We start from the raw sequence: 144,179 nt of genomic DNA on the forward strand, positions 1-144,179 counted from the left end.
TCAGTGGGCAATGACTGAGCAAAAGAGAAAGCAATAAGTAGCCAAAACAAAGTCCTAACTATTTCACAATGAGTCTATGACTAGTTTTGTGTGAGGCAGATTAATGATTTACAAACACAAGCTTACAAATTAGTTCTTGAAAAGTAAACTAAGTAAAAGGAAGTGGACCCCCATCAGCTCAGTACTTCTAAACAGTTCCTGTGTCCAAACAGAATCACTTGGAACAACATTCTGATCAGACTCCAGCCCCACTCAATAACCTTCACCTGTTACTAGCTGTGTATGGAAAAATTACCAAATTCCTGTCTGGCACTAAGGAAATTTTAGAGCCTGTTTTCTTTTTCCATCTATACCATATTATATTCTACTTCTTCACAGTCACTACCCTTCAGCCAGTTAAATTATTTTCTCATACAGGTCCAATCCTTTGCTTCTCTCTGAGTCTGGCCTGAAATTGTTTATTTTTCCTGGAATAACCTAAGTCCCTCAGCTGCTTGCCAAATTCTCTTCATATTCAATACTTACTTCAGAAATGAAGGTCGGTTCAGAGCTCCCTGCCTTTGACATTTTTACCAATCTCTCTTTCCAGGACACCCATACACTATATCTGCCCTCCCCCTCAGGGACAGATCCATTTTTATTCTTTCCTTTAGTTGTTTATACTGATGGATTTTTTTCTCCTTTTAAGATGGAAAGTTGCATGGGATTCCTGTGTTTAATTTTTTTTTTTTTTTTTTAACCTGGAACATAAACAAGAAGCACTGAGGGTAGACATAGTCAAAGCTGAGGGAAGCTGAAAAGCCCTAGGAGATGTTCTGCTTTTAGATCTGTGCTGCAGTCTGCATCTGGCTCAGCATATATTTCATAGCACTGACTGACAAATCATCTGAGGCTATGCTCCAGAGTTCCATGGTCAAGGCATATAATAGTGGGGTCCAGAAATTTACACAAACCCTGGCGATGAGACAAATGACTCCTAAAAATTTGGCTGACCTAGAAAGGGATAGTGTAAAACAAGAGTAAAATAATTCAGTAACTTTATGAAGAGAAGAAAATACTGAGATCCATAGACCCAGCCAGCACAATAGATTCAAAGGCTCTTTTGAAGCAGCTGCACCCCTATGCTAATGCTCAAATCAGACCTTGTCACCTAACAGAGGATGTTATGGATAGCATAAGAAACTGTACATGAGTATTTAAAGTGAGCCTCATCCATTTCCACCAAGTGTCATTAGGCAGTCTTCAAACCTGCACCAGGTATATTGCTGTGGTCAGGATTGCAGGAGAGAAAATCTGAAAAACTGAGCATGGATCCAAGAGAAAGCGGGTCATTCAACACTAAGTCCCTAATCAAAAGAATCTGAAAATGGTGTTAATTCACAATGACATGCACTTCTAAACCTGATAAATTAGATCAATGATAGAATTTGAAGATAAATTTTTGTTACATATTTGAGTTGTTCCATAACTAAATCTATTCGTTGCCCTACTATAACAGTAAAGGGCATTAATATCATTATTGAACAAAATATGTTAATAAGATTAAAAAATGTTAGCAAAAATATCATTTGAATGGGAAATATAAATTACTTGATTCACCATTAAATCTGGGGAAAATGAAAATAACTGTCCTTTCTATTACAGACTTTTTTGGTGTGAAAGTTAAAAACTCATATTCTGTCTGGTAACTCAAAAGCATTAAAGAATCAGGGTAGTGCCTATAAGTGTCTCTTATATCTTAATGACATGTTGAATTGTTTGTTCCTTCAGAATCATTAACCAGGGACTTTGCATTTTGTTAATGAAGGAATGGAGAAGGAAATGGGAACCTACTCCAGTATTCTTGCCTGAAAAATCCCAAGGACAGAGGAGCCTGGCAGGCTACAGTCCATAGGGTTTTAAGAGTCAGACACAACATAATGACTAAAGCATGACCACCAATGAAGGAATAGGGCATATATTAATAATATTTAATGCCTACTCCCATGAAAATATTTTAAAACATGCGTAAGAGGAAAAACTGTCAAAAACACGCAGTCTTCCTAATTCCTCTGTGGCTTAGAATTGTATTGGTCAATCTCTCCTCCCACTGCTCTTGAGAAAACACACTCTACCCTTTGACCTCAGCACTTTAAAATATACATTTTTGCTAGTTTTCTGTTATTATTCCCCTTCTCAACAAGTTCATTTTTGTCAATTAACTTCTATTATTTAATTTTGCATCTGTATCTGAAATCTCCAGAATAAGTGTAATTGATGGTTGGACATTTTCACTTGGTTGTCTCATACAGATATCTCAAACCTAGTGCTTACTCTGTGGTCATTATTTATTAGGCAGACTGTCTCTTCTTTATAATCTACTTTGGTATGCATGTGTGTATGTGTATATATATGTATATGTGTGTGTGTGTGTATATATATATATATATATCTACAGAGCTCACTCTTAAATCTTCCTCTTATTAGACTCTTGATCAATCCATTAATAACCAATGAATGACTCTAACTTGTGACTTTACCATATGCAAAGCTACACATAGTGGCTCCTAAATAACTCTATATTATATACTCATTTATCCATCTCCCCTATCTTCTCATTAACCTGGTACCTGATATTCCTGATCGTGATAATTGGTGGTGATGATAATGATTGTAGCCATAATCTTGTTCCTTTCATTGAAAATTCAGTTTGCCTCCTTCTCCTTTTCCTACCTTACATTCAAAACCAAGTTAAATGTGACATTTTTAGAAATATTAGGGAAGATTAATGTATTTGAAATTAATTCATTTGTTCAACAGAGTAAATTTTTTGAGCCGTGATTCTGTGTCTGAAACTGTAATAGAGAATTGGGGATACAAGTATGAGAAATCCTTATCCTCCCAGAGTTTACAATCTGACAGTTTCATGCTATTTTTTAGTGCTTAAGATATGAAAGATATTGTAATATGTTCTTTAAACACATCATTTAACCCTTCAGACAAGCCTATGAAACACGTAGAATTATTAACAATTATTATCCCTTTTTTACATATTAAAAACTGAGACTCCCATACAGTAAGTGACAAATTACACAAATACTGAATACTAATAAATACTCCCCTTTTAATCACTAAGCTGCAATTGTTCAGTAAAAGCATTGCAAATATAATTTATTACCATAGGTATGTCAAACCTTAAGATGCCTATGTTTAAAGGTGGCATTTACAAATAACGGGGAAATTTTTTAGAATCAATTGTAAAATAAATTTGTATGTGAGAGGTCATGAACAAATTCCTGATTTCATATTGTTAAACAAATTAAATCTCAATGAGTATCAAATATCTGGACCTTTTTTACTCAGAGAAGTCCATCGCCTAGTAAGGGAGAAATATATGTGGAAAAAGATGGAAACAAATAAATTGCAGTGTAATAGTGACTACATTATTCTCCTAATAATGTTTCATGGAAACAAAGAAAAAGTTAAATTTTCAATCTTAGATCAGGAGACAGTTTACAGAACAAGCATCTTTACATGCTGTTCTTGAAGGTAAATGAGGACTGCACGGAACAGTTAAAAAAACATTTCTTAAAGGTAAACATGGAAATGTAAAAATGAAAACTGCAGGCTCAAAAATAACAAGTAGACACAAGTGTTTCAGATAAAAGGAGGATAGTGGAAAAAAATGGATTAGAACTCATCAGGTTAAGGTCCTTGTGAGCTAGGATGCGAAATTTGAATTTTATTCTAAAAGCACTGGGTGGTTTCTTGACATTATGTCAGAAAATGGCAAGTTTTCCAAATGTACTTAAATATATCCCTGACCAATCTGGAGCTCCCAAAGAGACATGCACTGGTTGTGGCTCCTAGCAGATTAACTGATAAAACCCTGACTACTGCCGGCACTGCAGGCAGCAAATATAGTTCATTAAATTCTGCCTCAGGGGTTGTTGAAATTGTGTCTAAAGATGTTAAAGCGAGCCAAGCAAATGATGAATTCACTTTTATTTAATGCAGTTAACATTTTTAAAATGTCAAAATGCTATTGAAGTCAATGAGTAAAGTACAATTATACAAGAACAAATTGTACTAAATAATGATAATGATGATAAGCACATACTAGTTACATATGCAGGTATGGATATTTAATTTCATTTTCTTTTCCCTGTGTAAATGTGGGCAAATTTAACTTCCAGAAGCCACCAATAAAATGGGTGGAATATTTTTGTACTTACTTTAAAGTGTTGTTTTTAATATTAAGTGGGTTACAGTACATAAAGGCCTTACTACAGTGTTAGGTGCAAAGTATTATTGTGTTTCTTATACTAAAAGTAAGCATAGTTAGAATTTCAATACTTATAAATTTACCCTGTAAAATAGATTTAATCAATTATTTTTAATTGATATATATAATCACTTTTCTATTTGAGTAAGGATAGAAGGTGGGGTGACTGGAGATGGGAAATTAGGGACTGAGTGAAAAAAGCGTTATTTAAAGATTTGGGTAGACAAAACTAAAAGAAATGAATACCTGCAATCAACACAAAATCATGTTATTTAGAGTCTGAAAAGTCTGCATATACAGGGTGGAAATTCCTTATGAACAAGTTTCTTTCAAAAGTTATATATTTCTTGATATTTTAGCTTCATGTATACTGTTACTAAGGTAGTTTGTAAACTCTAACTTCTGAACCATTGAAAGAGCAATGAACAAAAAGAGACTAACTTAATTACTTTCATGCCTAAACTCAGAGTACATTTTTTCTGCATTATAATCTAAAACTATGTTTTCTAACTCAAACTACAACTAAAACTAAAATTTGATTTAACAAAATCCAAATACCTTTCTTCTTCAGCAAGTGTTACATAAATAAGGACTCAAATTCTGCCATGAACATTACACAGAAAAGTGTGGGTGTTGTTAAAACTCTGAAGTTCCCTTTATTCTTCACATCAGAAGCACTTTACTATCTCTTAATGGATATTAAACCAACAGTTTAGGAAGTTTTTTGGGGGACTCACCTTTGTGTTATACACTAATCTCAAGTACAATCCATTCATCTAGGATCCATTTGCTCCATAAAAGCTTGCTTCGTGTTTTATGGCACTTTAAGAGATTGTGAGTTACTGAGTAAACTTTGCAGTTCCCGAGAAAGAGCTCAATAACCAGTGCTGTCTTAGAAACAACACAAAATGTTTTCCAGTTATGTACAGCTAAATTAAAACAGTGCTGTTCAGAATGGAACTTGTAATTTCAGACATAGATGGGTGAGGTGTTTCTGTAGATTTCAGTCCTTTGCAAGGATTTTTCTGCCCTACTGACCAGTTAGAAAACACTTGCCTCTCTGCAGAAAGCATGTCACAAGCACAGTTAGCACAACATTTTCCAAGATGCCCGTATTATACCTGCCACAGGGGCCCTCCTGCTCCCTTCTTTGTAGCCGGCTGCAGCCCTGCACTATACCCGAGCTGTCTAAGTAGAGGAAGTACTCACTCCGTGCTCACTCACATCCATAGTTCTCAATGCTTCCTCTGCCTGCACACTCTTTACACACAGTCCACTTCTGTCAGTAACTTCTCTTTACACTGCCATCAGAAAATGAAGGGAGAAAAGGAAGAATGTATACATGTAATTTGAAAGAAGTCCCTGGAGATTCTGCTACACTTGGTGGCAAGTCAGCTCCTCCTAAGAATTATTGTTATTATTTCTAACATAACAGTTATCAATATTCCGGCACAAGAAAACCTTCAAAATATTTACCATGAATAGAAAATGTCCAAGAGGAATAAAAAAAAGTAAATGGTGTGAAATATTTAGAAAGTATAAAAATAGTGATATAAAAGATTGTGAAATAAGTAAACATAACAAGAAAATTGGGCTTCCTAGGTGACTCTAGTGGTAAAAAACAAAACAAACAAACAAACAAAAAAAAACACCCAACAATGCAGGAGATGAAAAAGACCCATGTTTTGATCCCTGGGTTGGGAAGATCCCTTGGAGGAGGGCATGGAAACCCATTCCAGTATTCTTGCCTGGAGAATTCCATGGATAGAAGAGCCTGGCGGGCTACAGTCCATAGGGTCGCAGTTGGACACCACTCTTAGAACGCCCACAAACAGAAGAATGTGCTCAGTTGCTGTCCAACTCTTTGCAACCCCATGGACTGTAGCCCACCAGGGTCCTCTGCCCATGGGATTTTCTAGGAAAGAATACTGGAGTGGGTTGCCATTTCATTCTCCAGGGGAAAAGAATACTGGGAAAATAATGTTCTTTGACTTTTTTCTTCCTTTGTTTCACTTTTAAATTGTAGAGTCTACCATTTCTGAAATCATACACTCCCAAGAAGGAGGGATTAACAGCTTGACAGCAGTTTAGGAAATGGTTCGTGCCTCACTCCACTCTTGGGGCAGCACATGTCTAAACCATGTAGGATGGCTCATTGTCCATGCTTCTCTGCAGTGTCTCAAGATGCAGACACCGGAACCAACAGTGGGATTTTCACACCCTGACCTCCCTGAAGTGTTTCAGTCATCCAACAGAAGTCTGTTAGGTACTAAGAGTCTTCACAGAATTTTAACCTACTGTTTCTCTGAGTTTTTAAACCTGCAAAAGACCGAACACACACACAGACACAGTTGTTCAGTGTGATTTAACAGGAAATATTGCACATTTCCAAAAGAGAATTAATTATTCAGGTAAACAGGATACATTTAAACAATTGTATAGAAGACTCTGAGATCTTGCTCTTCATGCTTGGTGTCTTCATATCATAAACTGTCTCTTTAAATATCCTAGAATTAACCTTGTTTAAATTATTTATAGACTTTGAACAGCACAGTCTTTGTATATATCCCTAAGGCTATTTGATGGACCTTTTTTTTTCAAGTATCTGATGGAGATAAAGCATTTCATTGAACGTTTTTAGAAAATATAACTGCAATAGGTTGTCGAATAAATTTTTGCATATATACTGTTCTTCCATAAAATGCCATGAAACTAGTTGGAATCCTTTGGTTTTTATTAACTTATTGATTGATAACAATAGCTTCTGTTTCTGAACTAAAAAAATATACATTCTTGGTAAGGTCACTTCTTTGGCAAAAATGCAACAAGCAAACAAGATTTGTTGTTCAGCCATACCTTTGATTTGGCAAACTATGTTCTTTTTCTAATCTTGAAAGGGCCTTGAAATGTCCATCTAGCAGCATGTCTACATTGCTAAAATAACACAATAGTAACCCAAACTATATCTTTTATTTTCCACTCTGCTGTTTATTTCCCACTTTTTAGAGGTCAGCTATGGCTATGAAAATCATGTATAAATGGAATTAAAAGCAGCTTTTATAACAGCAGCTGTCATTTAAACAAATTGTCTCAGAGAATGGCAATAGCATTAAATTAGCCTTGCAAATAACAACCAAAAATCTGCGAGTCCCCAAAAGGTTACAGTCCTTTTCCTTCTAGAGAGAAAGAAGCCATAAAATTAAAAGCATCTGCATTGGCAAGCAAAAAGACTAGTATAAATTACTTTATAGATAGACTTCCAAGACAATGTCAAAATAAATTTTATTATAGAATTTATAAAAATAATTTTGGAGATTAATAATCTGAGTAACAGTGTAATAAAAATCCACTTCTAAAGGGAGAGTTTAGTATATACCCACAGTGAACAGCAGATTTCTGTCTTCTCTGGTTATAAAATCATAGAAATGAAAAAAATAGTTCAGCTTTAGTCAGATAATTTTAGGTTAAAAATGAGTTTAAATTTCCTGACACTTGTTAAAATAATATGGTTCCCTGGGAAAATGAAAAATTGTCTTTGAAGATATTTTAATGAAGATTTCTGGTACATGTGATTTCACACATGTGTTCCTCTATTCTTTAAAATGCTTCCGGGAGCTGGCACTTCCTTTTTTTTTTTTTTTAAATTTAATCAGTGCTTAAAGGTTCTTTCAGTTCAGTTCAGTTCAGTTCAGTCGTTCAGTCATGTCCGACTCTTTGCGACCCCATGAATTGCAGCACGTCAGGCCTCCCTGTCCATCACCAACTCCCGGGATTCACCCAAACTCATGTCCATCCAGTCAGTGATGCCATCCAGCCATCTGATCCTCTGTCATCCCCTTCCACTCCTGCCCCCAATCCCTCCCAGCAGCAGAGTCTTTTCCAATGAGTCAACTCTTCGCATGAGGTGGCCAAAGTATTGGAGTTGCAGCTTCAGCATCAGTCCTTCCAATGAACACTCAGGACTGGTCTCTTTTAGGATGGACTGGTTGGATCTCCTTGCAGTCCAAGGGACACCCAAGAGTCTTCTCCAGCACCACAGTTCAAAAGCATCAATTCTTTGGCCCTCAGCTTTCTTCACAATCCAACTCTCACATCCATATATGACCACTGGAAAAACCATAGCCTTGACTAGATGGACCTTTGTTGGCAAAGTAATATCTCTGCTTTTTAATATGCTATCTAGGTTGGTCATAACTTTCTTTACAAAGATGCATTTTCACATGTTCTTTCCATCTTTGTTACTGTTTGAAAGTCAAAGAGAGATGTACAAGTAGGGGAATGTAGTAGTGCTTTCTGCATAAAGAAATTATGAAGAACAACAAACAACAATCACAAACCACAAGAATGCTTATCTTATCCTTGAACATTCATTCTAAACTTTTAATTCTCTTAATGCCCTACAAGAGCTTTCCTGATAATTCAGTTGGTAAAGAATACACCTGCAATGCAGGAGACCCCAATTTGATTCCTGAGTTGGGACAATTCACTGGAGAAGAGATAGGCTACCCACTCCAGTATTCTTGAGCTTCCCTTGTGGCCTAGCTGGTAAAGAATCCACCTGCAATGTGGGAGACCTGGGTTCGATCCCTGAGTTGAGAAGATACCCTGGAAATGGGCAAGGCTAAGTATTCTGTCCTGGAGAATTGCATGGACTGTATAGTTCACGGGATCCCAAAGAGTTGGACATGACAGAGCAACTTTAACTTTCATTTTCAATGCAGTACAAAGACATATGACCTCATCATTACTATGTTGTTGTTAGTTTCTAGTCTCTTAGTCATGTCCAACTCTTTGCAACCACATGGACTGTAGCTTGCCAGGCTCCTTTGTCTATGGAATTTTCCAGGCAAGAATATTGTATGGCTTGCCATTCCCTTCTCCAGGGGATCTTCCTAAATCAGGGATGGAGCCTGCATCTCTTGCATTAACAAGCTGATTCTTTACCATTGAGCCACCTGGGAACACCCCATCATTACTATATCATTTATAAAATGATACCAATTATTCAGAATAGGATTTAATGAAATTATTACTATGTGAATTTTTTAAAAAATTTCTTATCAATAGGATGATCTATTAGATATAAAAGAGACTAATAGAACATCTAAGCTAATGTTTCTTAATATGTGCTCCATGATTAACCTTTTAGGCTTGTTTTAAAAAGCCTACATAGACATGACTAAATTAGCAACTTTGGGGGTAGATCTTAGGAATATATATTTCTGGAACTAAGTAATTCAGCTGAATTAGGTCCTTGCGAAGATTCACTTTCATGTTGCTGAGAGTCGAGATCCAACACAGAGGTATCTAGGTAGGTCTAAAGATATTCTTTGGAAGTACTGAGGCTAAAGCTGAAAGCCCAATGCTTTGGCCACCTCATGCTAAAAGTTGACCCATTGGAAAAGACTCTGATGCTGGGAGGGATTGGGGGCAGGAGGAGAAGGGGATGACAGAGGATGAGATGGCTGGATGGCATCACCGATTTGATGGACATGAGTTTGGGTGAACTCCAAGAGTTGGTAATGGACAGGGAGGCCTGGCGTGCTGCAATTCATGGGGTTGTAAAGAGTCGGACACTACTGAGCGACTGAACTGAACTGAACTGAACTGAAGGATGTGAAGATGAATAAGGCATCTAATAGAAAAGCAAATCCAAAAATAGACATATGAATGCAAAAAAGAAAATGAAATGTTTCTAACACATTTCACATTGAGTACAGAGACACCAAAAAAATACATCAAAATAAATTTTCCTGGAAGTATTGAGGGCAGCATAGGAAAGAATTGAAGCAGTACATGAACATTATGAAGGAAGGTAAACAGGACAAGGAAATGCATTTACATAATAGGCCACAGGGTATGTGAGGAAAATTAAAAGACTGTATTGTATTGTTGAATCACAAATTCAGAGACATATGAATGATATGGACAGGGTGTTATGCAGAAGCAAGATCAAGGGGTAAAAATTCCTGTTATATAGATTTTTATGGCACCCCACTCCAACATTCTTGCCTGGAAAATCCCATGGACGGAGGAGCCTGGTGGGCCACAGTCCATGGGGTCGCTAAGAGTTGGACAAGACTCAGCGACATCACTTTCACTTTTCACTTTCATGCATTGGAGAAGGACATGGCAACCCACTCCAGTGTTCTTGCCTGGAGAATCTCAGGGACGGAGGAGCCTGGTGGGCTGCCGTCTATGGGGTCACACAGAGTCGGACAGGACTGAAGCAACTTAGCAGCAGCAGCAGCATAGAGGTAATGGGGACTCACTCAAAGAATTTAAACAAGAAAGTGACATTGTCAGATATGTATTCAAGATAGATTCTTCTGAAAGCTCTTTGAGGAAAGATTTTAATGGAAAAGACTTGTTGGAAGGTGAACTGAGGCAAACTTAAAATTTCCAAGTATTTATTTGGGCGTATATTGGTTTGAATCTGGTAGCACCAAAGCCACAATGGTTAGGAGTCCTCTACCACAGGAACTAGAGGGAGGGGTTTTTTAGACAAGATGTGGAAGCAAAGCAAAGATAGTATCTGATTGGGCATAGTTCAAGCAGTTGACTTATATGGAAAGCCTAGTTAGCTAGTGAAATAGGTGGTTCTGAAGTTTCATTTTCTTCAATTTGAGTGCACTGATTGTTGCTTAGGTTTGCCTGTGAAAATTACCTAAGTCTAGTGACCTCTTTGTTTAATTACTTTTCAAAACTAGAGGTTTGGAAACATATTAGGGTATTATTGCTGTTGTTGCTTAGTTGCTAAGTTGTGTCTGACTCTTGTGACCCCAGGCTCCTTTATCCATGGGATTTCCAGAGCAAACATACTGTTTATGAGTTGCCATTTCCTTCTCTGGAAAATCTTCCTCACCCAGGGATTAAACCTGCATCTCCTACATTGGCAGACAGATTCTTTACCACTAAGCCACCTGGGAAACCCAAGTGTAGACTTCCATATATTTGATTCAGTAACATTTAGCCCATGGCTACCAACACTGTATGCTTATCTAACAGACATTTTCTTCATAAGCATGACATAGTCTTCTTTGGCTTGGCAGCATTTCAGTACTACACTTTGTGACCATTTTGATTAGCAAAGCTGCACACTCACACATACCATAAGACACAAAAATATGTGGCATTAAATAGATCTTGTGGGCACTTGTAAGATCTGAAATAAGAAGGGGTAATCTTGGCTTGTTTGATCTCATCTGGGGATGCACATGTCCATGCATGGCCAAAAAAGATTTGGGGTTACAAATAAAGTTTAGCGAATAGAATTCACAACTGCATAATCCATGAATTTTGATGATTCACCGCACTATGCAGAACTCTCGGGTGATATAAAGTAAACACCTGGAGCTAAAGTGATGATCTCTTCTGAACTGAAATTAAGTAATGATAGTCTCAAAATCTACTGTTTTTGATTCTTATATTCCTGCATAGGTTAATAAAAGAGGTGAAATAGAAACTAGTCATTGAAAATAATTAAAAATCATGGAAAAATAATTTATTTGATGATCTTAATTTTATATATATAAGCTCTTAGACTAAACTGAATTTGCTAAATACAAATTGAAATGAAAAATAATTTATTTAGCACTATATCACTTACAAAAAATTAAAATTAGTATTTAATACATTATTAACATAGTAAATTAAAAGGACTAATTTCATCATACAGTAATACAAATCTTACTCTGAGGATATGTCATGTATATATTATATGTTATATATATGGAGAAGTTACAATATGGGTAGTCCTTAGGAGTTTTCATTAATGCTATTTAGGTTTTTTAAAATATATTTTATTAGAATTTGCTTCTTTATATCAATAAAAATAACATTCTAATTCTACATAGTAAAAGACATAGGACTACATGTATTAATAAATATATATTATTTTTTCTTCTTTGTGCTTTGTTACAGAAATAGATTAATAACATTTTAAATTCCTTTTTACAATTTCAGTTATCAGGTTGAAATATTATACCTTTAAATGACCAATATAGCACAAATGAGCACAATATGATAGTGACCTTTTTATATTTTAAATTTGCTTTTATCAGGGTTACTTACATGTGAGAAGGCAGACCAAACATTAAAAAGTCAATCCCAAAGGAAAAGGTTAAAATAATAACTATTATACGATTCTGCTTTAGTGTCAAAAGGGTGACTACTGACATTTTTATGTATCATTCCTTAGATTATACATAACAAATGGAACTACATTTTTCATGTTTTCTACAGAAAAAGATATGCTGTGCCTTTCACTGATAATTATGTTAGTAAATTCTGAGTTTTTAAAAAACAAGAAATCATAGCTTTTCTCCTCTTGGGTGTCATTTTTCGCTAGTCAGCCTAGAGTAAAATTTGTTTGAAAAAAATCACTGAAATTTCCCATTTAGGTAATTCAGATAGTGACTCTATGAGGAATAAATACCTATAAGCACAAAGTATCTAGAGGGCTTGCTTATGTATCCCATTTTATAGTCTGTCCTCCTCCTGAGGAGGGCTTCCCAAGTGGCTCAGTAGTAAAGAATCTGCTTGCCAAATGCAGGAGATGTGGATTTGATCCCTGGGTCCAAAAGATCCCCTGAAAAGGAAATGGCAACCCACTCCAGTATCCTCGCCTTAGAAATCCTATGGACAGAGGAGTCTGGTGGGACACAGTCCATGGGGTTGCAGAGTCAGACATGAGAGAGACTGAACAGAAGCCCATGGCCTGAGAGCATAACTGCTTTAACTGAATATGAAGGTTGCTTTTGTAGAGCTACTGCTGTACTGAGATTAAAGTATATCAGATATGTTCTAAAGCAGATGACACCACCCTTACAGCAGAAAGTGAAGAGGAGCTAAAGACCCTGGTGGTGAAATTGAAAGATGAGAGTGAAAAAGCTGGTTTAAAACTCAACATTCAAAAAACGAAGATCATGGTATCCGGTTCCTTCACTTCATGACAAAAAGATGGGGAAACAATGGAAACAGTGACAGACCTTATTTCCTTGGGCTCCAAAATCACTGCAGGTAACAACTGGAGCCACAAAATTAAAAGGCCTGTGCTCCTTGGAAGAAAAGCTATGACAAACCTAGAAAGCATATTAAAAAGCAGAGGCATCACTTTGCTGACAAAGGTCCATACAGTCAAAGCTATGGATTTTCCAGTGGTCATGTATAGATGTGAGAGTTGGACCATAAAGAAGGCTGAGTGCCAAAGAATTGATGCTTTTGAACAGTAGTGTTGGAGAAGATTCTTGAGAGTCTCTTGGTCTGCAAGGAGGTCAAACCAGTCAATCCTGAAGGAAATCAGTCCTAATATTCATTGGAAGGACTGATCCTGAAGCTGAAACAGCAATACTTTGGCCACCTAGTGTGAAGCACTGACTCATTAGAAAAGACCCTGATGATGGTAAAGACTGAAGGAAGGACGAGAGGGGACGAGAGAGGATGTGATGGTTGCATGGTACCACAGATTAGATGGACGTGAGTTTGGGCAAGATCCCAGAGTTGGTGATGGACAGGGAAGCCTGGTGTTCTGTTAGCCATGTGTTCACAGAGTCAGGCATGACCGAACAACTGAACTGAACCAAATCCCAGTTCTTATACCCTCTTTATTTACTCTACTGTCAGAATCATTTAGCTAAAAATAATACTAAGTTGTTGGCAAGTAAAATTTAAAGTAAGTTTCTTTAACAGGAACGTGTGTATGCTTAAATACAGAGTTCCTAGTTCTATAATTAGTCAGTTATTAGTCCACAGTAGTTATTAGGAATGTCCTTTGGCCTTAATAGTTTAGAAAATGGTGTGTTAAATATTACAACCTTGCCTTATCAATTGATTTTTGTTTCTTAACTTACTGCTACCTGTTTGTTCACACTGTTGTTTCAGTCATGACAAAGGTTTAGGATAATCTCAAAATTCTGTTTGATGACTGTATTTGAGTTCTTAAGATACGATAAATGTTTTCTTTTTTTACTTGCAATTAATTATATTTAAATTATTCTGATGACTGCTCAACCTTTAAAAAATCTTTTGCTCTTTTTTTTACTCAATGATGTCAGCTTGTGCTTGTGTAAAATTGAACTTGATATAAAGCAGACTTTTGAATCCCAACTATTCTTTTTGAGTTTAGTTCATTTTAATTTTGTTAGTGTCTTTATTTTACCACAAATTATATACAGATGAAGTTCTACTATTATAACATTTTCAGTTTAACCACATCCTAAGTTATTAGCACACATTTTGTTTTTCATAATAAAACCATACCATCATTTAACCTTTATTTTTTTTTCTTGAGGAGAACTAAAGGACTTAGAACTGAATTATTAAATTTATTTAGTTCACAAGAATATCTGCTCCTCTTACTGTAATGAGATACCATGGCTTTTTTTTTTTTTTAACAGAACTAGATTAAAAAAATCTTAAAATTTGTATGGAGACACAAAAGACAAAAAGATAGCCAAAGCAATATTGAGAGAGAAGATCTCCTTGAGAATTAAAGGTCAGGTACATGTACAGATTCTAAAGAAAAAAGAATGCTGGAGAGAGAGAAGCCCAGCCCAGTCCCAGTCCTAACAGACATCTGAGTTAAAACATTCTTAATGATAACTATTACCATCTTGGACACTTCACCCCACTCAGGTTGCCAGCTGGCTACAAATGCAGGAGTGAGTAAGTGTCCAGAAGATGTCTCATGAACAGAGAGGAACTTCTTGGCTGAGCAGAGTCCAGGGTGCAGAAACATTTAACTCCATTAGAACAAAGACTTGGCCATCATCACCACTGTATCCCATGATTCAGAATAGTGAAGTTTTTGAAAAAATGAATTAATAAATTGATAATGTGGTATATGAAAGGAGTTAGGGGCTTCATGAACTCATAGAATGTGATCAAGCAAACAAAAACCACTGGGAAATGGAATCATCTTACATGAAATACAACCAGGGAAGGAAACTGCCAGAAAATATCATTGGACAGAAGTGGAAGGATGTAACCATCTACTTATAGCTTTTCAGAGAGGGAAAAATGTTTCCCCATAATATAGTCTATAATCCAAGTATGCTATCTTAATCATCTCATTGATGCTCACTGGTAAAAATAAACAAAATATTAATGATAACACCTTTGAGTTCTTTCAGGACACAGGTCAAATGTCACCCACCCCATTACGCCTGTCTTTTCTTCCTAGTCAGCATTAGGTCCTCCCTCCTCATGGCTCCCACAGCACTTTACTCTATGTTTTCCATTTGTGAGCTCATCACCAGGCACTGCCTGCCAATGCAGGACACATAAGAGACATGGGTTTGATCCCTGGGTCCAAAAGATCCCCAGGAAGAGGGCATGACAACCCACTCCAGCGTTCATGCCTGGAGAATCCCATAGACAGAGGAGCCTGGTGGACTACAGTCCATAGGGTTGTGAAAAGTCAGACACAACCAAAGCAAATTGGCATGCGTGCACTCACATATACCCCACGTTCATTTACACACCAGTCTCCGACACCGTACTAGGAACTCGGTGAAGGCTCACTTCTATCTGGTACAATGTATAATAGGAACTCAATTATTTTTATGAAGAAGGAAATATTTATGTTTAAAAAAATAAAAGATGGGGAGAGAGAGACCCAAAGACCTGGGTTGCAATCCATTTAATTTCTGAGTCATTGAGTGAATCATTTATGTCACTGAATGTTAAAAGAAAACAAAACAAATAAAGCAAACAAACAAGCAAAACCCCTCCCATATAAGGTGAACATTCTTTGAAATTTATCAGTGTTGTATAAAAGTTATGTACTGTTACATAGCAGTAATGAGCCTTGCCCTCATCTTCATCTCTTCTGCAAGATCTTTTTATTTGAATTTCTATTCTACATTATTTAAGGAGGAAACCTCTAGGTTTTCCCTGTAAATCTATAGACTAAAGTTATCTATGGTAGTGTTCAGTTTTGCATTAGCAGGAAAAATTGAAGTTACTTTAACTTTTCTAGGGTACAAGTTACTTCATTATAATGAAATGGAATTATGTGCTCCACAAGATTAAGCTGTTTGGTAAGCAGAAAACTGTTTCAAGCCTCTTAAATCACTTCTGTATTTTTTTTAAAAATAAGTAAATATATTTTGGATTTAGAAAAAAAGAAATTGAATTTAAACAAAAACATGCATGGTACAGTTTCTCTCTTGTAAATGTAGTGTGTTACTTCCATTTCTGTCCATAGCTGTCCCACAGCATGTAGTCCTGTTTTTCATTCAACACATTAAGTATCCAAAATATACCAGATGCTTTTCTTATCCCTGAGCATAAATCAGTGCAAGTGTAAGACAGATCTCTGTAGTAAAGAAGGTTAAAAATGCACATAAACTATATCATGACTTCACAAAATTATTTGTGTAATATAGAAAACTAAAAAAGTCAAGGGTTTAGGAAGTGATGCTCTTATAAGCAGGACATTTTTTTATATAGCAGTCGAGGAAGGTTTCTCTGAGGTTGTGACACTTGCAGAGAGAACCTAATGAAGTAAGAAACATTCATAGATTTAAGTAAGATAATTTCTGACCCTCCCTCCAAAAAAAAAAAACACCAATTTGCCGATGCTATGATATAGAAAAATCATGGTATGGAGGCAGAATCCTTAAAAGAAGAAAGTATATGGAATAAACCTATGGCATCTATTAAGACATATTTAAAGGTAATGTAGTATACTACTAAATTACTGGTGATTATTTTTACTTTGTTACTACTGATGTGAAGAATTGACTCATTTGAAAAGACCCTGATGCTGGGAAAGATTGATGGCAGGAAGACAAAGAGACAACAGAGGATGAGATGGTTGGATGGCATCACTGACTTGATGGACATGAGTGAGCTCCAGGAGTTGGTGATGGACAGGGAAGCCTGGTGTGCTGCAGTCCTTGGGGTCACAAAGAATCAGACACGACAGAGCAGCTGAGCTGAACTGATACATATACATATATAGTGGGGGCATATATTTACTCTCACACATATTATGCATTGTGTGTAATGATGTGCTTTCAGATAGTGCTGATATTGTTCAAAGTCAATTTATAAGCAATTCGATTATACCAGAGTGAGAGTAAATATCATCACTCCTCTCTCTCAGGCTCTGTATATTCCACACTGGGATTTGAAAATAGCTGATAAAAAAAAAAGGGAGATAAAACTGTCAACTTAATTATTCACAAGAACTTGAGCTAGAGATTATAACATATATCACTGTGAACAAGTGAGTTAATATGACACCCCTAAATTAGGCAGATTTATCTTTCTCATCATTGGCAAAGGTGAAAAATTACCAGGAGTTTCTACCATGGGCAAAAGGTGGGCAGGGTATATATATATGCTCATTACAGATTTGCCAGTGACCAAATAAGGCCTAGAAGAGTTTCACGTCTAGAAGAATCTCACTCACCTTTGACTTCTGTCTATAGAAGAACAAGATTGTTACTTTAGGAAAATTTTCCAAAGAGAAAACATGAAGACTAGAATAAAATGAAGGTGACTTTATATCTTAGCCAGGGACAGACCCAATCAGCACTGGTTATTTCAGCAAAACTGTCAATAGTGTCCTTGTTCATTACCTAAACCGCCTCAGTTTTGGGGATCACATTTTCTCCTAGTATATAAAAAATTTTGTCTTTGTCTTTGAAAAGATTTTTTAATTCTATTTTTCCACTTTAAAAAAATTATTGAAATACAGTTGATATACAATGTTGTGTTAGTTTTAGGTGTACAGCAAGTGATTCAGATATATATATATGTATGTATAAATAAATAGGAAATTGTATATTTTAAATACACACAACTCTTATACAGAGAACTGATTTCAGTGTCACTTTAAAATATGCATGCTGCAAACTTATTTAAATGTTTTCAATTATTATAAAAATAGAAAGCAATTAAAATTCTGGAATAAGAATTCCTAATGCAGAAAAGAATTTATGAAAAACTAGCATGTATTGACAGTCTCATCACTCATTGTTATTTTAATTAGGTGGCTTTTCCTCTTGTGTGTATTTTTTCACTGTCTGTTCAGCCCTACTCTGTAAACTTTCTTTTCTGTCTTTATTTATATCATGAGATATATCCCAAGTATATCTTTTTCTAAATTCTATAAAATTGCAAATTCCACAAATCAGCATTATATTTCACCACTTTTCTCTATTCGTGTATAGTAAAGAAGTTTGGTATGGTAAAAATTAACTGATTGCATTAAATCCAGAATCCTTATTTGATCTCTTCACTTCAGTAGAACTTGTTAATAGTTATTTTGTTTGAGTTGAGTTGACTCATTATTTAAATTTACTAGAGTCAACTGTTAAATTGCCTAAAGAGCAATATTTCCTTTTAGTTGTAAAACAGACTTTTTTATAATAGGAAAACATTTTTTATGCATATGCACAATTATAAGCCCCTACAAAAATAATGTTTTTCTAAATTGCAGAGTTCTGATGAGCAGGCCTTAATTTCCTTCCAGACAAACTGCTTTATATATATATATATATATATATATATACACACACACACACACACACACACACACACACACTCAATTCTTTTTTAATCTGAAGTATAGTTGATTTACAATGTTCTGTTACTTTCAGGTATATAGCAAAGTGATTCTTTTTCGAATTATATCTGTTTTTTCAGATGCTTTTCCATAAAAAGTTATTATAAGATATTGAATGTCATTCCCTTGCTATACAGTTGGTCCTTATTTTTTACCTATTTTATATGTAAAGAGTCAGAACGACTGAGCGACTGATCTGATCTGATCTGATCTGATATGTAATAGTGTGGATTGGTTAATCCCAAACTATTAGTTCATCCCTCCTACTGTGTCTCTTAATTCTTGACTAATCTATTTTACATTTACTATTTTCCTTTTATCATTTATATTGTATGGAATTTAGTCAAGTACCTTCAAATAATTAATTTTATCACAGATTTCTTTGATGAAAAAATAGGAGAGTTTAAGGTTTTTAGCATTTGGAAGATATTTATCACCTCAAAGACACTCACATTTCCAAGAATATACATTTTATGAGAATGCAATACAATGAACCAAGAAGACTTAATGATTTTTTAGTGTTTATAATAATGATTTCCTAGAAAAAATACTGTATCTCTGAATTATATATAAAAATAAAACAGAAAATAGCTACTTATTAATAAATTATATTACTTATTTAAATATTTTATGATTAAGTAGAAATGACATTGTTTCATCACACACTTTTGAAATAACCATGCCCAGTTCCTTTAGTGACCACTCCATAAGAAAGATAGGATTAATATTTGTTTTATAGCTGAATTTTTAAAAGAAAAATTATTGTGGAGTGGAATGTTAATTATTTCCTTTTTTTTTTCTTTGTTAGTATTAGAACTTTCACATTTTAGCTAATCTCCAAATAAATAAAATTTCACACTCTACTGGAAGAATAGTCATGGGACGAAGTCCTGACTGATGACTACAACTGAAAAGATATTGAGATTCCAGCATCTTTGAATGGAAGAGATATTTTCTCTACTTTCCTTTAGTTAGAACACAGATGAAATGAGGGAGCTAAAGAGCCATCTAAATCAAAAGGTAGAAGCCAGTTTTGAAGGTATTCGTATTTGCTGTCTATTGTGTGCCAATCACTGTTCTAGGTAGAGGTGATAGAGTTATGAATAAAATAGACAGAAATTTCAGGACCCATGTTGCATTCATTCAAACATATATATTAAAACAACAAACAAATAAACAAAATAAACCAAAAAACCTTCTGTAAGAAACACATGGAATACCAATCCTCATATTCTCAATCTCTGTCTTAAAAATGGGAGGAAGTCCTCACCATGGAGGTTTTCAGCTTCATAAATAGCATCTCAGTTTCTTACTTTCTCTCCTCCTTCTCTGAAGCCAATTTTTTTTCTTCCTAGTTTGTGGATAAAGCTAGGAAAAGCAGCTGTGCAGTTTGATGACTAACTTCTACTATGAAGTTCAAATCATATAATATTTTCATTTTGTATCTTCCCAATAAACAAACTTATCCCCTAAAACTCTCAGATCTCAATCAATCACCACATAATGCAACCTGAGAATTGGTTTGTAGTATGCTGAGCCTTGGAAATAAATAACAAAATAGGAATTATGCCATGACATCAGTCCTGTAATAGAAGTGCAGTGAATACTCAGTATAAAGATACAGAAATAACCTTTTTTAATTAATTATTTTGGCCTGTAATATAGCATGCAAACAATAACAAAGTAATACACTAAGAGTTTACAAGCTTGCAACTATTTATGAAAATATTATACATTGACATATCTATACAATTTATTTATATATGTATTTACCCTTGTATTCCAATGTTACAGGATAGTGATAATTTCACAATTGAAGTTGCTCTATCTAAAAAAATAGCAATTAAATTATTATAAATGCACGTGGTTTGAGGTAAATTTCAGGGTGCCAACATAATTTTCTATGAATGTGTCCATTCATTATAAATGAAACTTTCATTATGGTGAATAGATACCATGAGTTATAACTAACTAGTATTGTGAATGTTATACTGTGTTTATCCGAACTGGAATATATAAGTATTTACCAAAGTAAGTAAAATTGTGGAGTTTGTTTGGATATTCTATGGCAACACGCTCAGCATTCATTCTTACCTGAAGAATCCCACGGACAGAGGAGCCTGAGGGGCAAAGAGTTGGACATGACTGAACAACTAACACTTCACTTATCAGTCTAATTTTGTGTTGAGTGTGTATTTTGTATATGTGCCTACATTTTTAAAGAGGAGAAAATAGCATTAAAAATCACATCTTAAGTTGCACTATGTCCAAGTCTGAATGACAGAATTGTATTTATCTTTTATTTATTTGTTTTTCTTACTACTTTAAATTATTCTATATTTTACATCTTGTATAAACCACAGAGAATAAAGACATGGCCAAAGCTAGGAGAATGGGGTGAACAGGTAGGAAGAATAAACACACCATATCTATTTTCAGGTACCACTTTCTTCCCTTAGTTTTTCTCTGAATCTCATGCTGGATAAAATATGCAGGACTGAGGCTTATAAAACTCCACATATTCTCTGCAGAAGAAGCAGTTTTTTAGCTCTCAAAATATTGTTGAAACAAAGTGATAAACAGGAAAATATTTGCTTGAATTCTGTTTTGAAGTACAACACATTTATGCTTCAATTAAACAATAAAACCAATTTATTATTTAAGTGCTTTTCTTGGAACGAGTCATTTAATTCAGCCAATGAGATTATGGATGAAGAACTGTTATTATGCCCTTGTTTTCAAACAGGAAACCTGGCACAAACATGTACACACTTTTCCCAAAGCCAACCATGCCTTCAAATCTCAAGCAGTTATTAGACCCTATGACCATCATTGTTTGATAAAAATTTTATTAACATCTAAAATATTAGCATTTGGTTTTTCAAGATAAATTAGTTAAGGTGTCATCATTCATGTTGTAATTATTTTGTTTTTAAAACCATTGGCATCAAATTCCAATTAAATAGGGTTATCTTTGAACTAATGAGATGTTAAAACACTTTCCAAAATGCCTCTACCACCAGCCTTCAAACAATTCCATATATTACCATTGATTTTATGTCAAAAGCATATGCCTCATTGATATATTATAATTATCCCATCATCAGTTTCCTAGTGCTCAAATTTTGTCGTATTGCCCACCAGATTTTTTCTTGTAGATGCTAAAAATACAGTATAAAATCACATTAAAAACATAGCTCTTTGAAAAAAAATAACTGTATGCCTCATTTTGCTGTTATTCTCTTCCCCTGTTCTGTGTTAAGTCGCTTCAGTCCTGTCTGCCTTTCTGCAACCCCATGGATTGCAGCCCACCAGACTTCCCTGTCTGTGGGGATTCTCCAGGCAAAAATACTGGAGTGAGTTGCCGTGCCCTCCTCCAGGGGATGTTCCCTACCCAGGGATCGAACCTGCATTTCTTGTCTCCTGCATTGACAGGCAGGTTCTTTACCACTAGCACCACCTGGGAAGCCCTATTCTCTTCATATTAAGTATTATTTAGTCTTTAACCTGACTGGTTCTAAGTGATCTGGACCGAATCCCCTTCCTGTCCTATGGACTCAATGCACCCATCCAAAGCACACATAGCAGCAGTATGCAGCATAGATGACATTTACACTGCATTCCAGTTTGCTTCTCTAAATATATTATGTAATAAGAGTAACAAAGTCTTCTCTCTGAAAGACCATATAATGAATATTTGGGACTTTGCAGGTCAATGGCATAGTGGTGGCTCAGTTGGTTTAAAAAAAAAAAAAAAAAAAAGTGTGAAAATGTGTAAGTCACACAGTTGTGTCTGACTCTTTGGACCACATGGACTATAGCCCACCAGGCTCCTCTGTCCATGGAATTCTCCAGTCAAGAATACTGGAGTTGTTAGCCATTCCCTCCTCCAGCGGATATTGCCAACCCAGAGATGGAACCCTGTGTCTCCTGCATTGCAGGCAGATTCTTTACTGACTGAACCACCAAGAATCTGCCTGCAATGCAGGAGACCTGGGTTCAATCCCTGAGTCGAGAAGATCCCCTGGAGAAGGAAATGGCAACCCACTCCAGTATTCTTGCCTGGAAAATCTCACGGACAGAAGAGCCTGGTGGGCTGCAGTCCATGGGGTCACAAAGAGTTGAGCACGACTGGGCGACTAACACTTACACTTTAGGACACTAATATGTGCATGTATGTGATTATTTTTTGTTTTCAATTGTGGTTATTCAGCACAATATCTGCTATAGTACTGAACATAATGCATTATTCATGGTTTAAGATAATACAGTTCAATGTAATATGTGTGTGTGTGTGTTATTTTTCTAATGTATCTAGCATTGTGCCGATCTGGGAATTTTGTACAGGAAGTTACATGCTGAGATTGTATCTACACAATACCAAAACCTCTAGATTAAAAGTAAAACATCCAGTCAACCGTGACGTTGTTTCCAAGTATCTACAGGCTTGGCAATGGGAAAGGGAAATGTTTAGATGATGGATGTTGCTTTTCACTTTCCATCTGGCTATTTTGGCTTCATGTAGACAGAGCCTCTGACAGTCAGCATTGATGATAAAATGATTTCAGGTTTTAGATTTGGTTTTAAGCCCACCCACAGGGAGGTAAACAGATTAGTTTGAAGAAGAAAAACTGTTGAATGTCTAATTACATCTATGCTTTCAGCCAAGAGAAATCTCTGAAGGTTGATGATCTGCATTTACATCTCCCCAGACTGTAATACTATCCTGTTTCGTAGAAGAGCATTTGCTTGGAAAGGTCCCCAGTTCAATTACCCAGATATATCAGGAATATCCAATAAGACTCATGCCAGTCTGGTGCCCCACATCCAGTGTAGTCAAAACCAAGAATTAACTGGCTGGATTACTCCTTTTTTTTTTTTTTTTTTTTTAATGAAAGCTTTAGGATTTAATTGGAAGAAACATGGTGATGATGGGATTAAACTTGAAGTGTTTGGGGTTCATTTAAAAGGGTTTTGAATTTTGCTTTCTGGAGAAGCCAGTGGAGATAAGAGGTAGAATATCAAGGGTACGACATATCAGTCATAAAACAAATCCCCTTAAAATGTTTATACAACTATGAAAAACAGTTTTTGTTTCAGAGTGACTATACAGCAAAGAATCATCAAAGTTAAAATCTCTGTGAAGTGTCAGTCAATTATAGGGTGTTTTGGATGACACACACCCCCTTACTCACATACACCTTCAACACACACACACACACACACGCACACACACAAAAGAGAGTCATTCTTACTGAAATACTTTTATGTTCTTATTGTTTAGTAGCTAAGTCGTATCCAAATCTTTGAGAACCCATGGACTGTAACCAGCCAGGCTCCTCTGTTCATGGGATTTCCCAGGCAAGAATACTGGAGTGGGTTGCCATTTCCTTCTCCAGGGCATCTTCCCAACTCAGGGATAGAAGCCAGATCTCCTACATTGGTAGATTAGATTCTTTCCTACTGAGCCACTTGGGAGGCCCCACAATATTTGTATATGCACAAACAAAAATGCATAAACTCACATAGATCTAAATACCACACTCGAGCTAATTTAAATGAGTGAAAATGTCATCCTCTCTGTTAATATTTCTTTGCTTATAGTCTTTATCAAATACAGAGTATTTTTTGGCAAGATACTGATCTTAAAATCACAGTTACTTTTAAACAGTAATTTAAGAGTAAAATACTCTGGAATTAGTGATTTGACCATTTGTTTCCAATATTGAAAACATGCAATTTTCATCCTTGATGACAGAAATATGTGAGTCAGCTATTTTTAGCCTTCCTAATAGTCTTAATCTTTTGTTTCATACCTCCAGAGAGTCATAAAAAGAAGCTCTTATCTTGATTTATGTAGCCAAGATACATTATTGCATAATGGATGTGGTTGAAAATACATTGTAACAGTGCTAATAATATCTTACAAGTAAAATATGTGTAATTGGCACTAATAAATAATAATAAATTATTCATTTTAGTGTAAGTGATTGTGGAATTTGGACTCTGCAAAGACAAGTGAATATAATTTAAGAGTTCTTCTCAAAGTTCATTTATTTGCTATCTTATTTGCCAGTAGATTATTTCAGATCGGTAGATATAAATAGTGGAGAAGGCAATGGCACCCCACTCCAGTACTCTTGCCTGGAAAATCCCATGGACGGAGGAGCCTGGTAGGCTGCAGTCCATGGGGTCGCTAAGAGGCGGACATGACTGAAAGACTTCACTTTCACTTTTCACTTTCATGCATTGGAGAAGGAAATGGCAACCCACTCCAGTGTTCTTGCCTGGAGAATCCCAGGGATGGGGGAGCCTGGTAGGCTACCGTCTAGGGGGTCACACAGAGTCGGACCCGACTAAAGTGACTTAGCATAGCATAGCATAGCATAGATATAAATAGATGGAGAGGTAGATATAGAAATAGATAATGAGACTCTAGTTCCTATCTGTATATCAGAAATAATATGGTTATTCAACAATAATAAGATTAACATGAATACTTAGGACTATTTTAAAATTTAGGATGGACTCTAAATTTTCTCATCAATTGTAGATATACCTACATGGCTATGAGCAACATTAAACCACTGCTTTTATGGTAACTTATAAGGCTAAACTTTTATTATTCTTAATATATTCAATAGTGTGACTGTACTCAGTTACCAGTTTTCCATGAGATGGTGTTGGATGTCATATTTTCCTCATGTGGCTCGTGTGGTAGCAAGTAACATAGAAAACAAGTGTGAGTGATTTAACTCTAGCTGGAATTTAGTATCTTATATAGCAGATGTTCAAGCTGGTTTTAGAAAAGGCAGAGGAACCAGAGATCAAATTGCCAACATCTGTTGGATTGTGGAAAAAGCAAGAGAGTTCCAGAAAAACATCTATTTCTGGTTTATTGACTATGCCAAAGCCTTTGACTGTGTGGATCACAATAAACTGGAAAATTCTGAAAGAGCTGGGAATACCAGACCACCTGACCTGCCTCTTGAGAAACCTATATGCAGGTCAGGAAGCAACAGTTAGAACTGGACATGGAACAACAGGCTGGTTCCAAATAGGAAAAGGAGTACATTAAGGCTGTATATTGTCACCCTGCTTATTTAACTTCTATGCAGAGTACATCATGAGAAACGCTGGGCTGGAAGAAGCACAAGCTAGAATCAAGATTGCCAGGAGAAAAGTCAAACCTCAGATATGCAGATGACACCCCCCTTATGGCAGAAAGTGAAGAGGAACTCAAAAGCCTCTTGATGAAAGTGAAAGTGGAGAGTGAAAAAGTTGGCTTAAAGCTCAACATTCAGAAAACGAAGATCATGACATCTGGTCCCATCACTTCATGGGAAATAGATGGGGAAACAGTGGAAACAGTGTCTGACTTTATTTTTTGGACTCGAAAATCACTGCAGATGGTGATTTCAGCCATGAAATTAAAAGACGCTTACTCATTGGAAGAAAAGTTATGACCAACCTAGATAGTATATTGAAAAGCAGAGACATTACTTTGACAACAAAGGTCTGTCTAGTCAAGGCTATGGTTTTTCCAGTGGTCATGTATGGATGTGAGAGTTGGACTGTGAAGATAGCTGAGCGCCAAAGAATTGATGCTTTTGAACTGTGGTGTTGGAGAAGACTCTTGAGAGTCCCTTGGACTGCAAGGAGATCCAACCAGTCCATTCAGAACGAGATCAGCCCTGGGATTTCTTTGGAAGGAATGATGCTAAAGCTGAAACTCCAGTACTTTGGCCACCTCATGTGAAGAGTTGACTCATTAGAAAAGACTCTGATGCTGGGAGGGATTGGGGGCAGGAGGAGAAGGGGAGGACAGAGGATGAGATGGCTGGATGGCATCACTGACTCGATGGACCTGAGTCTGAATGAACTCCAGGAGTTGGTGATGGACAGGGAAGCCTGGTGTGCTGCAATTCATGGGGTCACAAAGAGTCGAACATGACTGAGTGACTGAACTGAACTGATAGCAAGATTTGAAATAGGATAACATCGAGGTCAAAGCATTATTTGGGGCTTCCCTGATGGCTCAGCTGGTGAAGAATCTGCCTGAAATATGGGAGAGCTGGGTTTGATCCATGGGCTGGGAAGATTCCCCTGGAGAAGGGGATGGCTACCACTCCAGTATTCTTACCTGGAGAATTCCATGGGCAACTGAGCCTAGTAGGCTAGAGTCCATGGAGTCATAAAGAGTCGGACACGATTAAGTAACTAATACATAAGAATTACATAAGAACAGATTAAACCACCAACTTGAAAATACATTAAAGGACTAAAGTTTCTATAGGATCTTCATCTTTTGTTTAAGGGACATCTGGGACAACATCAAGTGTTCCCTTCTCCAAGCATCTTCTCAGCCTGGTGGTTGAACCGAGGCCTCCCGCATTACAGGTGGATTCTTTACCATCTGAGCCTAGACAGCATATTAAAAAGCAAATACATTACTTTGCCGACAGAGGTCCCTGTAGTCAAAGCTATAGTTTTTCCAATAGTCATGTATGGATGTGAGAGATGAACCATAAATAAAGTTGAGAGCTGAAGAACTGATGCTTATGAGGTGTGGTTTTGGAGAAGACTCTTCAGAGTCCCTCAGACTTCAAGTAGCTCAAACCAGTGAATCCTAAAGGAAATCAGTCCTGAATATTCATTGGAAGGACTGATGCTGAGTTGAAACTCCAATGCTTTGGCCACCTGATATGAAGAGCTGACTCATTAAAAAAGAACCTGATGATGAGAAAGGTTGTAGACAGGAGGAGAAGGAGATGACAGAGGACTAGATGGCTGGATGGCATCACTGACCAAATGGACATGAGTTTGAGCAAACTCCAGGAGATGATGAAGGACAGGGATGACTGGCGTGCTGCAGGCCATGGGGTCCCAATGAGTCAGGCATGACTGAGCAACTGAACAACATATTTTTGTTATCAGTTCTCTTAGTTGGCTAGCTCCTCTTATAAGCTACAGATTCTAGATATCACTTCTCACATATCAGTACCCAGCGGTTATGAAGGTTATGCTAGATTAGACACCAATAAGCCCGCCTGTGTTTGAGTTTGATTTGGAAAGCATAGTTACCTCATCCACACTCTTATCCATGTCTTTGGTGGCAGTGTACTATGAAAGATGATCTCAGAATCATGGAGTCTGTGAAGCTTCTAGTAGCTGACTTGAAAAATTGGGTTTTTCTGTACTTCAATCCCTTTGTCATTAAAAATAAATAATTACATACTTCACAGAGTTCTTCTGAATATAAAGTCAATAATTATGTAAGACAGCATGGCACAATGTAGAACAAACATAATAGGCAGTGCTATCTCTAATAAAACAAACAAAAACTAATAAATATTAGATAATTTTCCTTATTTGTTCATTTGTTTAATAAATTAATATTTTAACAAAAGTCATCCTAGATAAGCCCAGACTCCAAATTTCCTGGGATTTTACTGACTTCCACAATGTCCAGAGTTTCTATAAAAGCATCCTCATTAGGGTTAGATTTTCATTCTTCCCAAAACTTAACCTCATTTTTAGCACATGTCAGATATATAAATTCAGTAGAAATTCTATCCAGTCTTCCTCTTTCAGTGCTATATTGTGGGAATATCCAGGCCATATTTATTATTTTTCCCTTCAATTATTCTATGGTTTCATGTTGTTGAAATATTGTTTTTTCCATTGTCCAGAAGATAACACTAAAATAAGTTACAAATATTTCATTTATGGAAATTTCCATATTTACCTTGATGTCCACATTTTTCTCTATTCACTCCTATGTCAGATAATCACTACATACTTTTTTCCTTTTTTCATTCTTTCTAAGGATTTTTTTCTAGGTTGTTGCCAACATCTTTTGATATTCACCAGATTTGACTTAATACTATTTTATGTATCAGTTCAATCATTTCAGGCGCTCTCGTGTCCGACTCTTTGCAACTCCACGGACTGCAGCACACCAGGTCTCCCTGTCCATCACCTACTCCTGGAGTTTACTTAAACTCATGTCCATTGAGTCAGTGATGCCATCCAACAATCTCATCCTCTGTTGATCCCTTCTCCTCCCCACTTCAATCTTTCCCAGGAACAGGGTCTTTTCAAATGAGTCAGTTCTTTGCATCAGGTGGCCCGAGTAACTGGAGTTTCAACTTCAGCATCAGTCCTTCCGAGGAATATTCAGGACTGATTTCCTTTAGGATGGACTGTTTGGATCTCCTCGCAGTCCAAGGGACTCTTAAGTATCTTCTCCAACATGAAAGTTCAAAAGCATCATTTCTTCAGAGCTCAGCTGAAGCTGACTCTGGAAACACCAGACATGACTGGTGGAAACACCATAGCTTTGACTAGACGGACCTTTGTTGGCAAAATAATGTCTCTGCTTTTTAATATGCTGTCTAGATTGGTCATAACTTCTCTTTCAAGGATCAAGTGTCTTTTAATTTCATGTCCGAAATCACCATTTGCAGTGATTTTTGAGCCCCAACATATAAAGTCTGTCACTGTTTCCACTGTCTTGAAGTGATGGGACCAGATGCCATGATGTTTGCTTTCTGAATGTTGAGTTTTAAGCCAACTTTTATACTCTCCTCTGTCACTTTCATCAAGAGGATCTTTAGTTCTTCTTCACTTTCTGCCATAAAGGTGGTATAATCTGTATATCTGAGGTTATTGATATTTCTCCTGGCAGTCCTGATTCCAGCTTGTGCTTCATCCAGCCCTGCATTTCTCATGATGTACTCTGCATATAAGTTAAATAAGCAGGGTGAAAATATATGCCTTGACGTACTCCTTTCCCTGTTTGGAACCAGTGTGTTGTTCCATGTCCAGTCCTAACTGTTGCTTCCTGACCTGCATATAGGTTTCTCAAGAGGCAGGTCAGGTGGTCTGGTATTCCCATCTCTTTCAGAATTTTCCACAGTTTCTTGTGATCTGCACAGTCAAAGGCTTTGGCATAGTCAATAAAACAGAAGTAGATGTTTTTCTGGAACTCTCTTGCTTCCTCAGTGATCCAACGGATGTTGGCAATTCGGATGTTGGCAATTTGTCATCTGGTTCCTCTGCCATTTCAAAATCCAGCTTGAACATCTGTTGAAGCCTGGCTTGGAGAATTTTGAGCATTACTTTACTAGCGTGTGAGATGAGTGCAGTCTATGGTAGTTTGAGCATTCTTTGGCATTGCCTTTCTTTGGGATTGGAAGGAAAACTGACCTTTTCCAGTCCTGTGGCCACTGCTGAGTTTTCCAAATGTGCTGGCATATTGAGTACAGCCTTTTCACAGCATCATCTTTTAGGATTTGAAACAGCTCAACTTGAATTCCATCACCTTCACTAGCTTTGTTTGTAGCTTAGGAAGCTTCCTAAGGCCCACTTGACTTCACATTCCAGGATAATTGGCTCTGGGTGAGTGATCACATCATCGTGATTATCTGGCTTGTGAAGATCTTTTTTGTATAGTTTTTCTGTTTATTCTTGCCACCTCTTGTTAATATTGTCTACTTCTATTAGGTCCATATCATTTCTGTCCTTTATTGTGCCCATCTTTTCATGAAATATTCCCTTGGTGTCTCTAATTTTCTTCTTATTTTATTGTTTTCCTCTATTTTTTTTGCATTCACCACTGAGGAAGACTTTCTTATCTCTCCTTGCTATTCTTTGGAACTTTGCATTCAAATGAATATATCTTTCCTTTTCTCCTTTTCCTTTCACTTCTCTTTTCTCAGCTATCTGTAAGGCCTCCTCAGACCACCATTTTGCCTTTTTTCATTTCTTTTTCTTGGGGATGGTCTGGATCCCTCTCTCCTATAATGTCATGAACTTCCGTCCATAATTCATCAAGCAATCTGTCTATCAGATCTAATCCCTTGAGTCTATTTGTCACTTCCACTGTATAGTCATAAGGGATTTGATTTAGGTCATACCTGAATGCTCTAGTGGTTTTCCCTGCTGCTGCTGCTGCTGCTGCTAAGTTGCTTCAGTCATATCTGTCTCTGTGCGACCCCATAGACTGCAGCCCACCAGGCTCCCCCGTCCCTGGGATTCTCCAGGCAAAAACACTGGAGTGGGTTGCCATTTCCTTCTCCAATGCATGAAAGTGAAAAAATAAAATGAATTCGCTCAGTCGTGTCTGACTCCTAGCGACCCCATGGACTGCAGCCCAAGGCCCCTCCGTCCATGGGATTTTCCAGGCAAGAGTACTGGAGTGGGGTGCCATTGCCTTCTCCGGGTTTTCCCTACTTTCTTCAATTTAAGTCTGAATTTGGCAATAAGGAATTCATGATCTGAGCCACAATCAATTCCCAGTCTTGTTTTTGCTGATTGTATAGAGCTTCTCCATCTTTGGCTGCAAAGAATATAATCAATCTGACTTCGGTATTGACCATCCAGTGATGGCCACATGTAGAGTTTTCTCTTGTGTTGTTGGAATATGGTGTTTGCTATGACCAGTGCTTCTCTTGGCAAAACTTTATTAGCCTTTGCTCTGCTTCATCCCATATTACAAGGCCAAATTTGCCTGTTACTCCAGGTGTTTCTTTACTTCCTACTTTTGCATTCCAGTCCCCTATAATAAAAACGGACATTTTTGGGGGGTGTTATTTCTAAAAGGTCTTGTAGGTCTTCATAGAACCATTCAACTTCAGCTTCTCCTGCATTACTGGTCAGGGCATAGACTTGGATTACCGTGATATTGAATGGTTTGCCTTGGAAATAAACAGAGGTCATTCTGTCGTTTTTGAGATTGCATCCAAGTACTTCATTTTGGACTCTTTTTTTGACTGTGATGGCTACTCCATTTCTTCTAAGGGATTGTTGCCCACAGTAGTAGATGTAATGGCCATCTGAGTTAAATTCACCCATTCCAGTCCACTTTGGTTCACTGATTCCTAGAATGTCAACGTTCAGTCTTGCCATCTTCTGTTTGACCACTTCCAATTTGCCTTGATTCATGGACCTAACATTCCAGGTTCCTATGCAATATTGCTCTTTACAGCATCAGACTTTGCTTCCATCACCAGTCATATCGAAAACTGGGTGTTGTTTTTGCTTTGGCTCTGTCTGTTCATTCTTTCTGGAGTTATTTCTCCACAATCTCCAGTAGCACATTGTGCACCTGCCGACTTGGGGATTTCATCTTTCAGTGTCCTGTCTTTTTGCCTTTTCATTGGGCTCATGGGGATCTCAAGACAAGAATACTGAAGTGGTTTGCCATTCTCTTCTCCAGTGGACCACGTTTTGTCAGGACTCTCCACCATGACTCATCCCTCTTGGTGGCCCTACATGGCATGATTCATAGTTTATAAACATAAATATATATTTTATAAATATAGCATTTATATATTTTTTGGCTATTCTGGGTCTTTGCTGTGGCACACAAGCTCAATAATGCAGTCTCAATATGCAGTCTCAGTAGTTGTGGCGCTCAGGCTTAGTTGCCCCAAGGCATGTGGCATCTAAGTTCCCTGACCAGGGGTCAAACACATATCCCCTACATTGAAAGGTAGATTCCTAACCACCAGGGAGGTTCCTTAATACTATTTTAAGTGATGTTTTTTAGTTTCATTGGTCACTGTCTCTCACTTTTATGGATGTAATGTTTTCAAACTACTTGTATAGTACTACTCTTAGAATCATGGCAGCTGGTCCCATTAGTTCAGTTCAGTTCAGTCGCTCAGTAGTGTCCAACTTTTTGTGACCCCATGAATTGCAGCACACCAGGCCTCCCTGTCTATTACCAACTCCTGGAGTTCACTCAAACTCACATCCATCGAGTCAGTGATGCCATCCAGCCATCTCGTCCTCTGTCGTCCCCTTCTCCTCTTGCCCCCAATCCCTCCCAGCATCAGGGTCTTTTCCAATGAGTCAACTCTTCGCATGGGCTGGCCAGAGTATTGGAGTTTCAGCTTCAGCATCAGTCCTTCCAAAGAACACCAAGGACTGATCTCCTTTAGGATAGAATGGCTGGATCTCCTTGCAGTCCAAGGGACTCTCAAGAGTCTTCTCCAACACCACAGTTCAAAAGCATCAATTCTTCGGCGCTCAGCTTTCTTCACAGTCCAACTCTCACATCCATACATGACCACTGGAAAAAATATAGCCTTGACTAGATGGAACTTTGGTGGCAAAGTAATGTCTCTGCTTTTGAATATGCTATCTAGGTTGGTCATAACTTTCCTTCTAAGGAGTAAATGTCTTTTAGTTTCATGGCCACAACCACCATCTACAGTGATTTTGGAGCCCCCCAAAAATAAAGTCTGACACTGTTTCCACTGTTCCCCCATCTATTTCCCATGAAGTAGTGGGACCAGATGCCATGATCTTAGTTTTCTGAATGTTGAGCTTTAAGCCAACTTTTTCACTCTCCTCTTTCACTTTCATCAAGAGTCCCATCACTTCATGGGAAATAGATGGGGAAACAGTTTCAGACTTTATTTTGGGGGGCTCCAAAATCACTGCAGATGGTGATTGCAGCCATGAAATTAAAAGACACTTACACCTTGGAAGGAAAGTTATGACCAACCTAGATAGCATATTCAAAAGCAGAGACATTACTTTGCCACCAAAGTTCCATCTAGTCAAGGCTATGGTTTTTCCAGTGGTCATGACCACTGGATGTGAGAGTTGGACTGTGAAGAAAGCTGAGCGCCGAAGAATTGGTGCTTTTGAACTGTGGTGTTGGAGAAGACTCTTGAGAATCCCTTGGATGGCAAGGGGATCCAAGCAGTCCATTCTAAAGAATATCGGTCCTGGGTGTTCATTGGAAGGACTGATGCTGAAGCTGAAACTCTAATACTTTGGCCACCTCATGTGAAGAGTTGACTCATTGGAAAAGACCCTAATTCTGGGAATGATTGGGGGCAGGAGGAGAAGGGGACAACAGAAGATGAGATGGCTGGATGGCATCACTTACTCGATGGACATGAGTTTGAGTGAACTCTGGGAATTGGTGATGGACAGGGAGGCCTGGCATACTTTGGTTCATGGGGTCTCAAAGAGTTGGACACAACTGAGCAACTGAACTGAACTGAACTGAACTCTTAGAATCAAAGGAGAGAACTGTGCATATCTTCAATGGATCAGATGTAGGGATGATCCATGAGAAGGTACTCCTAGAGCTATTGATTTTGCTCATAGAACACACTCCTGGTCTGCAATTTCCTGCCCAGTCACCACAAGCCCAACTTCAGGGCATAAAGGTGTCTCTCTCTCTCCTACCTCCATCTTCCTAGTATCAGATAATATCTCTGACATATAAAATTCTAGTACTAAGTGTTAGTCAAGGGAGAACTCTCTGCAGGTAATGAACAGAGCTATTATGTATAAGGTAGGATGATCACCTATGCTTAAAAGATGCTTGCTGTTCTGTTAGAAAGATCCATGAGTTAGAATTTTGAAGAAGGCTTGAGTCTTAGATCTCAGGCTGAGAGCTTTAGGGTGAGTCTCAGGGGCTGGGAGTTTTGGGGTGGCCCTTCCGAGGCCACACAATGGAGGCATGAGACTTTAATTCTGGGAACCTGGCCTTCTATGTCATTGAAATATATATTTGTTAAGATTATAGGTGAAACCAGTAGTATTTTGTCATCTTGATTTATAACAATTGAATATGGAAATGGTAGTCTGCATTTGTATTATTTCCTGAGCTCCACAAATGTGAAGTGCAGGCCTGCTTATGTGTCTTGATTCCTTTGCCTATAAGGATTTCAAATTTAAGTGAGTATGTTCTCCACTGTACTATATTTAGCATATCTTCCTTCCCATGAGGCACCATTGTGTCATCCTAAACAGCAAAGACACTCGAACCAGACTGCATGCATTCAACCCCAGTTGTGGGAATTAACGTAAATTCCCTCAACACTCTGTGTCTCATTTTTCCATCTATAAAAGATGATGATAATTGTACCTATTATATAGAACCCTTTCAAAGTGTAAATGAGATTATTACTCACTTAGAATAGTACTTCAGACATGGTAAGTTCTATGTAAATTTTAGTTTTTCTCATTGAATGATTTATTCCTTAACTTATAGCTCTGATGTGTGTGTGCGTGTGTGTTAATTATTTATTTTTATTTGGCTATTCAAGGCCTTGGGACACACAGGATCTTTAGTTGAAGCATGTGGAATCTAGTTCCTTGGCCAGGGATCAAACCCCAGCTTCTTCATTGGGAACTTGGAATCTTAGCCAGTGGACCATGAGGTAAACCCCTCAACTCTGATGTTTTTAAGTGAATGTTGGAAGGGCATGGTTAACTTTTTCACATTTGTAGTTCTTGTTGCTTGGAGTTTTATTTAACTGTATTCTTTTTTTTGAGGGAATTAACATATAATCTTAAAGGGAATAAGCATAAAGTCAAGACCTCTGTCTGTCTTGGAAGATTAAAATATCAAACAGAATTCATGGGACTACAATGACTACAAAAGGAAAGTAAATGAAAGGTGAAAGATTGTCTCGTGTAAGCTCTAAGAGCTAGAAGAGTTAAGAGAAAAGCAAGGGTTAAGAGGATACATCATTGTAAGGCATGTGGGTAGAGAAGAGGCGAAGAAGAGCAAGCGATAAAGAAGGAAAGGGAGAAAGAAAACAATTTCCTTTGTTCAGGCTTTTGACTCACTACATGCAGTTTCAGTCACTGGAACCTCATTATTTCACATTCTATTTAGTAATGTCCAATTTACTCATCTTAAATCCAGGTGTCCTTTATCTTTTCATTGCTGTACTTTACTCATCTGTGCCTGCAAAGAAAATATAAACTTTCCAACTCTAGCCCATTTTTTAGCCCACTGAAATGTAGTATAAAACACTGAGTTTAGGTAGGTGGCAAAATTTGTGAGAAGTTCCATCAGGCTCACTACATTTTTAATAGTTGAAAAAGATTACCATAACTTCTCTTTCAAGTATGGTTCCACATAAATAGGAAACTTTAAATGGCAGCAATATCTTAACCTTGAATAAAGTGAAAAAGTGAGGTCGCTCAGTCGTGTCTGACTCTTTGCCACCCCATGGACTGTAGCCTACTAGGCTACTCCATCCATGGGATTTTCCAGGCAAGAGTACTGGAGTGGGTTGCCATTTCCTTCTCCAGAGGATTTTCCCCACCCAGGGATTGAACCCTGGTCTCCTGCACTGTAGGCAGATGCTTTACCATCTGAACCACCAGGGAAGTCAGTGGCTTGAATAAACAAATAAACTTTGAATAAACAAATGTCTAATGTTGGACTATTAATTTAATACTGGAAACCATCATGAATAGCATAAGACAAATTAAACCACATAAGCAACTTCCTACTGTGTTTCTACTTAACACCAAACCATGGATATAGATTTGTTCTACAGATATAATTCTATTTCTGAAGATGTGCTGAAGAGGACCCCAATCTGGAGGAAATATTGTATTATATTAATACAGACAGAAATGTATTGTCTCTGAACTTGTTGAACAATTTAGATTACCACCCCCCCCCACACACACACACCAAAAAATGCCACAACATTTACCTTTATCAAATAGAGACTATAGCTTAGGCTATATCTTAGGGAAAAGTCTGCCTACAGATATTTTTCTGATGTTTGGGGACCATATTAACAATAAGTACTAACATTTTCTTAAATATTGCTTTCATATAAAAAGTGTTATTGATTATTGAACTAGATACGCTTGAAGAAGTAAAAGAAATTCCTGATAAGACTAAAGAGCAGAACTTAAAATATCACAAAAGTGGGGAAAACTCTGAGACCATCAAGTCAAATATAAAAAATATATATATTTTCATACACTGACATTTTGAATTTGTTTATTATTTCTAAAATTCATTACTTCATATTTTTGAGGTTTGTCTTTCATGGCCTTGGATCCCAAAGCTTCTTCATCTCATTTTAACTTGAAAATATAACATATACAATATGCTTCAAATATCTTCAAAGTTAATCTTTTTATTAGTTTCATTGAAAAACCTGACACATCTAAAGGACAGAGGGATTTCCATATTTATGTAAGTTTAATGCAGAGTTTGTTTAACCTGCCCTGGGAAAGTGTTGGTTCAGTTTTGTTTTATTTAGTCTTTATCAAGTTACTGTGGAATATGTATAGTAGGAAAATGTAATATCAAGTGTGCATACATTACAGTGATTGAATTATGCTGATGCATAACTGATTTAAATTGATAAATAGGTGCTTTCTGGAAATGGGTTTTACAGTTAGTAACCTTTAAATCTTTCCACCTATTAGCAGGCAATTTGCATATCTCCTAAAGAAGCTCCTCTTGAATTCTCTCTTCTCTTCCTGATGACTGACATGTGTATGCAATGATTAGAAAGAAAGTGTCTAAAATTAAATACCTACCAGGACATTTAGGTAACCCAAATAAGTTATGTACGCCAAGTGAGGATTACTTCAATAAAATAAAACATTCCCCCACTTAAGTGGGGTGCAATATTCAGCTCCAGATAAGTTTTGCCTTTTGCAAATGCAATCTAGAAAGTGTCAAATATTTCAGATTTTTAAGGGAAACCAGAAATCTAGAGTGACCTTCATGCTTGATTATAGTGCTTAATACTGCCAAAGGAATGCACTACTTTAAGTAAAATATATGGTGTTTGTGAAACTCCTTTCTCTCTGTAATGGCCTTTCTAATGAGCTTAAATGCTTTGTAGTCCACCCAAATGAATTAAGACCTAAAAATGTGCATGTACCAAGATAGTACAGAACTCCCTTACCTATTCTGCTTAGTCCCTTTGGAGCCTCTCTAACTGGCAATTTCATAAACAGCATCTTCATGTTGCATAACATCTTCATATTGTTTAAGTCCTTTGCCAAAACTGAGGCCAACTTTAAGACACATGCCGTATTCAAAATGCATATTTTATCCTGATGTTCTCCAAATATGTCCAATCATGAGAGTCACCTGTGTAGCTTATTAAAAAGTCTTTATTCAAAGGGCCCCTTGGATTGATTCAGCTAGTCTAGAATAAGGCAAACTGTAGCTTTTCAACTAAATCCAGACCACACATTGTTTTTGCAGATAAAGTTTTATTGAAACACAGCCACATCCATCTTCCCTGTTGTCTATGGTTGCTTTCTGTAACAGTGGCAACAGGAAGAATTTGCAAAAGAAATCATGTGTCAGTGTCTCTTTTGCTGTCTCGTATACAGGGTTATCATTACCATCTTTCTAAATTCCATATATATGCGTTAGTATACTGTATGGGTGAAACATGTAAAATATCATGTATGAAACAAGATGCCAGTCCAGGTTCAATGCACGATACTGGATGCTTGGGGCTGGTGCACTGGGACGACCCAGAGGGGTGGTGTGGGGAGGGAGGAGGGAGGGGGGTTCAGGATGGGGAACACATGTATACCTGTGGTGGATTCATTTTGATATTTGGCAAAACTAATACAATTATGTAAAGTTTAAAAATCAAATAAAATTAATTAAGACTGCAAAAAAAAAAAAAGAAATCATGTGGCCCACAGTGTAGAAGACTTTCATTATCTGGCACTTTACAGAAAATGTTTGCTGACCTGTGGTCAGCAAGATCTAGGAACTTGAATATCTTTAGAAGTCTTCTTTTAAATGACTAATGAAACTAGTTTGGCTCTTTCTATTATTTTGTATGCCAACTCATTTATCACAGTGCTTTGCAAACAGTAGGTTGATGTTGAATAATATGAAATAGATCAAATTTCTAACATTTATCTAATCAGGGATCCTTTCATGCATCTACTTATATCATTCCCATAAAATAAAAGCTCTGTTATTTAGTTAATAGCTTTTATTTATTTTCTATTTGCACCAAATCTTTATTGAATGAGGAACAATGGTAGAACATGGACAATTGCCCTCTATACATAAGTGCATGAAGGCACAATAGCAAAATTGTATATGTAGCTCCAAGTGTCATAGACTTTAATGTGACATCTTTTTGTTGTTGTCATATAAGAAAACAAGTGATTGTAGGGAAAAGATAGACACATAAACATATTCAAATTCAAAAAGAAGATATTTCTAATACTTATAAAGACATGTATGAGAGAAAGACAACCCTTGTCTTCAAGTTATCATCCTCTTTTCCTTAGGATCATAATTTGTTAAATTGTCTTTATCTTCTAGTTTTTTGAATATCAATTTACTTTAAAATATTCCAGAATGTATGATGTTTAATTGTACATGTGCTTTTAAAGTTACACTATAACCCAGATGCTGATGACAGTCTAAGCAAGGATGCATAATCAGTGGGAGACTGCTGGCATTATATTTAAAAGTGCACATTGCACAGATAGTCACTATAAGAGTCTCTGTAACTGGTAATTCTATCAACATTTATTTACTAGTCAAAACATGTCAAAAATGTTTTTATAGAAGGAAATAGCAGCCTTTATTATGATGACTATTATAAATATTATTGGAATATTCTGTGCATGCTACCCCTCTTCAGACAAGTTAGACTCTTTGTGACCCTATGGACCATAGCCTGCCAGGCTCCTCTATCCTTGGGATTTTTCAGGCAAGAATACTGGAGAGGGTTGCCAAGCCCTCCTCCAGGGGATCTTCCCAACCCAGGGATCGAACCAATGTCTCTTACGTCTCCTGCATTGGCAGCAGTTTCTTTAACACTAGCATCACCTGGAAAGCCCATTGGAACATTAAAATTATTTAAAGATATGTGTTGGCTAATCTATTTTAAATATTCTCCACCCAGGTCACCCCTAGGGATAAGTCCCCAATCTAAAATTCTGACAGTTCCATAACCACTAAGACCTTGGAGCTTTGGTTGCCTGGTACTGGCTGTAGTGATTGCACAATCCAACGTCTGGTCTATTGTCTACTGTGGCCTTCGTTAAAATTTCCAGGAAAGGTAACCATGAAAAGAGACATGGAAATGACTCAAGCCTACAGACTAGGTAGTGTAATGTTTTTATTTGCATGCTAATAAATGTTCAGTGAATATCCCAATCATGAAAAAATTTGTTCTGAGCCTAGCATTTATTACAAACTTATAGAAAAGCTGTGGACCTAGCAGTAAACTCTAATCAAACAAACACTGTTTTCAGTGTTTACAATTACATACCCCCCAAACTCAGTTTCACATAACATAACTTGTTTACATTAGTTCCAAATTACATATACCCTCAATGCAACATATATTTCATATGACACTCCAAATCCTAAACAATTTGCACTTATTTCTGAGGTCTTAGAAATTAAGAGAAATAGGAAATTTATCCCAAATTCTGTCACTCTATCCACTTATTGCTTTTCTTATCTTTAATGTTTGATGATTTTTCACATTTTTAAAACCATTTCAGAAAAGGTCATCTATAAATAGGACTACTAATAATAATGTGGAAATCTAATTCTTATCAGCATCTTCAGTAGGGTAATATATTATTACTGAATTTTCTGGATTCTTGAAAATTACTCTGTTGATACCCACAAGTTTTGCACTACATACTTGCAAAGAAAAAGTTAATTGAAACCAAAAATTCAACTTTCTTGTAACAACATAGTATTCCAAACTATAAAATTTCACAAATATAAAATAAATATACTTCTATGTAATTTATTTATGTATTTATATAATTATAGTTGGGGTTGCCCTTGTGGCTCAGTGGTAAAGAACCTACCTGCCAATGCAGGATACATGGGTTCAGTCCCTGGGTCAGGAAGATACCCGGGAGAAAGAAATGACAGTCCTCTCAAATATTCCTGCCTGGGAGATCCCATGGACAAAGGAGTCTGGAATGCTGCAGTCCATGGGTTTGCAAAAGAGTTCGACACCACTTAGCAATTAAACAACATAGCTGAAGTTGATGTATATTATTAGTTACAGGTATACAGATAAATCTATATGCAGATCAAGAAGCAACAGTTAGAACTGGACATGGAACAACAGAATGGTTCCAAATCGGGAAAGGAGCACATAAAAGCTGTATATTGTCATGCTGCTTATTTAACTTATATGCAGAGTACATCATGCGAAATGCTGGGCTGGATGAAGCACAGCCTGGAATCAAACTTGCCAGGGGAAATATCAATAACCTCAGATATGCAGATGACACCACCCTTATTGCAGAGAGTGAAGAGGAACTAAAAAGCCTCTTGATGAATGTGAAAGAGGAGAGTGAAAAAGTTGGCTTAAAGCTCAACATTCAGAAAACGAAGATCATGGCATCTGGTCCCATTACTTCATGGGAAATAGATGGGGAAACAGTGGAAACAGTGACAGGGCTGTTTATTTATTTTTTAGGGCTCCAAAATCACTGCAAATGGTGACTGCAGCCATGAAATTAAAAGACGCTTACTCCTTGGAAGAAAAGTTATGACCAACCTAGATAGCTATTAAAAAGCAGAGACATTACTTTGCTAACAAAGGTCCGTCTAGTCAAAGCTATGGTTTTTCCAGTGGTCATGTATGGATGTGAGAGTTGGACTGTGAAGAAAGCTGAGCTCAGAAGAATTGATGCTTTTGAACTGTGGTGTTGGAAAAGACTCTTAAGAGTCCCTTGGACAGCAAGGAGATCCAACCAGTCCATTCTAAATGAAATCAGTCCTGAATATTCATTGAAAGGACTAATGCTGAAGCTGAAACTCCAGTACTTTGGCCACCTGATGTGAAGAGCTGACTCATTTGAAAAGACCCTGATGCTGGGAATGATTGAGGGCAGGAGAAGGGGATGACAGAGGATGAGATGGTTGGATGGCATCACCGACTCAATGGACATGAGTTTGAGTAAACTCCGGGAGTTGGTGATGGACAGGGAGGCCTGGTGTGCTGCAGTTCATGGGATCACAAAGAGTCAGACATGACTGAGTGACTGAACTGAACTGATACAGTATATTGTTTCACAGTTTTTAAAGGTTATATTTTATTTTAATTACTCGGTACTCAAAACTAAAATTTTACATTGTGTTAATTAAACTACTTGTAATTTATCTTTGAAAGATAGGTGGAAATGACACACCTTTGAAACTACACAAGTAATGAGAGTGTATTTTTTCTACATTTCATCTACAAGGCCCTTCTCAAGCTTGTTTTTCACTCTTTAACCAAAGAAAGTTAAGAAATAACAAGGATAAAGACAGAATTTAAATATAGTTTTAAAGTAAAATAAATATTGAAAAAATAAATATTGTTCCCTAAATACAAACAGTATGATATTTGATAACAGATTAATTTAGAGTTTTACTCTTTTCTTCAAATGATAAATTAATCTTTTCTTATCTAATGAAATTTATTACAAATTCTTGTATGATTGTATTTGCACATATACATGACTACTCAGAGCTTCTAGATTTTATTTTTTACAAATTCCAAAATGTCAGGATTTCCTGATCATGTGATAAGAATAAGGTATCTAAAATTGTTTTGTAAATTGTAAAATGTAAGGAAATATTTATATACTAAAGAAAAAATTGCAAAGCTCTTTAATTTTCTCAGTCCCTAAATAATCTGAGTATCAGAAAAAACAGTCAAGAATATGAGAAACTTGAACAACTACATGTCTTCTCCCAAGCACCAAAATAAACAGCATATTAGGGTGCCATCTATGCTGTATGCTTAGTTGCTTCAGCCACGTCCGACTCTTTGTGACTCATAGGCCACAGTCACAAGGCTCCTTTGTCCCTGGAATTCCCCAGGCAAGAATACTGGAGTGGGTTACTATTTCCTTCTGCAGGGAATCTTCCCAACCTAGGGATCCAACCTGCGTCTCTTGCATTGGAGGCCAATTCTTTAATGCTGAACCCCTGGGGAAGCGCATTAGGGTGCCATACTATGCAGGAAATGTAAAAGACGTGGGTTCAGGCCCTGAGTTGGGAAGATCCCCTTTGGGATGGTATGGCAGTCCAACCTGGTATTCTTGCCTGGAGAATCCCATGGACAGAGAAGCCTGGTTGGCTACAGTCCATAGGGTCTCACAGAGTCGGACACAACATAGCACACATGCATTATGATTCTTACTGTATAGATAAGCCCAAGATAAAGAGAAATCCATAAGAAGGGTCTTGTAGTCTACATTTTGATTGGAACAAAAAAAAATAATTAAAAGGGAAACACAAACTAAGGAAACCTCACACACTCACACACCCTCAAGGACTTCTCCTGTGGCTCAGTGGTAAAGAATCCACCTGCAATGCAGGAGACACAGGAGACCCAGGTTCAATCCCTGGATCAGGAAGATCCTACTAGAGTAGGAAATGGCAACTCACTCCAGTATTCTTGCTGGGAAAATTCCATTGACAGAGGAGTCTGATGGTCTATGATCCATGGGGTTGCAATCAGACATGACTAAAGCAACTTAACGCACATACATGCACATATAGGTAACCCAACTTGCAAAGAATTTTTTTATAAATTTTGATTTTATAGCAAAGTTATCTTCTTGACCCCTCTGTATAATTTTTAAAAGCCAAAAAAAAAAAAAAAAAAAAAAGATGATGGGAGCAGCAACACATTAAAAGTTTATTTCTGTCTTTTTTCAACTTAACTGTTCATCAAAGTTTATTACTTAGGACATCCAGAAATATTACCCAAGGAAATCAATTTCTCAAATGTGTTTGCTTAGACTCTTAGGGTATGCCAGTTAATAAAAGTTGTGATTGCAAGAGCTCAGTGTTTTATTATATAAAAGCCTCTTTTTCCATTCCTTTGGGTCAGTTTTTAATGATGAACCGAACTTTTTCTTAGAAGCTCTATTGTCAAGTGGAGTTGGGTTAATTTAGATTATGTGAAAAGAAGCAGGTACTGGTAAATGGGATATAAAATTCTTAATGGATTCCAGAGATGAAGCCAGGCTATAGAAAGAAAAGAAGTGAGATTGAGAAGAACAAGAATTAAAATAGACTGCAGGTGATTTATCCAGCCTTTGGGGGCAAGGTGGCCTGCATTCAGGTAAATTACTTTAGTGCATAGCACAAGATGTACCTTTGATATGTGCTTCTTCTTAATATGCTTGTATCTTAAAGATTATTTTAAAGTATAATTTCAAGATGACCCAAAGAAAACTACAAATATGACACCTTAAATTATTGTTATATCTAAGGCTGAGATGAAGATCCTAAGAAATAAAGTTAATCATCAAAGCAACATTACCTATGTATTTCAAGATATGCTGGGGGCATTTGTGATCAGGTAGTTAGGCTTTCTTCCTTCTTTTAGTTTTCTCAAAAATAATGAGTTCAAAGTCAACACTGCAAATTAGCATACTTTTGATAGAATTAGAGTATTGTTAATTTGAGACTAATCTTAAAAGGTTTGCCTGCTTAGATATTAGAGTCAACTGATGGAGTAAAGCAACATTTAGATTGTCAGTGACAGCAGTTTAAATTATGCAAATGACTACAAAAGCATCCTGGCAGCTGACAGTAAAAAAAAAAAGGAGATAATGAAGTGTCTGGACAGAACCTTGCATCTGAGAATAAACCTCCTCAGCTGAGGTTAATGGACTCCGAGACCTGCATCCACTTGTTGCTTTGCCAGGTCTTAGAAGCTCTTCAGCACCCCTGCAGTGTGGATGTAAGTATGAAGAATCATAAAGTAAACAATATGCATAGAAGAGCATTGTGAAAGTGGTAAGGAATAGACTATCAAAATATTTTCAACTTGAAACTACCCTGGGGACCATGTGGTCCTATCCTTCTAGAGAGAAATTCAGCAAGGTTAGATACCTTAACCAAGGTCACACACCTAGTTTTTGGCTCCAGATTCTTTCACCTTTATCATGATGTTAACAGATATGGGGATCATACATGATGTGCATGTGTGCATGCTCAGTCACTTCAGTCGTGTCCAACTCTCTGATATTTGTTAGTAGCTTGAAGATGTAGCCATGATGATGATGTAGGAACTGTTGGGGGGAGGGAAGTATTATTTAGTTTTTATATTTTCTTTTTTTTTCTGAAAAGACATAGAAAAACTGAAATAATGCTAATTCTGTGTATATATTAATTTGTTTACAGATTCCAAACATCTTTATAGCATATTCTCTGCCCTAAATATTTATTTCCCCATTCACAGCCACATTCTAAGCATGTATCATAGGTACTGGGAACGTTTACAAACATAAAACATGATTAAATTTACTTACAAAAATCATTGCAAATTAAATTATGAAAATGTGTTTTAAAAATGGAAAATGAGAAAGAAACAAAATTAGGTCATTTGTAATGATGTGGATGGACACAGAGTCTGTCATACAGAGTGAAGTTAAGTAAGAAAGAGAAAGATCATGCATACACATGGAATCTAGAAAAATTTTACCGATGAACCCATTTGCAGGGCAAGAATAGAGAAACAGATGTAGAGAATGGACTTGGGAACACAGTGGGAAAAAGAGAGGACAGATGAACTGAGAGCATAGCACTGACATGTATACATGACCTTATGTAAAATAGATAGCTAGCAGAAAGCTGCTGTATACCACAAAGTGCTCAGCTCTGTGTGATACAGATTGTTGTACAGCAGAAACTAACACAACATTGTGACACAATTACACCCCAATTAAAAATGAGTAACAAATCTGTGGAATTGATGACATTACTCAGTAAACGTATATAAAGAGGACCCAGGATCAGCATCAATCTTAAAATATATGATAAATAAGAAAAAAAAAGATTAAGTTGTGCATGTGAACAGAAAAGCAATCATAAAGAGTACAAGATAGTGGAAGCTAAAGGAGAATGATATCTCAAGAAGAGAAAGTTGTCAACATTTTCAGATGAGAAACAAAAAGGTAGTGACAATCATAAAGTATACAATGCAATTAACAGCAAAATAATTTTGCTGTGTTATTTTTTTTTCTAATGGTTATTGGAGAAATTAAGGTGATCGAAACCAGATTTGATGTGTTGGTTTCACTTATGAGTTGGAGGGGCAGTAAGAGACATAACTCAAGGAAATATAGATCTTAAGGAATTCATGGTTCCAGAAAGATTTTTCCTAAGTTCATTCCTTGACAGGTAAACCTGAACATATTTAAATGCTGCATGAAAGAAAGTGGTAGATAGAAAGAGGTTAAAGATGGTATAGAGTAGAAATAATTGAAAAATCATTGATTCTGTTTGAGATAGTATTTTTGTGTGTGTGTGTTAATATGATAGCAATCATAGGTCAGAAAAATTGGCTTTGACAAAGATGAACTCATTCCCATTGTGGATTGTGTACAAATCAGTAAACTACTTGTGTAGACTAAAAAGATTAAAGGTGGAAATGTCAGGCCATTAATGTCTAATAACTTTTATTTTCTCAGTGAAGTTGAAAAGGAGGTTAAAATTGGAAGTGGTGGTATGCTTCCTGCTGCTGCTGCTGCTAAGTCATTTCAGTCATGTCCAACTCTGTGCGACCCTGTAGTTGGCAGCCCACCAGGCTCCCCATCCCTGGATTCTCCAGGCAAGAACACTGGAGTGGGTTGCCATTTCCTTCTCCAACACATGAAAGTGAAAAGTGAAAGTGAAGTCCCTCAGTCACGTCCCACTCTTAGAGACCCCATGGACTGTAGCCCACCAGGCTCCTCCGACCATGGGATTTTCCAGACAAGAGTACTAGAGTGGGGAGTGGGTTGCCATTGCCTTCTCCAGGGATGCTTCCTAGAAAGTCTAAAAATACAATGGAACGGCTTTAAAAATCCACTCCACAGGAAGCAAAATGAGTTGACTATTGATATATTGAAGGAAAGACAAAAGGCTGAAGAATAAGCATCACGTCACTGAGGAGCAGAACTGCAGTGTTTACTGTTGTTCTTAGCAGTTAGAGGCATGAATGAAACAAAGGCAAATATTTGAACTGGTCCCAGATGGATTTTTCCGTGTGAATACAATAGAAAAATTATGGTATGAGGAAGTTAAAGTATTAACAAGAAACTGAGTAAAAACAAAAACAAAAGCAAATGATAAACCATGAACTGAACAGGAAGGGACCAGGACGCCTTAATGCTCTTGTAATGAAAAAAACAAACAAACAAACAAAAACTGCAACCCGTAACACAAATGATAGTTCCTCAAAGAAATTGGTTTGCTCTGTATAGGACATGTGGCTCAGTTTCAGCTAAATCCTCTCCCATTTCTAGCATTTTGATTTGTAGTTCTGTTGTTCTGAAGACTCTTACTACTTACTTCTGTATTAACCTAGCTAAATTTTACTCATATTTACAAATCCATCTTTTAACATTTCTCTGGGACACATTTCACCACCAAATGGATTACTTAGTATCCTCATACTTTGTTCAACCCTCTATGCTTTTAAATTCATTAATAATATTTAAATTCCTAATCAACCCTTTGACACTTTTCCTTTTTGATATTTTTTACTACAGTATTGTAAGTAATTAGCCTCCAATTAAAATAAATAAAAAAATAAAATAAAAAGGAACTAAAAAAATTTCCTTTTTGCTAAATCAGTAAAAGGCTTTCTTTGCTGAGCTATCCTTCCTATAGTCTTCCAGGTTAAAGTAAGGTTCATAAATTGTAGTAGTTCATTTCAACTTGAAAATTTCTTCAATTGATAACAGACAGCTTTAAGCAGTTAAAGAAAATAACTTACTAACAGTGCATATTTTCTAATGTTTACTTAAGTCACTTTAGCATAATTTATTAACCCTCAGTATATTTATATTTTCCAACATCTATTTTTAATATAAATTGTAAGTTCTGTCAAGGCAAGTATCTCATCTATCTTTTATACCAGTTTAGAAAATTAAACCTTTTTTACACTGATCTGGAGTTCCATCTCACCCAGGCCTCTGTTGATAGTTTTAAGATTTCAACTTACTATATACTTTTTATTTGAGTCAGAGGTAAGTTTTGAAATGGCTTTCCTGGTGGCTCAAATGGTAAAGCGTCGTCTGCAATGTAGGAGACCCGGGTTCGATCCCTGGGTTGGGAAGATCCCCTGGAGAAGGAAAGGGCAGCCCACTCCAGTACTCTTGCCTGGAAAACCCCATGGATGAATGTTATCTTCCCTAAATAATCAAGTTAAAGCACAGATAACATTCCATCAAAAATTTATTTTTGTTAACTTTGACACAAGAATGTGGCAAGTAAAAGGGATATGGAGGTAAGCAAATGGCTAAGGACATTATGCTCATATTTATTATAGAGTGGGCATGAGAGATGAGAACTCGTATGGTTCAAGAAATTTATGACACAGTCAAGCAACTCCAAAAATAATTTAAAAAAGCAGAATAAATATGTACTGAATCATATCCTATTGTTCACTAAGTTGAGAATAGCCACTAATCCTAATTCTGTATCAGAAATGAGTAACATCAAATATAAGTTGTTGTTCAATCACTAAGTTGTGTCTGACTCTTTATGACCCCCTCTGGACTGAAGCACTCCAGGCTCCTCTGACCTTCACTATCTTCCAGAGTTTGCTCAGATTCATGCCCATTGGGTGATAACAAATATATTAAAACAGAATTAATGTTCACTTATAAGTTTCCATAGTCGTAAACATTTCATCAGATGATCAATTAAACTACGTTATAAAAAATTATTGTATATGACCAGAGGACATTGTAGTACTATTTTCATACTATGACATTCAAAGCAGACACTTTTATGGGAGAATATTTTTTTAAAGAGAGTTTAAAAGTTTTATTATAGTTTGACCGATTGCTACTCTGCCTTCAAAATGAAAAGCATTGAGACTTTTTTAGGCCATTTCTGATATTAAAAAATGGAAATTATGAGTTTTCCCATTTCTAGTCCAATTTCTGCAAGAAAATAAGTTACAACTCTAAATAAGAATTTGAGCACTTAGAAATGTAATGGAAGAGAACCACATTATTTTTCCTTTTTTGGATTTGGAATCAATATACTTTTAAATTCAACCTTTAGAGCCACAGAAAGAGCTTTTTGTCAACCAGCTATGTACTTATGAAAAATAAAATTTAAATTTGTCTATTCAAGACTTGGTGTTACTTTCTTTTTTTATTTTTTTTATTTTTTTTTAGGAAATGCTTTCAATTTTTCACCATTGAGGATAATGTTTGCTGTGGGTTTGTCATATATAGCTTTTATTATGTTGAGGTATGTTCCTTCTTGGTGTTACTTTCTTGGCAATTTTTGTAAATATGCAAACTCTCTTATTAACCCTTCATAAATACAGGTTTTAATTGAAGCACATTTAGTCCCAAATTTGGCCCCAGATATTTTTTTCTTATCAACAAACCAATAACTATCAGTCTTCCCTGAGTTACTTTCACCACCAACTTCAGTATCAGAGTAGAATTTGTATTTTGTTACAGATCATCTTAACCTGAGAAAGATTTTTAATTTACAGTAGAAAGCTAAAATCAGTTTTAAAAAATCAATTACGAACATCATATCACATACTCTCAAAGTATTTTAAGAAGCAAGTTTAGTGCTGTAATAAAACATTATGTAAAACATAAAACCTTATGACTAGAGTGAATAGTGAAAAAGAAGAAACTTCAATAATAACAATTGGATACACTTTTAGATACAGAACTGATTGAACATTTGGGGGACCAGCATGGGATTAAACAGTCATTCTGAGTAGCTTCTCCTGAGCTTTTGGTGTTATTTACTTACTATTTTTTCAAAAGTACTGCTGTGATAGACACACAGCTCCTTTCTTGGGAAGACAGGACTTCTTGGAAAATAATTTTTCTATTCAACTTTTAAGAAGACATTAGTAAGCTTTTTGCACTCATTTATACTCAGCTATTATATCCCATAATAAGAACTAAAGATTAGTGATTCTTATTTGCAAAAACAGGCAATGTTTTGCATTTACGTTGAAATTCAGATCAACAGTCTATTTGCTTTTCGTGCTCTGTCTTTAGCTCTCTGAATTTTCTTTCCCCTCCAAGTTATCAAGGCTTTAAAAGCTCCTGTTGGTTCATTCCTAACTTCTGCTTTGTCTGAGATCCACTTCACTTCCACCTTTCATTCTGAATTAAAGCAGCTTCAAAACATATGCTGTGGGTTTTAACTCCATCTGTGTATTATTTCCCACTCATTGATCTTGTCAGGCTTGACCAGGCCCATCACTCATGTTATCTACTCTCAGCAGGTTGACAGCAGGATCTGTGGACCTCCCTCTTCCTCCTCATGTCAATCTCTTAGAAGCATCTCTAAGAATCTCCAAAAGACATTTCCTATAATAGATCCTCCTTAGATGATGATGATGATGATAATAACAATATGACATACAAAACACACATACTAGATTACTGAACTTTCATTTTATAATGATATGCTTTCCTGGAAATAATGACATAAATAAAATTAGATAAATTTGTAAAAAGCAAGATAGAAGTTGGAAAATAAATATGTGTAATGACAATGCAAAAAAAAAAAAAAGCCAAAAACATCATCACTTCTCTATACATTTGGAATTGTTGGTAGTAATTCAACACATTAAATTACATTTAAAACAAAGATAGTATTAAATGAAGAGTAATTCATTTTAATGTGTGAAAGGGAACTTTTTGAATTTTCATGTGGGGGCTTTTCTATACTTAGCACCCTCCCAAAGAGCAGTGTTGTGTGTTTTCAACTGTTTAGTTCTTACTTTCCTAGGAATGTGCTGATTCTTGGTAGTAATAAAATGTGACCCATTTCCCAGATATGGGTCTGATCCTTTTGCTGCAGAGAACTAAATAAATATAATTACCAACAAAGTCTCTCTTTCTCTACATCTCTCTCTTTCTTTTTCTCTTACTCATCATCTCATCCATGGTTTACCTATCCATCTCTATGCTTGGATAATTAATCATATATACATTCACACATGTCTAGCACTATATCTGTTACTAAACACACACACACACACACATAGATAAAATATGTAATTTTAGGATAAAGTGAGATCTTGTTCTATAAAAAAATATTTAAAATCTAATTCAAAGTCATTTTCTGTTTCAAAAAAAATCAGTAAGTGAATGTATGTCATTACATTAAAGAAAAAATATATTTTCTTATTATCGATTCACTGCCATGTTATAATAAAATATATTGGAATCTCTAAGACTTTTTTTTTTAAGATAGCTTATAGTACTATTTTCTCTGGAACTGAATATAATTTCCTATTGGCTTAGTTTTTTAAAGTTAGCTGAATTGCAACTCAGGGCCAAAAAAATCTACATGCATCTATGCCTACTGTGTGCTCAGCACCTTGTTACACACTGTTATTAATTCTACCCTTGAAGAGCTTTCGAGTTTCCTTGGAAGAAAATATTGACATATATAAAATAAGGGAAGCAGAATGCATGGGAAGAAACTAATTTGACTCTTTTGTTGTGGTTTATAACATCAGCTGTGCTGACAACTAGCCATGGATTCTGTGCAAGATAATTCACTTTGCTGAGACTCGATTTCCCCAGTCACAACACTGAGGATATCAGTTATCTGAAGTATTTATCAATGCTTAAATTCAGTGTTGTATATCTATACAACACTGTGTATTACCAATAGCTGTGTGAAATGGGCACAGCTTATTAAAATTTGGAGAACAAAATGTTTGATGTGAATGGTAGAGATGGATTTAGTCACAAAAAATGAAAACAGACAAGGAATAATTTAGTTCAGATCAGATTAGATCAGTCACTCAGTCATGTCCGACTCTTTGCGACCCCATGAATCGAAGCACGCCAGGCCTCCCTGTACATCACCAACTCCCGGGGTTCACTGAAACTCGTGTCCATCGAGTCAGTGATGCCATCCAGCCATCTCATCCTCTGTCATCCCCCTCTCCTCCTGCCCCCAGTCCCTCCCAGCATCAGAGTCCTTTCCAATGAGTCAACTCTTCACATGAGGTGGCCAAAGTACTGGAGTTTCAGCTTTAGCATCATTCCTTCCAAAGAAATCCCAGGGCTTATCTCCTTCAGAATGGACTGGTTGGATCTCCTTGCAGTCCAAGGGACTCTCAAGCGTCTTCTCCAACACCACAGTTCAAAAGCATCAATTCTTCGGCACTCAGCCTTCTTCACAGTCCAACTCTCACATCCATACATGACCACAGGAAAAACCATAGTCTTGACTAGATGGACCTTTGTTGGCAAAGTAATGTCTGTGCTTTTGAATATGCTGTCTAGGTTGGTCATAACTTTTCTTCTAAGGAGTAAGTGTCTTTTAATTTCATGGCTGCAGTCACCATCTGCAGTGATTTTGGAGCCCAGAAAAATAAAGTCTGACACTGTTTCCACTGTTTCCCCATCTATTTCCCATGAAGTGATGGGAACGGATGCCATGATCTTCGTTTTCTGAATGTTGAGCTTTAAGCCAACCTTTTCACTCTCCACTTTCACCTTCATCAAGAAGCTTTTTAGTTCCTCTTCACTTTCTGCCATAATTGACATTTCTTCACTTTCTGCCATATTGATATTTCTCCCAGCAATCTTGATTCCAGCTTGTGTTTCTTCCAGCCCAGTGTTTCTCATGATGTACTCTGCATATAAGTTAAACAGGGTGACAATATACAGCCTTGACGTACTCCTTTTCCTATTTGGAACCAGTCTGCAAAGTGCAGACAGCTGCGACAGGCGCGCTAAAGCGCAGGCGGCTGCGACGGGCGCGTTAAGCACAGCGGAGAGGAGCTACCCCACGTGCAAGGTCAGGGGCAGCAGCCGAGAGTGCCAGACTGAGAAGGCACAGGAACGGCCTAGAGGAGCTACCCCACTTCCGAGGTCGGGGTGGGGGCAGCCGAGAGGAGATACCCAGCATCCGAGGTCAGGGGCGGCAACAAGAGGAGTTACCCCGCGTCTGAGGTCAGGGGCGGTGGCCAGGAGGAGATACCCCATGCCCTTAAGCCTGAGGCCAGAAGAGGTGGGTGGGAGGAGCTACCCCATGTCTGAGGCCAGGGGCAGGGGCTGGGAGGAGCAACCCCATGCCCGAGGCCAGGGGCGGTGGCCAGGAGGACCAACCCCACATTGTGGCTGCATGGGCACAGGAGGGCCGAGAGGAGCTATCCCACATTGAAGGTCAGAAAGGGCGGCGGTGAGGAGATACCCCTTGTCCAAGGTAAGGAGCAGTGGCTACGCTTTGCTGGAGCAGCCGTGAAGAGATATCCCACGCCCAAGGTAAGAGAAACCCAAGTAAGACGGTAGGTGTTGCAAGAGGGCATCAGAGGGCAGACACACTGAAACCATACTCACAGAAAACTAGTCAATCTAATCACACTAGGACCACAGCCTTGTCTAACTCAATGAAACTAAGCCATGCTCATGGGGCAACCCAAGATGGGTGGGTCATGGTGGAGAGATCAGACAGAATGTGGCCCACTGGAGAAGGGAATGGCAACCACTTCAGTATACTTGCCTTGAGAACTCCATGAACAATATGAAAAGGCAAAACGATAGGACACTGAAAGAGAAACTCCCCAGGTCAGTAGGTGCCCAATATGCTACTGGAGATCAGTGGAGAAATAACTCCAGAAAGAATGAAGGGATGGAGCCAAAGCAAAAACAATACCCAGCTGTGGATGTGACTGGTGATAGAAGCAAGGTCCAATGCTGTAAAGAGCAATATTGCATAGGAACCTGGAATGTCAGGTCCATGAATCAAGGCAAATTGGAAGTGGTCAAACAAGAGATGGCAAGAATGAATGTCAACATTCTAGGAATCAGTGAACTGAAATGGACTGGAATGGGTGAATTTAACTCAGATAACCATTATATCTACTACTGCGGGCAGGAATCCCTCAGAAGAAATGGAGTAGACATCATGGTCAACAAAAGAGTCCGAAATGCAGTACTTGGATGCAATCTCAAAAACGACAGAATGATCTCTGTTCGTTTCCAAAGCAAACCATTCAATATCACAGTAATCCAAGTCTATGCCCCAACCAGTAACATGAAGAAGCTGAAGTTGAACAGTTCTACTGAGACCTACAAGACGTTTTAGAACTAACACCCAAAAAAAGATGTCCTTTTCATTATAGGGGACTGGAATGCAAAAGTAGGAAGTCAAGAAACACCTGGAGTGACAGGAAAATTTGGCCTTGGAATACAGAATGAAGCAGGGCAAAGCCTAATAGAGTTTTGCCAAGAAAATGCACTGGTCATCACAAACACTCTCTTCCAACAACACAAGAAAAGACTATACATGGACATCACCATGTTCGGTCAACACCGCAATCAGATTGATTATATTCTTTGCAGCCAAAGATGCAGAAGCTCTATACAGTCAGCAAAAACAAGACCAGGAGTTGACTGTGGCTCAGACCATGAATTCCTTATTGCCAAATTCAGACTTAAATTGAAGAAAGTAGGGAAAACACTAGACCATTCAGGTATGACCTAAATCAAATCCCTTATGATTATACAGTGAAAGTGAGAAATAGATTTAAGGGCCTAGATCTGATAGATAGAGTGCCTGATGAGCTATGGAATGAGGTTCGTGACATTGTACAGGAGACAGGGATCAAGACCATCCCCATGGAAAAGAAATGCAAAAAAGCAAAATGGCTGTCTGCAGAGGCCTTACAAATAGCTGCGAAAAGAAGAGAAGCGAAAAGCAAAGGAGAAAAGGAAAGATATGAACATCTGAATGCAGAGTTCCAAAGAATAGCAAGAAGAGATAAGAAAGCCTTCCTCAGCGATCAATGCAAAGAAATAGAGGGAAACAACTGAATGGGAAAGACAAGAGATCTCTTCAAGAAAAGCAGAGATACCAAAGGAACATTTCATGCAAAAATGAGCTCGATAAAGGACAGAAATGGTATGGATCTAACAGAAGCAGAAGATATTAAGAAGAGGTGGCAAGAATACACAAAAGAACTATACAAAAAAGACCTTCACGACCCAGATAATCACGATGGTGTGATCACTGACCTAGAGCCAGACATCCTGGAATGTGAAGTCAAGTGGGCCTTAGAAAGCATCACTATGAACAAAGCTACTAGAGGTGATGGAATTCCAGTTGAGCTATTTCAAATCCTGAAAGATGATGCTGTGAAAGTGCTGAACTCAATATTCCAGCAAATTTGGAAAACTCAGCAGTGGCCACAGGACTGGAAAAGGTCAGTTTTCATTCCAATCCCAAAGAAAGACAATGCCAAAGAATGCTCAAACTACTGTACAATTGCACTCATCTCACACGCTAGTAAAATAATGCTCAAAATTCTCCAAGCCAGGCTTCAGCAATATGTGAACCGTAAACTTCCTGATGTTCAAGCTGCTTTTAGAAAAGGCAGAGGAACCAGAGATCAAATTGCAACATCTGCTGGATCATGGAAAAAGCAAGAGAGTTCCAGAAAAACATCTATTTCTGCTTTATTGACTATGCCAAAGCCTTTGCCTGTATGGATCACAAGAAACTGTGGAAAACTGAAAGAGATGGGAATACCAGACCACCTGACCTGCCTCTTGAGAAATCTGTATGCAGGTCAGGAAGCAACAGTTAGAACTGGATATGGAACAACAGATTGGTTCCAAACAGGAAAAGGAGTACGTCAAGGCTGTATATTGTCACCCTGCTTATTTAACTTATATGCAGAGTACATCATGAGAAATGCTGGGCTGGAAGAAACACAAGCTGGAATCAAGACTTCCAGGAGAAATATCAATAACCTCAGATATGCAGATGACACCACCCTTATGGCAGAAAGTGAAGAGGAACTAAAAAGCCTCTTGATGAAAGTGAAAGTGGAGAGTGAAAAAGTTGGCTTAAAGCTCAACATTCAGAAAACAAAGATCATAGCATCTGGTCCCATCACTTCATAGGAAATAGATGGTGAAATAGTGGAAACAGTGTCAGACTTTATTTTTCTGGGCTCCAAAATCACTGCAGATGGTGACAGCAGCCATGAAATTAAAAGACACTTACTCCTCGGAAGGCAATTTATGACCAAGCTAGATAGCATATTCAAAAGCAGAGACATTACTTTGCCAACAAAGGTTCGTCTAGTCAAGGCTATGGTTTTTCCTGTGATCATGTATGGATGTGAGAGTTGGACTGTGAAGAAGGCTGAGCACTGAAGAATTGATGCTTTTGAACTGTGGTGTTGGAGAGACTCTTGAGAGTCCCTTGGACTGCAAGGAGATCCAACCAGTCCATTCTGAAGGAGATCAGCCTTGGGATTTCTTTGGAAGGAATAATGCTAAAGCTGAAACTCCAGTACTTTGGCCACCTCATGTGAAGAGTTGACTCATTGGAAAAGACTCTGATGCTGGGAGGGATTGGGGGCAGGAGGAGAAGGGGACAACAGAGGATGAAATGGTTGGATGGCATCACGGGCTCGATGGACGTGAGTCTGAGTGAACTCCAGGAGTTGATGATGGACAAGGAGGCCTGACGTGCTGCGATTCCTGGGGTTGCAAAGGGTCGGACATGACTGAGTGACTGAACTGAACTGAAGAACTAAAAAGCCTCTTGATGAAAGTGAAAGAGGAGAGTGAAAACATTTGCTTAAAGCTCAACATTGAAAACTAAGATCATGGCATCTGTTCCCATCATTTCATGGAAATAGATGGGGAAACAGTGGAAACAGTGTCAGACTTTATTTGGGGGCTCCAAAATCACTGCAAATGGTGACTGCAGCCATGAAATTAAAAGACACTTACTCCTTAGAAGAAAAGTTATAACCAACCTAGATAGCATATTAAAGAGCAGAGACATTACTTTGCCAACAAAGGTCCATCTAGTCAAGGCCATGGTTTTTCCAGTGGTCCTGTATGGATGTGAGAGTTGGACTGTAAAGAAGGCTGAGTGCCGAAGAATTGATGCTTTTGAACTGTGGTGTTGGAGACGACTCTTGAGAGACCCTTGGACTGCAAGGAGATCCAACCAGTCCATCCTAAAGGAGATCAGACCTGGGTGTTCATTGGAAGGACTGATGCTGAAGCTGAAACTCCAATACTTTGGCCACCACAGGCAAAGTGTTGACTCATTGGAAAAGACTGATGCTCGGAGAGATTGGGGGTAGGAGGAGAAGGGGACAACAGAGGATGAGATGGCTGGATGGCATCACGGACTCCATGGACATGAGTTTGAGTGAACTCCGGGAGTTGGTGATGGACAGGGAGGCCTGGCATGCTGGGATTCACGGGGTCGCAAAGGGTCGGACCCAACTGAGCAACTGAACTGTACTGAACTGAAGAAATAAGTAAAATAGACTGGCATGGAGATAGGCTTCTAATGTTACTTCTACTAGTGATATATTTAAATCATTCTAAATAAGAAGATACTCTTATGAGATATGTACATTTTTTACCTAGATTCATAACCTTAAAATTGTGTACTGACTTCTTGCTCTTTAGATATTATTGTTGCTGTTTTTCAGTCACTTTCTGCGTCCAACTCTTTGCGACCCCCTGGATGCAGCATGCCAGGCTTCCCTGTCCTTCACTATCTCCTGAAATTTACTCAAATTTATGTTCATTGAGTTAATGATGCCATCCAGTCAACTCATCCTCTGTTGCTCTCCTCCTTCTTCTGCTTTAGATATACATGTGTGGATTCATAGATAGAGAATAATCTATTGACACAGCAAAACCAGAATATAAAAGCATTTTAATGATTATTTCTCTTGATTAGCGAAAATTTACATAGCTTATTGCTGCTGCTGCTGCTGCTAAGTCACCTCAGTAGTGTCTGACTCTGTGCGACCCCATAGACGGCAGCCGACTAGGCTCCTCTGTCCTTGGGATTCTCCAGGCAAGAATACTGGAGTGGGTTGCCATTTCCTTCTCCAGTGCATGAAAGTGAAAAGTGAAAGTGAAGTCGCTCAGTCTTGCCCAACTCTTAGCGACCCCATGGACTGCAGCCTACCAGGCTCCTCTGTCCATGGGATTTTCCAGGCAAGAGTACTGGAGTGGGGTGCCATTGCCTTCTCCGACATAGCTCATTACACTTTTGTAATATAATTGACAAAGTATTTTTTAATTGATACCATTCCACTTTTTATCATCAGTTTTTTTTGTCAATTTGTCCATTGTCTATTTGGCTTTTGTCCATTGTGGCTTTCTTGCATTCGTTATTCAGTCAAATACTTTTGAATATTTTCTAATTAACTACCAATCCTCTTGTACAGAATGCTAAGAATTAACCACACTATTATTTTTCAAAATGTTGTATTCTGATATGAAGAAAAATTATATTCAGCTCATAAAATATTCCCTCCCACTTGGATTTATAATAACATTGACATTTGGTCAATCCAAAAGAGTACGTATTATTACAGGAACTATTGGACAAGCTATATTCCCATTAACCAGTTTTTGTTTGATTGGATTTTTTTATTACTATATCTTTCTACTGATTTATTTTTTAATTTTATTTTTATTGTTTTTAATTATTTTAACTGGAGGCTAATTCTTTACAATATTTTAGTGGTTTTTGCCCTACATTGACCTGAATTAGCCATGGTTGGATTTTTAATAAGACTTTAGAAACAATATTTTACACTTATTATATTGTAGAATATTATTTCTTTCATTTAAGATGTCTATTCAAGCCTACTGAGATTATTTTGAAAAAAAACTTTAAAATTCTCTCTTCTTTGCTCTGCTATATTTATGCCTTCTTTGAAATATATTGGCCCTTATTTAATCCTTTAAAACAATATAACTGGTAACAGAAAGACTAAGGAAAAATTTCAGATTGACACAAAACTATCAAAATTATTTGTATTTATTTGCTAGCTAACTCTGTTTTCTTTGAAATCCTGTCATTGGGTTTAAAATTTTAAATTGTATAGTTATTTTATCAAATGCTTTGTAGAAATCAAGTTCAATTATGTCAGTAGCATGGCCCTTATCTTGGAACTTAGTAACTCAAGGGGGAAAAATAATAATAATTCAAATGGGGAAAAAAAGAAAGAATTTGGCAAAATTTGGCTTGACTTGAATTATTTTTGCTTTGAAACATTACTTCAATTGCCTATAAACAGACATTTTGAATATTGTTGAAAATTATTATTGTTAATCTATAGAGTCTGAAATCAACCTTTTTCAAAATTTGAAAATATCTGCTACTAGTTTTGATCACCTTCTAATCCTCTAATTTCCATCAATAAAAATAAGACTCTGAGATCATTTGGGGACATATTTCATTGGGACCTCAGTATCAAACTTCTTTTACATGCCTGGAAAATCTTGAATTTCATTATTAATTCTGCTCCTACTGGCATCTACTTTTGTTTGCTCACTCTTCCAATCTCACTAAAATGCCATTTCCTATTAGAAGTTTGATTCTGTACCTCCTTTGAAGGTGATCACCTTTTCCTCTGCATATTTTAACTAAAATAATTGTATAGATTCCAATTTCTCTATGAAATTTTGTTTGTATTTATTCTATTAACATTTTTTATACTGAACATTAAAACAACAATTTAAATCATTTAAATTTATTTAAAGTCCTTTTCAACAATTCCAGTAGTTCCATTTGTCAGTCTGTTTTTATTATCTATTTTTCTCTTGATTATTGGTCTTGTGGTCTTTTCTTCAGTATACCTAATGACTTTTTTATGGTATTCCTAAAAAAATATATGTCAGTCAGCAATTGTGCTGAGTCAAGGCTGGGTTGCAAATCTGGTAAGGTTAGGTCAGTCTCCCTTTCATTTCTGTCACTTTGAGTCTTCGAACAAAAAAGAGAAATCCTGAAATATTTATTGAACTGGCACGTCTTGAATTTCTAACATCTGCCCTTTCTTAAGACTGTCAAATAGTCCTTAGATTCTTTCTTCCAGATTTTTTAAATGGGTTTTGGTGTGGTATAAGTTAAACTACCCTATCCAAATCAAAAGCAAACGTTCATTGACTAAAGGATTTTTTAAATATATTTCTTCCTAAACTGTTTACACTCTCTGTGCGTGTGTATGTGCCTCTCCCTCTCATCCCTATCTCAGTGTAGATCTATAGATATAGATCCGCATACACACCATACAGCACTCCACGGAATATGATTTTGAGATGCATCTAATTTAAGGGTGAACAATAATCTTATTGATTTTTCTGTTAATAATGTTTTCTACTCATTTGAAACTCAGAAATGAACTAATTAAGGCCACAGAATGACAATACTTTGATGGGATATCTGAAATTACTTTTCATAAAATAGCTCCAGTCATGCTAAAATTGTATGATGCCTTGTCATCTCTCACCATGCTCTTTCACTTATTTGATTTTAGAGCATCATGCTTTTGTTTTTTTTACTCATAATATTGAATTACTTCTTTCAAATCCTTATCAGGAACAGTTTTTATAAGTTCTTCCTGGTAACTGTTTAATGATATATTTATTTTGGTTTGACTTGAAGATCTGGGCAACAAACTGCTAGTCTATTCATTAATGGTAGTACTTAGAAAGTAGCTGATACTAATTCCGCTCACAGGATCAACAAAATCTAACTGGATTCTTGTTAAGAATATTTTTATGAAGAATTTCTTAGATGAGTGAAAAATGAAAATGAAGTATTTTTAATATTTTACGGTTGATGTTGAACAACTTTTACTTTTAATATGAACAATGCTCTTATTTTTATTATATAGCTCAAAAAAGTACCTCAAATTATATGTGTAGATCAGACCAGGTAGGAAGGAAGGACCCTCCATGGAAGGCTATTGAAATATTTTGAAACAGGTTGAGCTTTGTAATGTCCTTTCCATCAGATTCATTTTTGTGGGGGAAGTGTTGTTGATTTACAAGGTTGTAGTTGTTTCTGTTGTACAGCAAAGTGACTCGGTTATGTATATACTTATATCCACTCTTTTAAGATTCAATTCTCATATAAGTCATTCCAGACTACTGGATGGAAGTTCCTGTGCTATTCAGTAGGTTCTTGCTAGTTATATATTCTATATAGAGTAGTGAGTATATGTCAATCCAAATTTTCCAATTTATCCCTCCTCACATTCCCCTCTAGAAGCCATAAGTTTGTTTTCTATATCTTTGATTCAACTTCTGTTTTGTAAAGAGATTCATTTGTACCGTATCTTTAGATTCCCCAAAGAAACAATATTCACAAATTTCACAAACAAAGTGGCCAACAGGGATTAATCTCCAAGATATACAAACAAAACTTAAATTACATTTCAATTAAAAACAAACAGCCCAATCAAAAAAAAGATGGACAGAAGACCTAAATAGACATTTCTCCAAAGAATACATACAGATGGCTAAGAAGCACATGAAAAATGCTCAATATCACTAATTATTGGAGAAATGCACATCAAAACTACAGTGAGATATTACCTCACACCAGTCAGAATGGTCATCATCAAAAAATATACAAACAATAAATATTGGAAAGGATGTGGAGAAAAAGGAACCCTTCTACACTTGGTGGGAATATACATTGGTACAGCCACTATGGAGAAACATGTACCTCAGTGTTCATATCAATATTCATACATTAGCCAGGACAAGGAAGCAATCTAGATGTCCATCAAGGCAGAGTGGATAAAGATATGATACATGCATACACTGGAATATTACTCAATTATTAAAAAAAAAAGTCAATGCCATTTGCAGTGACATGGATGGACTTAGGGATTGTTAAACTGAGTGAAGTAAGGGACAGAGAAAGATAAATATTATATGGTATCATTTATATGTAGAACCTAAAAAAATTGTTACAAATCAGCAACTTTTAAACATAGGTTTTAATTGTGAAGCTCCACCTATACACAGATTTTTTTCATATATATTACATGTATTGGAAAATATTTTGGAAACTTGCTAACTCCATAGCCTGGAAATATTTTTAAAAATTAAGAAAAGTTAGTTATGTCGAGTTCAAGTTCAGTCGCTGAATCATGTCGGTTTCTTTGCAACCCCATGGACTGCAGCACTCCAGGCTTTCCTGTCCATCACCAACTCCTGGAACTTGCTCAAACTCATGTCCATCGAGTCGGTGATGCCATCCAACCATCTCATCCTCTGTTGTCCTCTTCTCCTCCTGCCTTCAATCTTTCCCAGCATCAGGGTCTTTTCCAATGAGTCAGTTATTTGCATCAGGTGGCCAAAGTATTGGAGTTTCAGCTTCAGCATCAGTCCTATGTATGTTGCTGTTGTCATTTAGTTACTAAGTTGTGTCAGATTCTTCTGCAACCCCATGGACTATAGCCTTCCAGGCTCCTCTGTCCATGGAATTTCCCTGGCAAGAATACTGGAGTGGGTTGTAATTTCCTTCTTCAGGGGATCTTTCTAACTCAGAGACTGAACCCATGTCTTCTGCATTGGCAGGTGGATTATTTACCACTGAGCCACCATGGAACTTATAACTTACAAAATATGTGTTAATTGACTGTTATCTGGAAGGCTTTCAGTCAACAGTAGGCTATTAGCGGTTAACTTTGAAGAGTGAAAGTGAAGTCACTCAGTCATGTCCAACTTTTTACGACCCCATGGACTATACAGCCCATGGAATTCTCCAGGCCAGAGTAATGGAGTGGGTAGCCTTTCCCTTCTCCAGGGGATCTTCCCAATTTATGGATTGAACTCAGATCTCCTGCATTGCAGTCAGATTCTTTAGCAGCTGAGCCACAAGGGAAGCCCAAGAATATTGGAGTGGGTAGGCTACCCATTCTTCAGCAGATCTCCCAAACCCAGGAATTGAACCAGGGTCTCCTGCATTGCGGGTGGATTCCTTACCAACTGAGCTATCAGGCAAGTCAGTTAGGGAAAGTCAAAATTATACAGGGCCCTAACTAGACATGGAACAACTCACTGGTTCCAAATAGGACAAGGAGTACGTCAAGGCTGTATATTGTCATCCTGCTTATTTAACTTATATGCAGAGTACATCATGAGAAACGCTGGGCTGGAAGAAGCACAAGCTGGAATCAAGATTGCTGGGAGAATAATCAATAACCTCATATATGCAGATGACACCATCCTCATGGCAGAAAGTGAAGAGGAACTAAAGAGTGCCGGGAGCCACCACGGGAGATCCCACCCATGACAAGGTCATGTGGAAGAGGTCTGATGAGCAAGGTGGATCAGAACTCGAGGGACCCCCTGGATCTGCTCGAGCATCTACCCCAAAACCAGAATCTGTCTGTCTTACTATTTTGTGCCTTTCATCAACTCTTCTGACATTAACAGGGGGCTATCCCCGACCACCTTTCTCTGGAAAGAGTCAACTTAGAGCTTTAGTTAATAAGTCTCCTGGGAATGATAGGAGTGTTTCAATTCAAACTCCTCTGATGGCTTTCTAGCTTGCCTGACAGGTTTATCCACACTACAGCTACACATGTGATTGTTCACAGTCTCCCAACCCTGAGAGACACGGGAAGCCTAAAACATTCTAAAAATATAGAGCCTTTCAAAGAATTAAAAACTACTAGAGTAGTGCTCGTGTAAGATTTCATTGTTGAGCCAATGCTTGCTGCCAAGTTCCCTTATCCCTTATCCATTGTGCACCTGGGAGTGCATTGGTTAACATAGTTGGAATGTAAGAAAAACAAGTAGTAGCCTTGGAATTAACCACATCAGACCTTTGAGCTAATAAGTTCTTTCTTTGTTGTAACTCACTGCACCTTTGCTCCGTGAGAATGTAACTCTGTTTAGCACTTTCTGAGGCTGACATAGATTAGAAATATAAAGAAAAAACACTTCAAGGGAAAATAAGTTTTCTGGTTGGGCAGCCTTTATCAAAAAAGGGTCATAAAATGTGCATAGGCCTCCAAGGCCAGAAGATAATGTACACAACATTGTTTATGGGAAAGGTATGCAGAAAAAATCCTGGTTTTGATAAAGACAAAACAGATGTAATGTTTGGGCTGACTCTGCATCACTTTGCATCTTTCATTTCCCTCTATGTACAAGTCAAGGTATAAAAGTTCCTTTTGAAAATAAAGTTATGGGCCTCACTCACTGAAGCTTGGTCTCCCCGTGTCATTCTTTCTCTCTCTCTCTTTTTCTCTCTTATCACCCACGCCGTCATCCTGAGGGTATTGCTGGATCCTGCTGGGGCTGGACCCTGGCAAAAGAGCCTCTTGATGAAAGTGAAAGAGAAGAGTGAAAAAATTGGCTTAAAGCTCAACATTCAGAAAACTAAGATCATGGCATCTGGTCCCATCACTTCATGGGAAATAGATGTGGAAACGGTGTCAGACTTTATTTTTTGGGGCTCCAAAATCACTGAAGATGGTAATTACAGTCATGAAATTAAAAGACACTTACTCCTTGGAAGGGAAGTTATGACCAACCTAGATAGCATATTGAAAAGCAGAGACATTACTTTGCCAACAAAGGTCTGTCTAGTCAAGGCTATGGTTTTTCCAGTAGTCATGTATGGATGTGAGAGGTGGACTGTGAAGATAGCTGAGCGCTGAAAAATTCATGCTTTTGAACTGTGGTGTTGGAGAAGACTCTTGAGAGTCCCTTGGACTGCAAGGAGATCCAACAAATCCAATTTAAAAGAGATCAGCCCTGGGATTTCTTTGGAAGGAATGATGCTAAAGCTGAAACTCCAGTACTTTGGCCACCTCATGTGAAGAGTTGATTCATTAGAAAATACTCTGATGCTGGGAGGGATTGGGGGCAGGAGGAGAAGGGGACAACAGAGGATGAGATGGCTGGATGGCATCACCGACTCGATGGACATGAGTTTGAGTGAACTCCAGGAGTTGGTGATAGACAGGGAGGCCTAGCGTGCTGCAATTCATGGGGTCACAAAGAGCTGGACACGACTGAGTGACTGAACTGAACTGAACTGAACTGAAAGGTCAATTGTACCCATCTCTTTCTAACTTTGTTTTTGTTTCATAGGCACAAAATAACTAGTATCCTCGACCTTTTTTCCCCCAAATCCACAACTCATGATTTCCCTTAATTATTTAAAATGTCTGATTAAATCCCAACCATCATAACTACAATACAATATGCAGACCCTTTTTTTTATTTTAAAAAGATACTTTTTAAAGGACATTTCCATTAAGTAGGACACATTCATGGTTGAAATTAAAAATTTCATGAAATTGAATTTCATGAAATTAAATTAAGCCATGAAATTAAAAGGCACTTGCTCCTTGGAAGAAAAGCTATGACCAACCTAGATAGTATATGAAAAAGCAGAGAAATTATTTTGCCAACAGAGGTCCATCTAGACAAAGCTATGGTTTTTCCAGTAGTTATGTATGGATGTGAGAGTTGAAATATAAAGAAAGCTGAGTGCCAAAGAATTGATGCTTTTTGTGTTGGAGAAGACTCTTGAGAGTTTCTTTTACTGCAAGAAGATCTAACCAATCCATCCTAAAGGAAATCAGGAAGGACTGATGCTTGAGTTGAAACTCCAATATGTTGCCACCTGATGTGAAGAACTAACTCATTTGAAAAGACCCTGATGCTGGGAAAAGATTGAATGTAGGAGAAGGGGACAACAGAGGATGTGATGGCTGGATGGCATCACCGACTCAATGGACATGAATTTGAGTAACCTCTGGGAGTTGGTGATGGACAGGGAGGCCTGGTATTGAACTGAACTGAGGGCACATTAGTTTTATTTTGCATATTCTAGAATTTGTATTTTTAAATTACTGAGAATTGTATGTTAGTTTAGTCAATCAAGTGTCAGCTGGAAATCACTGATACTATTTCAAAGAAGAGCATATGACAGAGTAAGCAATAGGGGGTATCTGCCATTTACACATTTGAAGAGGGTCTCAATTTTCTTGAATTATTCATTTCAATGCTAATTTTAGTTTTATTGTTTCTGATATCCAGTCTTTATATAATGACTTTTAAAAATCCATTACATTTTGCAACTTCTTAAATAGAGAAATTGATGGTTTCAGTAGTCAAATTCTATGTGTTCCACTTTATGATAGTATTTTGTAGTAAATTGCAACATTAGTTCATTTTATTAAATAGAGTTCTACTAACCTTAAAACAGCCTTACCTCACTTCACATGACATAATTTGAATTAAGAATCACCTCTTCCCATGTTGCCCAGCTTTTTGACCATTAGGAAACTGTATGATGAATGAACATATCAATTTGTCAAATGTGCTCTTAAAAAGAAGATGAATAAGTTTTAGTGACTAACCATTATAAGTTGTCAGTTTAGCTACAATGAAATATGTTAGCAAGCTCTAATAGAAAATTTTATCTAAAAGTTTCTTTAGCATTACTTCAGACACTTCAACAAGTTGCTAAATCATGTCCAACTCTTTTGCGACACATGAACTGCAGCCCGCCAGTCTCCTCTGTCTATGGATATCCCAGGCAAGAATACTGGAGGGGGTAACCATTTCGTTCTCCAGGGATCTTCTCAACATGGGATCAAACCCAAGTCTGCTGCATTTGGCAGACAGATTCTTTACTGCTGAGTCACCAGGGAAGCCCTACTTCAGATACTATCACTTATTAAAATATGTTTTAGTAAATAGCTCTGCCAAAGATAACTAACATGAATAGCAAAGGAGGTATTTACCTGTTTTTAATGTTTAGAATTATTTATTTTTAAAATGCCCTTTTGTTCGTTTTTTTAAAAATATAAATTTATTTATTTTAATTGGAGGTTAATTACTTTACAATATTGTATTGGCTTTACCATACATCAACATGAATCCACCACAGGTATACACGTGTTCTCCAACCTAAACCCCTCTCCCTCTTCCCTCCCTTGTACCATCCCTCTTGGTCATCCCAGTGCACCAGGCCTAAGCATCCAGTATCAGGCATTGAACCTGGACTAGCGATTCATTTCATATATGATATTATACGTTTCAATGCCATTCTCCCATCATCCCCCCCTCTCCCTCTCCCACACAGTCCAAAAGACTGTTCTATACATCTGTGTCTCTTTTGCTGTCTCGCATACAGGGTTATCGTTACCATCTTTCTAAATTCCATATATATGTGTTAGTATACTGTACTGGTGTTTTTCTTTCTGGCTTACTTCACTCTGTATAATAGGCTCCAGTTTTATCCACCTCATTAGAACTGATTCAAATGTATTCTCTTAATGGCCGAGTAATACTCTATTGTGTCTATGTACCACATCTTTCTTATCCATTTGTCTGCTGATGGACGTCTAGGTTCCTTCCATGTCCTGGCTATTATAAACAGTACTGCGATGAACATTGTGGTACACTTGTCTCTTTCAATTCTGGTTTCCTTGGTGTATATGCCCAGTAGTGGGATTGCTGGATCATAAGGCAGTTCTATTTCCAGTTTTTTAAGGAATCTCCACACTGTTCTCCATAGTGGCTGTACTAGTTTGCATTCCCACCAACAGTGTAAGAGGGTTCCGTTTTCTCCACACCCTCTCCAGCATTTATCGCTTGTAGACTTTTGGATTGCAGCCATTCTGACTGACATGAAATGGTACCTCATTGTGGTTTTGATTTGCATTTCTCTGATAATGAGTAATGTTGAGCATCTTTTCATGTGTTTCTTAGCCATCTGTATGTCTTCTTTGGAGAAATGTGTATTTAGTTCTTTGGCCCATTTTTTGATTGGGTCATTTATTTTTCTGGAGTTGAGCTGTAGGAGTTGCTTGTATATTTTTGAGCTTAGTTGTTTGTCAGTTGCTTCATTTGCTATTATTTTCTCCCATTCTGAAGGCAGTCTTTTCACCTTGCTTATAGTTTTCTTTGTTGTGCAGAAGCTTTTAAGTTTAATTAGGTCCCATTTGTTTATTTTTGCTTTTATTTCCAATATTCTGGGAGGTGGATCGTAGAGGATCCTGCTGTGATGTATGTTGGAGAGTGTTTTGCCTATGTTTTCCTCTAGGAGTTTTATAATTTCTGGTCTTATGTTTAGATCTTTAATCCATTTTGAGTTTATTTTTGTGTATGGTGTTAGAAAGTACTTTAGTTTCATTCTTTTACAAGTGGTTGACCAGTTTTCCCAGCACCACTTGTTAAAGAGATCATCTTTAATCCATTGTATATTCTTGCCTCCTTTGTCAAAGATAAGGTGTCCATAGGTGCATGGGTTTATCTCTGGGCTTTCTATTTTGTTCCATTGATCTATATTTCTGCCTTTGTGCCAGTACCATACTGTCTTGGTAACTGTAGCTTTGTAGTAGACCTTTTGTTCTTTTTAAAAATATTTGTTTATTTGGTTAAGTCAGGTCTTAGTTGCAGCATGGGGGATTCTTTGTTGCATCATGCAGGATCTTTCATGGCAACAAAAGGACTTTCTAGTTGTGGCACATGACTCAGTAGTTGAGTGCACAGGCTTAGAGGTTCCATGGCATATGGGATCTTAGCTCTCCAACCAGGGGTTAAACCCATGTCCTCTGCATTGCATAGCAGATTCTTAACCACTGGACCACCAGGGAAGTCCCTAGAATTATTTATTGTTTGTTAGTAAGTACCTTATTCTAAAAAATGCCAACAATTACCTTGAATGATTAACCAGGTGACTAGTTGAAGAAAGAACTATGAGATGTATATGTCCCTGTTCTTCAGAATTTTACTCAGTGGTAGCCCTAGAAAGAACTTTTATGATATTTAGAGTCTCTGCTTTATATATTGCCAGGAAAAGGGATAACTTTAGTTCAGGAAAGGCTGCTGCTAAGTCACTTTAGTCGTGTCCGACTCTGTGCAACCCCATAGACAGCAGCCCACCAGTCTCCCCCGTCCCTGGGATTCTCCAGGCAAGAACACTGGAGTGGGTTGCCATTTCCTTCTCCAGTGCATGAAAGTGAAAAGTGAAAGTGAAGGCATGTTGCATTAAATGCACTCTAGACAAGATAAAAAGTGGGTTCCTATGTGGCCACATTAGAAAATATTGATATAATGTTAATAATTTTTTTTATTCTTATGATTGTTATATAGTGGCATAATGGTTTAAAAGACATTCTTAAGAAAAAAAAAACATATCATTGCACAATGAAATTTCAAGTATTGACAGTTCAATTGCATACAAGTGCATCTGTTTCCTCATCACTTAATAGCCACAATACTAGTAAAATAAGTTGATAGTCTGACATTCCAGAGATAGCAGGAAAGACAAGTGGTTAAAATAAAAGTATGTTTCTTACATATAGTGTGTAGACTTGATGTATGTGTGTATGACTCTTAATAGTCCTATTGCTTCTACATACTTGTTTTCAAACAAACAAACAAAAAAAGCAAAAATACTGTGAGGAAAAGGTAGATAATATTTTTCTATGATGATAATAATTAATCATGAGGTAGTAAAAATTTTCAGCTCAATATCTTTTTTTCTTTCTCTGGTTTTGTAATAGAAAGCTCAAATAAAACTTGGGAATGCCATTCTGAATTTATACATGTAAGAATTTATAGCTCTATTTTTCAGTTTTTTGACAGTGCTCTACTTAAGCAGACTTTCTAAGGAGTCTGAAGTAACAAATCACTTTACCTTTAGGTTTTGGATGAATTCCGTATGAAATTGGTCTGTAAAAATGTCAAAATCGGTCCCTGTGAGTAATGAAAACAAAGCATTTGAACCAGACGTAATATTTTTAAATGAAATTTATTTCAGAATATTTAAATACATCAATTACTTTTTCTGCAGTTTTTCTGTTACTTATCTTTATCTATCAACATGTGTGCACATTCTTAGAATTGAATATACATATTTATAAGCATTTAAGTATGTGTAGCTGTCACAGTGGCAGCAAGAAATAGGTACCATACAAAAGGGGTAATTAAAAATATTTCAATAAAAAAATATTTACAAATGTGTTGCAGGAGACCTGGGTTCAATCCATGGGTTGGGATGATCCCCTGGAGGAGGGAAAGGCTACCCACTCCAGTATTCTGGCCTGGAGAATTCCATGCACTCAGTAGTCCATGTGGTCTCAAAGAGTCGGACACGACTGACCAACTTTCACTTTCATTTTTAGGCAAGATGTAACTGAAAAGAGTGAGGCACCCTGATGTAGCAAAAAGATGTATACATCATCACCTCTAGGTCTGAAGAAGTAAGATAAGTGATTATCAGACTCTTTTTAATCTGTCTCTCATTATTGGCAATGGATTTGTTATTTTGTCAGTTCTGTAATACAGATTATATTAATTGACAACTACTAACACAAAATATATGTAAAATAAACCTACTGAAATTCAACATTGTTTATAGTTCTTTTAGTATGCAGTCTGATGATATGGAGTCAACATATTTTGTTTGACTATCACACTAAATATGGCTATTCTATGAATTTGAATTACAGTTAGGTCCAATTGTTTTTGTTTATATTCCACTTTTGGTATTTTTACATCCTTCTTAGTGTGTGTGTGTGGGAGTTGAGTAGTGAAACATACTATGGTTTTCAAAGTCAAAACTATTGCAAAGATTGTCTCAGAAAATTCTCATCTCCCATACCTTCTATCTCTTTCCATCCTGCATATATCCATGATACTTAACTTACCTTGTATCCAACCAAACTCCTCAATTTCTTATTTATCATCCTTAATTACCTTTTTCATGGAAATATGTGCATACATATATGTTCCTTGCTACTCATTTTCTCTTAGACAAAAAGTTTTGTACTACACTATTTTTTACTTTTTTTAAACTTTTTTTTTTTTTAATTGGAATACAGTTGATTAACAATGGTATGGTAGTGTCAGGTGTACAGCAAAGTGATTCAGTTGTACATGCATCTATTCTTTTGTGCTCTTTTTTTTAAAAACTTAACACTACCTTTTGAAAATCACTCCAGTTTACATCATTGTGTTATCATTACTCATGTTTCTTCATTTACTTAAAGCTGCATAATATTTAAACTTTTCCCTTTTATTTTTAATAACTTTTCTGTAGATTCTTTTTTTCCATGGAGCAAATAATTATCTTTTGTGAATAGTAAACATTTTTTCTATCAAATTATTTCCCTGCCGTTGAGTGTTATTTATAGCTTACAGTAAAATATTATATAAAGTTGGTGAATGAGGACACATTGGTCATGTTCAGAAGAAGTGGTCACCATTTCATTAGTATTAAGTTTGAGACATGACGTTTTTGACCAGAAGGAGGGATGCCTAGGTGCCTAGTGAAGGTCATTTTTGTTGTTCAGTCTCTCAGTTGCGTCCTACTCTTTGTGACCCCACGGACTGCAGTATGCCAGGTTTCCCTGTCCTCCACAGTCTTCCAGAGTTTGCTCAAAGTCATGTCCGTTGAGTCAGTGATGCCATCCAACTATCTCATCCTTTGGCATCCCCTTCTCTCCTGCCTTTTATCCTTCCCAGCATCAGGGTTTTTTCCAGTGAGTCAGCTCTTCCCATCAGGTGGCTACAGTATTGGAGTTCAACTTCAGCATCAACCCTTCCAATGAGTATTCAAGGTTGATTTCCTTTAGGATAGAAGGTCATAATGGCAGAGAAAAATTATTCCAAGTTCTGAGCATCTGATGGCTCTTTTCCTTTCTTTGTAACACTCTATTCGGGTTCTCACCTCCGTGTTATAACAAAGCTGCTTTTGCTGAGATGTCAGATGAGTGTGTTCCATTCACACTGCTCTTCCTCTAGGAAGCATTTAGTGCTTCCTTGACCCTCCTCTCCTATGTTCTTCCTCTCCTTTCAGTGGGCTTCATTGTCTATTTTGTAGTCTTTTCTGTTAGGCCTGACTTCTAACTCTGACTATCCCTCATCAGTCAGTCATGAGCACTCTTTTATTCTTGCTTTTTACCATCTTCTAGTGATATCATTAGCTCCAATGTTTTTATATATATTTTATTTTTGTATTTCTACCCAAATGCACAAATCAAGTCTGAGGTTCATCTCTGACCTTTAAATTTCTATATTTGGTTTTCTATCTTAGAACTCAACTGAGATATTTCACTGACAGCTATAAACATCATTTATAAATTAAATTAATATTAGTTATAAATCTGACTGATTTGCTAACCTACTCCTACTCTACCCTATGCTTCATACCTAAATTTTCTCCGTTATTTCTGTATTAATAAATGATGAGTATATCTACCTCATTAACCATATATCTGGCTATATCTGTTCTTATCCTATATCCAAGATCTGCTATTCTAATATGAGATTTAATTGAATCTGTCAACCTTTTATGCTTTCCACTTCTCCCATCTAAGCTGCTGTCATCTCTTGCCAAGTCTATAAAATCTCTTGACTTCTTTCCATGGGCCCATTTTTATCACCCTCCAATTATTCTCTACCTAAATGGTATTAAAAAAAAAATAAACCATCAGTCTTCTCAAAACTATTCAATATTTTCTTGTTCCAAATGAAAAAGTACCAAAAACAAACCTAAAGTCCAAAAGGCCTTAGGAACTTAGGACTTTGAGATATGTGTATTTGCTCTTGAGCTATACCTCTAAATTTATCCACTAAGTCATTCCTCATTAAACCTTCAGTCTTTTCAAAATGTTTCCATCTTCTTCCCTCAATGAAAGGATGATTTGTTATTTTCCTTCCTGAAATAATCTTCCTAGTTATTCTCCATATGCTAAATTCCTACTCAAGCATCAATAACATTCTGAGAGTTTTCCTTTTCTGGCAGGGCTTCCCTGGTGGCTCAGATGGTAAAGTGTCTGCCTACAATATGGGAGACCCAGGTTCAATCCCTGGGTCGGGAAGATCCTCTGGAGAAGGAAATGGCAACCCACTCCAGTACTCTTGCCTGGAAAATCCTATGGATGGAGGAGCCTGGTAGGCTATAGTCTATGGGGTCGCAAAGAGTCGGACACGACTGAGCAACTTTCCATCTTCTTCCCCCAATGAAGGGATAATTTGTTATATTTCTTCCTGAAATAATCTTCCTAGTTATTTCCCATATGCTAAATTCCTACTCAACCATCAATAACATTCTGAGAGAGTTTTCCTTTTCTGATATATTAATTTGATCTGAACTTCTTATTATCTTTCACAGAGCACAGTAATTTTTAAGAAAAATAGAACCTAATATATATTTATATATGCTTTTATGAACATGAGAATGTGAAGATATATTCATATACATATATTCATTTTATTCTATTTAATAAATACAGAGCAAGATTATTTTAAGCATAAACTCTGTGTTGAGAATATCTGCTAATTTATTTAGCTTTTTGAGTATGAACATTCTTAGAAATAATAAATGACATTTTCTTTCTTTTTACTGCCATCTTCAAAATCTGTGGCTTTGCAGGAAACTATCAAGAGACAGTGGCAACTGCCTTGAAACCTCTCGTAAGATTTTCTCACTATCTTCATGCGTACATTGTTCTGCATACAGAGAATAAAAATAGCAGCACTAGCCACTTCTCTGTGGTCCATATTGTTAAATTCCTGTTTGTCACCTTTATCACCAATGGAATAAGATACCTTAGTAAATATCTAGGTTGCCTCACATGCACATGATAAGCATGTGTTTGATTAAACTTATGTTACAACTTTCAGATAATGGCACATACATATGCACTTGTAAGCTAAAGCAGAGTGTGAATGTACATCATGCAAAACTTTTGGTGCTATATTGCAATCAGTGTATTAATAGTGATTTGGGCTTCCCCGTTGACTTAATGGTAAAAATCTGCCTGCCAAGCAGGAGATGTGGGTTCCATCCCTGGGTCAACAAAATCCCCTGGAAAAGGAAATGGCAACTCACTCCAGTATTCTTGCCTAGGAAATCCCATGGACAGGGGATCCTCTTGGGCTACAGTCCATGGGTTTGTAAAAGAGTCAGATGTGACTCAGTGACTAAACAACAACAAATATTAATAGTGATACAATCACAATACAGAATAATCCCATCACCACAAGAAACAGCCCCCACCCCGTATTCCTCATTTTCATTCACATCCACCTCTTCCTCCAGCTTCCTATTGTTTTTTCTTTTTTTTTTTAATTTTATTTTATTTTTAAACTTTACAATATTGTATTAGTTTTGGCCAACATTGAAATGAATCCGTCACAGGTATACCCGTGTTCCCCATCCTGAGCCCTCCTCCCTCCTCCTTCCCCATACCCTCCCTCTGGGCCCAGTGCACCAGCCCCAAGCATCCAGCATCATGCATTGAACCTGGACTGGCGACTCGTCTCATACATGATATTACACATGTTTCAATGCCATTCTCCCAAATCCCCCCACCCTCTCCCTCTCGCACAGAGTGCACAACTTACTGATACACGCTTTGGCAAAAATAAATGTCTTCATGGAGTCAATCCATTTGTATCAGGACTCTTGTGAAATAGAATATTTTCTTACCTGATATGTTACATTTTTATGTTTAATTTGTGAATGATTGCTTTAAATAAGCATTTTCTCTGTCACTCTTGTTTTATATCCATGATCTCTTTCAACCCTTTTATAATATTCAGAAGATCAATATTATTATTTCCATTTTACAGATAAAAATCCTGATGATGCAGATTAATCTGTACAAGGCCCTGTAGCTGGAAACATTTTTAGGTCTGTATAGCTCCAGATCCCCTGCTTTCCACATAATGTGGTTATCTACTTTATATAGCATCACAGAAAAAAGAAAATGATCAGGAACAACTACTTGAAATTTTAAAGTTTTAAAATGTATCTGTATTCTCTCTGAAGGAAGTATCTGCTATAAGTGGGTACAGACTGGCTTATTGTATTTTTACAATAGATGGTTTAAAATATACCTTTGCTATCTCTCAAATTCAAATCAGATCAACAGTAAAATTAGCTGTGCCTATGCTGTGAATGTGGGGACTTCAGTCAGAAGATCACAAAGTATGTTGAATACATGCCAATACTCTTTGTAGCTAAAATGGTTTGCCTAAGGTTTATTTTATTAGTATATTCCTAAATCTAGGATGAATCACTTTAAACAATCATGTTTCTACTTCACTTTCAAACTCTACATAAAGTCATGACAGGTATTTAGAAGTATAGGTGAATCAAAGACAAAATTGCTTTATGATGGACAGTGTAGCATAATGGAATGTTCATGGGTTTCAGATGAGAGAGTAAATCATTTACCTACTCCTTTTTGCAGTGAGAAGATTAGTTAACCTCTCCAATAATCAGTCAATTCATCTGTAAAATAATGACAGTATGTACATAGATATGCAGTAAATAATCTTGGAAGTAGCAATTAAATCTTAAAAATATGTAGGATCAAGATTGACATCAGTAGATAATCCATGAAATATAATACAAAAATATGAAAGATAAGTAATACTTAACTATTTTTTTTTCATGATTGAAACATTTTCAAGGAGACATTACTTACTGAAAAACTACTATGGTTTGCCTGACCTGACTTGCTGAGATAAGAAACTTTCCTGTCAAACCAATTTTGTTTCTTATGACTGCATTTATGTTCCAAGACAATTAGGATTTGAAAATGCTTTTAAATCCTGGAAGTTAGTCCATCTTCTTTCAGACATTTTTCTAGCCAAGAGTTGGCTTAGTTAGGAAAAAAGGCTTCCAAGTAATCAAAATGGATTTCTTTTATTATTTTTAAAGCATTGTTTGAATCCTGATGCTTTCCACATATTTTTCTGTAAATTATCTTTGTTTTTAAAAGGCAAATTTATACCTCAAGGGAAAAAAAAAACCCTTCCAAAATGTATATGTTTTCTGGAGTATTATAAAAGCTTTAATATTAATTGAAAATGTATGCATCAAGGTGAAATTCCTTTGATAAAATATTGTACTGAAGAATATTTACAAAGAGGGAGGATCATATTTTATAATCAACTATTAAAATATGAAGTCTTCTGCACATTGGCAGGATTTCAGATGCTAACACATAATATTGTACAGAATAAGTATGCAGTTAAAAAAAGAGAAAACCTTGTGATTAACTTTAAAAAGTGTTTCATTTGGGATAACTGATTGAAATTTAACTTTTATACGAGTAAAATAGAGAAAGTTCTTGGCTTAACAAAATTAGATGGTAATTCAATCAATTTAAGTTATAACCAAACTTTAAATACTATCAGATAACCAGAGGACTTCATTTAGATTTCTTTGGTAGCTTCAAACATTGTCATTTTAGCAGACACATTGGAAACATACGCAATACAAGTAAAATATTCATTTGGGAAAATGGCCTATCACTGTTTTAAAACACAAATGAAAGCACAAATTTAAAGCAAGACATACCCAGCCAAAAATGAAATTTAAGAACTATAAAAACAGAAAGACACAAATAATTTTTCAGAACCTCTCTATTTTTATCTTCTTTCATAAATGCTATTACTCTTGTGATATTAATCAATTCAAATAAAAAAGAAGTGTACAAATATTTTTAAATTGCCCAATTTAACTCTCAAGGACTAAATAAGGATTTAATAATATTTCAGAAAATAGAAGCTGTCACAATGCACGTGCTTCAGTAATGTCTCCCCAGAGGAAGAAAAACAAAGTAGTGGTGGAGGTTTCCTCTTTTATTTTGCTGACAGTACCATAGCACACACTCTGACAGTTGCTGTGCTTTTTAACAGCATAGCATTGCCGTATTTAGCAATTAAGAAAGCACAATGACCAGTTAAATCTGGATTTAAGGTAACAGTGAGTTAATATTTAGGATAAGTATATACCATGCAATATGGAGACATAATAAAAAAAAGAAAAAAGTAACTGAAACTCCAATTTTTTTCAATACAATTAAGATTTATACAATTTTAACTAAATATGTGTTAGTCTTTACCAGCTAAGATACCAGGAAGATGAGCACAATAAAGGAAAGAAATAGTATGGACCTAACAGAAGCAGGAGATATTAAGAAGAGGTGGCAAGAATACACAGAAGAACTATACAAAAAAATCTTCATGAATACCAGATAACCATGATGGTGTGATCAGTTAACCAAAAGCCAGACATCCTGGAATGTGAAGTCAAGTGGGCCTTAGAAAACATCGCTATGAACGAAGCTACTGGAGGTGATGGAATTCCAGGTGAGCTATTTCAAATCCTAAACAATGATGCTGTGAAAGTGCTGGACTCAATATGCCAGCTAATTTGGAAAACTCAACAGTGGCCATGAGATTGGAAAAGGTCAGTTTTCCTTCCAATCTCAAAGAAAGGCAATGCCAAAGAATGCTCAAACTACCACCCAACTGCACTCATTTCACAAGCTAGCAAAGTAATGCTCAAAATTCTCCAAGCCATGCTTTAACAGTATGTGAACTGTGATCTTCCAGATGTTCAAGCTGGATTTAGAAAGGCAGAGGAACCAGGGATCAAATTCCTAACATCTGTTGGATCATTGAAAAAGCAAGAGAGTTACAGGAAAACATCTATTTCTGCTTTATTGACTATGCCAAAGCATTTGACTGTGTGGATCACAACAAACTGTGGAAAATTTTTTAAGAGATGGAAATACCAGACCACTTCAACTGCCTCCTGAGAAATATGTGTTCAGGTCAAGAAGGAACAGTTAGAACTGAATGTGGAACAACAGACTGGTTCCAAATAGGAAAAGGAGTACATCAAGGCTGTATAGTATATTGTCTCCATGCTTATTTAACTTATATGCAGAGTACATCATGAGAAATTCTGGGTTAGATGAAGCACAAACTGGAATCAAGATTGCCAGGAGAAATATCATTAACCTCAGATATGAAGATGATATTACCCTTATGGCAGAAAGTGAAGAACAACTAAAGAGCCTCTTGAGGATAATGAAAGGAGAGTGAAAATGTTGGCTTAAAACTCAACATTCAGAAAACTAAGATCATGGCATCTGGTCCCATCACTTCATGTCAAATAGATGGGGAAACAGTGAGAGACTTTATTTTGAGGGGCTCTAAAATCACTGCAGCTGGTGACTGCAGCCATGAAATTATAAGATGCTTACTCCTTGAAAGAAAAGTTATGACCAACCTAGACAGCTAATTAAAAAGTAGAGACATTGGCAACAAAGGTCTGTCTAGTCAAAGCTATGGTTTTTCCAGTGTTCATATATGGATGTGAGAGTTGGACTATGAAGAAAGCTGAGCACCGAAAAATTGATGCTTTTGAACTGTGGTATAGGAGAAGACTCTTGAGAGTCCCCTAGACTGCAAGGAGATCCAACCTGTCCGTCCTAAAGAAAATCAGTCCTCAATATTCATTGGAAGAACTTATGCTGAAGCTGAAACTCCAACAGTTTGGTCACTTGATGCGAAGAACTGACTCATTTGAAAAGACCCTGATGCTGGGAAAGATTGAAGTTGGGAGGAGAAGTGGATGACAGAGGATGAGATGATTGGATGGCATCACTGACTCAATGGACATGAATTTGAGTAAAGCCCAGGAGTTGGTGATAGACAGGGAGGCCTGGCATGCTGCAGTCCGTGGGGTCACAAAGAGTCGGACATGACTGAGTGACTGAACTGAACTGACACTTTAAAAATGGACCACCTAATTCATTTCATGAATTTATTAAAAATAATATAATGCATTTTATACTTTTTGACATAAAACTACTGTCTCCATGTAGTATGCACTCTGTAGGAGCACAAAACGTTTCATCAGTTCAGTTCATTCGTTCATTCGTATCTGACTCTTTGCAACCACATTGCCTGCAGCATGCCAGACTTCCCTGTTTTAATTATCATCTCACCTGTATCAGAGAATTCAAAATATACAGGTATTTGTGCTGGTATTTAATCCTGAAATTGTATTCTTTATCTCCATTTTACAGTTGAAGACCGTTACCCAGGGAACTTTAAAAAAAATTCAAAGATTGAGCATACCTGGCTACTATTCATTGGCTGAACCATCATCGCTGCATGGTATCAATGTATCTGATCCTAAATTTAATGCTTTTCATTTAATTTTCTACCATGGAATAATGTGATGAACACTTAAGAAAATCCTATTTTCAAGTTTTGTATAGGAGAAAGAGCTTCAAAGTCAAGCTGACCTAGGAAAACTGGATGATGTGAATCTTTTAGTGCTATTATAATCAAAAAAGAATAAAAAGTTGGACATAAAATAAGTATTCAAAAGAAATTCTGGTCTCTATTATCCCTGTCGCAACTCCAAGCAAATACTAAGAAAAATGGCCATTATATTTATATAAATGCATTGTGTCTGTTGGAGAAGGAAATGGCAACCCACTCCAGTGTTCTTGCCTGAAGAATCCCAGGGATGGGGGAGCCTGGTGGCTGCCGTCTATGGGGTCCCACAGAGTCGGACACGACTGAAGTGACTTAGCATAGTATAGCATTGTGTCTGTAGTGGTCTTTCTCTGATTTTAAAGAAAATTATTTATATTTCAAAAATCTTGACAACAGATATTTTGCTCTTTAAAACTTCTTAATATGATAATGTATCCTAGAATACTGAGTTTATCTAATTATCTATCTCACAAGACCCTCATTTTTTATGTTTCTTTAACTTGTATGTATTGATTCTTGCATGGAAAATCCCATGGACAGAGGAGCCTGGCGGGCTACAGTGAATGGGGTCACAAAGACTCAGACATGACTGAGTGCATGCACACACACACATTGACTTCAATATTCATGCATCTGTATCAAAACTATTAGATTAGCTTTTCTAGCAGGGAGCACACATTGAATTGTCTTTCTCTTCCTAACTGGATAGGTGGTAGAAATAGCAATTCCAAGCATTACTTTTATTATTTTATTTCTTCTTATATTGGAATATTTATTTTTTCTTTTCACCAAAATATTAAACAAAAACATTAAGAATTCAGAATAACAATATAACATATAAAATTGTGTTGTCTGCAAAGTTCATTCTAAGAGGAAAATGTTATTTTATATATTAATTTTCTTCATTTATTGTGAAGATTTAGTTCCAGATTCAACTGAATACCAAGAAATGAGCAACTATACCTGAGGATACAGAAATAGAAGTTTTAAAATTCACAAAAAAATGAGTATATATCATAAATTATCTCTGCATCTCAGAACTTCTAATCTCAATATAATTTTTTTTAATTAGTATAAATACCAATTTTCATTTCAGGGTAGTTATGCCAACATTTTTTTCTTAATTATCAAGATCTATGAACAACAAATTTATCAAAATAAATACTCCATTTTAAACAGCATATCAAAAAGTGGAATCCAAATTAATGTGCAGAAAACTGAGATAAGCCACACATATAAATATAGTTTATGTGGCAGTACCATAAATTAGAAATTGTTTTAAAGGTGATTGGTAAAGTCATGAATGGCATTTTCCTTCTCTTGGGATTTCAGAATTGCTTTAAGCTGTATCTTTCATCAATTTTTTTTTCCTCCTAATAAAAAGAAAGTTTTGTCCCTATTTTACCATTGTGTGTTTGGTATACAAATTTGAAGGAGAGGACAGGAAAAGAAAGTTTAGTCTATTATCCAATATATCAGAGGAAGCAAGAAGACCTCATGAGTAAGATACATTTTTAGCCAGATGAAGTGACTGGATGGGACTCTTTGTGTACCTGAGTGAAGGTTAAATGTGTTGTACATTTGGGAAGGAAGATAAAATTACCTTAGGTAAGGGGAAGCCAGTCTGGGACAAAAGGAACCAGGAGTTTTTATTAAAAAGTTTATATGTTATGCAGCAATTTATAAGAGTGTCTTTCTCTCAAATCCCTACCAAGAATTCAAGCTCTGAGTCAACTGACAGCACAGGTATAATCAAGGAAGGGTGCTGGTGGTGGTGGCTTAGTTACCAAGTCGTGTCTAACTCTTGGAACCCCATAGGCTGTGGCCATCCAGGCTCCTCTGTCTCTGGAATTTCCCAGCCTAGAATACTGGAGCGAATTGCCATTTCCTTCTCTAGGGCATTTTCCAGACTCAGAGATTGAACCTGGGTCTCCTGTGTTGTAGGCGATCTCTTGCATTGCAAGAGAATTCTTTACTGACTGAGACACTGGGGAAGCCCAATCAAGAAAGGGTAGTATTTCTAAAATACCAAGAACTTTGAGAATAAACTGAGACATTGGTTGATTGACTGATATCATGAGGACCCTAAGACAAGACAGATAAATCAAGGCTCTTATAGGAATTGGCAACGTGATATTTTACCAAAAAAGACAGTGAAACACCACCTGCAACAGAAAATGAGAGAAGGTCTCTGTATTATAATCAATGTAAACATAAATCAGGGTTTCCTAGTGGCTCAGCTGGTAAAGAATCCACCTGCAATGAGGGAGACCTGGGTTCGATCCCTGGGTTGAGAGAACTGAATGGTTGCCCACCCCAGTATTCTGGCCTGGAGAATTCCATGAACTGTGTAGTCATGGGGTCAGAAAGAGTCAGACATGACTGAGCGACTTTCATTTAAACATAAATCAAATGCAGAGGGAGTCTTTTGCAGTTAATTGCTTAGGTCAAGTGTAAACCAAAAGACAGAGTACAGTACAAGACATCTGACAAAGTATTGATTCAGATGGAGAATAGTTTACTGATTCCTTAGTAAAAAGGAGAGATGATCAAATGAGTGCAATCCTTTCACTGTCTTATAATTAATTATATATGGAAGTGAACTATCAAACAATGGGAGATAAATGATATGGTATTGCATAATTACATCATGAGAGACAAGTACTTAATATTATGAATTCAAAGGAAGAAGACATCTTTATAGGTTTCTAAGCTGCACTTTGGCCACCTCATGCGAAGAGTTGACTCATTGGAAAAGACTCTGATGCTGGGAGGGATTTGGGGCAGGAGGAAAAGGGGACGACAGAGGATGAGATGGCTGGATGGCATCACTGACTCAATGGACATGAGTTTGGGTGAACTCCGGGAGTTGGTGATGGACAGGGAGGCCTGGAGTGCTGCAATTCATGGAGTCGCAAAGAGTCGGACACGATTGAGCGACTGAACTGAACTGAACTGAAGCTGCAAAGAGAACTCAGTTAAAAAAAAACAAAAAAACCCCACGATTATGTGACTACGTGGCACCTGAACAAAAAGTAGGGTATTATAGGTATAAAATGCTTTTAGGAAACAATGATTAGGACTTTCTTAGTAGCTAACTAGAGTTAATATAATGAATCAACACAGATCTTTCTTTGACTTGTCTCTAGCACACAAAGGGTTTAGTATGGGACTTTTTGATTCTTAGACTGAAAAACACTGGACATAGACTGTTGTGAGTCTTAAAAGAATGACACAGGATACTTGGGTCTGATCAAGGGATCCTATTTCCAGAAGGATAGAATAGGGTTGGGTTGGTGTTTGTGTCAGCTCTTTGGTAGTCTGACAGGCTAACCTACAGAAGTAATGGCTGAAGAAAATGAGTGCTTTAATGAAGTTCTTTATATAAAGATCCTTCATTTTAGCTGTTAATATCCAGGGGGTAAAACAGTTTCTTGCTTTATAAGTCCTTTGTAGGCTCTGTCTAGAAGAGTAAAACTAGTCATTCAGCCTCAAGCATTTAATTTCTATCTCAAGAGCAGCATATGCTCCTGGGAATGCCCATTCAGCTAGGAACTATGGACCTAAAATTAGACTGGTAAATAAAATTTAGTGTATAAGTCACTATTCAGGAACTGTGGAAAAATTGAATTCAGCCTTATTATATTCACAATATTTTCCCTAAACTAATCCCACTCAAAGATAGAAATAATCTATGATATTCTTTCTCTGTGTGTGTGTGTGTGTGTGCGCGTGTGTGTTTTCCAGAGGCGATTGAAATACTGTGAGATTTAGCATAAAACAAACCTGGATTTAATTTAGAGTTCCTCTGTTCACCTATTGTATGATATTCATTTATTCAGTGCTCATTGAAATAATGTATTCCTACTAGAAAAACAATAATGTTTCCCCCCCCACTGAGCATCAATCATTGTGAAGCTGGTAAGGAGGCAATGATTTCATGATCTTTTCTAGCAGTATTTCATTAAGTACCTACTCTAAACTGAGAACTGCCCAAGACCCTGGTGATAATGCTGTTTATTGATGAGACAGCCTTTCTATATGTAGTTTGCATTCTCTGTTCATTAAGAAATCAGTGGCATGCTACGGAAAAGTGATTGATAAAAATTAAAACACCTCACTAGAACTGACTCAAATGTGTTCCTCCTTATGGCTGAGTACTATTCATAATATATATGTACCACAGCTTCTCCATTTATCTGTTGATGGATATCTAGGTGGCTTCCATGTCCTGGCTATCATACATAGTGGTGCTGTGAACACTGGGGTACATGTATTTTTTTCACTTATGGTTTTCTCAGGGTATGTGCCGAGTAGTGGAATTTCTGTGTCATGTAGTAGTTTTATTCCTAGTTTTTTAAGGAATCTAATGTTCTCACAAATACCCTCCAATTAAAAATAAATTTTGAAAAGTAATACAAAGTAAAAGAGACATTAAAAGTATTGAATATGTCCAAAAATAAGATATGATGCTATAAAACAGTTTTCTATTTTGCACATAAGAAAAGGCAACAAAAATAATTTTTGTATTCTGAATAAAAAAATCAGATACTGCATACTTCTAATACAGGATCAATACATTTATTACGTGAGCACACTAAATAGCACTATATAAAATAATATTTTAACATAAAGTTATAGCTTTTTTCTACTCATATTTTATGAAGCAATTTTCTCAAACTTTTCATGTGAATCCTAGATATCACGGTCTAGTCATCATGGCAGCTGCTTTATGAAGCAACTAACTCAGTTTTCTAAAGTACATCATCCTCACTTCTGCCTATTTTCTGAAATATAGTACTTAAAAAATCTTGTACAATCCCATCACTGGAAATTTTATCCTAAGACATCACATTAAAATGACTGTTTTCTCTCTCATGCTTCCTCCGTATATTCTTGAGCTCTATGTTTTGTCTGTATAATACATTTTATGTATGACTTTTCAAAGTGATATTTAAATGGGTTATTTTTGTTAGTATCCAACACTAATAATAGTGAGGTCCTCAATTTATGAATAACTACTGACTTATCATAAAGTGACTTTTTATTCTTTTTTTTTTTTTAACAAATGCTATTATGTGACCCATAGAAAAGCATCCAGAGTCAGAAATAATGCAAGCTGTTTCAAACAAATGCTTCTTCCTCAAAGCTTTTTTTTTTTTTTCAAAATAGTAATTAAATAAACAGTAAACTGGAAAAGTACATTGTGGTATAATAAATTCAAATATAAGATGATTCTTTTTATCCAAAGCATATTTTGCCAAATAGTTTCCCCATAGGTTTGCAGTCTATATGGTACATGGTAATCAACCATCTCACAGATAACTCTCTCCATCTGGCATACTTTACAGAGGAGGCAATGTTTGACTTGGGTTGTGAAAAATAAATATGAAAACCCAAACTGAGGACAAATGGGCTCAGAATCATGACTGTGCACAATTAGACCACAAACTACAAATACCTTTCTGAAGAGGGAGCATCAGGTTTCAGGGCAGGGGTTGCAGGGGAGAAGTGGAGTGGAACAGGAGGAGGCAATTCAAAGAGTTGCTCTTACTCTTACAGCTTACTGTGTCATGAAATGTAGCTTTCTCTTCATCCTCACACAACAGGGAATCCCTGAAGGATTTTATAGCAAGAACTAACATGACCTGACTGATGTGTGGGAAGGTGAAAGGGGATATTTAAAACTGGAGGCAGTGAATTAACAGGAATAGCCCAAACAAAAGATTACAAAGGCTGAAATCAGCGTTTGACAGTAGATAAAGGGAAGGGCAATGAGAAACTATGGATATTTGAAGGTATTCTATGAATATTAAGTAATATGTATTAGGATATTGAAGGGGATATTGAAGCAGGGGATATTGAAATAGAGCTCAAAAGAATATCTTAATCTTTACTAACTTTAGGGTGTTTTGTTCTTTGTCTATAAAATGGTAATTCTAATGTTGAGTTCACAGTGTTTAGGGGAAATCAAATAAGATATTTGGCAAAACTAATACAATTATGTAAAGTTTAAAAATAAAATAAAATTTAAAAAAAATTAAAAAAAAAAAAAAAAACAAACTAAGTCTGTGCATTTTAAAAACTGAGCCAAAGGCCTGACACAAGGTAGTTAGCTATGCGAAGAATGTTAATTTCCTGAGACATTTGACCTGTATTAAGGCCCCTTTTGTATTCTACTTTGTATCACTGTCATTTGACAAAGTATCATTTCTCACTATTCTGTTGTATACATGTTTAGAGGTTCATGCTGACTAACTCTGCTTTGCAGGGTAAATATGTTAATATTGAATTGATGATGCATTATGGATTAATGTGCAATAAGATTTATTGGATCAAGAATAATGTATGTAATGGAAATTACAACTGATGAAGTACAACAGTCATTTCCCAATTTACTCTGATAAAGCTTCAGGGCGGGGATGGGTGTTATAAAGAAGAATGTACAACTGGGCATACCTTACTATCTGCTGTATCTACACGGAGGATGAAAACTGTATTAAATGTTTTTCCAAAATAGAAAAACAAACAGTGTAAAAATATCTGAATAGCATACTAAAATACTGTGATATAGTTTCTCATATATGTGTGTGTGTGTGTGTGTAGTTTAATATATATATATATGTATATAGTTTAAAATATAGGTGCATGAAGTTATAATTCTGGGTGAGTCCACAATACTAAAGTTATACTTTAGTTATCAGAAAATATCATTATACTTTCCCCTTCTAAAGTTTTTATTTTAGTCTGATTATTATACTTTGTAATACTCTATTAGTAAACATTTGAATTACCAAAGTATTGCCACTTTAGAAACTTTAAAGATAACAAGGATTTGGATTCATTATCTTACTGAAAGTGTCTCCCCCTTTATTTCTAAAAATAGTACATATGTTTTTCTTCAGTTTACATTTATTGGGCACCAACTTTATTCCAGGTAGGTTTTTTTTTTTTTGGAATATAATGTATGCAATAAGCATTTTATAAACATTTTTCTCTCTGATTCTACAACAACATTATAGGATTCACAGTGTCTTTACTAACACATGAAGAAGCCAAGAGATAGTGATTTTTTAAAAAAATGAATAAAGGTCACAAAACTGCTAGAAGGCAAAGCCCCACTAAGGCTGCCTGTTGCACAGGGACCTGCATGAGTCTGATCCACTACCTATATCCAAAATCTGCATTCTTAAAGAACAATAGATATATTAACCCAGACACTCAAAAATGTTGTTGTTCGATCACTAAGTCCTGTCTGATTCTTTCCTACCCCATGGACTACAGCATGCCAGGCTTCCCTGTCCATCAATGTTTCCCAGAGTTTGTTCAAACTCATGTCCATTGAGTCAATGATGCCATCCAACCATCTCATCCTCTGTCATCCCCTTCTCCTCCTTTCCTCAATCTTTCCCAGCATCAAGGTCTTTTCCAATGAGTCGGCTCTTCCCATCAGGTGGCCAAAGTATTGGAGCTTCAGCTTCAGTCCTCCCAATTAACATTCAGAGTTGATTTCCTTTAGGATGGACTGGTTTGATCTCTTTGCTGTCCAACAGACTCTCAAGAATCTTTTCTAGCACCACAGTTCAAAAGCATCAGTTCTTTGGCACTCAGCCTTCTTTATGATCCAGCTCTCAAATCTGTACATAACTACTGGAAAAGCCATTGTTGTTTGGTTATTCAGTCCTGTCTGACTCTTTGAGAGCCCATGGACTGCAGCCAGGCTTCCCTGTCCTTCACCATCTCCTGGAGTTTGCTCAAACTCATGTCCATTGAGTTGGTAATGCCATCCAGTCATCTCATCCTCTGTTGTCCCCTTCTCCTCCTGTCTTCAATCTTTCCCAGCATCAGGGTCTTTTTCAATGAGTAGGCTCTTTGCATCAGGTGGCCAAAGTAAAGGAATTTCAGCTTCAGCATCAGTCTTTCCATGAATATTCAGGGTTGATTTCCTTTAGGATTGACTGGTTTGATCTCCTTGCAATCTGAAGGACTCTCAAGAGTCATCTCCAGCACCACAGTTCAAAAGCATCAATTTTTCAGTGCTCAGCCTTCTTTATGGTCCAACTCTCACATCTGTACATGATTACTGGAGAAACCATAGTTTTGATTATAGGGACCTTTGTTGGCAAACTAATGTCTCTACCTTTTAATATACTGTCTAGATTTGTCATAGCTTTTCTTCCAAGGAGCAAGCCACTTTTAATATCATGGCTGCAGTCACTGTCCACAGTAATTTTGGAGTCCAAGAAAATAAGGTCTGTCCTTATTTCCTCTTTTTCCACATCTATTTACCATGAAATGATGGGACTGGATGCCATGATCTTCATTCTTTGAATGTTGAGTTTTAAGCCAGCTTTTTCACTCTTCTCTTTCACCTTCATCAAGAGGCTCTTTAATCCCTCTTTGCTTTCTACCATTAGAGCCATTAGAGTGGTATCCTCTTCATATCTGAGGTTGTTGATACTTCTCTAAGCAATTTTGATTCCAGCTTGTTATTCACCCATCCATGCATTTTGCATGATGTACTCTGTATATAAGTTGAATAAACAGGGTGACAATATACAGCCTTGATGAACTCTTTTCTCAGTTTTGAACCAGTCCATTGTTCTATGTCCAGTTCTAACTGCTGTTTCTTTACTGGCATATAGGTTTCTCAGGAGGCAGATATGGGTCAGGTATTCCCATCTCTTTAAGAGTTTTCCATCGTTTTTTTTGTGAAATGCAGTAGTAATTGTTTTTATCTATTTAACAATGATTAATATAGAATTAGCTTTTATAATCTCCCTTGTTTTAAGGAAAGTTGAAAGTAAAGGAGCACAGTTACATCAGGATGAGGAGATTTTTTCTCTCCTTTTCCTTTCTTTGTTTCTTTGGGCTGATTGAATAGTTTAAATGGCATTAGGCATATTAATGTGGTCTCCCTGTTGCTCAGATGGTAAAGAATCTGCCTGCAATGAGGGAAACTTGGGTTTGATCCCTGAGTCAGGACGATTCCCTGGAGAAGGGAATGGCGGCCCACTCCAGTATTCTTGCTTGGAGAATCCCATGAACAGAGGAGCCTGGCAGGCCACAGTCCATGGGATTGCAGAGTCGGAGACATGATTAAGGACTAATATAGGCAGATTAACAGGAGATAATAAAATTTTAACTTGTATATACAAGAACCCTACATCCGTGAGAATGCCAAGGACTCCATATACAAGAAAGGTTCAGAGACAGAAAGATAAAATGAGGTTTATATGCCATCCTGATCTTAGGAGTGGCATAGGGGCCTGGGGCTTCAAGGACAGGAAGTTCATCATAAGACTATAGGCAATCAAGGTTTAGCAGATATTTTGGTAATTAGATATTTGCCCTGCTACACAGACAGTTCTACTTAGATTAATTTTTTGTTGTCAATAATTCTTTTTTTGGGGAAAAAATGAGGTATATGTAAGTTCTAAGAAGTTAAGGGTGGGGCAGTTGTTTCTCTATTGCTGTCAGCTCAAAATAATCCACATGTTAAACGAGCACTTTTGGGGAACACATATTCTGTAATCCCTATAGTTGTTTGCATGTCAACTAATAAATTCCCCTTTCCCCATTTTTTAAATTAAACCATACTTTTTTCATTTAAAAACAAGTGGAATTATAACTCTAAATAATTCATCATGATTTAACAATTTATAAACTTTTCATGTCTGCTTATTTGAAATTTTGTAAGTTTACATGACTGCACCAAGGATTTTTTTGTCTTATCAATTTGTTTTTTAAAAGATTCATTTATTGTCTATGATCATTTGCTGACTTTAAAAAAAAATCCTTGTTTCAAAACTGCAGGAACACTGATTGTCACAATTAATATTTGTCCTACCCTTTATTTTTGCATCTGTCCCCACTTTCTACACCACAGGAAGCAGATGTCAAAAACAAAGAAAACTGGTGGCAATCAAAGCTCTACCAATGTTCTATGCAAGACATCAAACGCCTGACATCTCTGAATATGACCTTGTCTATTCAAGCACTTCAGTTTTACCTCATCCAGAATCATAAAAATTGTAGTAGAAGCAATTTAGTGAACCAAGATTACTTTATCTTCTGTTATCTGGGTCGATTCATTGCTAAATATAGCTAAATTATGTTAGAATAATATTTAGCCATCCTCACCTCTCTAACTTTACAATGAGGTTCCTTATAAGATCCTTTATTCTAAGATAATTTTTAAGACATCTTCTAAAATGCATTACATGAGTTGATGATTTTATATTATATAGTGTTCTCCAAAATGTAATAGCATTGCTGAAGAAGTGAAGTTTTTAAACTAGAGAACAGTATTAGGCATAATCTATACATTCAAAAACATTTCTTAATTGCCTAATGTTTATCAAACTCTAGTAAATGATAAGATACAGCATCAATCTTATTGTAAATTTGACTTATATATGTATATATATATATAATTTCTGTTTATTATCTGTATCCTCTAGTTTATTATAGACTACTTGAATTCAGGGTCATTTTCTTATTATATTATCAAAGTCAAGAACTTACTATGTCTAGGGCATAGTAGGTATTCATTATGGTTAAATGTTTGACTTTTTTGAAAAATAGGATTCAAAATGGCTCTGTCATCATGGCTTATATCCTTCTTTACCACTATATTAGAAATAAGGCTTTGTATAATGATATTTTTTATCATAATAAACTGTCTACATTGAGTAATATAGTGTTCACTAATAGAAAATGTGTAATTGACAGGCTTCAGGCCTTAAAAGTACTACATTTACTATGTAAATAGTTACCATTTCTAGTAGTTAAGTGTGAACATCAGTGTAAGGTAGAAAACCAAAAGTGCTGGAAAAAAATTAAAGGAATTCTTAAAATACTGATCCTAATTCAGACTGAATGAGGCTCTGAAAATATGTAATGGACTATGAAAACTGCATTCAAAATTGAACCAATAACTATTTTGGTGTTTAACAAAGGCTGATGTTTGCTTTGAAGCATTATAACAGCAATATAATATAATGAAAATAAATAGAAATGAGGTGTCTGAAATTTAGAAAACAGTTACTCCATTTGTTAGGTAATAATTAAATTCCTGTGTATCACTGAGTCTAAAAAGTTATTGGTTTATATTGAAATCAGCATATTTACACAGATTTCCAACTCTAGTCAAAGACCTACAAAGACTGTAAATTTATAGAACTCATTAAGTGAAACTACTGTCAGAGACGTATTGGAGGTGGCTTTATTTTGTTTTTTGTTTTTGGAGACTTTTGTTCCCAAATTGAGAATTTTCCTAAATCTGATAGCTACTTTCTAAATTTATATTTCTTGAATTTTTAAAAAATAGAAATATGATTTATGAATAAGTAAATTTGATCATTATTTGCCTGATTACCGTTTTCAAAATTTCTCCAAGTTCTACCAAACTATCAAGCAGAAATTCCACTACATGATTACTCATGTTTTAATATAAACTCCAAAAAAGTTAAACTTGCTATTTTCATACCATACTGCTACACTGATTCTCCCCATCTCCTTTTTTGGGGAAGGGAATTTCATCAACTCCTTGTTTGGATCTTAAATGCCTATGAAAAATTTCACTCCAGTGCTGTCCAGTGGAAGATTGCCTGAAACTGTTCATTGATGGGGCTGTTGCAGGAAGGGGGACCCCTTCCAGGGCCTGAAACTGGGCTCTTATCTAACACTCAGAAATGAATTGCCCAAGGAGACACATGTGCTGACAAAGCAAGAGATTTTATTGGGAAAGGGCACCCGGGTGGAGAGCAGTAGAGTAAGGGAACCCAGGAGAACAGCCCTGCCACATGGTTTGCAGTCTCCGGTTTTATGGTGATGGGATTCGTTTCTGGGTTTTTAGCCAATCATTCTGACTCAGTCTCCTTCCGGTGTGCACGCCTTGTTCATCCAAGTTGGATGCCACAGAGAAGGATTCTGGGAGGTGGTCGGACATGTGGTGTCTCCTTTTGACCTTTCCTGAACTCTTCTGGTTGGTGGAGGCTTATTAGTCCCATGTTCCTTACAAGGACCTCCTGTAGTAAAACAACTCATGCAAATAGTTAATATGGTGCCTGGCCAGGGTGGGCGGTTTCAGTCAGTGTGCTTCCCCTAACAGAGCCTCACATCTTTCTCTTGTGTTCATACTGCTCTTTGCAAATAGCTCTACTCTATGAGCTCTTGGGACAAATGTGTGCTATGAATGCCCTCAATTGCCGCTTCCTGACAGCCCCTTCTAAGAGACTGTCCACAACCAAGCCTTTTGAGGATTATTACTGTACTACGTATGGGCTTCTCTGGTGGCTCAGATGGTAAAGAATCTGCCTGCAATACAGGAGACTGTGGTTCGATCCCTGGGTCAGGAAGATCCCCTGTAGAAGGGAACCCACTCCAGTATTTTTGACTGGGGAATTCCAAGGACAGAGGAGCCTACAGTCCTGCTGTGGGCTCAGTCCTACAGTCCTAGGGTAGCCTACAGTGGGCTACAGTCCATGGGGTCACAAAGAGTCAGATAGGACTAAGGAACTAACACACACTGTTCTACGTAATTGCTCTTGGTGGATCAGTGGGCTCAAAGAAATGCTGACATACAATCTTACCTCTATCAGGAATATGCGTTTCAGTTACTTTATTATTGAGAAGAATGTGAACATCATGTCATAATGAGGTTAAATATAACCAGCTGCAGTTTAAAGTAATAAGATAGCAAAAATAAATAAAAAAAGGAGAGGAGACAATCTACAAAGATTTGAAGGAAAAGAACATAATTTTAGAGAGCAAAGTTAAATGGGTTTGTAGCATATGTCTCAGCTAAACTGGTAAATCCATGACTACAGTATCTTCGTATATTTGTGCTTATAAGACTAAGCACTGAGCCTGGATAAAGACTAAATTCCCGATATATTTTAAAATATATCTGGACTAAAAATCAGGGATGAAACTTTAATAAAACTAGAACTGATATCCCCATTTGCATATTGTGATATATTAATGATGTGGATCCTATTAATTTAATCTGTATCAGACAATTTGATCATACTGAAAAGATCCCTTTAAAGAAATTTCAAGAAAAGCAATGTGAGTTTACAGTAGCTTAAATCATATTGTCACTGCAAGGGAAAACACTTGAAGTCTGAGTGCCACTGGAAATTTCCTTTTTTTTTTTTTTTCATCCATGTTCAACTTATGTCTTTTTTTTTTTCTAATTTTATTTTTAAACTTTACATAATTGTATTAGTTTTGCCAAATATCAAAATGAATCCGCCACAGGTATACATGTGTTCCCCATCCCGAACCTTCCTTTTAAGATATTCAAACTAATTGTCTTTGTTAGTATGAATTTTTGTGTGCTTTGCTTTCTAATGCAAAAAAGGAAAGCTGCCAGCACATTTTTTTCTCAGAAATAAAACATCAGTGATTCACTGAAATGTTAGGAAGTAAGCCCAAAGCTACTTAGCTTTACAAATTTTTCATATTTTTATATTTTGGCTTCAGGATAATTGTCAGAAGGCATATTACAAATACAGAACAAACAAAAACATAAAAAAAAAAACCTGCACTCAAACAAGACAAACATTGCAGTAGTAGAATAATTAAAGTTAGAAAACCATGAAGGAAGAACAGCAGTATGTAAGCAACATACTGAAGATGGAAAGGCATTCATTGAATCATAACTGACATAGCAGCTTAAACCCATCTAACAGAGGTTGGATGCCAATTAAAATGAGGCAATTTCAATGACAGAAGTCCAGAAAGACTCAGCATTTTTGCACCTATTATCCTGAAGTTCAAGGTATGAGGCAGACTGAAAATATATGTATTTTTTGATGGTTTATGTAAAGAGAAAAAAATTTTTGTTTTGGTCTCAGAATTCAGAATCAAATGTTTACTTCCCTTGCATTAAAAGAAGAACAACAATCCATATCAAGGCTGCAAAGACCAAAGAGCTGAGTTTAGGATTTTAGGCTATGCAATTTGGGAGACACAGATTCAAAGAATGTTTTAGGGAAGAGGAGTCAGGGGCTGATAAGGATAAAATCTAAAGGTTGTTAAACTTACCTGGCAGAAATTGTGATTGATTCTGATGCAAGTCAGGAAATACTTGTTCTTAAAGAATCTTAAGTTATTTTAGAGTAAGGATTGAGTAAAGTATTTGTTTCTGGAGCAATGGGCAGCAATGTTCTGGATGCCTATGTTAAGATAATCAGTGGTCAAAAAGTCAGATTCCATCAAGATGAGGTATGCGTAAGTCCCACTTCCTTCCACAATGGCTTCTTGGGTCCATTTCAGAGAGCCGTTTGTTTCCCAGAAGAAAAGCAAAACAAAAGAGGCTCTGCATGCAATGGAACCAGGAAGAGAGGATGATTTGGGGATGGCATTTAACTTCCCCTTGAGATAAAAATCAAAATATTTAATTGTAATATTCAAAGCTGTTTTCTCCTGCACAAGTCATGGATAATTATCACAATTATCTTGATCTTAAAATAATGAAAAAAATTATTCTCTAAATAAAACAGCTGCCCAAGAAATAAGAACGTGTGAGCTCATGAAAACAGGTGACCTTACATAAAAGACAATGCTATTTACTAGTTGGTTCTGGCTTGAATTTGCAACTGCAAAATAACCTGAGCTCAAAAGGATTCTGTACTTGGTCACTATATCACTTTGAAATTCTTGATAATTTTATTTTTTAACTTGTGTCTTGGAAGTAAAATCCAATGGACCAGTGCTCCAGTGTACAGACAGAAAAGATAGGCCCCATATTCATATCTGGTGTTCTTTCAACCTATTTATGTATAGCATTTTCGATGCCCCAAGAACATCAAATTCCAGAGGACACACAATGCACAATAGTTCAGTGAGATATCCAGTGAGTACAAATGAGTATGCTATGTTTATAACTGAAAAAAATGGACATGGGTAGCTGTTAACAGGTATATGTTCTGTTAGAACCAACATTTTCTTAAAATACAGAAGGAAAACAATTGCATCCTAAGACACATAAATCCACCAAAATTTTTCTTACTCATGTTACTTCCCACACCAAGTATTGAAATTGAAAATGCTTCTCACAGAAAGTTAGAGAAAGATAGGGTAACTCATATTCTTTATCCTTAAAATTCCTCTTTACTAATCAGTAAGCCAAAATTACAGGGAATAGGTAGAATGCTCACATGTGAATACATTAAATAAGATAATTGAGTTCGTTTTTGCACAGTGCTTTCACTGTTTGGTCAAGAAAGAAATACATATGCATGTATGAGCTATGAAATGAAAGTTGTGTAATTTCAGTGATTCTACATATCAGGTAAATGCTCGTATATTTCTATTTAAAATTGACATAATATGCAGATGAACAGTAAGCAAATTATTACATTTAAAATTTTATCATTTCTTTATTTAAAAAATATTAAATAGCAAAAAAAAAGAAAAAAGAAAAAAAATGACAGTCAAGAGAGAAAATCCAGAAGAATAGAAAAGCTTTATATTGTATCACTCTTAAAGAATTTTAAATGCTATATGGTCAAGGGCTCCAATGTTTTTGTTTTTCACTGAGAGCTGCAAATTACATAGCTGATACTTGTGGGAAAGTATTGCTGAGATAAAAGAAACAGTTCTACACTTTTGGTTCTTCTGGCTGGTCTGAATTAAATTGACCTGAAATAGATTAGCAGGAGAAAATCAAATTAATTCTGTACATACAGGAATGATGTATATTATAAATGAAAATTCAGAGTCAGAAAAGTAAAATGAGGCATATAACCCATCCTGAGCTAAGGAAGGGGCTTCCCTGGTGGGTCAGTGCTAAAGAATCTGCCTCCCAGTACAGGAAATGTAAGTTCAATCCCTGGGTCAGGAAGATCCCCTGAAGGAGGAAATGGCACCCCATCACAGTATTCTTGCTGGGAAATCCCATGGTTACAGGAACCTGGTGGGCTGTGTCCATGGGTTAAGAAAGAGTGGGACACGACTGAGTGACTGAGCACGCATGAACGAGCTAAGGAGTTGGATAGAAGCCTCAGGCTCCCAAGGGCAAAGAGCCATAAGAAGAAAAACAGATGTTTGCCCTGTTCCACAGATAGTGCCAACAGGTAAAAATCTATCTTTGATAATGGCTCTCTTCTAAAAAACATTCCCCAATTTATATTCTTTTAAATATGTTGGGGAGGGGCAATATTTTCTCTTGAACCCACAGAGTCTTGATTGCCTTTAGCTCGAAATAATCTTCAACAAAAGTGACACCTTTTGTCCTGAACCTCTGCAGTACAATTGGATAAAGCAGTGTTTCCATTATATTCTTTGTGCCAGTGGGCCTTTCTTTAACTAACTTATCTATAATTGGAAACATATGCATTAACTTGAAATACTAAGAAATAATAAATGAATATCCTGTGAAAAAGAGATATTCAGTACATCCTTTCTAAAAGTCACATCATTTTGCTAGTATTTTATATTATTTTACTTTTGACTTCATGGATATAGGTGTCTTCCTACAAATTGAAAAATGTTTACTAAAGGAAAATGTATAATTCTGCTATGCAAGCATTATGAAGATCCACAGAAAGAGGTGAAATTAACTAAAGAAATAGGAATGCCATTGAATTCGTGAAGAACTCCTGAAACTGTGTAACCAGTAACATTCAGAAACACATGAGTAGTCAAAAAAAGGGTATGCACAAGAAATCACATACACTTGGACACCCTTTCATTATACATGAAAAGTTACTCAGGATTTTGCATAACTCTAAAAAATGAGTGTCTACTCATGAGCAAGTTGTGTCTAGCATTAAATTCCTTTAGAAATGAATTAAATAAATTGGAAAAAATGGCATCAGGAAAGGATGGGAACACATTGCAAAAATAAAATAAAATAGGAGCGTCTCCATGAAGAATAACGAGAGTAATGGGTATATTTTTATGTGTCTTTATGATCCAAGTTAAAGGAAAGGCAAATTGTTTTTCTTAAAATAAAAAATCCTTTTGGCAATGGGTGATCCTATTAGAGAAGAAATGAAATGGCTTCTATTCTCATTCTTCTGGAGGATTTTAGCAACTTCTTATGCTTTATTGCCAGAGCATCTTTAATTTTAAAAAGGCTTGGTTTAGAAGAAAGTTATGATTTTATAGCATAACTTAGATTTCTGATAATATTTAATAAAAAGAAAAAACATAAAAATAATGTAAAATGTTCCATCAATATTTTAAATTATATGACAAGAATCTACATACTCTTCCTTAAAAAAATATATTTTTTTTTTGCTTTCAAATTTCTAGGACTTAATTCAAAGCTAAAGCAAAATATGGCCAGACTTGTTGGAACATGAAAGATATTACTAGCCAAGAGACACAGAAAAAACATTGCTATGAAGTTTATGCAGGGTAAAACTAGTCAGGTGATTATGCTTATTAACAGACAAATTATGTCTCACTCCTTCACAATATTCAAGAAATATAAGGAAAGAGAAAAATTATATCTGTGTGTACATTGAATCTCTATTTTTACACAATCATATTTAATGTTTAAAAAATAATTTCTGAAAGTTTTAAATAGTCAAGGAGATTAAGCAAATTTTGTTTCTGTGAAACTGAAATATGAGATACTTTCTAAGCAAAATCAACTAAACTAATATCAAGGTGCCATATCTAGTAAAGTGAATAAGGTTTAACTATTTCTAACCCAAAATAAATAATTCTAATATATGTTTAAAAGTTCCCCTGATAGTGTTTATCTTCTATAAATCGAAAAGAATCACAAACTTTGGCAATATACTCAGAAAATGTAGAAACAGACTTGTCTCTTTATTAAATACACAAGTTAAGATACACTCTCACAAACTCTTTTATATAATTACTCTACAATAATTCTGGACATTTTAATAACTTTTAAAATTATTTTATTTTTACTGTAGTTTCACATTTTGGCTCTTTTATATCTAGACCAATAATATTTCTAAAGTGGTCAATTATATATGGCAGAAGTTTGTGCAGTACAGATCTTCCCGACCCAGGGATTAACCTGATCCCATCCTTGTGCACTGCAGGAGGAATCTTTACCACTGAGCCGCCTGGGAAGCCCCAGTGATTAATACCACTTTGAAAATCTCGCTGATGTTGTTGTTCAGTTGCCAAGTTGTGTCCAGCTCTTTGTGACCCCAAGGACTGCAACACGCTAGACTTCCCTGTCCTTCACTGTCTCCCACAGTTTGCTCAAACCCTTTTTCCAGTCAGTGATGCCATCCAACCATCTCATCCTCTGTCAACTCCTTCTCTTCCTGCCCAGAAAACCTCATACCAATCTTTTATCAACATGCCAGGTAACCAAGAACTTGCTTTGGCTTACAGCAGTTCAGAAATTTAAGACTTGTAGGTATATCAATATCAATGTTCAAAACAATATATTGTGAAGAAATATTAGTAATAAAAATTGATGTGTCTAATACTTTGGTATATTCAGAATATAACTTTATTATATATAGGGCTTATTTTGGAACTAACCAAATAATATCAATAAAATAATATCTTATAAACATTCTTAGGTTTACAATCAGCATTAAATTAACACTAAATTTGACATAATAATTAAATAGAGAAAATTATTTGTATCTTTTACAAAAATATTTACTCTTTGAAAGTTTTGAGAGAAGTACAGACAACTAAATTTACTACTGTGAAAGTAGCGGTCAGTACAATTTTAAACATATATTTAGTCAATGATGTAAATTCTGAAACTAATCACAACAAAGTATGCATCTTTACTGGGGGAAATAACCAGATGTGCTAAGAAAATTAGAAAACATTAATGAAAAATAATTTAAGTACCAGAATCTGGAAACTTGATTTTCCTACCATTCCTTCACAGTTTATGTAAAATAGCAGAACCTAATTTGTTTTTCAAATGCATATATAAGGTAATATATGAAAATGACATTCTCCAGGTGCCTTGCAGGAGGTGGAGGGGGCGGGGGGAAAGAAAGCTTAAAACCACTGGCCAGAAAAAGATTTACTAGAGCATGAATTCCAAACCAATTTTTCTGAGACAGACAGACACAACACACACACACACAGATTAACTTGGGCAAAATAAGATAACTTTGTAGTTTGTGGTAAAGCACACTTATAAGGTTGGCATCATACTATTCTATTTAATCATTTTACATTTTAAAGAACTGTGTGTGGAAAAGAGTGGAGAGTATTATATATTTGTAGGAAAAAACTCAAGCAAAATAACTGGGTCAACAAAAAAGAGAAACTTCACTTGGACCTGAACCAGAAATTTCTTTGAAACTCAAATTCTTTGAGCTCCTTAGCTTCCAGTGACTGTTTTGATTTCTGATCGAATACACATAAACTTCTCAAAACAGTGTGTTCTCAATGGAGTTTGCTGTGGTATTCCAAAGCCTTTGTTCAATTTAGCTCATTGCAATTAACTTTTAAATCTTCCATTAATGCCTACAAAAATCATACTACTGCTGTTACTGAAAACTTCAGAAACATATTTCAACATTAAACTGAAAACATGAATTAAGGAAGGTTTCAGAAATGCACAGAGAAGATTAAATATATACTTAGGGCGACTGTCCCTCAAATACTAATTCCTGTTTGCAAAATCTCTGACAAGTTGTTGGACTGCAATATTACCTACTTGATCACATGTAGTGGGCCGTTCAGTAATAAAATTAGTGAACATAATCTCATGTCAACTCTATATTTCTATTAATTTGAATTGAAACTTAAATGTCCATTGGAAATGTTCTTCAACCAACAATATATGAAATTGCTATGGTCATACAGTCATAGGAGGTGGTTTGAAAAAAACTACAAATGTCCAAGTTTGAGATCTGACATGATAAAAATAGTGACAATTTATCATAAAACACTCAATATAGCCAAAGATATTATAAGCACATAGTGAGTTTTAAGAGAGAGGGAGGAGAAGAAACAAAAACAAAAGTTAAAAAACCCTGCTGGCTAATACGTGTATAAAATGTTGAATTAGAAAATCACCATTTTGAAATCCCTTCCCATAAAACTAATTTTAGCCAGAGTCATCACTAGATGCTAAAATCTTTGAAAGGAATGTTGGAGGGAATGTCATTTCATGATTATAAGTGTATCATTTGAGAGATTGCTTAGTAATACATGGGGGAAAATGATTGTTCAGAATCAATGGAGACCTGTTATTCAACGTCTTATCTAAGTGACCTAATTTATCATCACCAATAAAGGTAAAACCTGTCTTTGTGCCTCAAGAAGTGTCCTTGCCACACAAAACTCTTCAATTTGTATTTGGTCATGAGGAAACAATCTGAAAAATCCTGAATATGGACTATACTTCAAGGTTCTCAGTCTAGCCTTTTGAATAAATTAGTACTATTTAGAAATAGATGACTAGAGGGGCTGATCTAGATCAAAAGACATTAAAGATGATTAACAACAAGCACAGTGGGCATATCCTGTTTGGCTTATGCTTTAGAAAAGTAGGACGAGAAGAAATGAAGGAGAAGGAGGAGAAACAGCAGCAGCAGCTGTTGCTATAAAAGGCATTTAAGGCTGATTTGAGTACATAATCTAAATTATATCCCAATATCATTGTTAATTTCCAATAGAATTATAGATAATCTCCTTATATATGATAATGCATATATGAAGTAGGTATATGGTATATTTTAAGGTTTCCCAGGTGGCTCAGTGGTAAAGAATGCTGCCAAAGCAGGTGACATAAGAGACACAGATTCAATCCCTAGGTCAGGAAAGTCCTCTGGAGTAGGAAATGGCAACCCACTCCAGTATTCTTGCCTGGGAAGTCCTAAGGATACTGGAGCCTGACAGGCTACAGTCTGTGCTTGTACGCTAAGTCACTTCACTTGTGTCTGACTCTTTGCGATGCTATGGACTATAGCCCTCCAGGCTCCTCTGTCCATGGGAGTCTCCAGGCAAGAATACTGGAGTGGTTTGCTGTTTTCTTCTCCAGGGGACCTTCCAGACCTGGGGATCAAACCAATGTCTCATATGTCTCCTGCATTGGCAAGCAGGTACTTTAGCAGTAGCACCACCTGGGAAGCTCGATGGGCTACAACTCCATGTGTCACAAAGAGTCAGACAGGACTGAGTAACTGAGTACACACACACACACACACACACACACACACACACACACACACACGGTATATATATCTATGCAGAAAAATAATCTTATGCTTAGAAAACACATACTTGTTGGGGGCCAGTGTGAGGCACTCCGCCCGTGGCAAAGGTCATGAGGAAGGAGGCTTGACATATGCAAAGGTGGGATCGAGCCTCCGGAGTCCCCCTGGAAATCCTCGAGCATCTACCCCCATGACCAGAGCCTGCCTACTTTGCTACTTTGTGCTCTCACCTACACCTCTGACTTTACGGGGGGCTGTCGCCCACCACCTCTTTCGGAGAATGAGTTAACTTAGAGCTCCAGTTAATAATAATTCCTGGGTGTGACAGGAGTGTTTCAACCTACAAACTCCTCTGAAGGTTCTCTAGCCTGCCTGACAGGTTTGTCCGGCCACATGTGATTGCTCACAGCCTCCCAACCGTGAGAGGCACGAGATGCTTTAAACCTTCTAAAAACAGATTCTTTAGAGAAGTTAGAAAGCTATTAGTATAAGTATAATGGGCTGATTAGAAATTGTATTGGTGAAGGGTTTTTCATTTGTTGAGCCAATGTTTGTTGCTAAGACTCCACATCTCCTGCCCTTATACACATTACTGAATATATAGAAGAAATAAGTATTAACCTTTGATATAAATCACGTTAGACCTTAGGCTAAGTAAATTCTTTCCTTAACTAAAACCCACTACACCCTCACCCTATAGGAATGTAACCTTATTTGGGTGGCTTCTGTTTTAAGAATAATCAACCCCTGGAGAAATAAGTGTCCTGGTTGACTGACCACTGTCACAAGCAGAGGGTCATAAATTGTCAGCAGGCCCCCTGGCCAGAAGATAATGTAACACCCCTAAGACCTCAGTATACATTTGTGTGAAGCACCTGACTTTGATAAAAGTCAGGACTGCTGACCCCACATGACTTTTGCATAACATCTCAGTGTATAAAAGTAGACCATGGAAAATAAAGAATTGGGATCAGTTCCTCGAAAGACTGGTCTCCCCATGTCTCTCTCTCTCTCAAACTCTGGCTGAGTCTCCATCTGGAGCGCGGAACCCGCCATGCTTACTAATTATGCCTGGGCTTCTAAGATCCGACCCGGGAGGCCTCAGTGTCTCCTCTCCTTCGGGAGAATGGAAGGACGCCTGCGGCCTACGTAAGTGGTGCAAGCTTCTTGTCTTAAAGTTTTATTGGTCTCCCGCGTAAACCAAGCTACTCAGCCTCTTTTTCTCCACTGAATTTTCCTACTGAGCTATCCTCATTCTATTACTCTTTACATCTGTAATTAATATCTAATTGAAGCTATTGTATCCTGATCTTCGCCAATGCTGTCCCCGCTTCAAACTCCCTGGATCAGCCAGGGCTGGACCCCGGCACATACTGAAATATTTATAGTTTAAATATTATGAATTCTACAACATCCTTTTAAATTTATATATATATATATATAAATATACATATATATATATGGTGGCTGAATTTTCAAAAAAGAGATGTGTATGTGTATAAAGACTAAAGTAAAATACTAAAATATGGTAAATTTTGATAAAGCATATGTATAATGATGTCATTATGTTGCCCTTTTGAATCATTTGAATATTTAAAAATATTCAAATTAAATTTGATAATGCTATAAAAGTATAATTATAAAAATACAGTAAATTATAAAAATACATTAATAAAATACAAGTATTTATGTATTTGAAATTGAGTAAAATGCAACTATTGTTTTTTAATCCATTTAACAATAAGTTACGTATCAGCGACTTTGCTATTTGAGTATTTAATCTCTGTTTCCTCTGTATTTTGTGATATACTCCCAAATATATTAAGTCCAATAATTGAGTACTTATATATCTTCTTAAGTATATTTGCTGTATAAAATTTCTGTAGACTTCTTTTAAACAAAGATTTAAAAGAGTAGAAATAGTATGGTTAATCAGAGTTTTTGTATTTTTAAAGTACTCAAAGATATAGTTAGTTAATACTGTAGATAGCTGATTTGACTTTCTTAATGACCACGTTTTTTTCTATTCACCAATGAAAAGTAAAAAAAATAATAATAACTAAAATAATAAAGTAATAAAAAATGAAAATCAAAGAATATAGAAAAGAATCTACAGACACTTGACTATGTAGAGAAATATACACATTCTATTTATTATCAAAATTGAATAGTGATATAGCCAAAGCCCCAATAGAATGTAAAACCTAAGATGTGAGTAGGTGTCAAGTAAGTGGAACGAGTTATCAGTCAGGAATGACAGATACATGTAGCTATTTCATTGTTTATATATCATCTATGTGCCAAGGAAACAAACATGTTTTTTTTGTGTGGGATTATGATTTTCTTATTTATTTTGACAACTCTCCTAGAAAATTACCCTTGAAGCAACTGTCTATTCTTTCTAAAATTTCTTAACCTATTTGCTCTGTGACAATCTCTGAGTATACAATTATCGAGCCCATGCATGAAAAAGCTAGTAAGGCTTCTCAGTATTGACTTCCAAATTTAATGCACTCAATTTTTACTTGTTAATCTTGTCTGTTCCACACAGTGTTCATAGTCCATGGGCATCAATATTTTAATTATCCTTTGTTGTAAATAGCAATAGAATCTATTTTCTCAGTCATCACTGGATTAATTCTAAAACTCCTCTTTGCCATGTCATATTTCTGATTTCAACCTGAACCAATACCTTATTAAAACTGAACAAAAACAATAGGTTTAATTTCTCAACCTGGTGTTCCAAGGTCCCACATTATTGATTTCTGTTTGCAGATACACCTCATATTTGTCTTCTAAAAATGTAACTCCATCTGAATATTTTCCTTTTGTTCTGGCTTCCCTTCTCAACATATTACTGCATGTTTTCACTTATTTTTGGTAATAACTCATGCCCTCCTCTTGATCTCACTTCTTACTGTTAAATAAGTAAAGAGAAGCCAATTTTTGAAATTGTGAAAATTTCTCAAAACATTTGAAGCCTGATCCTATGTATTTTCACACATACTAATCAATTTTATTTATTATTGCTGGTCTTATTCAAATGCATATTATCAGGAAGCTCATAATATTATCAGGAAAATATTCTTTAGTTTTATCAGAAAAATATGCCCTTCAGTTTTTACCTAAATTCTACATTGCTTATTGGTGGTAGTGGTGATATTCAGTTACTTAATCATGACTGATTCTCTGGGACCCCATGGACTATAGCCTGACAGCCTCCTTAGTCCTTGGGATGTCCCAGGCAAGAATACTGCAGTGGGTTGCCATTTCCTTCTCCAGGGGATCTTCCTGGCCCAGGAATCAAACTTGTGTCTCCTGTATTGCAGGCAATTCTTTACATTGAACCATCTGGGAAGCCCATATTGCTTATTAAGTTAGGCATGCTCATTCCTCAAGCCTCTCATTTCACTTTATAAACATCTCATTTACTCTTTCAAATATACCATATTATGCATATTCCTTCCTGACTACACATTTCCAGGAATAATGACCATATTTTCATTGAACATACTCTTTGCTATTTACGTTTTTTGCTTTTGTTCTTTAGTTGCTAAGTTGTGTCTGACTCTTTAGGACACCATGGACTGCAGTACACCAGGTTTCCCAGTCCTTCACTATCTCCTGGGAGTTTGCTCAAATTCATGTGCGTACTATCTAACCATTTTTTCCTCTGCTATCCCCCTTCTCTTTCAATATTTGCCTTCAATACTTCCCAGCATAAGTATATTTTCCCATGAGTTGCTCTTTGCATTAGGTAGCCAAAGTATTGGAGAGTCAGCCTCAGTATCAACCCTTCCAACAAATATTCAGGGTTGGTTTCCTTTAGGATTGACTGGTTTGATCTCCTTGCAGTCCAAGGGACTCTCAAGTGTCTTTTCCAGCACTATAATTCAAAATCATTGGCTCTCCAGCACTCAGTCTTCTTCATGATGCACCTCTCACATCCATACATGACTACTGGAAAAATCATAGTTTTGACTGTATGAACCTTTGTTGGAAAAGTGATGGCTCTGCTTTTTAATATTATGTCTAGGTTTGTCATAGCTTTTCTTCCAAGGAACAAGTAAGTGTTTCTAATTTCATGGATGCAGTCACTATCTACAGTGATTTTGGAGGCCAAGAAAATAAAATATGTCACTGCTTCCACTTTTTCCACACCTATTTGCATAAAATGTTGGGACTGGATGCCATGATCTTAGTTTTTTTTTTTTTTTTAATGTTGAGTTTCAACCCAGCTTTCTCACTCTTCTCTTTCATCCTCATAAATAGGCTCTTTATTTCCTTTTCACTTTCTGCCTTTATAGTTGTATCATCTGCATATCTGACACTGTTGATATTTCTCCCAGCAATCTTGATTTCAGCTTATGCTTAATCCAATCTGGCATTTCACATGATGTGCTCTGCATATATATTAAATAAGCAGGGTGACAATATCTACTTAATACAAAATGCGTTCTTAAAAAAAGTGTTCTGGAAGAATGATCTAATCTAATTTCTAGTTATACAGTATTTTAAAAACAGGAAAAAAATTTCTTATCATATGGTAATATAATATATCATATAAACTCTTCTGCATCATTATAGTGCTTCTAATGAATTGATTTTTGATATAGCAACATGGGCAGATAAAGTTATTTTTACTTTAGAAAATCGGTCAGTACAGTTCAGTCTTTCAGTCATTTCTGACTCTTCACAACCCCATGGACTGCAGCACCCCAGGCCTCCCTGTCCTTCATCAACACCCCAAGTTTACTCAAATTGATGTCCACTGAGTCAATGATTCCATCCAACCATCTCATCCTCTGTTGTCCCCTTATCCTCCTGCCTTCAATCTTTCCCAGCATCAGGGTATTTTCAAATGAGTCAGTTCTTTGCATCAGGAGGCCAAAGTATTGGAGTTTCAGCTTCAGCATCAGTCCTTCCAATAAATATTCAGGAGTGATTTCCTTTAGGATGGACTAGTTGGATCTCCTTGCAGTCCAAAGGACTCTCAAGAGTCTTCTCCACCACCATAGTTCAAAACCAGCAATTCTTCGGTGCTCAGCTTTTGTAATAGTCCAATTCTCACGTCAATACATGAATACTGGAAAAACCATAGCTTTGACTAAATGGACCTTTGTGGCAAAGTAATGTCTCTGCTTTTAAATACGCAGTCTGGGTTGGTCATAACTTTTCTTCCAAGGAGCAAGAGTCTTTTAATTTCATGGCTGCAGTCACCACTTGCAATGAGCCCCCCCAAATAAAATCTGTCACTGTTTCCCCATCTATTTACCATGAAGTGGTGGGTCCAGATGCCATGATCTTCGTTTTCTGAATGTTGAGTTTTAAGCCAACTTTTTCACTCTCCTCTTTCACTTTCATCAAGAGGCTCTTTAGTTCTTACTTTAGAAAATAGTGTGGCTTTAATCATATCAACTCTACTTTTCTATTCAGATTCAGAAGGGCTACAAACAAAAGAAATTTTCTTCTAAACACTTTACTAATAACTCTGTCTATATTTACATTCAGATGGAGCAATATTCTGTCCAATAAGAATATATAAACAGCAACATTCAGTCTCTGATGAAGAAATGAATTTCATATAGAATCAAGTAATTATCTGTCTCTATAAATATAAAAGAAAAAGAATAATCCCATTTCAGACATGTCTAAGACTCAACTCCATTTTTGTTACATTTTTGGTAACAGTGCTAGTCTCAGTATATAAATGCATTAAAAGTTGTGGTTATAATCCAGTCATTATTTAACTCCTTCTGTATATGAATCATTGCAATATTTTTGCCAAATTAAATTGTGGAGTCATGATCTAGATTACGTTAAAATCTAAGATATTTTCTAGATCTAAATAAACTATTAAAAAGAGCAAGAGATATTTCCTTTGAAAGAATAACTTATCTCAAAGTTGTAATTAAAGTTTTAAAATTATCTGGAATAATTTACACCCACACATTTGGTCATAGACACTCTGCAAACTTTTATGAGGTAATTTCACTGATATTTATTGGAGCATGTCTATTGAAAATTTCATCTTTATTTTTATTACAGGCAGTACTATAAAAAAAATGCACTTAAATGAATGTCAGTGACTTCACTTTACATTTCAAGCTGTACAATTTTTCTATTGTAATCATTAGTAACATTAGTGTTATATTTATTTATTTTTTTACAGTTATATTTAAAGTAAAACTATTCATCGTGAATAAACCCACACCAATGATATGAAAATTGAATATTAAACTTTCAATAGTTTTAATATAATATTTGAAAAAGTATACTTTTTTCACTGTAGCTTTTTTTATTTCTTCACTTTTATTGTTTATTAAAGTTTTAAAAATGTATTTGTTTATTTTTAATTGAAAGATAATTACTTTACAATATTTTGTTGGTTTCTGCCATACATCAATGTGAATCAGTCATAGAAATGCATATGTCCCCTCTCTCTTGAACCTCCCTCACACCTTCCACCTCTTCCCATCACTCTAGGTTGTTAGAGAGCCCATATTTTTGCTGTTTTAAATTTTATATTTTTTTAATATCTTTTTTTGCAAGAAGATTATTATAGAGTGTTTGGGAATATTGGTCATGAGAATCTTTATCCCAGCTTATTTATCCTGGATCTACTATAACAATTCATGTTATGAAAGACAACTTTTTAAGATTTAAGATGTCTGAACCACTTCACAGATTCAGAGAGGTTGGCCATAGTAACAAAGCATCAGTCAGTGAAGTTGCTCAGTTGTGTCCGACTTTTTGCAATCCCATGGACTGTAGCCTACCAGGCGCCTCCATCCATGGAATTTTCCAGGCAAGAGTACTGGAGTGGGTTGCCATTTCCATAAACACCCTTTATTATTGTTGTACTATTCATTTCTGAATTTCCTCTAGTTGCTCTTCCAGCTCCTCCAAGTCCAGTCACTCAAACTAAACAACTCTTTAGTTGCTCCCTCTAGGCTACCAAAGGATTAACTTTTACATTTTACTTGATTTCTTAGCAGTATTTGACATCTTTTGATCATTTACTCCTTTAAACATTCTTTTCTTAGATTTTTAAACGTGTTTTTATTTTGTCTGTTTTGGCTCTCTCTCTCTGGCTTCAAGTTCCAACTTTCTTGATGAATTCTCCTCTACCTGATTCATGAATGTTTCCCTTAATGTAGGTCTATCTTTTATTATCTAATGATCTTTCTTGAGGATTGCATGTATTCCTAAGGCTTGACTGTTAATTTTATGCCAACAGATTCTAAATGTTTTCTAACAGTGAGGACCTTACTTCTGACTTCTGTAACTACATATTTAAATGTTGTCAGCATTTGAAATTTTTCCATGGATATTACAGCGTCTAAAAAGTTTACCATTTTCCCCTTTTTAAAGTATATTTCTTATTCTAAATTATCTTTCTCAGGAATTGACACACCTTTATAATACTTAGTGGCTGATGGCAGAAACCTCTAAATTCTTCCTTAAATCTGTCTACTCTTCTGCTTCTTCCTCTGAACCATTATGTGATTCTATCTAAGCCCCTGGAAGAAAGATTTAGATTGTGTGGGACTGTTTTGGTTATCTCTGTGTATTGGTAGTGGTAAGGAAATTACCTTATAGGGATAACAAAAATTATAATATCCTACAATACATAGGACAGTTCTACATAATTAATTTTTTTCACATTGGATTTATTTTAATGAAGAGTATTTAATATAGAAAATAGGGTAAATAGAAGGACTTGGAGAATTATAAAAGCAAAATGGAGATACTAAACTATCAGAGAAATAATAAGTACAGAGAGTGTCTCTCACCCTAAGCTGAAAATGAGAAGGAGATGTGGTTATCAGAATCTAAAGTTTCGAGGTAGGGCCCCAGAGAAGTAGAACTCTGCAGAGGAGGCATAGTCCAGCTAGAGGGGTGATCTTGGAAGCTCAGAGGAGGAGCCTGCAGAGATGGAACTCAAACAGTGAAGGAGAGGGCACAGATTGGCTGCTGTGGGTCCCTTGAAAGAAGCCAGTGAAGCTGGTTTTGTGAATATGTAAAGAATTTGGAAACTGGAGCTAACCACTGCTGGACCAGCTGTAGCTACATGAAAGAAGAGCTTACTAATTCACCTGATGCAGGTGGGAAGAGTACGCACCTCTGATACTATTGACAGAAACTTACAGAAAACCATTGAGAAGGGAAAAGGTAGTTTTCAGGGTCCTAGTAACCCACTCCAGTGTTCTTGCCTGGAGAATCTATGCGGTTGCACAGAGTCGGACACAACTGAAGTGACTTAGCAGCAGCAGTACCAGAATTAGTAATGTTGATAAGAAGGGCTACCTTGAAGCCTAGAGATGATAGTTTTATAACCATTATTTCTCAGTGTTGAGACACATTGAATAGATAACTAATTAGTCACTATGTTTTCTATCTGTCAACTATCCAGACTATGCTACTGCTGCTGCTGCTAAGTCACTTCAGTCGTGTCTGACTCTGTGCAACCCCATAGACGGCAGCCAACCAGGTTCCCTCGTCCCTGGGATTCTCCAGGCAAGAACACTAGAGTGGGTTGCCATTTCCTTCTCCAATGCATGAAAGTGAAAAGTGAAAGTGAAGCCGCTCAGTCGTATCTGACTCAGCGACCCCATGGACTGCAGCCTACCAGGCCCCTCTGTCCATGAGATTTTCCAGGCAAGAGTACTGGAGTGGGTTGCTATTGCCTTCTCCAATCCAGGCTATAGTCTCTTCATTATTTCTATTGTTACTTAAAAAAAAAAAAAAATCACTAATCACACGTTACTCCCTCCTAAACCTTAGTACTTCTATTTCTAACCTATGACCAATGCAAATTCCTTTAGCAAGGGTCTTTATTAGACTGCCTTCTTCTTACTTCCCTCTTTCTCTTGTATCTTTTTCTTTCCTTCAGTTACTGTGTTCTTTTCTGTGTCAAATGTAAACATTTGCAAAATATTTAACAGGTAAGCTCCTCTTCATATTCCTTTCAGATAAAATGTTACTTTTGAGTGGCATTTCGGGTTGCCTCAATCCATATAAATTCCCCATTAAATTCTGTATATGAATATTCTCATAGCCATGCATATTCTATATTATAATATGCAATTATATATTGATATAGATTACTATAATATGATACATAAAGTAAACTTAAAATTCTAGAAGGGCATACATTGCACCAGTTTTTTTCAATACAGTTGAACAAAGCTAGTGGAGGTAATGGAATTCCAGTTAAGCTATTTCAAATTGTGAAAGATGATGTTTACTGGGAGAAATAAGTATGGTGTATCTTGTGAGGTCCTAAGAAACATCCTTTGTTAATTTTCGTGTTTTGGGTAAGGGAACACAGTGCTGAGAATGTAGATGACTCCCTGTTACAATTGAGTCTAATACTCTAAGGTGAAAGATGATGCTGTGAAAGTGCTGCAGTCAATATGCCAGCAAATTTGGAAAACTCAGCAGTGGCCACAGGACTGGAAAGGCCAGTTTTTATTCCAATCTCAAAGAAAGGCAGTGCCAAAGAATGCTCAAACTCCTGCAAAATTGCACTCATCTCACACACTAGTAAAGTAATGCTCAAAATTCTCCAAGCCGGGCTTCAGCAATACATGAACTGTGAACTTCCAGATGTTCAAGCTGGTTTTAGAAAAGGCAGAGGAACCAGAGACCAAATTGCCAATATCCACTGATCATCAAAAAAGTAAAAGAGTACCCAGAAAAACATCTATTTCTGCTTTATTGACTATGCCAAAGCCTTTGACTGTGTGGATCACAATAAACTGGAAAATTCTGAAAGAGATGGGAATACCAGACTACCTGACCTGCCTCGTGAGAAACCTGTATGCTGGTCAGAAAGCAGCAGTTAGAACTGGACATGGAACAACAGACTGGTCCCAAATAGGAAAAGGAGTACATCAAGGCTGTATATTGTTACCCTGCTTATTTAACTTATATGCAGAGTACATCATGAGAAATGCTGGGCTGAAGGAAGCACAGGCTGGAATCAAGATTGCCAGGAGAAATATCAATAACCTCAGATATGCAGGTGACACCACCCTTATGGCAGAAAGTGAAGAAGAACTAAAGAGCCTCTTGATGAAGGTGAAAAAGGAGAGTGAAAAAGTTGGCTTAAAACTCAACATTCAGAAAATGAAGATCATGGCATCCGGTCCCATCCCTTCATGGCAAATAGATGTGGAAATAATGGAAACAGTGTCAGACTTTATTTTTCTGGCCTCCAAAATCACTGCAGATGGTGATTGCAGCCATGAAATTAAAAGATGCTTACTCCTTGGAAGGAAAGTTATGACCAACCTAGACAGCATATTAAAAAGCAGAGACATTATTTTGTCAACAAAGGTCCATCTAGCCAAGGCTATGGTTTTTCCAGTGGTCATGTATGGATGTGAGAGTTGGACTATAAAGAAATCTGAGTGCCAAAGAATTGATGCTTTCGAACTGTGGTGTTGGAGAAGACTCTTGAGAGTCCCTTGGACTGCAAGGAGATCCAACCAATCCATCCTAAAGGAAATCAGTCCTGGGTGTTCATTGGAAGGACTGATGTTGAAGCTGCAACTCCAATACTTTGGCCACCTGATGCAGAGTTGACTCACTGAAAAGACCCTGATGCTGGGAATGATTGAGGACAGGAGGAGAAGGGGATGACAGAGGATGAGATGGTTGGATGGCATCACAGACTCAATGGACATCGGTTTGGGTGAACTCCGGGAGTTGGTGGACAGGGAGGCCTGGAATGCTGCGGTTCATGGTGTCACAAATAATTGGACATGACTGAGTGACTGAACTGAACTGAACCTGAAATAAGAGATCTTTTGACAAAGTAATGTTATAAAATGTTATTTCTTTCCAGTTTTATATTTAAAAGAGGCGTGAAAGGCTAAATTTATGCCTAGTGAACCAACATTAAAATCTTGACAGATTTATTAAATATGAATTTAAATTTTTAGCAATTTGATTATTAAATAAGTGATGTATAGATTTGATCATACATATTGTGGAACTGTTAAATGCAAAAGACCAAATACATTGATCATAAAGATTTTAAAGAATAAAGTATTACACTAAAATTCAGGCAACACATAACAGTATCAAAATAAAAAGTTCTTAAAAGACTTAAAGTATCCTCCCCGCAAAGAATATTCTTTTGGAATCGCTGATGAAGAGCAACACAAACTGAATGATTAGAAGAATGTATCCATAATAAGCAAATTTCTGTCCAACAAGGCATATAGAAAAATAACACACTCAATCTCATCTCTGTGTCTAGGAATATTTTGACATTGTAACATACCTGTTTAGATACAAAACAGTAGTCTTATCCTCCTAGTATGGTAGGCAGCCAATGTCGTCAGTTACAGAAACAAGCATGCTTTCACCACTGCAGGGCTGACTAAACCAAGCCCTTTATAAAATCAACGATGCAGTCTTTCAGCAGTTTTGTGGTAGCTTCAATGAAACACAGCTTACACTTAACCACTGAAATAGTCTCCAAGGAAGCTTCATGTCACGAGCAGGTTAACATTGTGGAATGAAGGTATTGCCTCAGATCCTTACCTGTTTACCACTTTGGTAAACTGAAAGTCACAAATGCAGAAGTTTCTCAAAATTTAAACATAGAGATATTATATTACTCAACGATTCTCTTCTTAGGTATTTACCCAATAGAATAGAAAACCTATGTCCTCAAACAAATGTGTTTACTAATGTTTAGAGTTGTGTTATTCATAATAGCCAAAAAGAGAAAACAACCTAAATGTGCACTAAGTGATGAATGAACAACATGGGATATCCCCTTGAAATTGATTACTGTGCAGTAGTCAAACAGATTGAATTACTGATATTCACTACAGCATGAACTGAGCTCAAAAGAAGCCAGACATGAAAGGCCACATATCATATGATTCCATTTACATGAGATGTTCTAATAGGCCAATTTATGGAGACAGAAAACATATTATCTTGGCAGAAACTGAAGGGTAGGAGAGTTAGAGAATGCCTGCTAATGGACACAGATTTTCATTTTGGGGTGATGACAACATTCTAGAATTAGAAAGTGCTGATGGTTGGCCAACTTTGTGTTTTCTAAAACTCACTGGACTGTGCATTGTAAAAGTGTGAATCATATGTGATATATTTCAATAATAAAAATATATGAGAGGGAAAAGAGTGGAAGCAAGGCTTTAAATTAGAGGGAATTTTAAATTGTTTCTGTGAAAGATGAGAAGGTGCTGAACTATTGAGGAGGAAGAAACTGTGGGTTAGATAGATGTTGAAAGGTTTGAGATGCATTTTTAACTCATATTTCTAATTGACGTATAGATATTAATTAGGAATTCCAGCTCTTACTATTTATACTTTCAAATTGTTTTCAAGCCTGCTATACCAGTTTTCCATCCAGTACATGACACATTCCACCAAGAATTAGTCACCAATTGTTTGCTTTGCTATTTCATCTGACTGTATTACCTTCAATTTCATGTGACTATAATACCTATCTCTTAATATTTTAAGATGTAAATTAAATTTACACTTCTTGAATATTCCTTTAATATAGACCTCCCCTTCTTCCATTTAAAGGAGACTCTTCTTCTCTGTCCTCTCAGGTTTTCTCAGATACCTCCTGTCTGGGGGAGAATAAATTTTCTTCTACCCTTTTAGGATCTTCTGGCTGTTCTAAGAAATAAAATTGACATGAGACAGATTAACAGGAAAAAAAATCAGACAAAAATTTAATAACATATAGACACGGGAGAGACCCAAGAGAACAAAAACTCACCAAAATGGCCAAAACCTTCACCTTAAAGATTATCTTCCGCAGAAGACAAAACAGGATATTGGGGGTAGTGATTTGGGACTTCGAAAGGGAGGAAGGCAGTTCCCATGGAGAGAGAATGCAAATATTTGGTAAATAAATGTCTGCTGGGTCACGCAGAGACAATGCAACAGTGTAAACTGATCTCTAGTCTCTGCAGAATTTCCTCTACCTAACCTAGCCCATATTGTTTCAGATATTTCTGATGATAACTCTGTGCTAGGCACAGGCTTTCTATCTACATTGTTTTGGACAGTTAGAGGGAAGGTCAGAATTTCAAGGAGAAACTTGTCGACCTTGACTTTCACAGTTGGAAAAATCCACATGTCGCAGAGATGTTTGGGATGGCAAGTTTTGCTTCCCTACACTATGTTAGGCTTCGCAGGTGCCACTGGTGGCACTAGTAAAGAACCTGCCTGCCAGTGTAGGAGATGAAAGAGACTGGTTTGATCTCTGGGTCAGGAAAATCCCCTGGAGAAGGGCATGGCAACCCACTCTACTATTCTTGCCTGGAGAATCCCATGGACAGAGGAGCCTGGCAGACTACAGTTCATAGGGTCGCAAAAAGTCAGACACAACTGAAGTGACTTAGTATGCACGCATGCACACACACAAATATGTCGTGTCACTATCTTCCTTGAGTTGAAGAATGTATGCACTTGGCTTAACCCAACCACAGAGTATAAACATGCCGCAGTAGAAACTACGCATTTTTAAACATCTTCATTCTTAATTCAACAAGACCTTTTGGATACATAGTTTGAAATTTTATATTGATAAATAAAGCTGGAGTTGATAAAAAATATTTTCTTGTCTTTATAGTCTGTGTTCTTAATATACTTTAGCAGCATACATCCGATCTTCACTGTTTGTGGGTTCTGTACTTAGAAATCACTTGCTTGCTAAAGTTTCTTTGTTACCTCTAGCATACTCAGGGTTCTTCCCTTAGGGTGGTTACTTGAGGTCAAAGGCAGTGCAACATATTGGAGCCACTCAGTGACCGCCTTCCCAGAAGAGGCTGAGCAAGGAGGTGTTCCTCCTTCTTCTTGCAGCCGGGATTCTGTAAACAAGCACACTGTTCATGGTCTATTTAGCATATGACGTTTTTCTCATTTTGTGGATTTTGTTGGTGGTTTGCTTCTTAAAATGACCCCCAAGTACAGCTGCTGAAGAGCTGCTGTTCTTAAGACTGTGATGGGTGATATGGAAAAATATATGTTAGACAAACTTCATTCATGTATGAGTTTTTGTGCTGTTGGTTGTGAATTTAATTTCTATGAATCAAGGTAATATATTAAATAAGTCATCATTAAACAAAAATACACATTTTAAAAGGTTATGTAACAGATAGGGAAAAAAAAAGTTCTATATTGATTAGTCTATGAAAATGTGACCAGAAGCTGGCAGGAGCCTAACTGTATTTCTTCTGTGAGCAATGGTTCAATATTTAATAATTCAGTATTGGCAGTGACTTTATAGATATACTGCAGTGGCTAACAATAATTGTCAGGATAGGTAAAAGATTTTCATTCTTGTATGTAACAAAAAATTGCATTTCACTTGTTTGCACTTTATATTTTCCTTTAATACTATAAAATACAAAAAAAGTTTAAATGCCATTAATTTATAAATTATTTTTACTTTAAAAGTGATGAGAATATTACTATGCCATTTTAGTAAATTTTAATAAAACCTTTAAAATTTGCATAAAGAGGATAAAGTGGTTAACAATAAATTTAGAACATTTGACATTTATCTTTTTCAGAATGTTTTTTAATCTTAGGCAGTTACTTAGAATGTTTACTGCAAAGAATATCTTATTTTATATCCAAAAGTAGACATATATTTTCCAAAATGAAAATATTAGTGTAACAAAAAAAATGCATTATATACTTAAAACAGATAAAGTCACTTTCTTTCATAAAGTTAATGCCTTTGGAAGGTGCCCAAAACTATGACAGCTTTAGAAATGTGTATTTGAACCTCTGACAGCCACCATAGTGTCTCAATTCACTAAGCAGAATTTCCTGCTAAAAATGTTTAAATTCGGACATTCTGATACCCAAAGATCATGTGTGTATGTAGATGTATGCTCACTGAAGTTAGAATAACTAACAAAACAGAAGACATTTGTTGTTCCATATGGCAACCCACTCCCGTATTCTTGCCTAGAGAATCCCAGGAACGGAGGAGCCTGGTGGGCTGCTGTCCATGGGGTAGCACAGAGTCAGACACGACTGAAGCGACTTAGCAACAGCAGTAGCAGAACACAGGTACTTTTAAATTAGGCACAAAAGGTGGCTATTTTTCTAAACTTTAGGCTCCCAAAGTAAGATGGAACAATATTCAGTCTTTGACTTGTTGAAGGAAAAGCATCTTTCCCAAGATGAAAGATGAACATTATCATCTATCGTATCAGTGGACACTGCTTTTAAAATGTGTATGTGTGTGTGCATGTGTGCTCAGTCATGCCCAACTCTTTGCAACCCATGGACTGCAGCCCGCAAGGCTCCTCTGTCCATGAGATTTCCCAGTCAAGAATACTGGACTGGGTTGCCATTTCCTTCTCCAGGGGATCTTCCCAACACAGGGATCAAACCCTCATCTCCTTTGTCTCCTGCCTTGCAGGCAGATTCTTTACCTCCTGAGCCATCAAGGAAGACCCCAAAACATGATACTAACCCTGATTTTAAAACATTCTCTTTATTCAGAGTATCATGTCAATTATTATAAAATTATCTTAGATCCTATAGTAGAGATTATTGACTGAATCAGTTTAAACTTTTTCTTAACCAATTCATTTCTTTATTTGGAAGTATGTTAATTCAAGAAAGTCTTTCCAAAAAAGGTAAATATATTCCAGCTTGTATTGATGCTTTATCAAATGTATGTTCTCTTGCTGCTGAGTCTCTTATATTATGGTTTCATTTCCTGTCTTGCTCTACTAATCAGAAAGGCCTTGTGGACCACTGCAATAAAATATCCTCACAAAAATGGCTGTCTCTAATTGAGACTGACTTCATGCATTAGTCTAGAAGTTTAAGTGGAAGATAAATGATAGGTGTGAAAGACTTTTTTTTTTTTTAATTCTGTAAGAAAATTCAGGATCAGTGAAGCACAGAGAGTTAACTTACCCTGTGTTAGTTACTTAGTCATGTCTGATTCTTTGTGGCCCCATGGATTGTAGCCATCCAGGCTCCTCTGTCCATGGGATTCTCCAGGCAAAAATACTGGAGTGGGTTGCCATGCCCTTCTCTGGAATCTTCTGAACCAGGGATCAAACCCGGGTCTTCTGCTTTATAGGCAGATTCTTTACCATTTGAGCCACCAGGGAAGCCCTAGGAAGGGGTTTTTTAAAAAAAGAAAGGCTTCCCTCGTGGCTCCACAGGGAAAGAATCTGCCTGCAATTCAGAAGACACAGGAGATACAGGTCCAATGCCTGGGTTGTGAAGATACCCTGGATAAGGAAATGGCAACCCACTCCAGTATTTCTGCCTGAAAAGTCCCATGGACAGAGGAGCCTGACGGCCAAAGGAGCCTGACAGGCTACAGTCCATAGGGTGGCAAAGAGTCAAGCATGACTGAGCACACACACAATAAAAGGGCCACTGTTTCTTTTTTTTTTTTTTCCTCTTATATACTTTATTTTGGAGGTAATACTGTCTTCTCAGTAAATAATAAAGTTGATAATTTAATAAGAACTTGCCATTTACACCAGGAGAAATAATGAAATTCATTTCAGAGTAAAGCCACATTTAGGAAAGGTCAGCTCAGGAGACAAATACAGCATCTTCTTCATTCCTTGGTTCTTATACAGAATTTGCTGCTTCCCAGGTCATATGGAAAATACTACTGGGCTTAAGTTTGCTTCAATAGCTTTCTATTTGTGCTAATACATCTCAAATTTTTCTGTATTCTAATACATGCTGTCTTTGGTTCATCTCTCTTTCTCCTTCTGGAGTTTTACCCATAGGAACTCTTTGAATATAAGTAACATATCATAAGTACATTTGCCTAGTCCTCTCACATATTGCTGACATTTCGAAAATCAGATATAAATAATTATTTGAGTGCTTATTATACATATATTCTAATTCTTTAGGTTGCTGCTGCTGCTGCTGCTGCTGCTAAGTCGCTTCAGTCGTGTCTGACTCTGTGCAACGCCATAGACGGCAGCCCACCAGGCTTCCCCGTCCCTGGGATTCTCCAGGGAAGAACACTGGAGTGTGTTGCCATTTCCTTCTCCAATGCATGAAAGTGAAAAGTGAAAGTGAAGTCACTCAGTCGTGTCTGACTTTTCGCGACCCCATGGACTGCAGCCTACCAGGCTCCTCCATCCATGGGATTTTCTAGGCAAGAGTACTGGAGTGGGGTGCCATCGCCTTCTCCAAATTCTTTAGGTTGCAAATAGCCAAAAACTAGTTCAAAGAGGCTAATACATTTTATAGTAATTATAAAACATTTTTTCTAGACATGGAAGCAGGGCATGCATCAGACACTGTAATGTAACACAGGAGAGTCAATGGGAATATGGAATTCTGACTCACTTCCTGTCTCTCTCTCATTTTCTCTATCCTTATTTTTTTTCTTTCTTATCCTTCTCCTGTCAAAACAGTCCTCTAAACATAAGACTCTAATATTAAGAATGTATGATCAAGAACAAAGTTTTAACTGAGAGAGTGTAAAATTGAACATGCATTTTAAGCAAAAAACCTATAGGAATTTATATTAGTTCAAATGAACATTAAAAAAATTTACTTTCTTTTTTTAATTTTAAATATATTTATTTTCTTAATTGAAGGATAATTGCTTTACAGAATAGTTTTGGTTTCTGCCAAACATCAACATGTATCAGCCATAGGTATAAAATTTTATTTAGAAATAATCATTTGTTTTCCTGTTTTCAGAAGTCATATTTTTGTTGAATTTATGAATATAAAATTGATATCTAAAAGTTCTACTTTATTTCTACTCAGTTCTCTAAAAATCAGAAATTACCTAGTGTAAGTCAGTTGACTGGAGTAAAGCACACACATGCTTTACTCATAACAAAAGCATGAGTTTGATATTTTCATGAACCTTTAGATCTAGATACAATACCAAAAAGAAATGATAATGGTGTATTTCTTTATCATGGAGAAAGTTAAACAAGGAAAACTGACACTATAAATTAAAACTTAAAATTAAGACATTTGTATAAATTAAGATTAATAGATTTTATAATATGTAACATACTAGAGAACCTGTTTTATATTAGCCATCTAACAAATTATAGGAAACACATTATCCAGTTGTGAGCAATTAGCACTTTCAACTTTCATTTGTATATGGCTTGAAAAATGTAGAATATCCTTTTATCATAATGAGAACTAAATCTTAAGATATTATCATGAGTGCCACCAGTTTGGCAAGTTTTCATGCAAGTCAACGATCTGCAGTGTCAATTCTCTAAAATTAAGGCTAAAAAATAGCACATCAGCCATTCATGGATTAATGTAAATCATTTAAAAGAACAGAGGAAACAAGTACATCACACTTAAATTCTAAATTAGCAAAACTGTTCTTTCCTGATGTATAGGTTATTTTGTTTTCTTTTTTCCAACTGTTGTTGACTTCTATATAGAACTTCCATCTTTGCTGCACTTATTGAGAAGTACCTAAGCTTCAAGCTAAAGTTACAATAGTTTAAAAACAGCTTATTTTTTATTAGAACACTAGAAATATTTTCTTTGTGTTTCTATGAAATCATTTCTCATGAGAGGTTAAGGAATCAAACTGTAGTGTATCTATAGTGGAAGATTTCCCTGGTTTGATTGAAAATTGGTAAACCAAAAATTAAAGTGAAATCCACTATATATATATATATATATTTTTTTTTTTTTAAAGGCACTGTTTGTATGCAATCCCTACCAATCAGGATCTTACTGTTCTCACTGATATACACAAGTAACCAACACATAAATGGTGGTCAAATGCATCTTTCCTATTGGGTCAAGCAATTGGGCAAGAAGTCCCATACTCTAGGGAAATTAATAGAGCTAAAGTGGGCAATATAGTATGCTCTCTATTTAACCACAGCTGATTGAAAACAACTAAGAATCTCTACAGAGTGGCCAGCATCCTTTGTGGCCTTAGAAAAATTAAGTCCTGCCTGATTCGCTCCTTGTAAAGTTATGCTACGTGCTTAGTCACTCAGTTGTGTCCAAATCTTTGCAACTCCATGGACTGTAGCCTGCCAGCCTTCTCTGTCCATGGGATTATCCCATGGCAAGAATACTAGAGTGGGTTGCCATACCCTCCTCCAGGGGATCTTGCCAAGCCAGGGATCAAACCCAGTTCTCCCACATTGCAGGTAAATTCTTTACCATCTGAGCCACCAGGGAGTGAGTGAGTGAGTGAGTGAAGTCACTCAGTCGTGTCCAACTCTTTGCGACCCCATGGACTATAGCCTACCAGGTTCCTCCCTCCATGGGATTCTCCAGGCAAGAGTACTGGAGTGGGTTGCCATTGCCTTCTCCAGGGGATCTTCCCAAGCCAGGGATCGAACCTGGGTCTCCCACATTCCAGGCAGATGCTTTAACTTCTGAGCCACCAGAGAAGCCCCTTGAAAAGATTAGTGCAAGGCATTTAGGTAAAGATATTTTTCTATTTTCTTGGGCTCCAAAATCACTGCAGATGGTGAGTGCAGTCATGAAATTAAAAGATGCTTGCTCCTTGGAAGAAAAGCTATGACCAACCTAGATAGCATATTAAAAAGCAGAGACATCACTTTGCCAACAACTGTCCATATAATCAAAGCTATGGATTTACAATAGTCATCTATGGATGTGAGATTTGGACTATAAAGAAAGGTGAGCACCGAAGAATTGATGCTTTTGAACTGTGGTGTTGGAGAGGAGTTTGAGAGTCCCTTGAACTGCAAGGAGATCCAGCCAATCAAGCATAAAGGAAATCAACCCTGAGTATTCATTGGAAGGACTGATGCAGAAGCTGAAGCTCCAATACTTTGGCCAAAGTAAAGAACTGACTCATTGCAGAGAACTTTACTGCAAAGTAAAGATGCAAAGAACTGACTCATTGGAAAAGACCCTGATGCTGGGAAAGATTGAAGGCAGGAGGAGAAAGGGACGACAGAGGATGAAATGGTTGGATGGCATCACTGACTCAATGGACAAGAGTTTGAGCAGGCTCCAGGAGTTGGTGAAGGACAGGGAAGCCTGGTGTGCTGCAGTTCATGGGGTCACAAAGAGTCAGACATGACTGAGCAACTTAATTGAACTGAACTGATAACTCAAGAAGGCAAAAAAATATTTTGCAGTTCTGCATGAACAATTTCATTTAACACAGTTTCTAGAACACCCACTGGGAAATATGTGAATGTTTATTGGACATGATAACTCAGGCTTTTGCTCATCACATGACTACTTCCTTAAGTAATTCAGGCTCAGACGGAGTTGTAAGCCCCTCCCCAGCACTTTCATATTAATAGAAAGCAGAATGCCTGTACATCCCACCTTTATAAGTAGAGTCAAAGAATCCCTTTTATACACATTTTTAAATTCCAATAAGCTATTCTTCTCACATTTTTTCCATAAAAACGTAGTGCCTTAGTTTCTACATATGACTTGATATAGAGAGAAACTATCTTAAGTACAATCTCCCCCTACCAAAAAAAAAAATTGTTAAAAAGGAACTTTGTACAAACCTGCCTAGAAGGCACTGATATGTGTACTGGAACGCATTATCATTAGAACTTGAGGTGTGTTTCTGTTGCAACCAGTGAGTGTCCTCATCAAGACAGGTTCCTCTTGGTGGCAGTTAACTGACTATGAACGTGTGACTATGAACAGGAAGCTGGCAGCAAGAGTAGTAGCAGTCCTCTTGGTTGTGAATCTTTTGTTTTCAATTCTTTGTTTTATTTTATATTTTGAATCAACCCTGAAAGGTCAAAGTAGCACCCATTTTCAACCTTCTAGATTATTCTGAAAGTCAATTTCTAGAATAAAAATCCTTTGTTTTAGTTTAATGGAAATAAATAAAGATGAGTAACCAGCAAAATTACAGGAGATAACTATTGATAAAATGTGAACCTAATGTTGATTATGTGGTCTGCTTGAATGTAAAAATTTGATCATCTAATCAGAATTAGAAAAGGGATACTTGGATCCCATGGAATGTGGTAATGCAGTCTTAGGGGTGCTGCTGGCACCTATTCCTGAATAAGATGTCAGACTGCTAGAAGCTTCCTAGCTTTAAGTTAACAGAAAATGAGTTTCTCTAACTGGTCTCTGCCATGGGGCAAGGAGCATTGCAACTTTGCCTTTGTGACTGCTTGAATTATCTTCCCACAGATCAAGATAATATATGGGAAATATGTCAAGCACTAATAGAAGAGCAGGGCATGCATGTAGGGTTTTGGAGCAAATCCATGCACACTTCAGATAGCATTTTTCATGGAAACAGATCCTGGATCGCTACTGAGACCTAACAGTTTGAATATCTTGAACTTGGGACAAGTATTAATGACTGTAACTACTAAAATGTTTGTCATAAATTGAGTGTTATCTGATTTACCTCTTCCCAATTTTTCTGGGGCAGCAGTATTCATCAAATGAAAGTTGGGAAAGTGAAGATCAGCTTCAACAGGCTCTGAATAACTGTATGAGCATAAACACATAAATAACTGTTAAACGCATAAATAACTGTATGAGCTGGTGACTCATTTCCCAGTATACCTCCTCTTGGATAGCAGTAGCAGTGTTAGTCACTCAGTTGTGTCCAACTGTTTGCAACCCCATGAACTGTAGCCTGCCAGGCTCCTCTGTCCATGGGACTCTCAAGGCAAGAATACTGGAGTGGATTGTTATTCCTTCTCCAGAGGATCTTCCTGACCCAGGGATTGAATCCAGGTCTCCTGCATTGCAGACAGATTCTTTACCATCTGAGCTACAGGGAAAATTCTCTTGGATGAACCACCACATTTTCCTCTACTCACATTAATGGCCTGTGGGTTATTTATTGACCATTTCAGATTATTGAATAGCAAAGCATTGAGCCTGATTTAAAGGTAATTCTACATATTATATTGACACTAGGCAGTGATGGGCTGTATATTGTAGTGCAAAGCAGAGTGGCCAAGTCCCTGAGACTGAGGTTCTATGCCTGATACACCATCCATATAAAAATAGTGGACATTCAGTTATGTTGAGTTGTGTCCATACTGATGTATATGACAACTTATCTTTACTGAAATAAACACTTATCCTGGAGATGGATGTACTAGCTCTGCCCACTATATCTTGGTCAGTAGTAGCTTTCATGAAATTCCCAAATACCTTCACATGCCTTACAATCTTGTTTCTGAACAACAAACTCATTTTATAGAAAAGAACATCAGACAATGGGATGATCTCAAAGGCTTATTTGACTTTATCATGTTTCTCCTGGAAAAGTAGCAACAGGTCTTCAGATGAGTGGAATGGTCTCCAGAAGACTCAGAGATCCAGCTGGGAATTCAACCTTACAACTTTCGAGGAGCTAGACCATAAAATTTAGTCTATACTTTGATATGAGAAGCCTCATTTAGTGCTTCCATGTATTTCTAGAATATATGGGTCCACAAATTATAGAGTAAAAGTGGGAATGTTAACGTTGCATAACTACAAACTTGCAAAATCTTTATTTTCATCCTCTTTATTGCTAGCCTCTGCTGACTTAGAATTTTAATTTCTAAATGATAAATATCTTTACTAGGGGTCTTAACAACCATCCCAATAAACTGGACATTTCAGACCACCACTTGGTCATATTGGAGCTTTTTAAAACCCAGAAAATAAAATTTTAAAAAGATAATTTTGAGAAGTCTATCATGATTATAAAGGAAAAAGGGATGCTGCAATATAATGTTGTCAAAAGGTGTATGTGTGCACTGACCTTGGAGACAGTTGTCATAGTGATAGGACTGGAACAACACAATGGAAAACAGATGTGGTGTTGCAGATATTTCAGTAAAAAGTTCATGTCATACCTTAGTAAAGAACTTCATCCAGAGGCAATGTTGAATCTGTGCAAAGGAAACATGAAATGGATAATGAGAATGAAAAATACAGCTCTCCTAATTTTTATACAGTTAGCATGACTGCTTAACTACATGTGAAGTGATGGTAACCAATTTAAAAGGATAAACAAGTTATGAACCATAATAGATGACTTTAACACATCTCTCTTTCAATAACCAAAGAACAAGTATATGAATATCAATCAACAGTTCATGTGCCTCAATAAGTTATCAAATTGACCCAGGGATTAAAGCTGTGTCTTTTATGTCTCCTACATTGGCAAACAGGTTCTTTACCACTAATGCTACCTGGGACATCAAATCCCAAACAGTTTCAAAAAGGTTAAAATTTTTGAGCATATTCTCTGACCACAGTAACAGTACTATTAAATAATAAAAATAAAACTAGAATAATTCTAAAATTTTGAAAATTAATTAACACATGTCTAAATAACCCAGCTTCCCTAGTAGCACAGATGGTAAAGAATCCACCTGTAATTCAATAGATTCCAGTTCAGTCCCTGGGTTGGGAAGATCCCCTGGAGAAGGAAATGCAACCCACACGAGTATTCTTGTCAGGAGAGTCCATGAACAGAGAAGCCTGGTGGGCTATAGTCCATGGGGTCACAAAGAGTCAGAGGTGACGGAGCGACTAACACACGCATACACAAATAACCCAGGGTTTAAGACAAGAGTATACTAGAAACAAGAAAATATTTTAACTGAGAGGTAAGGAAGATATGATATATCAAATATTGTGAGATATAGCTAAGTCAGTGTTCAGGAAAAAAAAATGTGTAGCCTTCAATGAACATATTAAAGAAGACAGACTAAAATTCAATGATTTTGGCTTCCATCATTACAAGTGAGAAAATGAAAAGCCTATCAAACCTAAGTATATTAAACAGAAGTAAAATAAGGATAACAGAATAATCTAATGATACAGAGGGCAAGGGCAATAGAGAAAGCCAAATTTAAATGTTGCTCTTTTGAAAAGATTAATAGACTTGTCATGAAGAGGGAAAAGAGAGAAAACACCATTAATGAACAGTTATTAGAAATAGAGAAGAATATATCAATTTGTACCATATGGGCATCAAAACTGTTAGAGAATATTACAAAATTATATTAAACCAATAAAGTTGGTATGTTATATAAAATAAACTATTGCATAAAATTATTCAGGTTTCTTCATATTCACTAAGTCTTCCCTTGGTTGTATCAAGCCTACTGCTGAGTTTATGGAAAGCATTCCTTTTTGTAGCTGAGTTTTTATTTTGAATTTTTAAAAAATTCTTTCTATAACTTTTTATCTTTCCCCTCTCATTACTTGGACTTCCCTGGTGGCTCAGATGGTAAAGAATCTGCCCACAATGCAGGAGACCCAGGTACCATCAGGAAGATCTCCTGGAGAGGGGAATCACAAGGGGTCACAGATTCATTTTTATTTTGTATATACTTGCTTGTATATAACTACTCTTGTACACTGTCTACTTTCTCCACAGAGCCCTGAATATAGTAATCATAGCTGTTTAAGCTTCTCTAATAATTCAGATATCTTCGTCATGTCTATTTCTGAAAATTGCTTTGTTTTTGCAAACTGAATGAGGTTTTGTTTTTATTTTTTTTTTTGCTTTTTGTGACTTATAATTGTTGTTGAAAACTAGACATGCTGTATGAGCACCAGGAATCAATGTAAATATGCCTTTGGTGTGAGGATTTATGTTAATCTGGATAGGAGTTCAGCTGTGTTTAATGTTTTTATCTCTGCTCTTGACTTTGGACTTCTCATAATCACTTTTCCTTAGAAGAAGGCTGTCTTGAAACTCAGCTGTAATCCATTATTATTATACTGGCACCTTGTTGGTATGGGGGGAAGATTGGAGGGAATAGAGTACTCTATAATCTTCTAATTAAATTTTATAATTGACAACAGTATACTAGATAAACCACAGTATTATTATTTTATCAGAAAAAGATGCACAAAATATAACCATTAAAATAAGGCAGATTTTAAAGCTCACAAGTTTCTCTAGCCTAGACAAGCACTGTTGAATTTTTGAGAAGAGCCCACTGTAGTTGGGAACAATCAGGGAAGACTTTTCAGTGTTACAGGATCTGAAGGATGAGCTAACACAAAATAAGTAAAGAGGAGAGTATCCTGCATGGTCTGTAAAGGAAATGCGTAAGGAATATTGGGTAAACTGTATCTAGTAGGTTCCGCTTGGTATTCAAGACTCACAAAGGAGAAAATGTAAATACTTTTTAAAATATGAAATTGGTGAACTGGTACCAGGTTCAAACACAGGTTAAAGAGACTATACTTTATTTTTCAGGAAGTACCAATCTTTGAAAATATTTGGGCAAGTGAGTGCCAACATGAAAGCTATATGTAAAGCAAAATGTACACATTTGCCTCAAAAAATAATTTATTTCAGTTATCAGACAAGAATACTGGCCTCAACAATATCTCATAATAACAATCTATCTGAAATTTTTAACATGTGAATTTTCCTTGGAAACTTTAGTTCGCTCTTTCACACAGGGGCCTGTTTGCCCTCTCTGAAAGCTTTGCATTTTATTTATTTATTTATTTATTGTTGTTAAAAATATGTGACGAGCTGTTGCACATTTTATTTCACAGACCTCTGCTTAGATATGCCAAATACCTACTGGATCTAGTGTAGATGCCAGATTTTATTCTTGGCCCTAATATTATGACTCTGATTGCTTAAAGCTTTTGCATTCTCCAATATAAGAACTGCCATGATTTCATTCTTCCCCTCATAGCATTACTCAAGCTGCTTAACGCATTCCTGTTTCCTTTCCTCTGCATTCTCTAAGGACTCCCCACTCCACAGCTTTTCCACAATTATCAGGCAGCAGAGTGGACAAACTATTTTCTAATCCTATAACTGTATCACATTGTTTCTTTAGCTTTCTGGTACTGCACTGTGATTATATCTTAAAAGCACCTTCATAAAATTTCAGTTTTATGAGATCTCTCTTCTTGATCACCTTACACTAGATCAGTAGGGGAAAACTACAGTTGACTAGAAGTTTACAACCTGAAAAATATGTAACTTCTAATTGGAGAAGTATCTATTAATGTGTATCTATTATTATTCTATCACCAAGCAAAGAGCACATAGTGGAGTAAGTCTTTGGTAATATACTATTTAGAAAGCTCTTTATATTTTGCCACTAAAAGAATAGAATAAGAAAGCAAAACAGCAGCAAAACACTTTCTTTTTGTGACGACTTATATTCTCCAATGCATGAAAGTGAAAAGTGAAAGTGAAGTCGCTCAGTCAGGTCCGATTCTAGCGACCCCATGGACTGCAGCCTACCAGGCTCCTCCGTCCATGGGATTTTCCAGGCAAGAATACTGGAGTGGGGTGCCATTGCCTTCTCCATATAGCATAAAACGTATTTAAACAGATCATTGCTTGTGAAGTTGTAAGTTTTAATTAAACTTCATAGTAAGTAGCGTTATAGCACAGTATAAAAATTTGTCTTCCAGGTTTAAATTAACTTGTTTTACAAACCTTGCATGATTTATGCAACATTAATTAAAGTATAATGAAGTCATGTCATCAAAATATGACCTATGTTCTCCTTTTAAAACAACTTACAGAAGTTCCATTTCGTAAAAGGCATTAGCAAATTATTGCCTGTGTATTTACATACTATGTACACATTAGGGCATAATGAGAAATATTTGCACAAGATATAAATATTGTTTTATTAATTAAAATTATATTTAAATTCTGAGTCCATTTGTACTATGGCTGTTACCTATTTTCCCCATAAATATCTGCAATGAGAGAAAAAATTTTGATCTCCTAGGGAATAAATTTACATTCATTTATATAAAATACTGAATTCTTTGCAGATTCAATTGTTACTACCCTACTATACTTGAGGAGAAGGAAGCTGCATTAATTAATCAAGCTGACTCCAGATTCAAAAATTCTGAGCTAAATTTTTGAAATTGAAAAAAACCATGATACATGACCCATGACTCAGGAATAACTTTTTTGTACAATTGCTAAGTCATGTCCAACTCTTTGCAACCCCATGAACTGCAGGATGCCAGGCTTCCTGTCCTTTACTATCTCCAAGAGTTTATTTAAACTCACATCCATAGAGTCAATGATGCCATTCCACCATCTAATCCTTTCATCCCATTTTCCTCTCATCCTCAATCTTTCCCAGCATCAAGGTCTTTTCCAAAACACTGAGTCTTTGCATCAGGTGGCCAAAGTTTTTGAGCTTCAACTTCATCATCAGTCCTTCCAGTGAATATTCAGGGTTGACTTGCTTTAGGATTGACTGGTTTGATATTTTGCTGTCCAAGGAATTCTCAAGAACCTTCTCTGGCACCACAGTTCAAAAACATCAATTCTTTGGCACTCAGCCTGCCTCTTGAGAAATCTGTATGCAGGTCAGAAAGCAACAGTTAGAACTAGACATGGAACAACAGACTGGGTCCAAATAGGAAAAGGAGTACATCAAGGCGGTATATTGTCACCCTGCTTATTTAACTTGTATGCAGAGTACTTCATGAAAAATGCTGGACTGGAAGAAGCACAAGCTGGAATCAAGATTGCCAGGAGAAATCTCAATAACCCCAGATATGCAGATGACACCACCCTTACGGCAGAAAGTGAAGACGAACTAAAAAGCCTCTTGATAAAAGTGAAAGTAGAGAGTGAAAAAGTTGGCTTAAAGCTCAACATTCAGAAAACGAAGATCATGGCATCTGGTCCCATCATTTCATGGGAAATAGGTGGGGAAACAGTGGAAACAGTGTCAGACTTTATTTTTCTGGGCTCCAAAATCACTGCAGATGGTGACTGCAGCCATGAAATTAAAAGACGCTTACTCCTTGGAAGGAAAGTTATGACCAACCTAGATAGCATATTCAAAAGCAGAGACATTACTTTGCCAACAAAGGTTCGTCTAGTCAAGGTTATGGTTTTTCCTGTGGTCATGTATGGATGTGAGAGTTGGACTGTGAAGAAAGCTGAGCGCCAAAGAATTGATGCTTTTGAACTGTGGTGTTGGAGAAGACTCTTGAGAGTCCCTTGGACTGCAAGGAGATCCAACCAGTCCATCCTAAAGGAGATCGGTCCTGGGCATTCATTGGAAACACAGATACTAAAGCTGAAACTCCAGTACTTTGGCCACCTCATTCGAAGAGTTGACTCACTGGAAAAGACTCTGATGCTGGGAGGGATTGGGGGCAGGAGGAGAAGGGGACGACAGAGGATGAGATGGCTGGATGGCATCACTGACTCGATAGACGTGAGTCTGAGTGAATTCCAGGAGTTGGTGATGGACAGGGAGGCCTGGCGTGCTGTGATTCGTGGGGTTGCAAAGAGTCAGACACGACTGAGCGACTGAACTGAACTGAACTGAACTTCCTTATGTTCCAACTCTTACTTACATCCATACATGACTATTGGAAAAACCATAGCTTTGACTAGACTGACTTTGTCAGCAAAGTGATGTCTCTGCTTTTTAATACACAAACTCAGTTTGTCATGGAGAAGGCAATGGCAACCCACTCCAGTACTCTTGCCTGGAAAATCCCATGGACGGAGGAGCCTGGTAGGCTGCAGTCCATGGGGTCCCTAAAGGTTGGACACGATTGAGCGTCTTCTCTTTCATTTTTCACTTTCATGCATTGGAGAAGGAAATGGCAACCCACTCCAGTGTTCCTGCCTGGAGAATCCCAGGGACGGGGGGGCCTGGTGGGCTGCCGTCTATGGGGTCGCACAGAGTCAGACACGACTGAAGTGACTTAGCAGCAGCAGCAGGTTTGTCATAACTTTTCTTCCAAGAAGAAAGAAGCTTTTAATTTTGTGGCCACTGTCCCCATCCACAGTGATTTTGGAGCCCAAGAAAATAAGATCTGTCACTGTTTCTACTTTTTCCCCATCTATTTACCATGAAGTGATGTGACCAGATGCCATGATCCTTAGTTTTTGAATGCTGAGTTTTAAACTAGCTTTTTCATTCTCCTCTTTCCCTTTCTTTAACAGGCTCTTTAATTCCTCTTGGCTTTCTGCCATAATGGTGGTATCATCTGCATATCTCAGGTTGTTGACATTTCTCCGGGCAATCTTGATTCCAGCTTGTGAGTCATCCAGCCTAGCATTTCACATGAGGTACTCTGCATGTAAGTTAAATAAGCAGGGTGACAGTATAGAGCCTTAACATATTCCTTTCCCAATTTGGAACAAGTCCTTTGTTCCATATCTGGTTCTGATAGTTGCTTCTTGACCTGCATACAGGTTTCTCAGGAGGCAGGTAAGGTAGTCTGGTAGTCCCATCACTTTAAGCATTTTCCACAGTTGTGATCCATGCAATCAAAGATTTTACCATGTCAATAAAGCAGAAGTAGATGATTTTTTTGGAATTCTCTTGTTTCTTCAATGATCCAATGAGTGTCGGAAATTTGATCTCTGGTTCCTCTGCCATTTCTAAATCCAGCTTGAACATATGGAAGTTCACAGTTCATGTACTGTTGAAAGCTGGCTTGGAGAATTTTGAGCATTACTTTGCTAACCTGTGAAATGAGTACAATTGAGTGCAATCTGAGTGGTCTTTGACATTGCCTTTCTTTGGGATTGGAATAAAATATGATTTTTCCCAGTCCTGTGACCTCTGCTAAGTTTTCCAAATTCGCTGGCATATGAAGTGCAGCACTTTAACATAACAGCATCATCTTTAGGATTTGAAATAGCTCAGCTGGAATTTCATCACCTCCACTACCTTTGCTCATAGTATTAATTCCTAAGGCCCACTTAACTTCATATTCTAGATAAAATATAAGGCATTAATCTTTTAGGAAACAGTAATAAATTTTGTTTCTCTTTTCATTATGTTTTTTCCCACCAAAATATTAAGAAATTCTCAAAAAATAAAAAATAAAAAAAACCAACTATCATCCCACTGTTACTAAGTATTCCATTAGTTCCTTCTAAGATATTCATAAGTTATCTTTAAAAGCTTGTTAAATTATATCTTTTCATACTGTTAATGGGGTTCTCAAAGCAATTATACTGAAGTAGTTTGCCATTCCCTCCCCACAGTGGACCACATTCTGTTAGAACTCTCCACCATGACCCGTCCATCGTAGGTGTCTCCACACGGCATGGCTTAGTTTCATTAAGTTAGACAAGGCTGCGGTCCATGTGATCAGATTGGCTAGTTGTCTGTGATTGTGGTTTCAGTCTGTCTGCCCTCTGATGCCCTCTGTCAGCGCCTACCATCTTACTTGGTGTTCTCTTACCTTGGACGTGGGGTATCTCCTCTCCGCCACTCCTGCGCCACAGCTCCTGGGCCTAAAAAAGAAATGCAAAAAAGAAAATGGCTGTCTGAGGAGGCCTTACAAATAGCTGTGAAAAGAAGCACAAAGCAAAGGAGAAAATGAAAGATACACCCATTTGAATTCAGAGTTCCAAAGAATAGCAAGCAGAGATAAGAAAGCCTTCCTCAGTGATCAATGCAAAGAAATAGAGGAAAACAATAGAATGGGAAAGACTAGAGATCTCTTCATGAAAATTAGAGATACCAAGTGAACATTTCATGCAAAGATGGGCTCAATAAGTGATAAAAATGGTATGACCTAACAGAAGCAGAAGATATTAAGAAGAGGTGGTAAGAATACACAGAAGAATTATACAAAAAAGATCTTCATAACCCAGTTAATCACAATGGTGTGATCACTCACCTAGAGCAAAACATCCTGGGATATGAAGTCAACTGGGCCTTAGGAAGCATCACAATGAACAAAGCTAGAGGAGGTGATGGAATTCCATTTGAGCTATTTCAAATCCTAAAAGATGATGCTGTGAAAAGGCTGCCCTCAATATGCCAGCAAATTTGGAAAACTCAGCAGTGGTCACAGGACTGGAAAAGGTCAGTTTTCATTTCAATCCCAAAGAAAGGCAACGCCAAAGAATGCTTAAACTACCACACAGTTGTACCCATCTCACACACTAGCAAAGTAATGCTCAAAATTCTCCAATCCAGGCTTCAGCAATATGTGAACAGTGAACTTCCAGATGTCAAGCTGGATTTAGAAAAGGCAGAGGGAGGAACCAGAGATCAAATTGCCAACATCTGCTGTATCATTGAAAAAGCAGGAGAGTTCCAGAAAAACATCTATTTCTGTTTTATTAACTATGCCAAAGCCTTTGACTGTATGTATCACAATAAACTATGGAAAATTCTGCAAGAGATGGGAATACCAGACCACCTGACCTGCCTGTTGAGAAATCTGTGTGCAGGTCCGGAAGCAACAGTTAGAACTGAACAAGGAACAACAGACTGGTTCCAAATTGGAAAAGGAGTTCATCAAGGCTGTATATTGTCACCCTGCTTATTTAATTTATTGCACAGTACATCATGAGAAATGCTGAGCTGGAAGAAGCACAAGCTGGAATCAAGATTGCTGGAAGAAATATCAATAACCTCAGATATGCAGATGATATCACCCTTATGGCAGAAAAAGAAGAAGAACTAAAGGGCCTCTTGACGAAAGTGAAAAAGGAGAGTGAAAAAATTGGCTTAAAGCTCAACATTCAGAAAACTAGATCATGGCACCTGGTCCCATCACTTCATGGCAAATAGATGGGGAAAGAGTGGAAACAGTGGCTGACTATTATTTTTTTTTCAGGGGGCTCCAAAATCATTGCAGATGGTGATTGCAGCCATGAAATTAAAAGACACTTACTCCTTGGAAGGAAAGTTATGACCAACCTAGACAGCATATTCAAAAGTAGAGACATTATTTTGCCAACAAAGGCCCGTCTAGTCAAGGCTATGGTTTTTCCAGTGGTCACATATGAATGTGAGAGTTGGACTATAAAGGAAGCTGAGCACTGAAGAATTGATGCTTTTGAACTGTAGAGTTGGAGAAGACTCTTGAGAGTCCCTTAGACTGTAAGGAGATCAAACCAGTCCATCCTAAAGGAGATCAGTCCTGGGTGCTCATTGGAAAGACTGATGTTGAAGCTGAAACTCCAATACTTTGGCCACCTGATGCAAAGAGCTGACTCATTTGAAAAGACCCTGATGCTAGGAAAGATTGAGGGCAGGAGGAGAAGGGGACAACAGAGAACGAGATGCTTGGATGGCATCACCGACTCAATGGACATTGGTTTGGGTAAACTCTGGGAGTTGGTGATGGACAGGGAGGCCTGGGGTTCATGGGGTTCATGTTTCAGTTAATGGGGTTGCAAAGTGTCAGACACAACTGAGAGACTGAAATGAACTAACTGAAATTGTATTTATCTTTTTTGAAAGGAAAAAATAGCCTGGTGTTGATTTTTAAATATGATAAGTTTTAGTATAGATAGATCACTCTTCTGAGACTCATTTATAGTATTTAAGCTGGGAGTGATCACAGTTCCATATATTATGTAAATTTAAAAACAAATGTACATGCACCTCATGCAGATTTGCTATGTAATTTGAAATGGAATTTTTCTGTTCCATATGTGTTTGAATTAGCTAAGGAAAAAGAATCACAAGCATCATTTCTAAAGTATAACTCATGAAAAAATTCTAGAAGTTGCATTTCAAAACAAGGTTCAAGGATCAATTATTTTGAGAAAATGTTGTTGTACTTCAGCATCTCTGTTGAAGATGTTCATCAACTTCTTCAGAACACATAAGGCCTTGAAAATTATTCTTTAGCTTCTTAGTGATGAATTTTTTCAAATTTTTCAAAATGAAATATTTTCTCAAAATAAGTCAAATGTCTTAGTCACTGTTGCTCCAAATCTACTCTGTGGCCATAATGTCTAAAGCATGTGTATAATGTCAGGATAACAATGGAATTTCCTTTTTATACATATGAGAAATGGTATCTACAAAAAGTATTAATAAAATGTCTTGTTTGAGTTTTAGGAGCAAGATCACCACCAAAGATTATACTTCAGGTTCAAATTCCAGGGCCAGTGCAAGGAAGGAGTTTTGTTTAAAATGATATTAAAGTACTCTCTACCTATTTTGCAGTCATTTGCTCAACTCATTTGTTACTTTATAGATTGATATAGATAACAGTAGCAGTGTTAGTCACTCAGTCATGTCCAGCTCTTTGAAACCCCATGAACTCTAGCCCACCAGGCTCCTCTATCCTTGGAATTCCCCAGGCAAGAATACCGAAGAGGTTTGCCACTCCCTTTTCCAGAGGATCTTCCTGACCCAGGGATCAAACCCAAGTCTCCTGCATTGCAGGAAGATTCTTTACCATCTGAGCTACAGGGAAGATCCTACTTTTTGTTACTTTATAGATTTATGTAATTAATGGGTACTTAGACATGATCCTAACACATTCTTGTAATGTCTAGCATATTTTTAAACAACAAAAATTTAATATGTAAATTTAACATTGAAAGATAGAGATAATTTGATATAGACCTTTTAAAAATCTTCGTTTAGGCTCATAAAGAACAATGATATTCTCATGTTAAATATTTAACAAACATCAACTAGGTCACCAAATGGATTTTTAACTCATTCTGCTTTAACAGATTATCATTTTGACTCAGCATTGCATACCCCAACCACCCAGAAATTCTTAAAACAAGACTCATAGCTTCAAAGTATAATTTTGTTTAGCTTTCTGGATTCTATTTGGAGAGATAACACTCTTAATATAGGGATAATGCTATCTCCTTTGCAGTTTGTAATGAAGCTTAAATCAAGTAATGTACATGAAACACTTGGCCTATGCCCCAGAAATGTGTCTATTATCATAATAAAGAAATTTCAGATATAAAATACTTTTATCGCCACCTAATTCAGTCCTTTCATTTTACATTTGTGGAAACCATATTAAGATGTGAAGGTAATTAAGATTACAAAGTAAATGCATGCTTTGTTTTCCTGATTTTGAGTTCTTTGTGATTTCCTCACTGTTGTGCCATTTGTTTGCTTTTAGTTTTTAATCCTCATTCCAAATATCCTTTGAATGTCTATGAAAAACTCATGGGGATCAAATAAGAGAAAATTGCTAACAATGGAATTGTAAATACAATAATATATATTTGGCTATCCCATAACTCTAAACATCTAGAAAATAAAAATTGCACGGGCTATTGAAAAGTTCAGCTGTGCAAATATATAATACTTTCTATTACTTGGAATAATTTATTACACATTCTCCATTATCTTTTCACCATGGCACACCCATAATACAAAGTCTTTCAAGGTAGTGATTTGTGTGTGGGAGGCGGGAGGAGAGTGAGGAGCAATGATGTTAGGGATAATGGAAGAAAGAAAGAGTCTATATTCAATGCTCTATAAGGATCAGAGGATGATGATGAAATCATGCAGTGTTAATGTCATGTGGGTTTCTGCTTGCTTTCCCTCTTGGACATGGTGGTAGATTTTTTTTTTTTTTTTTAATAATTAGGTTAAAGGAATCATTATACCAGTGAACATGCATGATGCTAAGAAGAGAAAAAAAATTCTTAACATATACTTTCCTTAGGTGGCCTCTGCTAGTCTTGGAAGAAGCACAAGCTGGAATCAAGATTGCCGGGAGAAATATCAATAACCTCAGATATGCAGATGACACCACCTGCATGGCAGAAACTGAAGAGGAACTCAAAAGCCTCTTGATGAAAGTGAAAGTGGGGAGTGAAAAAGTTGGCTTACAGCTCAACATTCAGAAAACGAAGATCACGACAACCGGTCCCATCACTTCGGGAAATAGATGGGGAAACAGTGGAAACAGTGACAGACTTTATTTTTCTGGGCTCCAAAATCACTGCAGATGGTGACTGGAGCCATGAAATTAAAAGACGCTTACTCCTTGGAAGGAAAGTTATGACCAACCTAGATAGCATATTCAAAAGCAGAGACATTACTTTGCCAACAAAGGTTCGTCTAGTCAAGGTTATGGTTTTTCCTGTGGTCATGTATGGATGTGAGAGTTGGACTGTGAAGAAGGCCGAGCACCGAGGAATTGATGCTTTTGAACTGTGGTGTTGGAGAAGACTCTTGAGAGTCCCTTGGACCGCAAGGAGATCCAACCAGTCCATTCTAAAGGAGATCAGCCCTGGGATTTCTTTAGAAGGAATGATGCTAAAGCTGAAACTCCAGTACTTTGGCCACCTCATGCAAAGAGTTGACTCATTGGAAAAGACTCTGATGCTGGAAGGATTTGGGGGCAGGAGGATAAGGGGACGACAGAGGATGAGATGGCTGGATGGCATCACTGACTCAATGAACGTGAGTCTGAGTGAACTCCAGGAGTTGGTGATGGACAAGGAGGCCTGGTGTTCTGCGATTCATGGGGTCGCGAAGAGTCGGACACGACTGAGCGACTGATCTGATCTGATCTGATGGATATGTAACTATATGACTTTGTATTATTTATTTTACTGGTTGCTTAAGAAAATCACAAATACATGCTTAATGTTTTCCAATTTATTTATAGTTATTTGTATACTACTTTATGTAAAATGTAGAAAACCTGCAATCCTTTTAAAACCATTAACCCAGCTACCTTTATGCTACAGTTATCATTCTGAATTTTTCTATTATAAATCTATAAAATGTTGCTTTTGCTTTTAAATAATCATAGATATATTTTAATCAAACTAAATGTAAGACAAAATTGTTTTTAGCTAAACATTTACCACGTATTGACTCTTCAATATTTCCTGAAACTCTAAATGTTCATCTGTATCTTTCAGCTTGATAAAGCCTCATTCACTGTATTTGGTAGTATAGGTCTACTAGTGACAGATTATCTTAGGGTTTTTTTCTGGTTTGTTTTGGCTGAAAAGTCTTTATCTTTTGTTTTTAGGATTTCTTCTACTGAATATAGCATTTAAGGTTACAAGTGGGTATTAACCTTTAGGACTTTAATGTCTTTCAATTTTTCTGACTGCCAAAGTTTCTGATGAGAAATCCGTGGTAATAAAAATCATTGTTCTTCTGATTAAAAGTGCCTTCTCTAATCAATTTCAAGATAAGTTCATTATTTAGCTGTCTGCTTATAGTGTTCCTAGTCATGGTTTATTTTGTATTTTTTCTGTTTGAAATCAACTGAAATTCATATATCTATAAAATTATGTCTTATACTACATCGGGAGGCATCAAGCTATTATTTCCTTTTATACTTTTCTTTATTCTTGTTTTCCTTTAACTTTCTCTGATTTTCCAACTATGTATATATCAGACTTTTGCTGTTGTAAAATATCTCTTAGTCTTTGGTCCATTTTTCCAATCTTTTTTTTTTTTTCACTCTGTTAATTCACATTGAATGATTTCTTTTGATTTATCTCAAGATGACAGTTTCGTCTGTCACCAGTATTCTGCTATGAAGCCTTCTGATATTTAATATGTGATTTGATTCTAGATTTTTCATCTTTTTAATCTTTGTGCTATCATTTAAGTGATATATTTAATATCAACCATATGCATTATTTTCTATTTCTTCTTTTATATCTTAGATTTTCTATTTGTTCTTCCATTTACCTCAGTGGGCTTGGTTTTAAAAACTGGTTTAAAGTCCAAATTCAATAATTTTGACATCAGGTCACATTGTGATTGTCTTGCATTGATTGTCTTCCCAGAATGAGCCAGTTTTTTCTTCTCTCATATTTTCTTTATGTTGAGTAATTTTTGTTTTCATTCAAGACCTTGTAATTATTCTGTTGTAGAAGATGTGCATTCTGTAAACTCTAAATCTTCTTCATGTTTTATGTTTTTATGTGGTGATTACAAATTTCAAAAGTTAAAGAATTTATGAGTAGTTTAAGGGATAAGCAACTTGGAGTTCTATTTCTAATGACATGGGCTTTAAAATGTATTCTTTTGAGGCTGAGTTTGACATGGAGATTAATCTGGCATTTTGATTCTGGCCTATAAGGTGATTTACCTGCTTTGTGATCGAAAAATACAGAATTTTTCAATTTATTAATTTTTAGTTGATTTCTTTAGTAGGCAGGATATTGTATATCTCTAACATGCAAAGCAGATTTGATAAATTTTCTCTTCATCAGTAATTTTGATTCCATAGGAGAAAAGCCTAAGGTATTTTAACAGAAAGATAGATAGTCTTTATTAGAGTATGCTCAGTGTCACAAGGCCATGTTTAACATTAGGATTCTTTTCACTGTGTTGTTAATAAAAAGTATAGGATAATAGCAAGATGTTGGTGAGAAAAAATGAGTGTGTATTTTTTATTATATTTAATTGAGGAGTCTTATCAACCAGCATAATGTAAGTGTAAAGTGCAAAATTTGTAGTAAAATAGCTTTCAGAGTGATTTTTAATAAGTCAAAAATCTTCCACTGTCATTTTGGGCAAGTTTCTGGATTTTTCCATGCCAAAGTTTCAACTAATATAAAATGGGACAATAATATTACCTACTAATTAGATGGTTGTGAGAGTCAATGATGTACTACAAGAAAGGTAGTATTTAGAATAGTACTAGGCCCGGGCCCATGTAAACCTTGGGCCTCTGTCAAAGGTAAATTCTAATAACTGCTTTATTGATGGATAATGTTTTGAAACTGTCATATACCTCAACACATATTTTATTCAAATAATATATGTAATTCATTATTATTAATATTGATGTCAAAATAACTAGGTAGAGATGTAATCTTCTATGTTCTGTAAGAAGATCCATTGCTGGAGTACAGATATGATATTCTATAGATGGTTGTTAGAGAAAAATGTATCTGGATTAAATCACTCTGTGTAAGAAAAATGTAGATCAAAGGTAGTATCCTGAATAAACATCAAACTTTTACAGGAAAAAAAAAAAACAAAAAAAACCAGAGTGGATGTATTTGGCAAAGACAAGCAGCCATTCCAAAGTTTGCATAGTACATATCTGAATGTTTCTTGCTGTGGGGGCTGTGACATGGATATTTTGCAGTGAGATAAAAGGCTGATACAGTAGAGGGGAAGGCAACTTGTAACAGCTTATAAAGTTTTTATCACCAACTTTTTTTTATCACTTTTGTCACCAACTAGCAATTTCAGACTTATTACATTTTAGATTTGTGAAGAAAAGATTGAAACCTGGTATTATACTTGCAGTGGTAAAACTAAACACGATGGGAAAATAGATACAAATTTTGCCCCCTTATGCCACCCCACTCCAGTGCTCTTGCCTGGAGAGTCCCATGGATGGAGGAGCCTGGAAGGCTGCAGTCCATGGGGTCGCTGAGGGTCGGACACGACTGAGTGAATTCACTTTCACTTTTCACTTTCATGCATTGGAGAAGGAAATGGCAACCCACTCCAGTGTTCTTGCCTGGAGAATCCCAGGGACAGGGGAGCCTGGCAGGCTGCCATCTATGGGGTCGCACAGAGTCGGACACGACCGAAGTGATTTAGCAGCAGCAGCAGCAAGTCAATTATAACAAGAGATCAACCAGAGGTCAAATTGCCAACATCCATTGGATCATTGAAAAAAGCAAGAGAGTTCCAGAAAAACATCTACTTCTGCTTTATTGACTATGCCAAAGCCTTTCACTGTGTGGATCACAACAAACTGTGAAAAATTCTGAAAGAGATGGGAATACCAGACCACCTGACCTGCCTGTTGAGAAACCTGTATGCAGGTCAGGAAGCAACAGTTAGAACTGGTCATGGAACAACAGACTGGTTCCAAATAGGAAAAGGAGTATGTCAAGGCTGTATATTGTCACCCTGCTTATTTAACTTATATGCAGAGTGCATCATGCGAAATGCTGGGCTAAAGGAAGCACAAACTAGAATCAAGATTGCCAGGAGAAATATCAATAACCTCAGATATGCAGATGACACCACCCTTATGGCAGAAAGCGAAGAAGAACTAAACAGCCTCTTGATGAAAATGAAAAAGGAGAGTGAAAATGTTGGCTTAAAACTGAACATTAGAAAACTAAGATCTTGGCATCTGCTCCCATCACTTCATGACAAATACATGGGGAAACAGTGAGAGACTTTATTTTGGGGGGCTCCAAAATCACTGCAGATGGGGAGCTAGAGATGGTCTGAATTTACAAAAGTAATGGTTAATTAAAAAAAAAAAAAAAAAGCTAAAAACCAGACCCTGCAATATCTTTTCCAAACAAAAGAGAGAGAGAGAGAGAAAAAAAATACAGTGTTCTTAAAAGGATCACAAGAAACAGTATCAGAGTAAAGTACTTGGCTCTGAGAAGCTAGTTTTCTGTCTTCCTCTTTATTTTGAATCACATAATCCTGGAGTATAAACTTGAAATCCAGAGCTTTTTCTTTTCTTTCTAAAGTTACTATCAGTAGGAAATGTGTATATTCCAAACATCAAGGTTAAGAAGTGAAACTTTTATAATCTTTGCTTTTGTAACAGCTTAAGAAGAGTTCTGTGTCTGTTTACTTTCAGGGAAAGACAGGGAGGTGTAACTGAGATTTTACTTCATTTAATCCGTGGTTACAAATAGTCATTTGCTTGCCAAGAAAATGAGCTCATTTTTCTTCCTCGTGACTTGTGTTTTTTTCGCCTTTCTTCTGGGAGCATTTTAACAGAAGTAACCTTTTTTTTTTTTTTTGGTTAATAGAAATCTTTGTTCATATTTTACCTATACCAATTAAGCAAGTGTTAAGAGAGAAAACTTTGAGCTCAGTAGTAATAGAAAATAATTTCTCTAGAAGCTATCTTTAGATATATGGAAAGTCCTGTTTTATGGAGAATTTGATGGTTTATATAGAATCAGCATGTTTTAAATTTATTTGGTATGAAGGAGTTGCTATATATAATGATAATTGCAAAGTTAAACAAAGAATTCTTTTCACTCAACAAATAATATAGGTGATGGGTAAACAACAAAAAAATGATTCACAGGATATCACTCCATCTTATAGAACTGGTATTTATTTTAAGCAAAGATTATAGTAATTAAATTAGCATAAAATTTGGGGAACGTATTTGGAACTTAGATTAGAATAAAAATTGCATGCCCAAGATGTAGGTTCATACTATTGACATCTCAGGCTTCCTTAGTGTCTCAGGTGGTAAAGAATCTGCCTGCAATGCAAGAGACACATATTCAATACCTGGGTCAGGAAAATCCCTTGGAGAGGAAAGAGCTACCCACTCCAGTATTCTTGCCTAGAGAATTCTGTGGACAGAGGAGCCTGGCAGCTACAGGCTGCAGAGTCAGACATGACTGATTAACATTTTTATTATTATCTCAGGGTACATGAAGACAATAAAAATTATTTACTTACTATTCCAGTGCATGTATCCTAATAATTGTCTGCTAACCTTGAAGATAATTTTTAATGCACTATATTTGCTAGTTACTATATTTGATTTTATTACTTGGTGTATTTTCCACTTGTAAATATGTGTGTGTGTGTGTGTGTGTGTGTGTGTTAAATGTTCTCTGTTTGCCCAGGATTAAAAAATGGTAATAATTGTTAGGGCTTCCTGGTGACTCAGTGGGTGAAGAACGCATCTGCCGATGCAGGAGACACAGGTTCAAACCCGGGGTTGGAAAGATCCCCTGGAGAAGACAATGGCAACCCACTCCAGTATTCTTACCTGAGAAATCTCATAGAGAGAGGAGTCGGGGGGGCTATAGTCCATGGGGTTGCAAAAGTGTCAGACATGACTTAGCGACTAAATAAGAATAATTGTTAAGAAATTGTTTATTTGAAGGTTTGTTTTTATTTTTATTTTTTTGTTGTTTTAAGTTTTAAAGCTATGTACATTTACATCAGCGAAGATCCCATTGATGATGATTTTTTTCTGAAGGAAGCTGTATTGTAATACAAATTAGTTTCCAGTGTCTCATGTTATTGATGGAGAAGGAAATGGCAACCCACTCCAGTATTCTTGCCTGGAGAATCCCATGGATGGATGAGCCTGGTAGACTGCAGTCCATGGGGTCTCTAAGAGCCGGACACGACTGAGTGACTTCACTTTCACTTTTCACTTTCACGCGTTGGAGAGGGAAATGGCAACCCGCTCCAGTGTTCGTGCCTGGAGAATCCCAGGGATGGAGGAGCCTGGTGGGCTGCTGTCTATGGGGATGTACAGAGTTGGACATGACTGAAGCGACTTAGCAGCAGCAGCAGCATGTTATTGAATGAATACCCTGGATAAATATATACCTGGAATGATTACCATGAAAAATGTTAAGAATTAAGTCACCACTCATTGAAGGCTTTTATTTTCAAAATTCTGCAGTTTTCTGAATGGATCCTTATATTCTCAGAAAAGGATCATCACTATAATTAGTTTAAATGGAACAACAAACATTATGAAAATCCTGACTGTCACACCATTTATAAAGCAAACATGAAAGTGATGTGAGGTATGTCAACATACAAAGAACAGATGGTGACTGAGTGCCAAAATTTGAACTGATCCTTTTCAGTTGATTATGCATAATTTAATATGTCAGTCAATGGAGGCCTTCAATAAAAGAAAATTGGTGAGAGGTAATTGGAAATGAATCTTTTAGATCCAGTATTAACAGTAAGTTTGACTACAGCACAGCATGCAAAAAATACTATGTAATGGCTCTTCTGTATTTTTTGATTTAGTGTTTGAAATCATGGATTTTTTTTTTCAAAGTGACCTAGAATTCAAAGAATATTAGTTTATTTTTATTCCTTTTGATGAAATCAGCTTTTTGAGGTCAAAGTATTTCCATAATAATCAATATATAGATGTAAATTTTAAATAGTCAAAAGTATAATTGAGGTTTTTATAAATTTTTATAATTTTATAAATTATAAAACTGGTATTGATAAAATATTAATAAATATGTTTGAAGTAAAAACTTTGAAAATCTTTAGATATGTATAAGCATTCTTTATGAATAATTGTTATGAAAATTAGTATTTTTTTCAGGTAATGCAATCTAAAGGATTTTAAAGCTAAGTAAGTGAGATGTGGACATTATAGCAAATATTGTAGGTCTTTAAAAAGTACTTTAGATTCTTTTTAATTGAACTTTTCTGCTCTTTTATTGCTTTGTCATATTGGTAGATATTTGCTACATAGTTTTAATCCATTAACTAGATTCTACTATAGTGTGATAAACTAGTGATATATGTTTATATCTGTGTAACTGTTTTTGAAGATTTTTGTGAATACTTTTATATTATATAGATTACAAGTATACAGCATTATAGCTCAAGCCCTGTATACAATATACAGTATACAAGTACTGTATACAAGCCCTGTATATAGTATAAAGTGCTCATCTGCTTTTGAAGATTTTGAAACAGGAAGAACAAAGATTGCAATTTGAACACTTCACTTAGCCATTAGGCAGTTATCCCATAATTACTTTAAAATGTTGAATTAAAATTTTAAAACTATAGAAAAAGGCTCTATTATCCCTGTTAGATGAAGCAATTAGCTAAAAGCAGCACAACACTGTACTGTGAGGAGTTTGTATGCATTTAGGTAAACCTAGAAAGAAGACACTACTGAAAGCAGGAAACACTTGAATCCCTTCCATACTCTAGATCTCCTGTAAGTGTTTGTAACTGGTAGCCCAGAATGTGATAGCTCTTGTCATTGTGCAAGAGTATCTGGAAACCCTGGTGAGCGAAATGGCAACCCACTCCAGTAATCTTGCCTGGGAAGTCCCATGGACTGAGGAGCCTGGCAGTCTATGGGGTCGAAAGAGTCAGACATGACTTAGCGGCCAAAAACAACAACCTGGAAACCTCACTGAACATACTGCTGCTGCTGCTAAGTCGCTTCAGTCATGTCTGACTCTGTGCGACCCCATAGACGGCAGCCCACCAGGCTCCCCCGTCCCTGGGATTCTCCAGGCAAGAACACTGGAGTGGGTTGCCATTTCCTTCTCAAGTGCATGAAAGTGAAAAGTGAAAGTGAAGTCGCTCAGTCGTGTCCGACTCTTAGAGACCCCATGGACTGCAGCCCACCAGGCTCCTTCATCCATGGGATTTTCCAGGCAAGAGTACTGGCGTGGGGTGCCATTGCCTTCTCTGTCACTGACCATGAAAGGATTGTAAATAACAAATGCAAAATAATGATAAATTTCCTTTACTTTCACCTGTGCATATTATATCTTGACTGGTTGTCATCTTCCCAGTGTCTACTATGCTAATTAAAGGATAGATCTTCAATTAGTTCAAATGACATATAAATAATCAGCATCCTCCTCACCCAAAAAGCCATACAGATACTAAATATAAAAATGATCAACAATATTGAAGAGTATGAGTTCACATGGACAACCTGTAGAAGTGGGAGATATTGAAATCTTAGGGATTCAGTGCAAAATATTGTTAGAACAATATAAAATTCAGATGCAGACAATGCACCTGGAATATTAAGGTTTTACCCTTATTTCAACTAAAATATATTGTTTCATATTTATTGTAAACCATTGCATTAAAAGATTCAAAAGTGATGAAGTTAAATCAGAGATTGAAAAGCAAAAGACAAAGTTATGGGACTTTCACCATCTTATGTATTTTTTCACTTATCTGTAGCTTCAGAGCTGCTCTTAGAAAATAGAGCAAATGCTTGCTAAGCAGAGAGGCTGAGGACAGCAGAGTCAGCCTGCCTTCCTCCTCTTTCCTGTTTTCATTTTTTCCAACTTTGTCATTAAGCCAGAAGAAAAGCCAAAACAGAAGGCTCAGTGTGGGTTGTGCTTTGGAAATTTTGATGACAAACCTATAAAAGTACATGTTCTTATGAATTTTCAGAAAAATGAATCCTCTTTTATAGTCATCTAAGGGCAGCACAGATACTTAAACTGACAACATTGAGTCTTCTAGTGCGTATTTGAAATCATGGACAATCAACATTTTAAAAAATCTTAATCTCTTTGGAGTAGCATAGTACATATTTTCTTATATAGAATTAAGCATATCATATGATAGAAAATAATTTACTGGTGATACATACTTGGTTTTATATATGTGTTGAATAATTCAAACATTGAAGAAACCATATAATTAAGAAAATTGCATAAATGTACTTTAAGCAATTTTAGTTATTGGTTCACATATATCCCAGACTATTTTACTTTCTCTACTCAGATAGCTATTACAATCTCAGGAAAATTCACTTGTGAATTTCAAGTAAAAATATTTATGATAGTTTACTTTTGTAGATGTATAACTTGGTTATGACAATCTTGTTACAACTGTGCTAACAGTATCTCTGTATGGAACCCTAGTTCCAGGAGGTTGCAAAGTATTATAAGTAAGCTCTATATTCTCAGTAATTTTTCTGCTCTCCAATATTAAGGAGAAAGTATTTAACAATAATCATTATTTGACTATAATTATTTCTGCTGAGTAATAAGCAACAAAGGATAGTACCTGGGACTATTTTCTCTATGAGATTGCTTCTCTTCAGTGAGAATAAAATCTATATAATCCTTTTTATATCAAAAAGTATTTAGATCATACTTGCCTTGGTTATATATATTTCTCAAACTAAAAGTGCCTGATCAAAGTAAGTTTCCTATTGCAAACACTAAAGTCACATAAAATCTAAGAATTTTTTTTTCCCCTTCAGTTCAGTTCAGTCGCTCAGTCGTGTCTGATTCTTTGCGACCCCATGAATCCCAGCACACCAGGCCTCCCAGTCCATCTCCAACTCCCGGAGTTCACTCAGACTCATGTCCATCAAGTCAGTGATGCCATCCAGCCATCTCATCCTCTGT

The sequence above is a fragment of the Bos indicus genome, chromosome 12 (assembly GCF_029378745.1).
Source record: "Bos indicus isolate NIAB-ARS_2022 breed Sahiwal x Tharparkar chromosome 12, NIAB-ARS_B.indTharparkar_mat_pri_1.0, whole genome shotgun sequence".
Taxonomy (NCBI): domain Eukaryota; kingdom Metazoa; phylum Chordata; class Mammalia; order Artiodactyla; family Bovidae; genus Bos; species Bos indicus.